This window comes from Callospermophilus lateralis, chromosome 18 (assembly GCF_048772815.1).
Source record: "Callospermophilus lateralis isolate mCalLat2 chromosome 18, mCalLat2.hap1, whole genome shotgun sequence".
NCBI classification, from domain to species: domain Eukaryota; kingdom Metazoa; phylum Chordata; class Mammalia; order Rodentia; family Sciuridae; genus Callospermophilus; species Callospermophilus lateralis.
Genome location: NC_135322.1, coordinates 10,678,974 through 10,786,325, shown reverse-complemented (window position 1 = coordinate 10,786,325; position 107,352 = coordinate 10,678,974). Strand labels below are relative to the sequence as shown.

Genomic DNA, 107,352 nt, shown 5'->3' with positions numbered 1-107,352 from the left:
CTACAAGGCTGAAGATCTCAACCAGAGACATGCTGGGAAATCTTCAATGACCAACTTGCTGGGGGGAGGAGGAGGGTGATTTGTATGTGACACTTGGCAATTTCCATAATGTAAGTATCCCCACTACTAATTTCAAGCTACCAAGGTCAGCCCCAGAAAGCATTTTTGGGAAGAGATACATAGTAGCCCACTCCCACACAGCAGCTTCATCAAACAGCTACAATCGGTAAAGAACCACAGGATCATAGAATATGGGAAAACGAAGCAAAATAATTAGAATGTATGAGTGCATATTACCTTTGTTTTTAATATAATTTTATTTAATTGCATGTTTGCATAATTCAATGTTTAATAATGGCCATGGTTAACAACCATCCCAAAATTCCTGAGACTGTAATGATCAGCTTGCTTGAGCTAGCTCCAGCACACTGTTGGAAACATTTATTTTTCAGAACAAAACAAAACTGTTTTTCAGAAAGGGAAACTGAGGTTCAGGAAGGTGAGTAGACTCTCCCACAGTTGGAGGCAGGACACAGACCTCCTCCCAGGACGCGTGATTCTAGGAACAGAACAAGTGGTGTTGCTCTTGCTGTCATCCCACCCTGGTCTAGAGGACTCCGGCGGTTCCCCCAGGCAAAGCTCTTGCCGTCTCTGGTCTCTTTTTCCACCCAGAGAGCAGCGTGCCCTGCAGCTGTGCACCTGCGCAGGGTCCCTCAGCACCTGCTTCAGCCCGGCCAGGGAGGTCACAGGCAGATCCAACCCCTCATTTTACAGCCCGGGAGAGGGAGCCCTGGAAAGATCGGTGCCTGCTCGGGGTCATGTGGATGGACAGAGGGTCCTCAGACCCCAGCGGAGGTGCAGAGGACACTGGAGGACACCTCTTGGGGTCTGGGGTTTTCAGGGGGTCGGATGGCAGACTAGAGAGGCTGGTCAGCCCTCTGCGGTGGCCAGGTCCCCCCGCCATTCTGTCCCACCCTCCCGTGCCCTAAGACCCCCCACACCCGAGCACCCGGACAAGGCGCCTGGGCGAGGATGTGGGGGTGGGCGCGCCTCTGCCTGGGGCCTGCTTCTCGGAGGGGCCGGGGCGTCTCTGCTCTGTCTCCTTATCTCCATCCTCTTCCCAGGTCTCTGCTCTCTTCCTGTCTCGGGGTTCGGGACTCTTTGTCCTTCCCCGCGTGTCTCTCTCTGTACCTCTCACCCTCTCTTCCTCCCTGCGTTTCCCCCTCTTTCTGTCCTCGGTGTTGGTCTCTGTCCTTTGCCTCTCTGTTCACCTCTTTGTGTCTCTGGGTTTCTCCCTCCCTCGGGCTCTGCCTCCGCCTCTCGCGGCCTCTTTGTGCCTCCCTATCTCTGTTGCTATCTCTCTATCTCTCCATCTCTCGGCATCTTTCGGAGCGTCTCTGGCGCTCCGCCTCAACACTTCTCTCCCCTTCTTTTCCGGTGAGTCTCGGCTTTCCTGTGAGAACTTGCTCCCAGTCAGCGCGCCCAAACCTGCCTCCGCCCCCAGCGCCCCCAGCCAGCCCGGGCCTGCGCCTTTAAGGGCCGGCGGCGGGGGCGGGGTCTCAACGGCCCCGCCCTGCCCGCCCCTCCCCCTGACGTCCCTTCCTCCCCAGCCCCTCGGTCGCCTCCCTACGCCGCCGCCCGGGCCGGCTCCGCGCCCCCTCCCCGGCCCCCGCCCGCCCGCCCGCCTGCCGGCCGCCCCCATGGCGCCCCGGGCCCACACTGCGCGGGGCCACTAGGACCCTCGGTGTCCCCTCCCCCGCCCTGCCCCCTCTCCCACGGCGCGGACTTGGGCGTCCACGGCGCCCAGCTTTTGAGCTCGCGTCCCCAGGCCGGCGGGGGGGGAGGGGAAGAGAGGGGACCCCCGGATCCCCGCCCCCCCCACCCGGCCGCCCCTGCCCCCTGGGACCCGGAGAAGATGTCTTCGCGGACGGCGCTGGCCCCGGGCAACGATCGGAACTCGGACACGGTGAGTGGGGCCCGGCCCCTTGGGGAGCCCTGGCTGGGTCCAGCCACCGATCCCGTCGCCGGGTCCTGCCACTCGCCCCGCGAGCCCCTGCCCTCGTTTCCCGGGCCCGACCCGGCTCGCCAGCCCCTGGCCCCCTCCGACTTCCAGGCCTCTCTGTCCTCTCCCCTCTCGGCCCAGCCTGACCCCTGGGGCGCCCCTCTCTCGGGACCCCTCTCCGGTCCCTCTGGAGACCGCTTCCGCTCGGTCTCTTCCCTCCAGGAAGCCCCCTCCCCTGCCTCCCACGAGCCCCTCCCTTCCCGGCTGTTCAGCCCTTTCCCCTCCCGGCTCCGCGGCCGACCACTCGCCCCTTCCTGGATCTGCAGGGCCCCTGACCCCCTAGGCCCAGCCCTGGCCCTCTCCCAGCAAGGCCGCCCAGCCCTGCCTCTGCCCCGGCCCTCGCCGGTCCGGCACCGCCGCCCAGGCCCCCTCCCCTCGCCCCAGCCCCCCCGGCCCTCCGGGCTCCACCGCCCTGTGGGCAGCTTCTCTCCAGCCGGGTGCCACCTGCCCAGGCCCAGGGCCCTTTCTGGCTTCAAGGTCTCTCTGCTCCCAGGCCTGGTGCTCCTCTGCCAAGCAGCCCTGTCCTTGGATTCCCCACGTCCCCTGCCCCCTCCCCCAGGTGCCACCTGGACCCTCTCTGGTCTCTTCCTCTCTCAGGAAGCCTTGGCCTCCCAACTCCAGGCCCCCAGCCCTGGCTCGGATTTCTAGGCCCTGGACCAGTCTGACTCCAGGCCTCATCCTCCCTGTATCTGCTCCTCAGCTCCAGGCAAGCCCCCTCCCCAAGCCCCCAACCTCCTGACCTCCGCCTCAGCCCGGGCTAGGCCCCTTCCCCTGTGGCCACCATCCCTGCCCCTGGAGTTCCAGACCCTTCCCTTCTCCTGCCCCAGGGCTTCCCCTTTCCTTGCCAGGGGTCTGTCTCCCAAGGAAGCCCCTCCTCAGCTTCTGACTCAAAGCTCAAAGGACTAGCTTCCCGTAGACTGGCTTCCAGAAGGCTCCTGGACACGAAGCCTCTGGTCCTGCCCTCCTGGCTCGAAGCCCTCTTCTCTTGGGGTCACTGCTAGAAGCACTCTCCCCAGATTCCTAGGCCTCTTAGTGGCCCACAGGGCTCAGCCCCTATTGCTCTAGGCGCTCTTACCCAGGGAGCCCCTTCCCCACACTTCCAGGCCCCCAGGCCTCTGTCCAGTTTCAAGGACTGCTCCTAGAAGCTCCCCATCTCCATTTCTGGGAGTTTCCCCGAGGCTTGGGCCCTGGCCCAGGGGTTCCTGGCCTCAGACCTCCACCGCCCCTGTAGCTCCAGCCCCCTCCCCCTCCCCAGGCCCCTCTGTCACTACACCATGGTCCAGACAGTCCCAGTGAGCCCCTTCCTGATTCCTGAAGACCAGCCACCAAACAGCCCAGACTCCTTTTCTACTAGGGTCATTGTACCTGCCCCTCAGGCCTCTACTGCCACCCCAGGTCCCCTCCAGAGGTCCCTCCCTTCTTTATCCTGCAGGGCCCTTCCTCCAGAGATGCCCCACTCCATTGTCGCTGTGGGCAGTTTGGAGTCTTGGCCAAGGCCCACCCGCCTCCCTTCCCATTCACTACAGTGAGGTACCAGGGAGGAACCTGGCCTCTGGTTCTGGGTCCTAGTGTGGCTCTGCATGCTGGTTTGCACTGTGTCCTCAGAAAACTGGTTCTTCCTCTTTGAGCCTCAGTTTCTTGATCTGGAAAATGGGGGTGACCATTGGGTCCCTCAGAGGATTATCAAGGCAATGTGGGTGAAGCGCTCCTCTGATGTTGGCCACTATGCGACTGTGGAGATGAGTCAGAAGGCCAAGCATTCGTACCCAGGGCTGTCATTAGTCGTGCGGGAGCTTGCAGAGCCTGCTCCAGCCTCAGTTTCCCCGACTCTCAGGGGGCTGATGCTGGCACCTCCCTGCCGGGAGATTTTCAGGAGGATGCTCGTTGTCATTTTTACTGCTTAAATTATTCAGATAAACTCGGGTTCCAGTCAGGTTTCTCTTCCTCCCTGGCTGTGTGACCTCCAAACCTCAGTTTCCATGTCTGTACAATGGGGTTGATACCAGGACTTCCTCTCGTGTTGGTGGTTGTGATCTGTGCCTGGTGGGGACTTAGGATGGCTGGTTCGCTCCTGTCCTACTACTCTAGACAGTGAGGCCTGCCTGTCCCCTGTCTGGAAGCCACCTGTCTTCCTCTGGGATCTGAGGTGGCAGCCCCCTCTTCTACCTGGTTGCCATGGTAACAGCCATGGGTTATGCTCTCCCCCCAAGGTCTAAGGCCCACCAGGGGTCAGCCTCCCAGGTTCCCGAGCAACAGGCCTGGTGTCGGTGGGAGGCACAGGGCAGTTTCAGCTCCTGCTCCCAACTCCTGGGGGCTTTGTCACCACTGTCCCAGCTGCTCCTCCCAGGGGTCCCTCAGCAGTGCTGCCTCCATGGGTGCCATCCCACCTTCACTTGTGCCCCCTGACAGGCCCCCTGCGGCCTCCTAGCCCTCATCTCAGTGCCTTGTCACAGGGCTCCCCCTCCCCTGGGAGGAGGCCTGGGCTGGAGCAGCACTGGGGTCAGCGCTCTGGGTTTGGATCCCAGCTGCTCCACTCACCTGCCCTGTGACCTTGGGCAGGTGCTCTCCCCACTGAGTCTCAGGGACTCTGGGGTCCCTGCCTGGAGAATGCATGTCTTATTGGCCCCCGCTGGAGGCCGGGGGAGGGCCCGCCTGCCAGGCATGTGCCTGGAGTGGCAGCCCTAGAGGTGGCTCCTGCCCAAGCTTGGGGACCTTGTCTTCTTGCCCCCTGTGAATGAGCTGTGTGACCTTGCCCAGCTCCTTCCCTCTCCAGGGCTCAGCTCCTCTGGCACAGGGAGGTGCAGGTGCCCCCCACCAGGCTTGGGTGTCAGGCGCTGGGCGAGGCCGGGCCACCCTGTGCTTCGCCGTAGGGGCGGGCGGTGCAGGAGTGTGGGCAGGAGCTAGCTGGGCTCGGATCCGGGCCTGGGCCTCAGTTTTCCTCCTGTAGAATGGGGGACACTGCTGTGCGGGCGTCATGCCACGTTAATGAAATGTTGGTCGTCACTGCAAGGTGGCCTGGCAGGGAGTCCCTGTGAGGACCAGACAGGGCCCCCAGCCCATCGGCTACCTGGCCTGTCCTCCTTGGCGTCCTCTGTCCTCTGATTCCTGCCTCTGGCCCTGAGAGGGCACGGGGACAGCAAGGACTGAGCAGAGCCATTTTGGCTGAGCCTCTGACACGCTGGGCCCAGCCCTGAAAGGGAGCCATGGTCCCTGGGGCTCACAATCCAGGACAGGGCAACTCGGAGCAGGCAGGTGACCTGTGGGGGAGGGAGCCTGGGAGGGACAGGATGGCAGGAACAGAACATTGGGGACAGAGGAGTGAGGGCGTGGGAGACGGCGGGGCAGGGTGGTGAGGGCAGCCCGAGGACGAAACAGTGTTTCCCGTGGCGGGCGGGTCTCAGTGGCTGGGCCAGGCTCTCGGGGTGAAAGGAAGGCTTGGCTCCCAAGTCTGGAGTAGAACTGGGGCGAGGATGATGGAACTCAGCAGTCCCCTCTGGGTGCTCAGGGACACGTTCCAGGACTTCCAGGAGACACCTGGAATGGGGGATAAGCCAAACCCGGCACATATGTACCCATGTTCAAGTTCAATTTTAAATTAGGTACAGTAAGAGTTAACGATAACCTCTGTCGGGCTTGGTCGTGCCCACCTGTAATCCCAGCTGCTTGGCAGGCTGAGGCAGGAGGATGGCAAGTTCAAAGTCAGCCTCAGCAACCTAGTGAGGCCCTGAGCAACTCAGCAAGCCCCTGTCTCAAAATAAATATAAGAAAGGGCTGGGGATGTGGCTCTGTGGTTAAGCTCCCCTGGGTTCAATCCCCAGCACCAAATAAAAAAATAAATAAATAACTTCTAATGAAATAGGACAATTATAATATAGTATAATAAAAGGTGTTTAAAACTTACAAATTGTTCATTACTGGAATTTTCCATTTAACATTTTCGGATTGTGGTTGATCACGGGTAACCGGAACCATGGCAGGCAACACTGGGTGAGGGGGATAGCGCCAGTGTCTGGCCATCAGTCTGATGTCTGGGTGTGGAGCAGAATTGGGGGGCTGCAGCCGGGCAGTTATGGAAGAAGCCGAACGTTAGCATCTGTGGTGGTCGGGTGGAATGTCATGGACTGGGTTGAGGGTCACACCATTTAGAATAAACTGGAGTCCCAGTGAGACCGCCGAGGCTGGCTCCTGAGGCCGGGATGCTGCAGAGCGGGCCTTCCCTCTTGTTCCTGGAGGCCTCTTGTATACAAATGGAGGGTCCCAGGGGATGTGGTTCTCTGCAGCCCGAGTTGGAAAAGGGCCACAAGGGGCCAGGGCCAGGGCCCTCGTGAACCGCCCAGCCACAGGTGCCGCTGGAGGTGGGGTCTGCCGCTCACGCTCGTCTCCCCCGCCCAGCATGGCACCTTGGGCAGTGGCCGATCTTCAGACAAAGGACCGTCCTGGTCCAGCCGCTCCCTGGGTGCCCGCTGCCGGAACTCCATCGCCTCCTGCCCCGAGGAGCAGCCCCACGTGGGCAACTACCGCCTGCTGCGCACCATCGGGAAGGGCAACTTCGCCAAGGTCAAGCTGGCCCGGCACATCCTCACTGGGCGAGAGGTGAGTGGGCACAGGTGGGCCGCACCAGAGCTTCCAGAGAGCTCAGGGTTGGCCTCGCTTCGCCTTTTAACCTCAGGTGGGTCCCTGACTCTCAGATTTTACCCAAACAACCCCAGTGCCCAGAGAAAACCAACTCAGGCCTCCCTGAAACTCAGGAAATGGGACGGCGGGCAGAGCCCTTCTGGTCCTGAGGATGCACGTGGCCTCTGCGAGCTCCTGGGCCACCTCATGGCCTTAGTGGTGGCTTGGGCTCTTCCAAGTCTTCTGGAGATCTTGAGAACACACTGACTTTATTCAAGTTTGGCCTCACTCTCGGGAGTCCTGCCCCCCAGAGTCCTGCCCCGCCAGAGTCCCATCCCCCATGCCCCCAGTGAGGAGTCCTACCTGCAAACATTATTGCAGAAAGAGCTGTGCAAACCTCCAGCCACACAGGAGAGCTGAGGTTCATGCTTAAAGGGAAAAAAGACCGTGGGTGGTTTCATGGTTTCCTCTGGGCTCTTTGCAACTATGGAATTGGTGGCTGAAGTCCTGCTGGGCATGGACTCTCCCTGCCCCTAGGCAGCCTATGGCATAGGCACAAAAGACTCCAGGCCCCGATGGTTTTATGGGCAAATTCTACCTAACATTCAAATGTCACGCCAGTTCTTCCAGAGACTGAACAAAGAGGCTCTGCTGCCCAACGGGTGTGTGGGGTGTGTGCATGGTGAGCCTGCGCGCCCACAGTGCTGGGGATGGAGCCTAGCACTTCACGCTTGCTGGGCACGTGCTCTACCACTGAGCCACGTCCCCAACCCCCCCAACAGATTTGTATGTGCCAGCGTAGCCACAAGAGCCAAACCAGACCAGAACAGAATTATGGGCCAAGCTTACTGGTGAATGTAGGTACAAAAATCTTGTTTATTTTTTTGAGACAGGGTCTCAGTGTGTTAGCCAAGCTGGCCTCAAACCAAAAACCTGAAACAAAATATTAGCAAATAGAACCATCGGCAGAAGAGTGGAACAAAGCGGGGCGATAACAAAGCTGGGTTTATCCCAGGAATGCAGAGTTCTTTTCCATTTGACAATTTATTCACGCACTTCGTCACATTCACAGATTAAAGGAGAGAAACCATATGATCTTCTCAATACTGGCATGAAAAGTGTTTGACAAAATTTTTAAAAATCTATTCGTGAGAATATGAGGAAAGCTAAGGGACCCTCTCCCCCACACAGAACATGTAGTTCACCATATGTGGATTCTGCACGTGGTTCCAGAGGTTTCTGAGAGGACTGGGTTATAAGGGAATGGGGCTCCCAGGGAAAGAGCTCTGAAATTTAGTGTATCTGGGGGTGGCCCGGAACCCTGTGGGAGAACTACGGACCTGGGGCTAGAGGAAGACTGGGGGGGTACTGGGGATTGAACTCGGGGGTTTCTCTACCACTCAGTGACCTGCCAGCCCTTGTTGTTCATTATTTTTTAAGAAAATTTTTTTTAGAATTTAATCTTTATTTGGTTTTATGTGGTGCTGAGGATCGAACCCAGTGCCTCACTGTGCTAGGCAAGCGTCGACCACTGAGTTACAGTCCCAGCCCCTGTTGTTTTAAATTTTGAAACAGACTGTTGCTAAGTTGCTGAGGCTGGCCTTGAACTTGGGATCCTCCTGCTTCAGCCTCCCAAGTTGCTGGGATTACAGGCCTGTGCCCCCCTGCCTGGCTTAGATTAGGATTTTTTTTTTTTAAGCCACTCATTGGAAAAGTGCATGGGGTTCTATCCCAATGTGTGATTTAAAATAGAAACTAAACTGTAAAATAAGTAAAGTTCAATAATTTTCGAATTCTTTTCCCCATTAAGGACTACCTCAAAGACCTTTTTAAAAAAAATCTTTAAAGGTTTTAAGAGTTTTTTTTTTTTCAAAGAGTTTAAAAGACTATTAAGCTGCATAACCTTGACCAAGTGGCATGCCTTGGTTTCCCATTTGTGGGTTTTTGTTTTTGTTGGTGCCTGGGACTGAACCCAGGAGCACTATACCCCTGAGCTACAACCCCATCCCCTATTTTTTAAAAAAATTGAGACAGGCTGTTGCTAAGTTGCTGAGGCTGGCCTCAAACTTGTTGTGCTTCTGCCTCAGCCTCCTGAGCTGCTAGGATTACAGGCATTCGCCTCTGCACCCAGCTCCGATTCCCATTTGTGAATGGGGGTGGTCCTGGCACTCCTCCTGTGGGGTTGCTGTGAGGGTGAAGAGGTCCCATTTGTGCATCTCACAGACCAGGGCCTGGTGTCCGGTGTGTGGGAGTAAGTGTGAGCTAGTTGTCATTTACCATTTCATCTTTGAACAAAGATGTGATGGGCCAGGTGTGGTGGCACACATCTGTGATCCCAGCAAGGAGGCCTGAGGTGGAAGGACTGCAAGTTCAAGTTTGAGGCCAGTCTCAGCAACTTAGCGAGATGCTGTCTCAGAGAATTAAAAGGACTGGGATGTGGCTCAGTGGTAGACCACTCCAGGTATCTCAAAAAAAAAAAAAAAAAAAAAAAGGATGGCGTGGGTAAAAGCTCTGAGATCTTGGTCACCCTTGCACACATAGACCCTGGAGCAGCCTCTTTGGGGTCCCGCCATGGAATGGGGGATACTTACCTGTAGAAGTAAGTGTGGCACTGGAGATGGGGGACCGTATGTGTGTGCCCCTGGCCAGGGTCTTCATCCTCTAGAAATGGCCTGGATAGAGGGCTTCTCTGAGAAGAGGCATCCAAGGTGATCAGAGTTGGGGACCTCCCCGTGTCAAGGGCCCGTGGAATCCTGATCTGTCCCCTTCCTCTCCCTCTAGGTTGCCATCAAGATTATTGACAAGACCCAGCTCAACCCCAGCAGTCTGCAGAAGGTGAGGCCCAGGAAGGGAGCAGGGCCGGAGCCAGTTTCCAGGGACAGCCGGGTGACCTGCCCAGCCCCCAAACCCTCCCCCTCACTCTTCTCTGTCTTCCTTTCTGGCCTCCACAGCTGTTCCGAGAAGTGCGCATCATGAAGGGCCTCAACCACCCCAACATCGGTGAGGAGGGAAGGGGTGGGCGCCGAGGCAGGCCACCAACTGGAGCGCGTGGGAAAGGAGAGAACTGGGGGAAGAGGGACCAGGGGTTACAGCAGTTAGACCTGGTTCCTCACAGTGGCGTCAGTGCTGTGTGACTTCAACCTCTCTGAGCCTGTCGCCTCCTCTAGAGTGAGGGGGATAAAAAGACCTATTTCAAGGTCATTGTGAGGAGTGGATAAGTTCATGCGTCCAGAACGCTTCATTCAGGGCTGAGCTTTGGGATCTGATCTGTTTTCATCGGGAGCATCGCTGTCATTATCATTATTAGGCAGGGAGGGGACAGAGGGGTCTTATTGAGAGCCGCAGGGTCTGGCCTTGCAGCATCTGTTGATCCATCTTTTACTCCATAAATACTGGGTGGCTGCTTGTGCCAGTGCCGGGGAGCAGTAAAGAAAGCGGACTAAGCCCTGGCCTCGCCCAGCTGGTGTGTGTGTGTGTGTGTGTGTGTGTGTGAGAGAGAGAGAGAGAGAGAGAGAGAGGCGCGCGGCGGAGTGGGGCTGACCATTTTGGAAAACCTTCCGCCAGTAGGGAGCCATTGAGGGTTCTGGAGTAGGGGGCTGTTGTGATTGGCACATCCGCGGCGTTCGAGTCCCGGTGGAGGGTGGAGGGGCGTCCCCTTCCCACCTAACCCTGTGCTCTCCTCTCCCCCACACGGCAGTGAAGCTCTTCGAGGTCATCGAGACGGAGAAGACACTGTACCTGGTGATGGAATACGCAAGTGCCGGTGAGGCCCGCCCCGCCCCGCGCCCCCCGGCCCCGCCCCGCGCGCTCCCTGACCCCCTTGGCCTCTGCCCTGCAGGAGAAGTGTTTGACTACCTCGTGTCGCACGGCCGCATGAAGGAGAAGGAAGCTCGAGCCAAGTTCCGACAGGTCAGAGGCCAGGCTAGGACCTGGGGGCCAGCTGTGGTCAGGGTTGCCCAGTGACTTGGGGATGCAGCTCAAGTGAGGGTGCAGAGCCGGGTCCCCAGATGTACCGATGCCAGGTGTGAGGGTGTGTGGATACCGGTCGCAGGTGCTGGGCTGGGTGGGCAGGAGGGAGTGTTGGCCCTGGGCGCAGGCCCAGGTGCACAGGTGTGGGCCGTGGGCCGGCTGGGCGTGCCCAGCTGTGGGCGTGCGCATGCGCAGTGGAGTAGGCCGTGGGTTGCGGGGCCGGGTGTGGGGTTGGTTTGCGGAGAGGGCTGCAGGTGTGCTGAACTCTGGTGTGGGTGTGCAGGATATGCGTGGCTGAGTGTGCCAGTGAGCGTGCAGGCATCAGCTAGGGACTGTCCAGCTGCCCTGGCGGCTGTCCTGGGTGTGAGGGGCCTAAACCTGGTGAGTGGGGACTGTGTCCATCTCCAGGTTCATAACCCTTTCACAGGAACTCCCAGGAGTAAGACGGGAGAGGGTTCCTCCTTGACGTCTTCAATCTGAGTCCCTGTGTGTGACAGTGTCTAGATGTCTGAGTGTGAAAATGTCACGTGTCCTAGTGCAAATGTCTTAGTAGATCCCACAACATCTCCCACTGTGACAGAAGTAGGCATAAGGCTCCAGGGGCTTGGCCTGCACCCAGGGGAGGCTAGAACCAGGGGCTTGGTGGTGATCGGCTTCACAGGCTACTGAGGGAGGCTGACCACTTAGGGCCAAAAGTAACAAACCTTCTCCCTGCAGATTGTATCGGCCGTGCACTACTGTCACCAGAAAAACATTGTACACAGGGACCTGAAGGTAAGCCCCCAGCCCACTGTGACCTCAGGGACCCTAGCCTGGCCACTCTCCCCGCCTAGCATGTCCCCTGGCTCCTCCCTAGTGGAGCTGGACTCTCTGCACAAGCTTTTGAGGTCAAGCAAGGCTGGTGAAGGGGATGGGAGTCATCCAGGGAGAAATAGAGTATCCTTCTGTACGGGGACAGCAGGACACAGTAGTCTGTCCCTCTTAGAGCCTCAGGACTTGGGCCTCAGACTCGAGACCATTTAGGAATCCTTGAGAAGAGGTTTTAGGTCCCCAGAGTCACGCCCTGCAGGGTCTTAGAATCAGGGATCTTGGAACTTGAGAAGGGCCTTGGAGAGAGAAGCCATGGGGCCAGCGGTGGGCAGGACAGGGACGCACCCGGCCGGACCCCAGCTACCTGCTGAGCTGAGCCCGCAGACCCTTATGTGCCTCTGTCCCTGGGTGATCCACACCCCACTCAGAGGGACCTGTAGGGACTGGGCTTCTCAACTGAGACTGGCAGGTCCCGGGCTGGAGTGGGCACCTGAGTGTGTGCCAGGCCACAGGCCAGGGCCTGGGGAACCTCTCTGTCAGCTCAGGGTTGAAGGACCGGTTGTTTTTTTGTTTTTTGTTTTTTTTTTAATCTTCGTCCTGGAGACCCAGGCAAGAGGATCCCTTGAGCCCAGGAGTTTGAGGCCTGCCTGAGAAACACAGAGACCCCCATTTTAAAAAAACTCTTGTGGACAGGTGCTCTTATAAAATCTGATAAAAGTTAATTGTAGGAAAAATGAGATGAAAAAAGGATATACAAAGGGAAAACTTTGTTTTTAAAATTATTGTTAGAGCCAAACACATAAAATGCCACTGTCCCATTGCTATAGAAGGTTTTGGCCCGCTCTGTGTGCCAGGAGGCCTGGGCTGTCTGCCCTGAGGGCTCTGGGGCTGCTGGGTGCTAACCTGGAGGCCGCACGCCCCCTGCTGGATGGTCCTGTGAGTGCACCAGGGGACCAGATGTGAGGGTGAGGTGGATTGTGGGGTTTCAAACACCAGTGGGAAGTGCCACCCCAGAGCCAGACTGAGCTGCTGCTGGGTTCTGGTTTGGGATGAGCTGTGTGAGGTGCCTTTGTGCCCTAAGCCCTGCTGGGGCAGGAGGAGTGGGAGGGTGGTACAGAAGCTAGGAGGCACGGGGAGGCCCATGAGGAGCGCACATGCTGGTGGCCTAAGCTGCTGAGGACCTCACACGGGACAGCCAGGTGTGGGTGATGTGGAAAGGCGGCAGAAGCAGCATCTGGTGCTCCTTCTCATGCTCAGGCCTGGTGACCACCAGCCCCATGGGACTCCAGCTGGCTTGCTGTGGGTATGAGGTGGCCTCCCCGAGCCTCAGTGTCCTTATCTGGGAAATGGCAGTCACAAGGCTATCTTCCTCAAGAAATAGACAAAGCCTGTGGGGCACAGTGGCCCATGCCTGTCATCTCGGTGGCTCACAGGGCTGAGGCAGGAGGATTGCAAGTTCAAGGCCAGCCTCAGCAACTTAGCCAGACCCTGTCTCAAAATAAAACCTTACAATGTGGCTCAGTGGTAGAGCACCCCTGGGTTTTATCCCCACTCCAAAAGAAAACAAGAAAGAAAGAAAAGGATAAAACCTTCTACCAGCGGAAAGCAGTCACGCTCCATGTCAAAAAAAGCATCTCATGTTGACTCCACTCCACCGTCACCCTCCATTTACACACAGGGAAACTGAGGCATGGGATTGGGTCACCTACCCAGAGTCACACAGCAGGTGAGAGTGGAGCTGGGCTCTCTGCACACTTACCCCACCTACTATGTACTGGGCCCGGCACATAGTAGGCACACAATTGATAGATAAAATTAGTCATATTTTATAGATTTTTGTGCCGTCCTTATTCTCATTTCTTTCCTGCTGGATAAGCTGAGTCTCGGGGAGGGGCCGGGGGTTTCCCAGAGACCCCCGCTCTGCAGACCACGTGGGGTGGTGGCACCCGCTCAGCTCTCATCGGTGCCAGTCTTGTTCTGGGCCTTTTATGTGGACTCGCTCATTTTGTCCTCAGACTGCATTGTGAGGTGGGGACTGATCCCCCAACTCCACCGAGGAGGAAACAGGCCCAGAGAGGTGAAGTCATTCCCCAAGGTCACACAGAGTAGGGACCAGTGCGTGAGCAGCTTTCATGGACCACACTCTGGTGGCCTCCCCGCCGCGCCCTTGCCCCAGGCTGAGCCAGCCCTGTCCTTCCTCCTCTGCTCCAGGCCGAGAACCTCTTGCTGGACGCCGAGGCCAACATCAAGATCGCCGACTTTGGCTTCAGCAACGAGTTCACACTGGGCTCGAAGCTGGACACGTTCTGCGGGAGCCCCCCGTACGCCGCCCCGGAGCTGTTCCAGGGCAAGAAGTACGACGGGCCGGAGGTGGACATCTGGAGCCTTGGCGTCATCCTGTACACGCTCGTCAGCGGCTCCCTGCCCTTTGACGGGCACAACCTCAAGGTGCTGGGCCCATCTGGGTGCGGGAATCTCACCCCACCATCAGGCCGCACCCTGTCCCCTGCACTGCACCTCTTCGGGGACCAGAGGGTGGGGCTGCCTGAGGTCATATGACCAGATGGAGCAGGGGACCCCGTCCCCCACCGTCAGGCGGCCAGTCCACGAGGTCGGTGCTGTGTGGGGCTCATGACAGGTTTGAATCCCTGGCTCAGCCCGCTCACTCGCTCAGGAGATACTTGCCATCCACCTCTGACACGAGGGTCACTTTGAGGCTTTGCAAATACGTGACGAGTGGCAGCAGCCTCTGCCCGTGTGTTTGCCGTTCCATAGGGGGATCTAGGAACGCTGTGCAGAGAGACAGAGCCAGCGACGCGAGGCCAGAGCATGTGGCTTCATTTGTATGAAATGTCCAACCTGGACAGGGGCCAGGTGGGCCAGGGGAGGTGACAGCTGGGGGTCAGGGCTTCTGAACGATGGAAAACGTGCTCACAGTGATTGTGGCCATGATTGCGAAACTTAGCACGTTACTGGAAGTCCTCGAGATGATCGCTCCGAACAAGAAATTTTCTGGAACTGATGTCCCAGCCGCAGAGCCAGGCAGGAAGCAGAATGAAGAGTTGAGGAGATGTGGTGGCAGGTGTTGGCCAGTGCTGGGGACAGACACTGGAAGCGGGCAGCCCGTGTGGGCCCCGTCTTCCTCTGCGTGTTTTTTTTTTTTCCTTTGAACTTTCTGTTTTGAGATGTTGCCAGTCTCCAGAAATGTTGCAAGAATAGAACACAGAACACGTGGTCCCCTGGGAGAGCCGCGGAGCTGGCCCTTGGCCACCCGGGCCATATCTGTCTGTACAGGCACATGACGAGGTTGCTCTGGTTCTTGTTGATGGACTGTGGGACAGTTCCTTGCAGACACTGTGTCCCTTTGTTCCCAAAGGCTACAGTGGGTTATCTTCTGAGACCAGGCGCATTCTCCAGACAATGGTCACCTACAGGAAATACATCCGCGGCTCAGTCCTGGCCTCCACCCTGTGGTCCACGCTCAGATTCCCTGCACCGACCCAGGAGCCTCCTCACAGCTATTTTTCCTCCTTGCCGGGGACTCGCTCAGGCTCTCTGGATGTGCCCAGTCCCTGTGTCCCTCCACCTGAGCCGCTGCCAGCCTCTCTGTCCCCCTGGCATGGCATGGAGACGGCTTGGCCACTCGTTTGCAGTTGGATTGCCTGGTGCTGCCTCTGGCTGGACCAAGGCCACACCTTTGGGGAGGCATTCTGCAGCTGGGGACTCTGTCTCGCCCAGGGTGGCCCGTGGGGGGTTGTGATCGGGCAGTCAGGCAGTCCTTGTTGAGGACAGGCAGTCAGAAGTGGCCTTTGGGATGAGCAGGGAGGGCCCTCCTCATGGTGGCATTGCACAGGCCGCTGAGCCCTGTAATCCTCACTCTCCCACTCTGTTGAGTGAGGACCATTAAGATATGCACCTGGAGCTCATGTGGCGGCTCATGTCTGCGTCCCAGCGACTCAGGAGGCTGAGGCAGGCGGATCACACATTTGAGGCCGGCCTCAGCAACTTAGCGAGGCCCTGTGTCAAAATCAAATATAAAAAGGCCTGGGGAGCCGGGCAGGGTGGCACACACCTGTATTCCCAGCATCTCCGGAGGCTGAGGCAGGAGGATCGAGAGTTTAAAGCCAGTCTCAGAAGATTAGTGAGGCCCTGAGCAACTCAGCGAGACCCTGTCTCTAAATAAAACGAAAAGGACTGGGATGTGGCTCAGGGTCAAGCACCCTGATATCAAATCCCTGGTACCAAGAAAAGACTCACCTGGAAGCGCCTGGCCCCTGGACTGAGTAGCAAGCACATTTTTCTGAGTAGCAAGTAGAAAGCTAAGAGGCCTTTTGGAAGGGCCAGGCTAGCCTCTCATCTGCCCCAGGCCCTTGTCATCTCTTGCTGTCAGGGTCTCGCCACTAGCCACCCAGCTCTGTCATTTCATTTTTGAGTGACTTGGGACGGATGAGTCTCTGAACCTGTTTCCCACCTGTAAGATGGGGACAGAAGAGTGACTGCTCGCAGCCAGCCTGGGCCTGGGGAACCCTCACCAGGACTTGGCATCTGGCCGAGGCGTCATGCCTGGTGGCTGCTGCTCTAATCACATGACAGGACTGTGGTTTAGGGCTACGCAGCACGGGCTCGGAGCCCGGCCTCCTGGCTCGGAACCAGGCCCTGCTGCTTTCTGCTGTTCAGCCTCCGACAAGGGCCCACCACTCTGGCCTTGGTGTCCTCATCTGGAAAATGGGTGCTGCCCCACGATTCAGGCAGGAGGATCGCACATTGGAGGCCAGTGATGTCCTGGCGATGGTGTCTTGTGCCTTGAGTGCATGGTGCTGGTAGCCAGTGGTCTCTGAGGTGGCTTTATATTAAGTGCTCCCAACTCTTGGGGCCCACGTGGCCTGCAGCCCCACGGTGCTTCCCAAGCGCTCCCTCTTTCAGCCCTGTTAGAACGGCCTGGAAGGTGGCTCCCCTGCCCAGTCCCCGGGCTTGACCCCATGGCCTCCGGTTAGTCCACGCTCCACTGCCACCTGCTCTGTCTCCCTGGGAGGGGATGCCTGGGCTTCCTGACCTTGGAGCCTTGCTGGGGACCCTCGGAAAGACCTTAAGCAGACAAACAAAAAGCAGGGCTTCCGGAAGGTCCTCAGACTCCCAGCCTGTGGGGGCAGGCGGGGAGGGCATGCTGGGCCCCACTCTATGCCTGGTATTTAAGTAGCATTTGCCCTGGGGCAGCTACTGCTGAGGCTTTCACCGTGATGACCCCTGTTCAAGCAAGAACAAAGGTTCTCCCTGAATGAAGATCTCTGTAGCCTTAAAAAATCATTTTTTAAATTGCTGCGTCTCTGCAGTGTTCCCATTTTACAGATGAGAAACTGAGTCAGGGAGAGGGCTGGGACTCGGGGCTGCTGTCACTTCTGTCCGAGGGTTGGGAGGGAGATGGGTGTGTGAGCAAGAGATGGGCTGGGGACACGGCCACCCCCCCCCCAGTAACCCCGTCCCCACAGGAGCTGCGGGAGCGCGTCCTCAGGGGGAAGTACCGGGTCCCTTTCTACATGTCCACCGACTGTGAGAGCATCCTGCGGAGATTCTTGGTGCTGAACCCCGCCAAACGCTGCACTCTCGAGGTGAGCCCGGCCTTGTGCCTCTGGTCAGCTCCCCACACTCTGCCTGAGTGTCCCGCCTAAGGTGGACAGGGAGCCCAGGCACAGCCCATCCCCATGCAGCCTCGCCCCCTCCCTGCCATGCCAGTAATTAGCTAATGAGCTACTGGATGATTACAGGGTGCGGGGACCCAGCTGCTGCAGGGCAGGCGGGTGGCATCGGGAGGCGGGGGAGGGGCCAGCCCTTAGGATCTCTGGGTGCTGGGTGTCGGCCTTGGGCAGGGTACGCAGCCCCACCTGGGCCAGCTGAGGGGTGAGCTGCGGATTCCTGGCTCCCTCTGACACCTCTCGTCCCTGCAGCAAATCATGAAAGACAAGTGGATCAACATCGGCTACGAGGGCGAGGAGCTGAAGCCATACACGGAGCCTGAGGAGGACTTCGGGGACACCAAGCGAATAGGTGAGGGCCACCTCGTCCCTCTGGCTAGTGCCTGCAGAGGGGTGCCACGTGGCCCAGCGCGCCAGCAAGCGTCCCAGCAAGCGTCCCCTCCGCGCCTCTAGGGGAGGAATCCCGGGGCTGCATCTGCATTTTAAACAGTGGATCTGCACCAGCTGTGTGTAGTAGGTGCTGCTGGTTTTGACCTTGACTTTTTTCCCCCTGGGAGAACCCGTTAGAAACCACCCGGTAGCCCTCCTTCTACAGCTGAGGAGGCTGAGGTGACCATGACAGCCTGCTGCATTCGTTAGGGCTTGCTTGGTTGCGAGTAACAGAAACCCTAAGAGGCTGCCATTTATAGGGCAGAGTTTGCCAATATCAGCAATTTCATGTTCAACCGAATACTGACAGTTCACTCATGCCCATGACTACGAAGGCCAGGGTAGACAGCTTTCAGGCACAGCTGGACCCAGGTGCTCCAAGACAGTTGTTGGGAGTCTTCTTCTGGGAGCTTCCTCTTCGTGGCTCACTATGGGAAGGGGGCTGCCAGGAGCATATGCTGGAAGCCTGATGCCCTCTCAGAAGAGAAGGCAATGGCAGATGGCCCTGGGGACAGAACACTTTGGCTGGCATGACGTGTGTCTATGTGCCTGTGCCCCAGGTATGGAGCAGTCAGGGGTCGGGAGCCTGCCGTGGTAGAAGGGAGATGGCTCCCAGACAGACCAAAGGGGGCCGTGCGGAGCAGGTGGAGGGGGCCGGGAGGCTGACCCCGCTCTCATGCCCTCCGCAGAGGTGATGGTGGGTATGGGCTACACCCGGGAAGAGATCAGAGAGGCCTTGACCAGCCAGAAGTACAACGAAGTGACTGCCACCTACCTCCTGCTGGGCAGGAAGACTGAGGTCAGAGGACACCAGGGGCCTTCGGGAGTGTGCCCTGCCCTGGGTGGAGGGATTTGGGGGGCACAGGGGACGGGCGGCCACGACGTCTTGAATGCCAACTTTTTGCAGGAGGGTGGGGACCGCGGCGCCCCAGGGCTGGCCCTGGCACGGGTACGGGCGCCCAGCGACACCACCAACGGGACAAGCGCCAGCAAAGGCACCAGCCACGGCAAAGGGCAGCGGAGCTCCTCCTCCACCTACCATCGCCAGCGCCGGCACAGCGACTTCTGTGAGTTCGCCCCGCCCCTTCAGGCAGGCTCCGCCCCCAGCTCAGGGCCCTGGAATTGGCCAGGCTCCTGCAGCCCCCAGAGGCTGCGTCTGAAGAGGCAGGGAGGGGTCCATCTGGAAGAGCCCCAGAGCTGAGCGGACAGCCGCGCCTTGCTTCCTCTCCCACTTTCTGGGTTTTCGTTTGTCCCTTATCCCACCTTACCTTTTTTCCTGGTCCATGAGCCCACAGATTTCTGCTTTTTCTTTTGCTGTACAGAGGATTGAACCCAGGTGCTAGGCAAGCGCCCGGCCTCCGAGCTACATCTACGGCCTTTTTTTTTTTTTTTTTTCCCTTTAACTGAAAATTGAACCCAGAGGTGCTCTAGTACTGAGCTACATCCCCAGCTCATTTTAGTTTTTATTTTGAGACAGCGTCTCCCTCAGTTGCTTGGGTCCTTGATAACTTGCTGAGGCTGGCCTTGAATTTGCAATCCTTCTGTGTCGGCCTTCTGAGTAGCTGGGATTACAGGCATGTGCCACTAGGCCCAGCTAGGAGGTTAATTAACATTTCACTTTTAGAGACCAGTCCAAAAGGTCCTTGAATCTCTTCAGCTACTCATCTGGGATGATGCACTGATATCAGAGTCTTTGGGGAATTCATTCACTGGAACTGGGGCAAAGGACTCATTGTACAAAGTGACTGCTTAGAGACTGCCTTCTCACTTCTCCTCCACATTAAAAAGGGGGGAGACCATTCCAAATGGAATGAGGTTGGGAAAATACCAGATTGTGCCCTACATTCTGCAGCCAACAAATATCTCATCTGCTGCAGAAAATAAATAGACCCCCACCACTGTCAAAAATTAGGCATGGAAACCAGGCATGGTGGCACATGCCTGTAATCCCAGCTACTTGGAAGACTGAGGCAGGAGAATCACAAGTTCAAAGACAGCCTCAACAACCTGTTGAGCCCCTATCACAAATAAATAAATAAAGGACTGGGGATGTAGCTCAGTGGTAAAGCAACCCAGGTTTAATGAAGGGAAAAAGATTAGGCAGGAAAACTTCCAGAAGGTCTGTTGCCTACATCTTCATCAAATTTAAATTCTCCACTGATTTTTAAGTAGTTTTATTGAGATAATTTACATCCTGTACAATTCACCCATTTAAAATGTCCAGCCCCCAGGGTTACTATACTTCCAGAGTCGAGTCCATCACCGTTCTTGCTGTGGGGACACTTTCATCACACCGAGAATCCCACCACCCACACCCACACCCACCCACACCCCGCCCTGCAGCCACTAGTCTGCTTAGTCTCTGGATTTGCCTGTTGTGGACGTTTATTTTAAGGGGTTCCATACACCCATACACAGTGGCTCCTGTGGGAATACCTTGACTTATTTGGCTACCCCCCGATGCGGGGCATTTAGGCTGCTTTCAATCTTTTGACATTAAAAAAAAAAAAATAGAAAATAGAAAACGGTGAGGGGCGGGGCCGGGGGGCTCAGTGGTCAGGCCCTTGCCCTGAACCAGGGGGGCAGGGACCCGGCAAAGCCTGTCTGGACCTGAGGTTGTGTTGTGGTTCCTGGGTCCACGCGGACGCGTTGGTGGCTTTGACAATATATCAGCGGGACCTGCTCCTTCCCTCCCCCAGGTGGCCCCTCCCCGGCACCCCTGCACCCCAAGCGCAGCCCAACCAGCACCGGGGAGGCGGAGCTCAAGGAGGAGCGGCTGCCCGGCCGGAAGGCGAGCTGCAGCGCGGCGGGGAGCGGGAGTCGGGGGCTGCCCCCGTCCAGCCCCATGGTCAGCAGCGCCCACAACCCCAACAAGGCGGAGATCCCCGAGCGGAGGAAGGACAGCACGAGCACCCCCGTGAGTGGGCGGGGGCGGGCCACCTGGGGTCCACCCTGCAGATGTCACCTGCCATGGGTTTCTCTGACCCAGGCGTCCTGCAGTTCCCAGAGCACTGTGTAGTATTTGGGAAGAGCCTGTTGTCCCCAGAGAGCTGGTGAAGGGCACCTGCGGGCCCTGCTGAGGCAGAGACCTGATCTCAGACCTTAATGTCCAAGGGGACAGTGGGATCCTTACACCCGTGTCTTCATGGAGCTCACCGTCTCTTGGGGTTGGGGACATATTTGTCTGCAGTGGGCACCCAGGAGGCCCGGAGGCTGCCTGGTGGGCATACTGTGAACTGACCAGGAGATCAGAGGCTGAGTGGGGCGGCCAGCCGGGGGGTGTTCTGAGCAGGCGACCTGGCCAGGACACGGGCTGACTGGGGACCGAGTGTAGCATGTCCCTGTACCTGTATGGCCTGTATGGCTCTCCCTCGGCCCCCTCCCCCCAAACCTCGAGTGGCCTCCCAGGCCCACCTCCCGGAGAGCTGGTGAATGGCACCCGTGGGAACAGCCTGTGGACCTCTCTGCGTTTGGGGGCCTCTGAGCCCTCGCCTGCCTGCCCCCCCGGGTTCCCACCCAGGCCCTGATTAGTCCTCCTGGGAGAGGGCAAGAGGCTCGTGGCAGGCAGCCCTTCACCGCTCCTCGTCCCTGTGTCCCCCACAGAACAACCTCCCTCCCAGCATGATGACCCGCAGGAACACCTACGTTTGCACAGAGCGCCCAGGGGCCGAACGCCCGTCCCTGTTGCCAAATGGCAAAGAAAACAGGTATGGGGGCCCGGGGAGGGAGGGGCCGGCAGGGAGCAGGCCCCTGGATCTGAGATGATGCCGCCTGGACAGTGGGCGGGTCCACCCTGCCCTTGGTAGGACGTGCCCAGGTACCCTGTCCATGTCCTCACCTAGCTAACCAGTCACCAGCCTTAGAAACAGCAGGCTGCCTCACTCTCGCCTACAAGTGGCGGGAACCCAACTGGATTTTTTGAATGATCCGTTTTTAGAACTTGAGAGAAGCCCCAGATCCTCACAGCTTCCACATCATCTGGCTGGCTGGGACCTGGCTGGGTGGCCCAAGGCTGTGAGGTCTCTCTAGCTGGCAAGTGAGGGGACCAATTCCAGGGGGCTGGCGCATGGACAGGAAGTGAATTGGTGCCCATCCAGGAGCAGGGCACCTCCAAGATAGCCACACTCCCACCTGCAAGGGCCACTGGCCACGTGACTAGCCAACACGGAGGCCCAGCTCTGGGACGTGCCTGATAAATGCAGGCGGGTGTTACGGTAGCTGGGGGCGGGGTAATGCCGTGGGCGACAGTCGTGATTCTGGGACTACTCAGTTCTGTTTGAGGCTTGCCTCCGCACTTTGCTACTACAATTACTGTTGGGCAAATCTCTGAGCCTCTTTTTTACTCTGTAAAATGGGGCCAACACCAGCTACATCCAGCCCCCGTTAAGATTTCCGATGGTGAACAGGTGTTTCTATACCTGGCACAGGGCTGATACACTAGGCCCTGGCTGAGCTATTTTGATGGTTTACTAAATAAAAGTAAGAATAGTGATTCATTCATCAGGCAGCAATCATGTGCAAAGTACCTTAGCTGACTTAATGCTTCTAATGATATTGCAAGTAGATCCTAGTATTTCCATTTTATAACTGGAAATGAAGCACAGAAAGGTTAAATAACTTGCCCAAGGCCCACTGTAGCTCATGAGTCAAGGAACAAGGGTTGCAGACTGACTCCAGAATCTTCATCAGCAGCTGAAGTAACACAGTCTTCCTGGTCAGTTAGATTATAGCCCAAGCTGCTGGAACAAAGAGACCTTTCCAAGGGATGGTGGCTTAAGAAAGATGGAATTTTGAAGGCTGGGGATGTAGCTCAGTGGTAGAGCATTTGTCTGGCATATATAAGGCCCTGGGTTCCATCTCTGGCACGTCAGCCAGGGGGGTGGGGTGGGGGGGAGACCAGCAGGGTTTCTCAGGGAGCCCAGGCTGATTCTGCGGGTCTTCATGCCGAGATTCCAACTCTGGTCTGAAGCCGCTCTATCAACTGCCACTGTTTCCCAATCTGCAAGAAGTGAGAAAAAACTAGAGGGTACGCAGCACTCTTGAAAGGCATGGCCCCCCACCTGACACAGTGGAGCACACCTGTAATCCCAGCTGCTGGGGAGGCAGAGGCAGGAGGATTGTGGGTTCAAAGCCAACCTCAGCAACTTAGTGAGGCCCCAAACAACTCAGCAAGACCCTCTCTAAATAAAATATATTTTTAAAAAATGTCTGGGGATGTGGCTCGGTGGTTAAGCACCCCTGGGTTCAATGCCTGGTATCAAGAAAAAGGCAAGACCCAGAAATGGTACAAGGCATTTCTGCTTGTTTTCTATTGGCCAGAGCCTAGTCACATGATTACCACCCATGTTGCAAGGGTTGCTGGGAAGTGTAGTCTCTGGCTGGGAGGCCATGACCAGGGTTCATAGGAAGTAAAACAGGGATAATGGATTCTGGGAGAGAGGTAACTGGCCTCAGCCACAGTCAGGCTTTCCTCTCTGAGATCTAGGCTGGTCCCTGGAAGATAGAAATTGGAATTCTATTTCAGCTGTCAGGATTGGGAGAGTCGGAAAGGACTGGAGAAAAACTGGGACAGAGGGACCCCTACTTCCCTCATAATATCTTGAAAAAGAAAGGAGAGTCCCCTTTGTATTTTCAACCATCAGCAAGTTGTCATGATTGAGCTGGGTGCAGTGGCACATGTGTAGTCCCAGTCACTCCAGATGCAGAGATGGCAGGATCACTTGAGCCCAGGAATTCAAGGCCAACCTGGGCAGCATAGCAAGACCCCCATCTTAAAAAAAGAAGAAGAAGAGGAGGAGGAGGAGGTTGCTGTCATAATGAATCCGGGTTTTTGATATTCACATCTGCTCCTTATCCGAGCAGCCTTTGCCAAGTTCATTTGGTTCCTGAAATGTGGATAGCACACAGCAAGGGAATCATCCACAAGTATATGTAAAATCTATTTGATTGCCGAGTCTGGAGAGAGGAAAGTTGGAGCAGTGGATAGATTGGAGGAGGTAGAGTTTAAAGAAGGAACAGATTGAAAAAGAGGTAACTTCCTTCTAAAAGTCCATAAAATAATGCTGTGGGTCTGTAGTCTGCAGCCTGCACAACCGTACATAGCAGCCCGGTAGTTTCAGGGTTTATGGGCTCAGGGCAGAACAGTGAAGAATCAGGGGGATTAGGGCCCAGATTTGCCTCAGAGCCCCACCCTGACCTGTCATTCTCTCCACAGCTCCGGTACCCCACGGGTACCCCCCGCCTCCCCCTCCAGTCACAGCCTAGCTCCCCCATCTGGGGAGCGGAGCCGCCTAGCACGCGGCTCCACCATCCGCAGCACCTTCCACGGTGGTCAGGTCCGGGACCGGCGGGCAGGGGGCGGGGGCAGCGGGGGCGTGCAGAACGGGCCCCCAGCCTCGCCCACGCTGGCACACGAGGCTGCACCTCTGCCCGCCGGGCGGCCGCGCCCCACCACCAACCTCTTCACCAAGCTGACCTCCAAGCTGACCCGTCGGTGAGCACCGCCGGGCACCAGGTGGGGGTGGAACGGGCTGGCCTGTCTACTACTCTGTTCTGCCTCCTGCGCCCTGACTTCTCTTCCTTCTCCTTTCCCTTTTCTTCCTCCTCCTGCTCCCTTCCCCTGTCCCCTACCCCTGTCACCTCCTCCTCACACTGCAGGGTCACCCTCGATCCCTCTAAACGGCAGAATTCTAACCGCTGCGTTTCGGGCGCCTCTCTGCCCCAGGGATCCAAGATCAGTAAGTCCCGCCCACGCTCTCCCTGTCTGCATCTTGTGTGTGAGCGGGCCGCAGGGAGGGGTCGTGCATGTGAGTGGGGAACAGGGCCTGGATGTGGGTCTGCGTGTTCTTTACTCCTTTAATAAAGCGCAGTGGCCAGAAGCATGGCCTCTGGGGCCAGACTCTCGGGGTCCAGATATCAACTCTACCGAGTGACCTTGAGGAAGTCACTCAACCTCTCTGGACCTCCTGGTTTTCCTCTTCTGTACAGTGGCAGTCACAATGACAGGCCATTCCTTTGAGGGTGGTTGTGAGGACTGAGGAGGTTGCCTTGGAAAGTGCTTTATGAATGCATTATTTAGAAATAATTTGTTCATTACTTTTATTCATTACTGCTGTTATTTGTGGGGCACCTATTTACTGTGTTCCTGGTGCCATTCTGGACCCAGGAGTGAACAAAATGTGAAAATTTCCTGCACTAGAAGAGCCCACATTCTAGTAGGGGACCAGAAAATATCTAAATAAGTCACATATATGTAGAGAAAGAGGGTGGGGGGAGGAATATCGGGTCTTGACAGTACAGGTACTAAGAAGAAAAATAGAGCAGGGCAGTGGCCCAGGGTGTGGGGAAGGGAGGGACAGGCTCACTAAGGAGGTGTCTGCCATTTCAACAAAGCCGACTGTGTGTGAGTGTGTGTGTCTGTCTGTTGCCCCTTCTACATATAGGTGTCTACCCACCCCCTCTTTCTCTGTCTTCCAAATTCTTCGGTGTCTTTTCTACCACTTGCACTAACCCTCTCAGGACGAACCCCCTTCTGGAGATGTAGGGGGTCAGTTCTAGCCAGCAGGGAGGGACTGGGCCAAGGCAGGGCCCGGGAGGGAGTGGGTGGGGGAGGAGGGCTCCCTATGTCCAGGTTAGACACCCTGTCCACCTCCTCCCCAGGGTCGCAGACGAACCTGAGAGAATCGGGGGACCTGAGGTCACAAGGTGAGTGCATGTGACTGCCCCTGACCACCTCACAGCCCCTCCCTCACCCCTGGCCCTCAGATGGGACCTGAGGCCCATTTTCCAAGCCCAGTCTTCTGAAATGCTCCATGACCCGCCTCCTCTGCCAGTTGCCCTGGATTCCTGCCCTTTGTACCACAGCCCTGAGCACCATCTTGTCCTAGCTGCAGCCCAGCTGCCCTCCTGTCACCACCCCGCCTCCTCTCTCCTCTCATCCATGGTGGCAGAGTGGCTGCCCCACCGCTCTGAGCCACGCAGAGGCAGACAGCACCTGTGTGGGCCCACAGGGCAAATATCTTAGATTTTAAGAGCCAGTCTCCCGCATGGGCTCTGCCATTCCACTGAGAAAACCATACTCCCTACAAAAAAAAAAAAAAAAATGGGTGTGGCTGTATCCCAATAAAACTTTATTTACAAAAGCAGGCAGCACAGAATTTGGCAGCCCTGCTTTACTTTCACCCCTACCAATTTAGAGACCCCAGTGCAAACGAGAGCCTTCCCCTGTTTCCAATAAAGTCCAGCCTGACGCTCATTGGCTGGGGCTGAAAAGGTGGGCTACTCTGATTGGTCAGACCTGGCCATATGCTCGTCATTGATCCAATCATAGTGGGCAGAGCAGTGGAAGTTCTGATTGGCCATGCGTTCTCGGTGGTCCGCCCCTTAAAGAAGAATGCTCTGGCACTTTGTGGGTCGTTTGCGTTTTGTAAAGGGACCGCCTGCACGTCGTAGGACATTTCTCATCCCTGACCTGCCCCTTTCCCCAGCATAACAAATACTACTATCCCAGGTAGAAAGTCCCGAGAAATTTCCAAACACCCCTTTGTGCCGAAGGTACTTCTAAGTGAGTCCCTGGTCTAGAGTGAAGAGCGCTGGTCCCCGAGAGAAGGGATTGTCATTACCACGAGAGTATTAGGTAGGAAACAAGCTCGCCTGCTCCAACGAGACCCCAAAATGCAGTAATAAATTTCTCATCCAAGCCGTGTGGCAGGGTCACTCTGTCCCAAATGGTCATTCAGGTGTCTGGGTTCTTCACCCCCATTCCTAAGTCATCTGTACAGGCGAGGCTGGCTGGTGCTGCTGCCAGTCCCCGGGCATGGGGACTCTTATGAAGGACACCAGGTGGAGTGGCAGGCTCACTTCTGCCCATGTCCCAGAATTTAGACCCGGTCCTGCCTGGCTGCAGAGGAGTCGGAGACATGGGATCTCCAGCCAGGCTGAGATGTCCAGCTGAAATTGTCACTGCAGGTGCAAGAATGGTTTTGAGGACACAGCTAGGCGTGTGTCCCAAAGTGGAGAGAGTTATCCCTTCAATTCTCTATCCACCTTCCCTTGGTCTCCCGTCTGTGACCCCTACTCTCTTCCCACCCCAGTTGCCATCTACCTTGGGATCAAACGGAAACCGCCCCCCGGCTGCTCCGATTCCCCTGGAGTGTGAAGCTGACCAGCTCGCGCCCTCCCGAGGCCCTGATGGCAGCTCTGCGCCAGGCCACAGCAGCCGCCCGCTGCCGCTGCCGCCAGCCACAGCCGTTCCTGCTGGCCTGTCTGCACGGGGGTGCGGGCGGGCCCGAGCCCCTGTCCCACTTCGAAGTGGAGGTCTGCCAGCTGCCCCGGCCGGGCCTGCGGGGCGTTCTCTTCCGCCGTGTGGCGGGCACCGCCCTGGCCTTCCGCACCCTCGTCACCCGCATCTCCAACGACCTCGAGCTCTGAGCCACCACAGCCCGGGTCCCTTCCTCTTCCCCTCTCGTTCCCTTCGCTTCTACAGGAGGAAAAGGGGACAGGGAGGAGAGTCTCCTTTTGTCATCACCTCGGTTTCCATGGATTTGGTTGGGGACAGAAGTTATCCCCTCTGCTGTTCTCCGGGGCTGCTTGGCACAGGAGAAGGATGAGGGGACTCAGCCGGGGGAGCTGGCACCCTCCTGGAGGCTCCAGCCAGTCCTGCTCCCCCTCACCCTGCCGTGGGGGCACCTGAGGAGACTTTGGGGGCAGGGCAGGTGGGAAGGGACGCCGGAGAACATTCCTCCAGCAGCTCAAGAACTAGGCCTCGGGCAGGGCAGGGGAGCTGCTGAGCCCAAGACTGGAGAACTCGTGGGGGGCTGGGAGTGGGGTCAGAGAGGCAGAGTCCTTCCCCTCCCCCACCCTCATGCTCGAACCCCAATTCCTGCCCCAGGCTGGCGCGGGGCACTTTGTACAAATCCTTGTAAATACCCCACCCCCTTCCTCTGCAGAGGTCTCTCAAGCTGCCGCTGACACCTCCGGTTTTTAAGTTATTACCCCCCACCCTCCTCCCACCAGCCCCTCACCTGCAGCCTGTTGCCCAATAAACTTAGGAGAGTCCCCCACACTGACCCAGGGCTTTTCCTTCCCTGCCCTCCCCTGCAGGTGAGTGGAGAGGAGGTGTGTGACCTGGGGCCAGTGGCTTCTCTCTGAGCCTGTTTGGTCATCTGCAGAGTGGGAGTGGTGGGTGTGAGGGTGAAGGATTGTAGTGGGAAAGGGCAGGACAGAACTTGGCCCCATCCAGGTCCTCTCTTGGGGACCCCCATTTGTCAACTCCCGCCAACTATATTACACTGGACTCAGCCTCTTCCTACTCCAGTAGTAAATTTATTCAATAAACAGTCATTGACCAGTGCCTACTCCGTGCCCGGCCAGTGCTGGACCGGGAGACATGGGGTGCCCTGTCTGTGGGTACAAACACTAGAGAAACTGTTGTCTTGGGGAGCCTGGAGAGAGAGTGAGGAGGGTTGGAAAAGAAGCTCCAGAGGAGCTCATACTGGAGTTGGGCTTTGAAGGATGAATAGGAGTTGGTCAGGACTTGGTGGTGCCCTGAGCAGAAGCCCAGGTGGAGGTGGGAGTACATGGTCTGACTCCGGAGAGCTGCAGGTAAGTTCGGTGTGGCTGCTGCTGGGAATGTGTGGGGAATGGAGAAATGCTGCATAGGAGGAATAGTCCGTCTCCACTGCTTAAGCATAAAGGTGTTTATTTGCTAATCAATAGTCCAGGGGCTCTAACTTCAGGTACGGTTGGGTCCAGGTGTCAGGTCATCTCAGCTTTCATCAGTGTAAATTTAATTCTAATGGAGTCCAAGAAACTCCTTTCCTGATGGCAAGAGGTGACCCCAGCAGCCCCCAAGCATCTGTCCCTCCTCAATGCCAACTTCAATAAAAGTCCTGAGAGACCTGATTGGCCAAGATAAGTCATGTGGTTATCCCTGAACCAATCACTGGCTTTAGAGTGGCTGTGGCCCCTAGCTAGAGCTGAACTTAGGGTTCCTCAAGGAGAGGCTTCCTGAGCAGAAGAGAGGTGGGAGCTACACTCCTTCAGCCGGGGCCTCTGGGGCCCCAGTGGGCACACTAGGCTTTCTTCTGAGGCACTGGGAAGAGTTTTGCACAGAGAAGTTTAATTGATCCCTGAAGGTCTCCTCTCTGCAGGGATGTCTCCATCCCTACCCTTGTGGAGCTCACGTTCCGTTGGTAGAGATAGGTAGGTGTGTCTTCAGGCTGACCATCCAGAGGGGCAGAGTTGAGTCCAGTGGGTGCCTGCCCCAACCTAGGAGGGCTTCCTGGAGGAGGAGGAACTGGCTACCCACATCAGATGGCATGTAAATCAGGGTGAGTATGGTCACTGTGAACGATGATGAGGGTAGAGATGTCTGGAGGGCCTTGAAAATCATGGAGAGGGGCCTGGGCTTGCTTTCAGGGGCACTGGGTGCCACAGTGAGGTTAGGAGCCAGGGAGAGTAGAGAAGGTTTGTGTTGGAATTTGGGGGAGGGGGAGAGATGACGGTCAGGAAGGAGAGCAGAGTGGGACAGAAGATGGGGAGAGGAAGAGTGGATTTAAGAGGTTTTTGAGGCAAAATGGGCAGGACTTGGTAACTGCAGATGCCTGGACTTCGATGTGGCAGGCTCAGATTGTCAGGCTGGAGCATAGTGGTCTCTTTGGCTTCTGGGGGTGGAGCTGTGACTAGAGATGGGATCTTCAGTTGGGGATAATACTCTGAAGGACATCCTGCATCTGACAGGTTCTTCATGCCTTGGTCTTTGGGTGTCTTCTAACCTTCCTATTTCAGCCATCCTGAGAACTCACAGGGACAGCCCTGGGCCTCAGTTTCCCCTCTGTAAAGCAGAAGGCAGATTGATCTCTAAGGGCCCTTAACCTCTCTTTAATTTTTTTTTTTTTTTAGTTGTCAATGGACCTTTATTTTACTTATGTATGCAGTGCTGAGAATCGAACCCAGTGCCTCACACATGCTAGGCAAGGGTCTGCCACTGAGCCACCACCCCAGCCCCAACCTTAAAGTTTGAAAAAGTGCCTCTGCCAGGTTCCTGAGGGCTCGGCTTCATTCCTTCTGAAACTTCTGTCTCCTTGGGGGTCCACCCCCAGTGTTCTGTGGAGGCCTTGGCCTGTTTGGCTGACTGGCAGTTAGTGGCATCCCAACAGAGCAGGTCCAGACACTAACTGATTTCTGTTAACTCCTCTTCCTCCCCCAGTTACTTTGCCATATTCCGTTTGGCTCTTTCCTGGGACCAAGCTCTATAAAAGACCCATCCCTAAAGACCACATAGGAAGGCTCCCTCCCAAGTCCCAATCAGGAGGAGCAACACATGGAGCTGGGAACTGCAGGGTACACACAGTGAAAATCAAGCAATAATGAGGGGAGAACTGAACGATGAACCTTCAGCAGATCAGATGCATTTCAGTGTGACCTTAAAGGATCACGTAAAAGGAGTGCTAGGAGATACGGGCGCCATGGAAGGTTCTTGAGCAAAGTAAGAGAAGTTTAAAATTAGACTGGTAGCTACAGAGCGATGAAGTCAAACTGGACAGGAAGAGGCCAGTGAGGAGCATACAGAGGTAGATGTACTGGATGTATGTATGGGGGGGCGGTCTCAAGCCGGAGGCCCATGGGCCAAATTCAGTTTCTGTGTGTGTGTGTGTGTCTGCATCTCTCCCTTTCTGAACTCTGAGCATGAGTAATTCACAGCCGAGGCTGGGAAGGGCCCGGTGTTTGGCTAAGTGGCGGTGGGCCACTCTTCTGAGTCTCCGACTCCTTAGAGAGGATTGCAAGTTTTTCTCTAGGTTCTGTACCCTAATTCCGCCTCATTTAGAGATGGGATAAAGCAAGCCTAGCACGTGCCTAGAGAGGGCAAACCATTTCAAGCTCACAGTGGCCAATTACAAAACTGCTCCCTCCGCGTCCCTCAATACTGTGCCACACAAAGCTAAGGCCACCACTGTTTTTATTTCTTGCTTTGCGTGGAGAAGCAGGAGCTCCAGCAGTGCCGCGGTCGCCGCGTCGGCGGAGCTCCCGGTGGTGGGCGGGGCCCTGGACACCCAGAGGTGAGGGAGGTTTCTCATTGGCCAGAGCCCAGAGGGTGGAGCCCATTGGGGTGGAATAGGAACTCCGAGTAGGGCGGAGAGCGCGTCCAGGTAACGGAACCATTATGGGCGGGACTCTGGGAAGAGGGGCGGACCAAGGGATGAAGGGTTGGGCCTCCAGTGCGTCGGGTCCTCCGGGAGCCCGGGCTCCAGCCTTTGGCGGCGGGCGGGCTGGGTGCCTACTTCTGGGCAGGGATCATGTCGTCGATGGACTGGCCCTTTTCCAACTTCTTCTCCATTTCCACCATGAGCTTCACACCGTCCACCACCAGCTGCACTTGCTCTACCTCGGATGAGCCCAGCCGGTCGGCGTTGGATATGTCAAACACAGAGCCCACTGCAGCTGTGTCCACGCCACCTGTGGGAGCAGGGGCCAGAGTCGTGAGGAAGGAACCGAGGTGCAGGGGGGCCGGAGGCTGCCCCTGTTTCACCTGCAACAGGCGCGTGTATTGAATGCCTACCATGTGACCGATCACCTGCACACAGAGCTTCCTTATGTCTGTTTACATGGGGTCCAAGTGTCCGGCTTTAGGTACCTCACCCCTCAACCATCCAACATGAAAATAAGCCAAAGCGTGCAAGATCCCAGCAGATCCCTGCTGCCTGGGGGCGACTCCTGACCACCCATTTACCGTTGAGGAACGGATTCCCGGGTATGCAAAATGCATATTATATGGCCACGACCATACTAACCCGAATTTCAGAGGAGGAACAGGCTCACAGCAGGAAGCCCTAACCGATCCCAGAGCTCGCGGGGATGCTCCACCTCCCCTTCCTCTACCTCAAAGGACCTGCCCCAGACACCGCGGGGTAGGGGATGCGGGGCTGTACCTGTGCCCCGCTTCTGCAGACGCAGGCGGGTGAGAATCTCCTCGAACTTGGCGTGCTTGCTCAGGTGTGGCAGCTTCACATGCACGCCTCCACGCAACCCAGTGCCCAGGTTGGATGGGCAGGTCAGCACGTAACCCAGGTGCTCGTTCCACATGAAGGGGTGGCCAGCCTTCTTAAAGATTTCCTCAATCTGAGGTGGAGGGAGAGGACCGGGGGTCAATGTCCGCAGGCACTCCCAGCTCCACCAGGGTTCACGGCCGAGGCGCGGACAAGGATGGAGGCGGGCACCAAGGGGGCGGGGCTGGAGAACTGGGAGGAGACTCTGCAGGGTTCCGGGCGGGTCCTTGGAGGCTGGCCTTGGACATAGAGGTGGAGCCTAGTTTGAGGGTGTGGCCTTGGAGGGGGCGGGGCGTTCCGGATGCAGTGGGAGTCAGTGCGAGGGGCACACACCCACCTTCTGCAGCCCCACGCAGAAGCGACGGAAAACTTCCTTCATGTTGCCCCCCTTCTCCATCGAGATGACCCGGAGGTGATCCTCCTCATTCACCCACACCAGGAAGCTCTTGTTGTCATTGTGCCTAGAGTGGGGTGCGGCAAGAGGCCAGGGAGTCAGCTTTGTGGGAACCCCATTCCCCCACCGTCGCCCGCCCGAGCACAACCCGGCCCCCTCCCGCTGAAGGAAGCAGGCCTGAAGGATATGAGGTGAGTGACATTGTATTTCTCGCAGAAAATTAAACCCAAAGACTGTGCCCTCACAGGATATCCAAATCCTCAAATCTGGGATCAAGGACTTGTAGGGGCCTAAAAACCTCTGAACGTGGGGCTGGGGTAGTGGCTCAGTGGTAGAGCCCTGGCCTAGAGGCCTGGGCTCCATCCTCAGCACCACATAGAGATAAATAAATAAAGGTATTGTGTCCATCTACAACGAAAACGTTGAACATCATTAAAGACTCCTGGGGCTGGGGTGTAGCCTACTGTGTCCAAGGACCACACACACACACACACACACACAACTCTTGGAATCTTAGAATCTTTAGCACATAGAAGCTTAGACTCAGAAACGACAAATCTTGGCAATCCTACATCTGGGATTTGAGCCCAAGGAATCTGACCAGTGCCTGGGTACACAAGCGCTTGGCACCTGCCATTAGGATTATCTTGGTTACTGTGACCACTAGTTATGCTTTCTATGAATCTTTGAATCCTAAATTAGTTTCACATAAATCAGCTTTTTTAGATATTGAAAGAAAAAGCTGAGAGTTACTGGGATCCCCATTTTATAGAAGGGGACACTATGGAGAAAGTAATTAATTTTTCCAAGTCACTTTTTTCTTTTCTTCTCTCTTCTCTCCTCCTCCTCCTCCTCCTCCTCCTCCTCCTCCTCCTCTTCTTCTTCTTCTTCTTCTTCTTCTTCTTCTTCTTCTTCTTCTTCTTCTTTCTCTCTCTCTCTCTCTCTCTCTCTCTCTCTCTCTCTCTCTCTCTCTCCCCCCCACCCAGAAGGTCTGGCCAGGCTGGCCTTGAATTCCCAGGTTCGAAGGATCCTCAGCCTCCCAGGTAGCTGGGATTACTGGCACCACAGGGTCACATAGCTAGTAAATGACAGAGCTGGGATTGGAGCCCACGGAATCTGGTTCAAGTCCATGAATTTTTAACTGCACTTCTCTAGTCCAAGTTTCCCAAAATATGACACACAAACCCCAGGATAGGCACGAGTGGGGGAAAGGTCACCGTCTTTGATCACGGGGGAGGAGAGGGGGCATCCTGGGGGACTGCAAGAAAAGCTGGGGCAAGAGTGAGCTGAGGGCGGGAGGGGCTCACCAGATGCCTCTGGCGTCGGGCCAGTCGCGGGCCATGCCTGAGGCCAGCAGCAGTGGGGACACAGGCTTGTCGAACAGGAAGTGGTCATCGATGAGCTGCTGCTGCTCCTGCTCGGTCATGCCCTTCAGAGGGTAGTACTTTCCCTTGAACTCGCCTGTCAGGCTGTTGAGGGCTAAGGAGCCACAGGAGGCACTGGTCAACAGCCTGACCCCCTTCAACCCAGGGGTGGAGGCTGGGGACCCCACACTGCCGCCCTTGATGGTTCGACCCCTTGGGTGTCCTGAAGGCACCTAAACACTGTGACTGTGGCACATTCTGTCCCTCTCCTGTCTGCCCAGGGCCCAGGAGCAGATAGTCCCTCCCAGTCCACCTGCAGGGGCTCTGTGCTTCGGAAAGACAGAGGGCCAAGCCTTGGGGTTTGGGGAGCCATTAGTAACCGTTAGTCTAAGATTGCCTGGGTGTTATTTGTATATATTCACATGTATAAAATATATTATGTAAGGAATAGATTTGTATACACATATGAAAAAAATATATATTTATGTAATATCTAGATGCATTTTATACATTCTTATATGTATAAATGTACTATGTATAGTACATTTAACATATAAAACAATAAATAATATGTAACATAATATATATCATATAACCTGTTATATATATGTCTTATGGTATGTTTTATGCTATAGTTTATATTTTATATTTATATATTAACATGTCAAAAAGCATAATAACATTACATATTATATATTATGCTGTTAAATGTGTTTTCTGTGTTGTTGAAGTTTTTCACTATTGCGTCTGTGTGCTGGAAATACTACCTACTCTGTGCATCTCTTCTGTGTGTATGACGTCCCATTAACAGCTCACAATTAGTCATGGTAAGAGAATTTAGATCACAGAAAAACCCTGAAAAACAGGACTTTTCCCGCCCTTGGAGCCAGCAGTTAAATATTTACCAGAACCATGCCACCTGCAGGTCCTGGCGATGCCACTTGCAAACACACTTGTGCTTCCCCTGCCCTGGCCTGTTCTTCACCCTGGACTGGCCCCCTCAAAGTCTCTGCTGCCACCATTGCCTGCACCCCCATGGTCAACAGCTCAAGGAATCTACACAAGTGTGTCCCTGTCCCTCTCTGCACACCACCCTCCAGTGGCTTCTGCCTAGCTCTGAGTCAAAGTCAAAGCCCTCCCAACAGCCCAGAGGGCAGAGTCTGGCCACTGGCACCTCTCCAACCTTGCTCCCCACTTGGCCACCCTGCATCAACCCACCTGTCTCCTTGCTCCAGCAATACACAGTCCCACCCCAGGGCCTTTGCACTTTCTGTCCTCCTGCCTGCAGCTCTTCCCCACAGTGCCTTCCTGCCAGGGACGTCTCAACACCTCCTTTTTCAGGGTGCTCCCCTCACCTCCCAGCCTGCCCTGAGCTCCTTCCTTTCACTTCCCACGGGGACCAGAGCAACCAGAAACTGCACCAGAGAGAATGTGGGGACCCTGGGACCGCTGGGGTGGGACATCTCGGGACCCCTCAGGACCCCTCAGGACCCCCGGGACACAGGTAACGCTGTCAGCCATCACTGACGACGCCCCCCGCTGTTGGAGCAGGGGAGCGGGAGGCTGGCCCGGGCGGCGCTCACCTTCCACCGACAGCTTCTCCACCGCGCGCCGCTCGCCGCGGGAGCAGTGCGGGGGCAGCGTGTAGCCCTTGATGCTGCGGCCGGTGCGCACGCGGCTGCTGAGCACGTAGTTGGGGTCCAGGTCGTCTCCGCCCTGGACGGCAGGAGGCGAGTCAGGGCCCCCGCGAGCCCAGACCCGCAGCTGGGCCTCTCCCCTCCCTCCTGGGTCCTCCCCTCCGCCCTCTGCCCTCCTCCTGGCCGCCTCTGTCCTGGTTGTCTCCAAACTTCCTTCCTGCCCCTCCCGCGGCTCCCTGTGGATCTGCCTTCTCCCAGTCCCTGCGCCCACTGCTGGCACCCCCCCCCCGGCCTGTCCCCCTTTTCCATCTGTTTCTGAGTCCCCCCACCGCCCCTCCTGGCCTCCCCTCTCCCCGTCTCCCCGTCTCCGTGTCTGCCGCGGCCCCCTCTCTGGCCTCTCCCTCTCCCCGCGGCCGGCTGGGAGCCCACCTTGAGGTTCTCGTGGTTGAGGTCCGTCTTGTGCTTGTCGGTGGGTTTGTAGCCCCCGTGTCGGTCCTGGATGATGGGGTCGAAGAGATCCTTGAAAACCGTGTAGGACTCCTCGTCCCCGGCCACGCAGCCCACGGTCATGATGAAAGGGTGGCCTGGGGGGTGGGACTGAGGTCAGAGGTGCTTGTCCCTGTGTGTGTGAGATTGTACCTGGGGGGCTTCATTCAAGACTCCCGGGTTAGGAGGGAGCGCTGGGAGAGACTGGGGTGGCATCTGGAGTGAGTAGAAAATGCTGGAGGCCGGCAAAGGAGAAAGGGAGTCTCAGGGACTAGGGACAAGGTCCTGGTCCCCAAATCATGACATCTTAGCCTAAAGTACTAGTAATAAAAACCTTGAAAGACCCAATTATGGGTTGGGGTGTAGTACAGTGGTAGAGCATTTGCCCAGCAGGTACAAGACCCTAGGTTCCATTTCCATCAAGGAAAAAATTTTCAAAAAGAATTGCCAGGTGCAGTGACACACGCCTGTGATCCCAGCAGTTTAGGAGGCTGAGGCAGGAGGATCGAAAGTTTGAGGCCAGCCTCAGCAATTTAGCAAAGCCCTAGGCAGCTTAGAGAGACCCTGTCTCAAAATAAGAAATAAAAAATTGGGGGATGTAGCTCGGGGGTAGAGCGCCCCTGGGTTCAATCCCCAGTACTCCCCGGCAGTCCCCCCAAAAGGAGCAGTGGCTGGGTCTCTTCAGTGGAAGAGCGCTTGCCCAGCATTCACGGGGCTCCAAACACCAGCAGGAGAAGCAGAGGACTGGAGCCAGGGGCCCCTTCCGGGTCTCAAGGTGAGTTGCTGCAAGAAGGGACTAGGGACTGCATGCAGCTCAGCGCCGAGCCCTGGGCGTGCGTGGGCCCTGGAGCTTTCCCAGCATGGGCACCCATTTTTCAGGGGAGGAAACTGAGGCTCAGGAAGATTCCGTGACCTCCTCAGGGACCTCACTTTATAATTGTGCACAGGTTTCGAGTGCCTTGTGCCCGCACCCACCGCGCGCTTTCCGTGTGTGGCTCATTTGGAGTATCTCACAACTGCCCCAAAATGTGTCCCCATGTACAGAGGCGAGGACTGAGGAGGGGGTGGGGCTGGCTGGTGGCCTCCAGCCCCCCAGTCCCCACGGTGCTCCCTGGGCGGCTTACCTGGGTTGTCCACACCTGTCTGGATGACGTCATCCAGGGTGAAGCCCGACGGCGTCTCCTTGTCCCGCAGCTTCTTGTACAGGTCAGGGGTCAGCACCTTGGCCATGTGGTTGTTGTGCTTGCTGAGGTCTGGGTATTCCTCCTCAGACTTGAAGTTCAGCTTGAACTTGTTGTGGGTGTTGCTGAACGGCATGGTGGCTGGGGGGCAGAGAGAGCAGGTGGAGAGTCGGAAGGACAACGCGTGGAGTTGTAAACTGCACGTTTCTTTCCAGGCCTTTCGCTCCCAAGTTTCTGGGCATCTGTCAATCTTAAACTTACCATCAATTCACCCACTTTTGAAAATTGTGCACTGGTAACTAGCCCAACGAGCAACAGACTAAGAGAGGTGTTTTAAGAAGTGTAAAATCCCGTGCGGCGGCCCTCGCCTGAAATCCCAAAGGCTTGGGAGGCTGAGGCAGGAGGATTGCGAGTTTGAAGCCAGCCTCAACAAAAGTGAGGTGCTAAGCGACTCACTGAGAGCCTGTCTCTAAATAAATACAAAATAGGACTGGGGATGGGGCTCAGTGGTCGAGTTCAATCCCAGGTACAAAAACAAACAAACAAACCCCTCTGTGCTTCTGATACATTCCTTCCTACTTGTCCTCAGTTGAGGTCCTCCTCTCTGGGAACTCCTTGGACCTCCCTGGGGACAGTGATGGCATGGGGATCTTGGTGGCAGGCAGGTGAGGAAGATTGGCTCCCATCTGGCAGAGAACAGCTAGGGAACCAAAGCTGTTCTGGGGCCAGGCAGACTGTGGGGCTTGAAGCAAGAGCGGTCCCCTCTGCGCCTGCATCCTGTCAGGAAGCATCTGGAGTCTTAGGGCCCTGATTCTGACGCATCTGGGCGAGGTGAGCCCGGTCTGCTCACCTTGAAAGGACTCATTTTCTGGGTAACAAGAGGGAACCCCCAGGTCAGAAAAACACCGTGACATAGAGAAGAATGTAGGTTCTGGAACCAGATGGCCTGGGTTCAAATCCCAGCTCTTCTATTTATGACTGTGTGCCCTTGGGCAAGTTGTTTAACCTCCCTGTGCCTCAATTTATTCATCTGTAAAATGGGGATTGATGACAGTGCTCACCTCATGGGAGTATTGAAAGGATTCAGTGAGTTAAATGCAGGTCAAGCACTTGGGACGGCCTGGCACACCGCACACCTGCTTTTGTTTGGCTATTGTTGTTACTATTTACAGGTCTGCGTGGAGCCTGGTGAGGAGGCGGAGGAGAGGGCGTAGCTGGGAATGAGGTTGTAAGCAGAGAAGGGACATGGACTTCATGAAGATCCTCAATCAAAAGATGAGGAGCGGGGCCAGGGGTGCTGGGCATCTGTCCCCACTTCTGCCAGCTGCCATCTCTGCAGGGCTCAGTCAGAGAGAAAAGTTCAACCTTGGGGTCAGCAGAGCAGAGTTCAAATCCCACCTATACCATTTCCCTGCTGTGTGACCTCAGGACAATCAATAGGCCTCTCTGAACCTTGGTCTCCTCTGAGTGGAGCCCTCCTACTGGGGTGTCCAAGCCCTGGCGTGGAGTGGGCCTCTGGGACTGCGATTGTTAGTATTATTGGGCTCGCTAGACCCTGGAAGGAAGAGGGACCCTCCACAGAGATGGTGGGGGGCAGCAACGGGAAGTAGGTGGGGGGTGGAGGCGGGTGAGATGAGGGCAGGGGTGGTGCCGGAGGGCGGGGACCCGCCAAAGTCCTGGGCACTGCTGTCCAGGGTGGTTATTTTTAGGACCTGGCAGACTCCCGCTTCCACCCCAGCTCCCCCCACCCCCACATTCCGGGTCTCAGCTTGCACCCCGTCAGCAGCCCAGGACAGGTGGGCCAGTGTGGCCGGAGGACAGCATGCTGGCCTCGGGCTCAAGGACATCCCGGGCTTCCAGCCCAGACCTCCCTTCTGAGGGTGTCCCCACCCCCATCCCTGCCAGGGACACCCCAGGGGAGCTGAGGCAAGGTAGTGACCCCCAGGGGACATCCCAGATCTCATGGAAACCGAGGTCCACTGTCACACCTCCAGGCTGGGGCCACACCAAGGCAGAGGCATGCAAAGGAGAGTCACAGAAGTCAGGCACAAGGTCACAGGGACACCACGGTAGCCCATGCCACCCAAATGCCCCCGGCACCTGCTTTAGCAGCCCCGACAGGTGACATGCAGACACAGATGCCCCCTGGGGCCGGGCGCCCAGTTCTGGTGACAGACCGTCATGCACACAGGCTTGGGCCACCCGCGGCTTGCAGGGGGTGACGGTGAGCAGCTGTCCAGATCCGGTTTGTCCCCAGAGATCCCTCCCCCTGCCCCACAGCTCCTGCTGCAGGAATATCAAGTCGGTGGGGACAGGCAGGCCCACGGGCGGAGAGGACTTGGAGTCCCCGTCCGCCCCTCACGGCCAGCCCACCCCAGGGGAGCCCGACACAGGCCCTTCCAGAGCCAGGCTGCCTCCGGCTCCCTGGGGACCCTGCTGTGGCCCCCTGACTCCCCGGCAGTACCTGGTTGGGCTGGGCTGAAGGGGCTCTGTGTGTCCTGCAGGCGACTCTGACCCGGGAGGGGCCTGCAGCCCTGGCCCTATATAGAGGGCTGTCCCCAGGGAGGGGGCCTGGAGGCGCGGAGCCTCTCACCCCATTGCCCGGGCGCCGTGCCCACCCTGGACCCAGGCGTGCCTCTCACCCAGCCCATGGCCTTGTAAGGGCTGTCCCCGGGCTGGCCCGGCCCCCCACCGCCAAGCTGGTCCCCCGATCAAGTGCTGAGTCGGGCTGGCAGGGACAGCTGGCCCCCCGCCAGGAACATGGGACAGTGACTGCCCAGGTCCCGGCACGTAGAAGCCAGTCTCCCCTGGCCCCTGAGGCTGCTGCAACCGCCAGGCCCCTCCTGGGTGCCCACTCAGCCCCCAGCAGCCCTGACCCTGGCCAGGGGCAGCCCTGGTCCTCAGCACACGTCGTGGGCCAGCACCTGGGGAGAAGAAGCGGTGGCCTCAAGAGAGCCAGGGACCCTGTGAGCCAGAGGACACGGAGCCCCAGAGAGCGGCGACTCGCCTGCCACCAACCTAGGAGGAGGAAGGCCCCAGCCACACCTGGACACCAGGGCAGACCCTGGACGCCCGCTGCTCCCCTGGGTGGCACGGAGGGGGCGGGACCCCAGCTGTGGGCTGACCTGCAGGTTCACACTCAGGGTGGGGTTGGCAGCGGTGGCCGCCCTTCCCCCGCCATGTCACTGGGAGATTTCCACTGGGGAGGGGACAGTGAGGGACAGGCCAGCTCGGAGAGGAGCTATTTTTAGGGCCAGCTCTGCTGTCTCCTCTGGGAGGCCGGGCAAAGGCCTGGGGTGCTGGGGGGGTCGGGCGGCAGGTGTCGGGGTGGTCGCCACGTGTCTGGGTTAATTATAACCCGGTGTCTCGGGTGTCCCCAGGCCTTGCCTCCTTACAAGGGCAGCCTTGGGCCGCTGGTGGCCGCGCCCGTGCCCGGGAAGGGTGGGCTGGGCAGAGCCCGTCTCCACGCACTGGAGTGGAGCCGTGGAGCTGGAGCAGGACCTTGTGGCAGCCAGTGGTGACCGGGACCTCAAGGGCTGAGGAGGGGCTCTGTCAAGTGGGGACGCATTGAGGAAGCTGCGGTCAGCCAGGAGCCTCCCCAGGAAAGCAATGGAGAAGGGGTTCCTGCCCTCCTCGTCCCTCCTGCTGGGGTCTCCGCCTTCTCGGGCATCTCCCTGGCCTCCCCCAGGCCCCCCCGGGGCAGTTGAGCTCTGGGGGGTGAGTGGAGCCTCTCCTCTCCCCAGACTCCTGACGTGGGGAGCAGGGACAGGAAGGAATGCTTCAGAAAGTCCCTGGGGTCCCACCCCTGATCTCCGCACCTACCTGCCCCTTCCCAGCAAGGTCAGATTAGCAAAGGCCTCCTTGGTGGTTAGAGAAGCAGAGGCCCAGAGAACTAAAAGGAACTAGAAACAGTTATTTACTGGGCATTTATTGGGGGTACAGAAGAATACAGCCACGTTCCCTCCCTCCGGAGGTGATGTTTCAACAAGGATTTTTGAAGGAAAATAAAGGAGGTAAGATGACAGCGGGGACGCAGCAGGGGAGTTCAAGGCAGGCGTCTCTGGGAAGGTGTTATTGGAGCAGAGGCTTGAAAGACAGGAGGGAGCCAGCCATGGGAGGTTCTGGGGGAGTAGCAGGTGCAAAGGCCCTGAGGTGGGAGTGGCTTGCCCATCTGAGGACAGGCAGGAGGCCAGAGTAGGAGCAAATGTAGCCAAGGAAATGTGTGAGAAAGAAGATGAGGTTGGAGAGGGGACAGGAAGAGGCCTGAAGGACCCTGGGGGCCAAAGGGAGAGCTTCAGCACACTCTGTGTTTATGCAAGCCAGGGAGGGCTGTGGGCAGGGGGGCGGGGAAGCCAGTTGCATCACACACCTGGCAGGTGGCACAGCCCAGCCCCATGGGCTCCTGATAATCCCCAGTGGGGCATTTGACTTCTTGATTTTGGCCACACAGTGTCAGCAGAACTTTTAAGCCTGGGGAAGTCCCCATCCTAAGCCAGTCTCCATTGGAGAAGCCCAAACTACCCGAACTCAGTTTCCCAGAATCCCTTGTAGCAATGGTTCAGTCATGTGATCTGGGCTGACCCAATCAAAGGCCAGGCCCTGACCCTGCACTGTATCTGCTGTATGTTGAATCTCACAGGAACAAGTGACCCTGGGGAGCTTATGATCCCTCATATTCATATAGTCCGTCTCAGTCCCCAGGGCCCATCCCTTCTCCATCTCTCCAGTGCCTGCCCTAGCTCAAGACCCCCTCCATAGTCTTCTGTCCTGGACTCCTGTCCCAGTGTTCCCCTCTCCCACCTACTCCCTAATGCCAACCCGCCTGTTGATAGCCTGCCATGGCTCTCTAGTGCCCTGGAGATAAATTAGTGTTTGTCGACTAAGTAAAAAAAATAAAAGAAAGCCTCTCATGACCCCCACCTGCCCCACCCCAGGCCCTCCACACCAGTCTTCACCATCGGCTACGCATCTTCCTCCAGGTGCTGCTGTAGCTGCATCCCCCAATGTGTGTGTTTTGAGGTTCTGTTATTTCAAATGTATTCTTATATTACATTTGGAGTGTTTGGATATTCATATCTATCCATTTTATGGTTTCTCTTCCCAAATCTACCTTTTTTTTTTTTTTTTTTTTTTTTAATCAAGGTAAAACTTACATTCCTTGAAGTGCTGTAAGGGTCAATGAACTTTTATACATATGTACACCTGAGTAGATAGAGGATGTTTTCCATGCCACCTCCAAAAAGATAAAAGATGAGACATCACTTACTGGAATACTATGCAGCTGTATATAAAATATAAATAAAGCTAATCTGTATGTTCTGCTTCAGAAAAAATTGGCAGGATATATTGGAGGTTTTTTGTGGGGTTTTGTTGTTGTTATTGGTTTATTACCAGGGACTGAACCCAGGGGTGTTTAACCCGAGCCCCAGCCCCAGCCCTTTTTATTTTGTTGAGACAGGGTCTCGCCAAATTGCTTAAGGTCTTGCTTAGTTGCTGAAGCTGGCCTCAAACTTGAGATCCTCCTGTCTCAGCTTCCCGAGCTGCTGGGCCAAAATGTATTATCAAGTGGGGAAAATTATGAAAACATACTTATTTTCCCCAAAATGCTATGGAAAACACCATTCCAAAATCCCGAATGCAGTCTTTGTGTGTGTGGTGCTTGGGATGGAATTCGAGTTCACCCAGCATGCAGAGGCGCTAGGTTCATCCCAACACCAAGAAGGAAATTGGTTAAAAAAAAAAAGCAGCTGCTCAGGAGGCTGAGGCAGGAGGATGGCGAGTTCAAAGCCAGCCTCAGCAACTCAGCGAGACCCTGTCTCAAAATTAAAAATGAAAAGTGCTGGGGATGTGGCTCGGTGGTTGAGTGCCTGTGGGTTCAATCCCAAGTACCAGTAAATAAATAAACAAAGAACAGACGTGGATTGGGTTGATCTGTGAGTCCAGCAGGGATGCTCTGCTTGGAAGCCGACTTGGGTGGGTGCAGGCGGAAGGGGGAGGAGCTCTCATCTTGGCCACGCTGCGGCTGCAGCAGGACGTGTTCAGGTCTCTTCAGGTCTAAGCTCAGAACTGGCGTGACTGACACCTGTGCCCCTCTACCCCTGACCAAAGGAAGTCAGGTCACGGAGCAGCATCCAAGGCCAATGTCCCCTCCATGGTGATGATGATTTCTTTTGTGTTTTTTATTAAAGGGACACACACTTCTCCTACATCCACACACAACCCACATCCATCGGTATGTCCAGAAGGATGCTGGAAACTGCTAACTGTGTTCGCTTCTGGGAAGGATGGCAGGGTTAGGAAGAGACAAGATCCACTTTTTGCACTCTGGTATCTACACACATATTTTCCTTTTTCTTTTCTCTCTCTTTCTCTCTTTCTCTTTTGTTCTGTTTTTATATCAGAGATTGAACCCAGGGGTGCTTAACCACTGAGCCACATCCCCAGACCTTTTCTATTTTTTATTTTGAGACAGGGTCTCACTAGGTTGCTTACAGCCTCACTAAATTGCTGAGGCTGGCCTTGAACCTTCAATCCTCCTGCCTCAGCCTCCCAAGCCACTGGGATTGCAGGTGAGAGCCACCATGCCTGGCTTTTCTTTCTTTTTTAAAAATTTATTTTGAGGCAGGGTCTTGCTAAGTTGCTGAGGTTGGCCTTGAATTTATAATCCTCCTGCCTCGGCCTACCAAGTAGCTGGGATTAGGGGATTAGCGGCATGCACCATAATGCCTAACAGTGCATTACTTTTTTTTTTTTTTAGGTGTAGATGGACACAATACCTTTATTTATTTGTTTTTATTTTTATGTGGTGCCAGGGATCGAACCCAGTGCCTCACACAGGCTAGGCAAGTGTTCTACCACTGAGCCACAACCCCAGCCCCAGTGCATTACTTTTTAAATTAAACTGTGGCCAAGAGTTGAAAGTAGAAAAGCCCCCAGTTTGTCCACCCATTATCCTGACCAGGCGAACTGAGGCCCTAAGGGATAGAATGGGGTATTCATTGAATGCCTTCTTGACTGGGGTCTTTGAGAAATCATTGATTCCCTCTGAGCCTCAGTTTACTCATCTTTAGATGGGGCTGGTCAGAGTGGGTGGCTATATGGATTCCACTAGTCCTTGGCTGTGGAACCTTGGAAGAGTCACTCAACCTCTCTGTGCCTCATCTTCCATGTGGAGTGGGGGTAACCAGCATACCTGTGGTAAGGACTAAGGGAGGTGACCTACCGCATGCAGGATTTGGCTCAGGGCCTGTTCTGGGTAGGAATTCAGAACTCCCAGCCCTCACTGGCATGTGCACCGCGGCTTGGCCCAGGGCCAGCTGGAGAATGTTTGCCTTAGTCAACACCTTTCCCTTTTCCTTTATCTCATTTAATCCTCGCTGTGGTGGCTGTTTTACAGATAAGGAGATAGAAGTTCAAGAGATCATTGTTGCCCCAGGTTACATGGAGAGGAAATGGGAAGGCCTGGATTTGAACCCACATCTTCCTGGGCCCCTCTCCCTTCCTCTCCCGACACTGTTGACCACCACCTACTCTGCGCTAAGACTGTTGTTGGATCTCTCCATAACTGTCCCAGCAGCCTCACCGAAGTCTGGTTTCACAGACCAGGAACCTGAAACCCAGAGAGGTCACTTCCTAGCTGGTGATCACACAGTCAACAACGACCAAGCTGGGCCACCTGACTCCAATCCCCTCACTACCTAAGTGTGACCACATCCATGAAGGGGCTCAGCTGCCCCTTCAACCCTGTGGCTAGTAATACCTGGCAGAGTTAGAATGTGAGTTTGAGATTTTTTCCATGATCCAATCAACACTCAATCTGTTTGCCCTCTGTAGGGTGGCCCTGGGGACAGCGTGGTGACCCACTGGCACCTAGCCCTGTCCTGCTCTCCAGGAATTCACAGTCCAGTATGGGAGACAGACGGGTCCCCAGACAGTGATGACCCAGAATACGCAGGCTAGGGGTGTGGGAGCCCCAGAGGCTGCAGGCCTAGGCTGGAGGTGGTCCGAGAAGGCTTCCAGGAGGAAGTCTCTGCGCTGGAGATTGTCGGAGGCGGGTTGTCGGAGACGCAGGTTCCGAATGACGCTGGGGTGGGCCTGGTCCACGGAGCAGCGGCGCCCCCTGCTGGAAGAATCCCACAGTGCAGTGAGCTGGGCCTGCAGGGGATTCCAAGAGCTGGGCTTGGCCAAGTTCAAATCTTGTTCGCACCCCGCTCACGACTCTAGAACTTGATTCGTTCGTTCGCCCAACGAATGTCCATTGAGTACCTGCTTTGCACCAGGCTCTGTTCTGGTGCCAAACATACACTGTGGACAACAGAGTCCTGCCCTCAGGACCTGGCAGGTCCGTAGGGGAGAAAAGGAACCAGTAATATGATAGTAGCTAATTCGTACTAAGTCCTTCCTTTGTGCCAGGCCCTGATTAAAAAAAAAAAAAAAAATACTGTCCACATTAACCAATTCAATCCTTGCAGACTTCAACTGTTCCCACTTTACATATTAGATAAACCGAGGCACGGGAAGTTAATTGCCTAAGGCTGCACAGCCAGTGAATGCTGGAATCACTTTGAACCCAGAGCCCAATTCTTACCCAACATGTCCCCAGCCCCGAGGATGTCATATGTTATGAAACATGTTATATAAAATGGTCTTAGACCCTGAAAAGTTTCATGAACAAAATCAAGCAGAGAAATGAAGCAATGTTTTGGTAGGAAGGTGCCCTTAAAAGGAGCAATCACAGCTGGGAATGGTGGCCCATGCCTGTCATCCCAGCAACTTGGGAGGCTGAGATGGGAGGATTGCAAGTTCCAGACCAGCCTCAGCAATTTAGTGAGGCCCTAAGCAACTTAGCGAGACCCTGTTTCTAAATAAAAATAAAAAGGGCTGTGGCTGTGGCTGAATGTTTAAGCGCCCCTGGGCTCAACCCTACGTACCCCCAAAAAAAATAAAAATAATAAGAGGAGCCACCAGGGAAGGGCTCTCAGAAGAGGCGGCCTTTGTGAAGAGATTGACAAACGACGGTATCGGAGGGAAAGGAGGTAAATCGAGGCAAAGGCCCGCGGCAGGCGCTGAAAGAATGTCGTCGGTCAGAGTTTTCAAGATTCCATCGCGGCCTTTCAGGCCCCAGGTCACGTTCGACGTGGCCGGGAGGCTGCGGGCCGCGAGAGCCTGAGGCTCTGGGATCCCGGGGGCCGCGCGGGGGCGGGGCCGCACTTCCCGCGGGATGTGGGCGGGGCCGCTCACCTGCGGGGGCGTGGTTCGCGGTCGCCCCGCCCCCGAGGAGCCGCCCGGCCGGCCGGGCCGCGGGCGCAGCGGGCGCAGCGGGCGGCGGCGGGGCGAGAGGGGCGCGGCGGGCGGCGCGGCCGAGCGGTCCCGAGCCCTCCGCGGCAGGTGGGCCCCGGGGAGGGGCGCGGCGGCGGGGCGCCGCGGTGATGGGGCGCGGGGGCGCCGCGGTGATGGGGCGCGGGGGTCGCGGCGGGGCCTGGCGCGCACTCTGGGCCGCGCGCCTGTGGGCCCGACGGACCTGCGTCCCCTGGACGCCGCCGCCGGACTTGGGGCTCCCGGGTCCCGAGGCCCCGCCGCGCCGCGTCCTCCCTCGCGCAGGTAAACAGGGCGAGGATGGGGCGGGGCCTGGCGGAGGGAGGGGACCCTGGTGACCTGCGGAGGCCACCGCCGCCAGGGGTAAGGTGAGGGGCTGGGGGCCGCGCTGGGGTCCTGCTGCGCCGGCGCGTGAGGCCCGGGCGACTCGGTGGGCGCGCGAGTGTACAAACGAGCGGGGTGTGAGTGTGGAGGGGAGATGGGCGGCCGTATGACCCCGGGACCGGGAACTTTTCTGTGATGTGACCTCTGGTTGTGTCTGTGATGGAGGGGGGTGTGCGTGTATGCGTGTGTGTGCGTGTGTGTTGGGAGTCGGGCTGGTTACAGGACTTCGTGTGTGCAACCCAGAGATCATGTGGCTGTCGGTGACTTTCTGCTGGCAGCTGTAAGATTAGATACGGGTGTTGTGTGGCGGCCCTTGTCCTTCTGCCTGTAGGATGGAGTGTGTGTGCATAGGGGACTGAGGTTGACTTCTGAGTTGTGTCACAGTGGTGGTGTCCCGGAGCTGTGGGTGACTGTGCCCCGAGGCTGGGCTCTTGCCTGGGTTACCAAGTGTGGAGCTGTGGGGCTGGGAGAGTGAGGTGTGTATGGAGAGGAAGCCAGTGAGAGAGAGAGAGAGAGAGTGTGTGTGTGTGTGTGTGTGTGTGTGTGTTCTCCACAGTTGCTGTGGACTGGCACCAGCTAGCATGGAGTCCTCTCTGTGGGGAGTGATGTGTGGTTGGGATTGTCCTGTGCCTGGGTGACAGGATGGAAGAGGAGAGCCATGTGTGGGCTGTGCCTGTGATTACTACTCTGCTGGTGGAGTCCGTGGGGCTCTATATGAGCGCAGGGGCTGGTGTTTATCTTGGTGACAGTCTGAGTGATGGGTGGCTGTGGCCGAGCTGCAGTGGGGCTATGGCGGGGCTGTGGTGCCTTGGCCTGGGGTGGTGTGCGGGAGGCTGGGTCTGATTGCCGGTGGTGTGTGTCCGGGCGGGGATTGTTACATTAACAAAACTGGGTGAATCCTTTATGTGCTTGTGGTTGTCAGGCCGGGCCCTTGATGGACTTGTGTGACTGTGAATGTGACCATCTATGTGGCTTGTGTGCGCAGGGTGAGAGAGCAGGGTGTGTTACACAAACCTACAGCCCCCACAGAAACTGGAGATGGTACCTGACCTACACTGATGAGGAGAAATCCACTTACAATCTGTGAAAGTGATTTGTGTTCAGGAGAAACTGTTCTTCAAACTCTTGAGTTGTGAATTTTGATTTTTTCCTTCCTGGGCTAGCACCACACCGTGCCATCCTCTCTTGTGATGCTGGGCAGCAGCAGTGGCCAACTGGCCACTGAGGAGTGGTCACAGAGGAGCCGACCAGTGCTCTGCAGTGCTTTGTTGTCGGCTCAGATGTCCAAGAGGCGGCTACACTAAATTCGTTTTCAGCTTGTGATATTTTCAGTTTACGATGGGTTTATGAGGACGCTGTGCCATCTATCAGTGGGGGGACATTCCTATATACAAATGTATAGCTATAGGAGAGTTTGGTGGCCATTGGACTCTGTGGCGTGTGAAGTGCACGGGACACTCTTAGCATATGTGATGATGGTCCAGCCAGCAGGTGCGGGGAGCTCAGGGCTGCTTGTGGTGGACAGAGCCCGGGCAGTGTGCAGGGAGACAGGGAGCTGCCCGACCTGTAGGGCACCCATGGCCCACAGAGTAACTGAGACTGAGTTTGGGGCCATCTGTGTGTCTAGGTATCTGGGTGCCTGTGTGAGTTCTGCTGGCCACAGGGTGGAGGTGGAGGGACTTAGAGGAGTGGGGGACACAAGGAGGGGTCCCCAACAGATTCTTGGAGTGTGTATGGAGGGGCTTCAGGTACATAAGGAGGAGGTGGCCGCTCGGGGACTGTGTGTGTGTGTGAGAAAGTGAGTGTCATGGATGAGTGCAGGGACACAATTTGTAAACTCTTGGGGATTTGGTTGGATTATTGGAGGTGAGGGGCAGGGGAGTCGTCAGAGCAAACCAGAGGCATCTGTGTGGTGTTTCCGGTGGGCAGCAGGCGTGGGTGTGGGAGATGTACCTGCGTGTACCTGATTTCACAGGTTGCATTAGGTCATACTTCTGCAAGGAGAATGTGGATGCATGTGAGTTTTTGAGTTGAGCTGTATTTTGTGGCACTGGACATGGAACCCAGGGGTGCTCTACTACTGGCCACATACCCAGCCCTTTATAATTTTTTTATTTTGAGACAGGGTCTCGCTAAGTTGCTCATGCTGGTCTCAAACTTGCGATGCTCCTACCTCTGCCTCCCATGCCACTGGGATTACAAGTGTGCCGTTACACCCAGTTTGAGCTGTATTTTTAAGAGGAGAAAGTGTGTGTTGTGTTTCTAAGATAAGAATGTGTACTGTATTTCTAATGAGGGTGTGTATGTTAAGAGAGGGTATGTGCGTGTTGTGTTGTTTGAAACAAGGGAGTGTGGGAGTGTGGGTGTGTTGTGTTTCTGAGGGGAGAATGTGTGTGTTGCACTGTGTCTTTAAGTGCCTCAGGAGGCACTTGGTGTGGTGGCTACACCTCTAGTCCTATCCACTAGGGAGGCTGAGGCAGGAGGATTACAAGTGGAGGCCAGCCTGGATAATTTAATGAGACCCTGTCTCAAAATAAAAATGGCTGGGGTTCAGTGGTAAATCGCCCCTGGATTCAACTCCCAGCACCAAAAGAAAACCTCGGGAGGGCGTGTGTGTAGTAGATGCTCCTGTGCCTCCGGTGGCCACACATTCTGATAAAGCCATCATAAATGGAGGCAGGTTTGAGAACTGTTGTCTACCCGGACCCCGGAGGCACCAAAAGCTAAGCACTGGACCTGGTCACTCACATAAAACCACATAAAATCCCCATGTGGGACCTCAACTCATTAGGAGGCTTTAGACCTCTACTGTCACGCGGACAGTGACATCCATGGGCCACACCTGTGCCATGCGCATGTTCCAACAGGTGCTGGGCTGGCTGAGCCTGTCTGTGGTGGAGGGTGGAGCCCCTGTTCCCTCAGGGTCCGCCAAGACCAGGAGCCACCGTGCTGGCCCCCTCCTTCTCTCCCCAACTTAGAGGCTTCTCTGCTTCTGGTGTCCCAGCCCCTCGCCCTGGCCTCCGGCCCCACCCACCCTCAGTGGCCTGACTGGTTCCCAACAAAAACACCCTGAGAATGAGCTCACAGGGAGCTGCCGCCTCCACGTGCCCCGCCCCCCACGCCCAGCAGAGGAGGTGCCTCCGGTCCCAGGGCACACTGTCGGCTGGGAGCTCTGGGCAGGGTGCTAGGGACCTTGGGGAGGGAAGGGCCAGCCCTTGAGCTGAGTGCAGGTGGGGGGGATCAAGAGCGAGCTGAGTGCCCTCTTGGTTAATTACATACAGTAAAATTTTGGAATTGTCCTCAGGGCAAAGCCCTGGCTTCAGCAGACAGACAGAGGTAGACTAGAATGTTCCCAGTGAGGGCTGGCTGGGGCGGATGCAGAGCTGGTTTGGCTGGGATGGAGAGGGCTCGGAGGCAGAGACTGGCAGGGTGGGTGGGCAGAGGAGACCGGGGATGTGGAGAGGTTGGGGTCCAACTGACCATCCTAGTGTGGGAGCTGGGGACTGGCCTGCCTTGGCAGTGACACCCCACCTCCACTGCCACCCCCAGGAGCAGCCATGTCGGTGCAGGTGGTGCCCCCTGGGAGCATGGGGCTGGGCCCAGAGCGCCTGAACCCCGAGGAGCTGGTGCGGCAGACGCGGCAGGTGGTGCAGGGGCTGGAGGCCCTGCGGGCAGAGCATCGCAGCCTGGCTGGGCACCTGGCGGAGACCCTGGCGGCACATGGTCCTGCGCCTGGCTCGGAGCTGCTGGAGGAGAAGCAGCAGGTGGTGGGCCACTCCCTGGAGGCCATCGAGCTGGGGCTAGGTGAAGCCCAGGTATGAGGGGCCGGGTGGGGGCGCTCAGGCCTGGGGCTTAGACCAGGTGTGCAGGGAAGCAGGTGGGAGGTGGGAGGCACTGGGACAGCAGTCTGGAGGGCAGGCTTCAGGCCACAAGTGGAGTGCCCAGGCAGCATCAGGATGCCCTGAGCCAGACGGCACGCTCTGGTGGAGCTGAGGGTCTCGGGAGACTTTGGGTTACAGGGTGAAACATGAAGTGGTCCTGAGATCTGCCTCCTGGGTGAAGTCAGAGGGGTCCCCAAGCCTCGGCATCACCGCAGTCTGCGGAATCTGCAGGGCCCCTGTGGGATGCCGGGCCAGGGCAGCCCCCAGCTCAGCTCCTGACCGCCCCTCGCAGGTGCTGCTGGCCCTCTCAGCGCACGTGGGTGTGCTGGAGGCGGAGAAGCAGCGGCTGCGGGCGCAGGCCCGGAGGCTGGCGCAGGAGAATGTCTGGCTGCGCGAGGAGCTGGAGGAGACACAGCGGCGGCTGCGGGCCAGCGAGGAGGCCGTGGCGCAGCTGGAGGAGGAGAAGCACCACCTTGAGTTCCTGGGGCAGCTGCGGCAGTACGACCCGCCCGAGGAGAGCCAGGTGCCGGGCAGGACGCGGCGGGGACACGGCCCTCCCAGAGCTCCTGAGGCTCCGACCCGCCCCAGCTCCCCAAGGCCCCAGCCTCTGTAGACCCCTGAGACTCCCAGCATTTGCCAGAAGCCCCCCAGCTGCTCACAAAGCCCCCATCCTCCTCGACCCCCAGGAGAGCCCTAAGGCTTCTGATCAGCACTCCTCAAACCCCACGAGGGATTCAGGACCCAGACTGTGAAACAAGCCCCGGTTCTCATGGCTCTCTCATGGCTCTCGCTTTCCTGTCCTCCCTGTAGCGCCCCGAGTCCCCGCCTCGCCGAGACAGCCTGGCCTCCCTGTTCCCCAGTGAGGAGGAGGAGAGGAGAGGTGGGTGTGAGGGCCGCGTGTGACATGGGAGCACAGCCAGGCAGGACCACAGGCCAGGCTGGGAGGGACCCCAAATTCTCTGGTGAGGGAGGGGAAGGGAGGGCAGGGTCAGGAGGAGGATGGGACAGGTGGCTGGCATTAGCGGGTATGACTGGCAGGTGAGGCCTGGAGCTGTGAACTCGGGTCTGTGAGCCAGGCAGCTCCCCACACACCTCACAGGCCAGGTGGGCACTGTTCCTGCCCCAGGCCACGACACATCCCACCAGCTGGTTGGATGCCTGTGTTCCCCAGCTCAGAGGTCAGTGTGGGGACCCAGCCTCAGTACAGCAGTTGCAAGATGTCCGTGGCGCCTGAGGTGACTCAGTGCCTGCCTCCCCCAGGTCCTGAAGCAGCAGGGGCCGCGGCAGCCCAGCAGGGCGGATACGAGATCCCTGCCCGCCTTCGGACCCTGCACAACCTGGTGATCCAGTACGCGGGTCAGGGCCGCTACGAGGTCGCTGTGCCTCTGTGCCGCCAGGCCTTGGAGGACCTGGAGCGGAGCTCAGGCCACTGCCACCCTGATGTGGCCACCATGCTCAACATTCTGGCCCTGGTGTACAGGTGAGGGCCGCACTGGCAGGGCCTGTTGTTGGGTGAAGGACCTGCCGTCCCCTCAACATGGAGCACCAGGGGTAGACGGGGACAGGGACAGGGCAGAAGAGGACAGGAAAACAAAGAGGAAGGCAGAGATCTCGGGAGTGGCCGGGACCTAGAAGTCAGCAAGGGCCCCAACCCCAGGTGGGGAAGAGAGTGGGTGGCCAGAGGCTTGGCAGAGACCTGGCCGTGCGGGGCCAGTGCTGGAGACTCGGGAGGTTTGGGGAGGCCTGAAGGGACACCTGGAGGGTGCCACCCACGCCTGGCTCAGCCAGGTCCCAGTACCTGTCTGGACCAGCCCAGCCGTAGCCCAAGCTTGGCCGTCCCCGCCACCCCTGTGACTGCCTCACAGGGACCAGAACAAGTACAAGGAGGCGACAGACCTTCTCCACGACGCCCTGCAGATCCGGGAGCAGACGCTGGGTCCCGAACACCCTGCAGTGAGTGGGCCCCCACCCGCAGGGAAGGGAAGGAGGCCGCGGAGCCCGCCCCCTCCAACCTGCACCCTCCCTGCAGGTGGCCGCCACCCTCAACAACCTGGCTGTCCTCTATGGGAAACGTGGGCGTTACCGGGAGGCAGAGCCCCTGTGCCAGCGTGCCCTGGAGATCCGTGAGAAGGTCCCCTACCCAATCCCAGACGACCCCTTGTCCTGTGTGGCTGTGACTTGGTGCTCTTCCCTTTGATCCTCTGTCTCTTAGGCCCCCGTGTGGGCCTAGATCGCCCACCGCATGGCCTGCCCCCTACCTTCTAGTTTCATCTGGACTCTGCTGCCCGTGACCTCACATGCCCCCTCCCAACCCTGCCCTCTGACCCCCCTGGTTGGCAGTCTACCCCTGTATGCCAGTGTCTGGAGCACCGCAGCCCCTGCCTCTCCTCCTCTTTCTGTAATCCCCACCTGCCATCTACCGGCATGGCAGTGCCATCATGGGGCCCACCAACCCCATGACTCCAGTGGCTCGTGACCCCCAGGTCCTGGGCGCCGACCACCCAGACGTGGCCAAGCAGCTCAACAACCTGGCCCTGCTCTGCCAGAACCAGGGCAAGTTCGAGGACGTGGAGCGGCACTACGCCCGCGCCCTGAGCATCTACGAGGCCCTGGGTGGCCCCCACGACCCCAATGTGGCCAAGACCAAGAACAACCTGGTGAGGTGCTGCAGGGGGGCAGGGGGCTATGGGGCTGCAGGCAGGTACGACAGGAGCTCCAGCGGGGGAGGCGGGGCCCTGACCAAAAGGTCCCCTCAGCATCAGGAAGTGCGCCAGTTTATGGCCAAAGAATGGTTCCAGCAAAGAGGACACTGGCAGGACCAGATGCCAACGTCACATCTTTATTGCACCCGCCGTGGGCAGCCCCTTCTTAGCTCGTTACAGCAGGGCTATCGTCACCCCGTTTGTACAGGAGCCAGGCACAGAGGTGACACGGCCAAGGCAGGGCAGGGCCCAGGGCTGTTGCAGCAGCACGGGTCCTCTGGGCAGGCCCCAGGAGGCAGTATGGCCAGGCTTGCACTTAAGATGGGCTGGGGGTCCCAAGAAGTCCCCAGATTACAGCCAAGGTCCCCCTGCCCCGCCCTCCCTGCAGGCCTCCGCCTACCTGAAGCAGAACAAGTACGAGCAGGCAGAGGAGCTGTACAGGGAGATCCTCCACAGGGAGGGCCTGCCGCCACCTCTGGGTAAGCCCGTCTGCCCTCCTCCCTCCCAAGGGCTCCTCGGTGCCCCTCTCAACATCCCCTCTGTCCCCCAGGAGCTCCTAACACAGGCACAGCTGGTGAAGCAGAACAACAGGTGAGGAGGCCCTGCTTTGGTTCCTGAGGGGGGGATGGGGACTGGATGGGTCAGGTGGGGGTTAGTCACTGTCCCTGGCTCCTCTTCAGGCTCTTCGAAGGAGCAGCTCATTCTCTAAGCTCCGTGAGTCTCTCCGGCGGGGAAGTGAGAAGCTGGTGTCCCGCCTCCGAGGGGAGGGCTTGGCAGGGGCAGCAGGGTGAGTGCCGGCTCGGGGTGGCCAAGCCCTGACGGTGGTGGTACCTGCAGCACCCTCCCCCAGTCCTGCTCAAGAGCTTTCCATGGCTCCCATCTGCCGTGTGACACAGATCTAACCTAGTCCTGGAGAGGACTTTCCTAGAGGGGCCTGGGCATTCACCTGTCCTTCTCTGACCCATTCTCTGCAGGATGAAGAGAGCCATGTCCCTAAATGTGCTGAATACAGAGAGTGTCAGAGCTCCGGGGGCTCAGGTGAGAGGGACACCTGTCAAGGATGGAGCAGAGCCACTGTGGCAGGCTCAGAGAGGCAGGGGCTGACAGGTGGGGGTGGAGCAGAGCCCAGGACACAAGGGAGGGTGTACCTGGGGCAGAGGCAGGGGGACGGGCGCTGTGACAACTGGAGCAGAGATCTGCCTGCCCATCCCCACCGCTCCCTATGTCTGTCCCCAGCTCCGCAGTCGGCCCTTGAGTGAGCTCCCTTGGACCCTCAGTGCCAGTATCCAGGACATGAGCCCCCGCTAACACGGATGGGACCATGCAGCTGCAGCTTCTCCAGAATGGGGGGGCGGCCACCCATGTCCTCGGCTCCCCTGCCTGGGAGGCGGGGGACAAGTGGGTCTGACATCAGTGCTGCCTTCTCCCCCGTAATTAAAGACTATAGATTTGGAATGTCCACCTGAGGGGTCCTCTGTGCTGCTGGGACAGGGCCAAGCAAGACGAGGGCGTCACCTCACACCGCTCTGACGAGCTTGCCCAGCTCACATCTGCTGGGCAATCTGCTCGATCCTCTGCAGCGTCTCCTCCGACTCCAGCTGCTCCAGGCTGAGAAGGGACAGCCCCAGCTGATCCTCCTGCAGGGGTCAGAGAGGGAAGTTGGCCAGGGCCTGAGGAAGCTGCTGCAGCGCCACTGCAGGGGACCAGGACTCCAGAGGCAGTGGGGACAGGAGGGCTAAGGGACAGAATTTTGAACTGGGAGCTGTCCACAAAATCCAGAAGACAGGGCACTGGGCCTCATCTGCCCTCCCCCAGGGCCTGGCATGTGCCCACAACGAGGCGGCAGGCTGGGGGAGCACACCCGGGAGGGAGCAGGGCCCAGGGCTCACCCGGTGGAAAGGCTGCGCCATCTGCCTCAGGAAGTACTTGGCGACCTGGACGCCCTCATCCACGGTCAGGTTGAGGTTGGCGTCGGTGAGGTGCTCCTGGATCCAGCGCGGCAGCTTCCCCCGCTTGTCCGCCCTGGCGAACCGCTTTGCGTGGGAGGGTGGGGACAGGGTGTCAGGCCCAGGCTGGAGAAGCCTGGCCACCACTGCCCCTCCACCATACCCTGCCCATCTGGATGGCGAATGGGGAAACAGCGCGGCTCAGAAGCCAGGGTGGGGTGCAGAGGCCCCCCTCCAGCCCGTACTTTGTCAGCGAAGACCATGAGGCCGTAGTCTGTCTTGCCCCGGATGGCCCGGCCCACACACTGGGCTGCGTGCCGCATGGCGTCAAAGGTGAGGAAGTCGTTCTCGCGGATCTGGAACTGGTCCCGCAGGTATTCCAGCCGTGCCTGGGGCCAGGGGGTGAGGAGGAGAGGGATGGGGAGCCATCCCTTCCCATCCCAAGTGCCTGTGCCCTCCTCCAGCCATCCCACAAACCACGTTGTCCCCCCTCACGTGGCTCACCTTCAAAATGCGGCTCTGGGTGTAGACATAGGGGACACCAAACATGATGACTGCCCGCCCGAAGTGGTGCACTGTGGGCAGGGGTGAGAGGTCATGAGTGAGAGGTCATGAGTGAGCTGCAGGGTGCTGGGGGCTGAGGCCCTCTCCAGGCCCAGGCTGTGGGTGGCTGGTCCCCCGAGGGAGCAGACGGGTGTCACGGAGGACGTGCTCCAGCGCTAGGCAGGGGAAAGCAGGCCACTCACCGAAGTCGATTCCCTCAGACACTTTGCCCCGGGCCACTGAGAGCAGGATGGCCCCTCGGCCATTCTCGCAGGCCTGGGGGGTGGGGCAAGCTGAGTCACCCTCAGAGCCACTACCTGAGCCCACCCAGCACTGCCTCAGCCTCCCCATCCCACACCCACCTCCTGATACTTCTCCAGGGCAACACTGGTCTCGGCCCCATCTTGGGTCTCAATGAAGAGCAGCTTGTTCCTCTGGATGTTCTCAAGGATGCCCTGAGGGGGGACAGCAGGAGGTCAGGGCTGGGGCTGGCGGTGGTTCAGGGCATGGCCATACCTGGTGAAACCCAGCCCCGCCTCAGACTCCTGTGTAAAGGACCATGACTCTGGGCCTCAACCTGCCTGTCTGGGACACAAGAAGGAAGGGACAGAACTGTCCAACTTCACCGTGGTGAGCCCAGTGGGGTAGGCACATGGCCCATGGTGGCCAGTCAGGACACGGTACCCAGCCACGGGGGTGCAGGGGCTGACTAATCCACCCCGGGCCAGCGGAGGCTTCCCCAAGTGCACACACCACACTGTAGTGGACACAGGAACAGACACAGACGGAGACCAGCCCCATGGTCACCTGTGCAGTTCAGAGGGGACAGCTCTTTTCAACGAATCATATGGAAACAAATGGGTTCCAAATGGGAAATGAACCTGACCTTCACCCCACACAGCAGGCTGCCTCAGACACAGGTGTGGAAGCTAAAGCCAAAGAGCATCCAGGAGGAAATGGGAGCCCGTTTTCATGGCCTTGGGTAGGCAAGGTTTCTTAATAGCACACAAGTGGCTCTAGCCATTTTTCCTACTGTGTGGAAAGAGTCTGGCCGTGGCTCTGAGGGACAAGGCTCCTGCCCCAGCCCCAGCGCTCCCTGAAACCTGGACTAGTGAGTCCACTCATCTCACCTCAAAGAAGTGTTCTGGGCCCTGAGAGCTGGCCAGGGGCGCTCAGAGACGGGCAGGATGTGCCCCTCCCACCACTTCCTGCCATGGCCCAGTGTGGCCATGCTGAGCCCCAGCCACCGTGCCCCAAGCCCATCCTCACACTTCCCAGAGGGTCTGCAGGTTCTCCAGAGGCTTTGCCTGGAGTCCTGGTCCAGCCTTAATTCCAGAAACTTCACCCAGCAAGAGCCACACTTGCTTCCCATGTCCATAGCAAGCACTATGTGCTCGAGGGACAGTCACCAGGAGCCCAAAAAGAGCAGCCAGGGCACCAGGAGCCCAGAGGCTGCCACAGGTTGAGCTCCAAATCTGGTGGGGACGGAGCAGGGCACAGAGGCGTGTGGGGTTTTATTTTATGCACATTCCCGTGTTTTAGGCCACCTGTCACATCAGCACTGAAAACAGAGGAAGGACGCCCAGGCAGCACCAAGAGTGAGGAGAGGGCCTTCCCAGACGGGGTGGCAGGGTGGCTGGGCGTACCTGCTCGTACCAGGAGGCCACAGTGCTCTCCATGTACTGGTAGCTGGTGAAGAAGGCCACGATGCCATCAGGGACCACGGCGGACATCTCCAGCAGGAGGTTTCCATAGTTCCGGATCACGGCTGTAGGGTCAGAGGTTGGGCCCCCTCCTGGCACAGGGCCCCCTCCCCCTCCCCCTCCCGATCCTGAACTTGGGGTTCTCGGCAGCCCGGAGGCTGTCTGAGGGCTGCTCACACACCCAGCCCCTCCTCCAGAACTAGCCCCCTGAAGCAGGCGTGGCCTTGTGACTTGCCACAGCCAATGAGGGCAAAAGTGGCTGCGTCACTTCCGGGTGAGCAGCTTTAGGAGCCCCTGCACAGCCCTAGGATCCCGTGGGAACCCACAGAAACCGGCCCCGCAGGCAACATACCAATATCTTCCCGGGTCTCAAATTTGGAGCTGATGGCCACCTGGTCATTACCCCTGCCGATGATCTGGGCAAGCAAGAGGTCACAATAAAGGAAGCAGCCGCCACTGTCACAATGTATCACCCCGTTACTGCCATTCAAAGCTTTTAATAGATCCAGCGTCACTAGGTGAATCATTAGCTACCTGTTATTGACGCTGCAATGCTACCTGTTACAGATGACCTGAGCTCAGGGAAGGTGAGTCACCTGCCCATGGTCACACAGCAGAAAAAGAACCGACCTAAGCCTGCCCATGCCTCCAGCCGGCAGCTATGTCCAGCCACCGCACTGCTGGGCTAGTTGGCTCCAAAACACTGCTTGCCACCAGCGCCCCCGCTGGCCGTCCTCACAATGCCACCATGCAGCTGGTGGTCACTACGGGGGCCCCAGTCCCTGAAGGGCAATTCCAAAAGCCAAAAAACTATTCGGCAAAAACCGCACTGACCCGAGTCCACTCAGAGGCCAACTCACCCCCTTCATGTGACTCTTCAAAAGCTTTTGCAGGGCGGGGCTGCAGCTCAGAGGCAGAGCGCTTGCCTAGAGTGCCCGAGGCCCTGGGTTCCATCCCAGCACCAAAAAAGGAAAAAACCTTCAAAAGCCTGGAAAATTCCAAATTCCAAAATACATCCGGACTCTGGGCTTCAGAGCCTGTGACCTGAGGCCATTTACCACAGAGATTGACCCAGAGAGAAGGCTCACCTACCCAGGTCACAGCTGGGCAAGACCTGGGCAAAGCCACATAAGCGAGATGCGGGCTACATTCATGTTTTACACTCTCTGAATCCTGTCAGTGGCCCTAGGAGATCAGGGAGGAGGCACTCCCACTTCACAGATCAGAGCCGGGCACAGTGGCACAGGCCTGTAATCCCAGTGGCTTGGGAGGCTGAGGCAGGAGGATCAAAAGTTCAAAGCCAGCCTCCAACTTAGCGAGGCCCTAAGCAAGGAGTGAGATCCTGTGTCTAAATGGAAAATAAAAAGGGCAAGGGGGGTCCAGTGGTTAAGTGCCTGGGTTTAATCCCTGGTACGAAAAAACAAAAAGTGCAGAGGAGAAAACAGGCTTTGCAAGCCAGACACACAGGGGCAGGCGGAGCCCACCTGGGCACCCCAGCAGACAGCTCTCCTGCCTGAGGAGGGGCAGACAGGCTGCGGGAGGAAGGCAGCCCCTAACCCCATCCTCTACACTCACCATGGGGCACAGACAGACCCGGGCCAGTGTCATTGTGAAGGTTGCCATGGTGACAGGATGGAAGTCCAGGATCTTGGGGTAGATGTCCAGTGGGGACAGCGTCTGTAGGAGGGATAGCAAGAGGGATGCCATCAGACCAAGGAAGGACCGGGAGCCCCAGTGGAGGATTGGAGGGGCCAGGGAAGGGTCCTCACCCCGGAGGTGATAATGACAGATTGGAAGCGCTCGAACACAGGTTTGATGGCCAGGGAGGCGTCCATGCAGCTGTGGAGAGCAGACCTGGACAGTGAGGGCCAGGCGGGGAGCGCGGGGCCTGCCCTTTGTCTGTCATGCCGGCTCAGGCCCAGGGTCCCACCTGAAGTGCAGGATGGGGTTGGCGATGGTGGGGGTCCTGTCATCAAAAGGCTCAATGATGATGGTGAAGCCTGGAGGGATAGGCAAAGGCCGGTCAGACCCTCACGGAGGTCACCCGTCCCATTCCCACACAGGAACTTGTTTGCATCCAGTCCCTGTCCCAGGGGCAAATGGGACCGAACACCAGTGGCCCAAGCCCCAAACGCAGGCACCTGAGCCCGAACACCCCAGCCTGCCTGCTCTTTGGGGTGACCTCCGAGCAGTTCCTGGGAGCACTGAGCTACGTCCTCGAGGTGTCCTGGGAGGCCCACTCAGCACCCACGCACAGGCCACTGCCACAGCCCTGCCATCCGGGCCATTGGCAAGCCCACCACTCCGCCTCCCAAATGCCCCTGTGACTGACCACCTCCACAATCCTGGCCAGCCGCCATCTCCTCCCTCCCAGGCCACCATGTTCCCTGCTTACCCCCAGGATCCAGAATCACCGTGGGACCCAGCACGCCGCCCTCCCCTCCTCCCTCACCAGCTCACCCTTCCCACTGCCTCCTGGAAAAGCGCCCCAGGCAGCCAAGTGGCCACTGGAGCCTTATTTAAAAGTCAGCTCCTAGGCCAGGTGGCGCGCTTGGTGGAGCGCTGTCTAACGTGTGCGAGGCCCTGGGTTCTGGCCCCGAACTGCAGAAAGCAGCTCCTCCAGAGGCATGTCCCCCGCCGGCCATAGGGACGCAGCAACACCACCCGTCCTTCATGACCAGGCCTCCTGGACTAGGCCGTCTTTATTTTTGCTACTGGGTTCCCTCCAGAATACCGTTCCCAGCAGGGCAGGGGTGAGGCCTTTTCTGGTTCCTGCTTCCACAGTGCGTGGCCAGACTTTTGTTAAGCAAATAAATGAATGAATGACTTGCATGTTGTTTCACTTATTTAAAAAAGAAATCAAGTCCTCTGTGCCTGGCCCTGTGCTGAGGACACAGCAGTGACCAGAGACAGCCTCAGCCCTGCCCACAAGGGCTCCTGGTCCAGGGGGGAGAGAGAGCTCCCAGAGAGCAATGATTCAGAGTGGAGAGGGCTGGGCCAGGGCAGATCAGGCAGGTGGCATGGTCCAGCCTTGGGCTGAGAGAGGGATGGAGCGGGCACAGCTGCTGGGCCGAGACTGGAGATGGGAGAAGCATGTTCCAGGTCAGTGATGTGAGCCTCGGTAGATGGGGAAACAGCGGGAGGAGGGACTGGGGGAAGCGTCCAGTGCTCATGGCAACAGCCCTGGTGGGAGGGCAGAGACTCTGCTCCTGCTGAGGCCCAGCGCAGGGCAGGGCGGCAGGTCTGACCTAGTTTCCTGTAATCCCCAGGGATCAGGCTGAGCCCTTGGTCAGCTAAGGAGTGGAGGGAACCTGGCTGAAGCCTTCAGAACATCCCCCTCTCCCACAGGCCAGAGGCCCGAGTGTTCTCACACCACTAAAGCGCTCCCCATCTTGGCCTCTCCTTCCCATCTCTCTCCAAACCTACCTTTCTCTGCCTCACAGTCCCGCCCCCTCCTCTCCTGCTCAGGTACCTGCTGTCTACCCCAATGACTGCCTCCAGTCCCTGCCAGAACTTTTTTAAAGCACTAATCTGACCTGGCACCTCCCTTGCTCAGAACTTGCCATGGCTCGCCACTGCCCTCCGTTATAGTGACCAGCTCTTGCCATGCCCTCAGGGCTAATCTCGTTCCACTGCCCACCCCATCCTTCCCCACTCTGTAGCCAGAGGGAGGCTCTGCGAATACAAATCGGAGCTCAAGGCCTGCTCAGCTCCCAGGGACTGTCAAAATAGAGCCCAGCCTCCCAAGCCCAAGCCTTCAAGGCCTGTGTCCAAACCCCTCCAACAGTGGAGGCTTGTCTAGGACCCTGATGCCAGCTGCCAGGGACTCAGCAGATGCAAGAAGAGGGGAGCTTACCCTTGGCGTAGGTGCTGACCAGGGTGGCGAAGTTAGCAAGTAGAGTGAGGGGGGAGAAGTCAGCCAGGTCGGCGATCTCCAAGGTGTGCAGGAGGGACCGCAGGCGCTCGGCACAGAACCTGTGGAGGGCGGGGTCGGGGGCAGAGGGAAGGACAGGCTCAGAGGCCCCTTTTCTGCTGTCAGAGCTCGTGGCCACATGTGTCCCTCCTGGCAACCGGGTGTTTCATGAGGTCAGGAACTAGATCTGTTCCAGAAACTTCTGTGTCCTCACCTCGAACACTGGCACATTATGCTGAGTCTCCACTTCATGATGGCAGACAGAACATGGCCACTCGTCACACATGCTCATGGCCTCACTGGCAGAGTCTCCTCAAAACAAGACCCACAGCTACACCCAGAACCCCGCAGTCACATCATAATCCCACATGATCACAGGTCTCGAGAGCACACGCACACACATCAGTTTCTCATATCTCTCAGGAACCTTGGTGACACTGTCACAGTTCTCCATACTCAGAGTAACACATCCACACACACCCTCACGTAGACTGTGTCAACCACACAGACACACAGGGCCACCTAGCAGTCACACACAGGTAGGCCTGCAGTGCTTGCCCCGGAGGGACAGGTCCAGAGCAGGAGCGCCTGACTGGAGCCTGGTGGCAGTCAGACTTTAAACATGCTGCAAGCCTGCCTTTGACCCCAGGCTGGCTCAGGTGCCCTGAGGCTCTGTCACCCGCACCTGAGGGGATCTCCACTGTGGGGGATATGTCTATCTCTTCCACTGGGTCACAGCCCCATGAGGGTGGTGTAGGCCACCTCACTCACTCACGCACCCCTGAACACTGAGGCACTTGGGGAAAATGTGTGGAGTGGCGGAGCCCCTCTTCCACCCTCACGAGTCCCCTACCTGGGGGAGAGGCACAAAGCCACACCAAGAGCTGCCCCACTCCCTTGGGGACAGAGTAGCCAAGCCTCTGAAGTCCTATAGAGCTGGTTTCAAAGTTACAACTTAGGGCTGGGGATGTGGCTCAAGTGGTAGCCTGCTCGCCTGGCATGCGTGCGGCCCGGGTTCGATCCTCAGCACCACATACAAACAAAGATGTTGTGTCCTCCAAAAACTAAGAAATAAATATTAAAAATTCTCTCTGTCTCTCTCTCACCTCTCTCTTAAAAAAAAAAAAAAAAAAAAAAAAACAAAGTTACAACTTAGCACATGTAGTGCTAAGCCTGGGAAATGGCATCCTCTCCCCGAGGCCCATGTCCTCATCTGCAGCGTGGGGACATCACACAGGGGATGCAGGGGACGTAGCTGAGGTAAGGAACACGGAAAACTTAGCTGACCATAGCTACGAGGCCAGCTGTGGGCTTTGCTGCCCTCTCCTTTAAGCAGCACAGAATCTGTGAAGTAAGGATGACACCCACCTTGACACCCACCCACCTTACAAAGAAGACCCAGGTTCAGAGAAACCGACGATTTGCAAACCCAGATCAGCAAGGGAAAAGTTCCGCGCCCCCTCCTCCTATTCCTGGGTCCATTATCTGCTAGCTCCATGCCCCAGGGGTCTGAACCTCACTAAATGATCCCCAAATGCAACACTGGGAGGCCCCGCGCCGGCTTGGGGGTGAAGGCAGTGTTGCACGGTGACTCCCAGCAAAGGAGACATGCATCTGGGGGCCCAGGGCGGTTTCCCAGAGCTCCAGCCCTGCTGGGCCTCGGGATTCTGGTCTCAGTCTCCATCACAGCCTCTCTCCAGGTTTGTCCCACTGGCTCCAGGCCAGGCTGCAGCTCATGGGAGGGCACCCGCCTACACACTGGAGGCCCTGGGTCCCTCCCAGCACCAAGAGCACCCAAAGGAAAAAAGCATGGATACTGCTCCCTCCTACCCCCTCCACAAACAGCGCCTCTGGGAAACGGTCTTCAGGCAAATTCCCAGGTCCAGCTGCGCTGCCTGCCAGGCCCGCCCAACACAGCCACCCAGGGCCACTCCATCCTTGCCCAGCTGGACAGCCAGCAGTTCCTGACATAGGCAATGTGGTGCCCCACGGAGCAGGTGTGGACAAGGTCTGGCGGCACGTGGCTGGGATCCGCCCCAGCGCCTGCAGGCACCAGCTCCCCACGCGGGCCTCACCTGAGGGGCTTGCGCTGGATGCACACACGCTGTGCCAGGCTGCTCAGGAAGGCGGGCGGGCTCTCCTGGACCACGTGCTGAACGCGCAGCCGCCACTTGACGAACTCCAACAGCCGCCGCAGGAAGCCGAGGAAGTGCTCAGCCGTGCGGATGGAGCCGGGCACCGCCTCTGCGAGAGAGGAGGGGAGAGGAGGGTCAGCGGGCACGAGGTGGGTGGGCAGGCGGGGCGGCGGGGCAGAGCACGGCTCACCCTTCAACACCTCATCGGGCAGCACAGGGTTGGCCAGGTGGGCGTCGGTCTCCCGGGCAGCACTGGCCTCCCGCAGCCCCTCCACCAGGCGGCGGTACTCATCGCGCAGGCGCTGTTCGTCCGTCTCCTTGATCCTGCAGGGACACGGGTAGGGGACTAGAACTGCACCCCATCCGTCGGGGCTGGTGGAAGGTGGCCCGGCAGGCACCAGGTCTCCCAGCTGCTCCCTCCTGGCACCTGAGCACCGTCTTCTGCAGGGTCTCCAGGTTGCCCTGGCACCTGTCCAGGGTCCGGCGGGTGAGGTTGACACTCATGGAGTCGATACAGACGTTGTCTAGAGAAGAAGGGGCAGGGCTGGGCTGCGGCCAGCAGGGTGGAGGTCTGGCAGGCTGCCACCACCTTTGTACCCCGTCTCCCTCCTTACCAATGTTGTGGGCCTCGTCAAAGACCACCACGGCCTTGCGGGCCAGCTCCTTGGACACCAGGTCTGCTATCTTGGGGTCCAGGAGGTAGTGGTAGCTGTAAACCACCACGTTGGCGTGCAGGATCTGGGGGAGGAGGACAGGGTGCTCTAGCCTTCCCGACGCCCTCCGCTGTCACATTCCTGCCTCACAGGCGGAGGCCGAGGACACCAGGAGACAGAGACAGATGTGCAGGCCCCAAAGACACAGGCTGGCACAGGCAAGGCTCAGAGGCACAGGGAGAGACACCGACAGACACAGGTGCTGGCCAACAGACAGACACGCACACAAGCAGACAGACAAGGGACAGGCAGCCCACAACCCTCACACCCACACTCTGCCCACCCCCACAGCCTCACTGAGTAGCGGGCAAGGAAGTAAGGGCACCAGCCCTGGCGCCGCCCCAAGGCCTTCAGGTCATCCAGGTTGTAGATGCCGGCAGGGAGGGGCGCTTGGCGCCCATGGGCGTCGAATTCCTGGGGTGAGGAGAGGGGGGCAGGGGTCAGCAAGGCCGGCTGCCCTGAGCATCCTGGCCCTCCCAGCCCCACTCAGCGGCCCCCAGGCACCTCATAGAAGCGGCAGTGGGGCAAGCTGGCGTCCTGTTGGTATTGCGCCCGCACGTAGGAGGCCGTGAGGCTGTGGCATTTCCCATCAACATCTTTCCCAAAGCGCAGCGGTGTCACCTAGGGGCACAGGGGACATCTCAGTCCTGAAACAGGCTCACCTGGACTTTTGGACAATTTGAACCTCAACCTGCTTTATTATTGGTTAACATACCTAACTTACTGCAGGGTACAGACTGCAAGCACCGTCACACTCCCAACTACCCCCAGTGACTGCCCCTGTCTGAAATGCTTGGGACCAGAAGTGTTTTGGACTGCAGATGCTGTTTGGACTTTTGGAATATTTGCATGTACATAATGAAATATCTGGGGATGGAACTCAAAGTTTAAATGTGCAATTCAGTTGTGGTTCATTAACATACACAGGCTGTTTTATACAGTCCTTTCAGTATGTCTGCACTTTGAGTTTCACCAGTCATACAAAGTCAGGCGGAGAATGTTTCACCTGTGATGTCATATTGGCACTCAAAGTTGTTGTTTTTTTTTTTGTTTTGTTTTGTTTTTTGATACTGTGGATTTGTGGATTGAACTCAGGGGCACTCAACCACTGAGCCACATCCCCAGCCCTATTCTGTATTTTATATAGAGACAAAGTCTCACTGAGTTGCTTAGTGCCTCACTTTTGCGGAGGCTGGCTTTGAACTTATAATCCTCCTGCCTCAGCATCCCCAGATGCCAGGATTATAGGCATGCCCCACTGTGCCTTCATCATGATATATATTCTTTTAGGTCTTTGTACACGCTACAGTTTTCAACTGCACCATCTCACCCAATCTCATCAACTTTTATGAGACAGATACTTAATTATCCCCATTTTATAGAAGGGAAGACTGAGACCCAGTGGCCAAAGTCACCTATATAAAAATATACAGTTAAGGGCTGGGGATATAACTCAGTTGGTAGAGTGCTTGTCTGGCATGCACAAGGCCCTGGGTTCAATCCCCAGCACCATAAAAAAAAAAAAAAAAGAAAAAAAATATGTATACAGCTAGTAAGTTTCAGAGTCAGGAAGTCAGGTCTCTAGACTTCAGGAGCTGGAGGAGTCCACTCACCTGGGCCATGAATAAGGAATCAGAATTTGCAAGAAAGAAATTCTGTTCATGGCCCCTTCCTGAGAAATTCTCATACTTCCTGAGAGCTATCATCTTGGGACCTAGGACTCATGGTTGGAGGGAAGAGGTCCCTCGACCCTGGGACTTAGGGCAAGAGGAGGGAGTGGATAATCACCTCAGGATGAATGCACAGGTTCTTGCGGGAGCTCAGAGCCAGCCCCAAAAATGGCAGCTTCTCATCTTCCTGCTTTTCGTAAAAATTGAGCAACTTGCGAAGCTCCTCAATCACCTGCTCAGATGGGGAAGGGGAGGGGCTCAGCTTCACTGGAAGCTCCAGCCCCTGCCCTTGCAGGCCCCAGCTTCCTCTCCAGCATCCCAACCCCGTAAGGCTAGGGAGTGCAGCCATCAGGACACCAAAGACATGGGGCCCACCCCAGCCTACCTTCTCAATCTCTGGCACTGTCCTCGAGCAGTAGATGAGTTTCGTCACCTCCAGTGGATATGCCTGCCAAGGACGAGTGGGCTCAGTCCTGGTCCAGCACCCTCCCTCCTCCCAGGCTCAGGGGCTCACTTACCCGCTGGTAGGCCATAATCAGCGCCAGCAGGGACACTGTCTTGCCAGTGCCTGAGGGCATCTCCAGGACTCCATGACCCTGTGTGTGGGGGCAGGAAGACAGACACAGGCTCTTAGAACCTGAAATACAAACTCTGGGGACCCTCCCTCAAATGCCACCAACTGAGAATGGCAGGACAACATAGCAATTAAGGTCTGCGCCCCAGGGGCAGTGAGTTTGCACCTCATTTCTGTCACCTCCTTGTTGAGTGGTCTTCGATAAGCATCTTTTTTTTTTTTTTTTTAACATTTATTTTTTAGCAGACACAACATCTTTGTTTGTACGTGGTGCTGAGGATCAAACCCAGGCCACACCCATGCCAGGCATCGTGCTACCACTTGAGCCACATCCCCAGCCCCGATAAGCATCTTTACCTCTCTGGGCCACAGTATTCTCACCTCTAAAACAGGCCTATTAATGTGCCCTTCTCAGCATGACAATGAGGATCAGTGAGAAATTTTGGGGTTAAATATTTGGAACAGCATCTGAAGTACAGTGAACCCTTTTTTCTTCTAGCTTACAAACGTTCCACAGACTTACTCTGTGCTTAGTGCTATTTCCACATATCTTTGCTATTTGGAGCCAAAAAAATATTTGGTTATGGGGAAGCTGTTGTGTGTGCAGCAGGATGTCTAATAGCTCCTTTCCTCCTGGGATGACAACCAGGAATACACCCAGACATTGCCAAATGTCCTCTGGGGGTCAAAATCATTCCACTTGGGAATTGCTGCCTTTTGTGTATTAAGTTGCATAACCCTCACAACACCCGGAGAAATAAGTACTGTGTGCGCACACATGCTCTGCACGGGAGGCTGACATTCTCAGGACCCAGGACCTCACCCATGCTAAAAAAGTGCTCTCTTCATTTTACAGAGGTGGAAACCATGGCAAGAGGTTAAATGATTCGCCCAAGGGTGCATGGCTGAGAGCCTGTGGGTCCAGCATTCAAAACTGTCAGCACCCACTCTGAAGTCTATATATTGGTAAGCACTGGAAAACTCAGCCTTCAATCAATGTTAGCTGCTCCATTATTAACCGTTATTGTTTTAGCTTCTTGATTTTCTTTTTCCCTGGTATTGGTTGTTTGGACCCAGGTCTTATGCATTCTAGACAAGAGTCCTGTCACTGATCAAACCATTATTGTTTTAGATAACAGGAGATTTTAGAGTCCTGGATTCTTGAGGTCCTCGGATTGACTTTTTTTTTCCAGTATCGGGGACTTAACTCGGGGGCGCTCTTCCACCAAGTTACATCCCCTGCTCTTTTACAATTTTTTATTTTGAGACAGGGTCTCGCTAAATTGCCCAGGCTGGCCTCGATCTTTTGATCCTCCTGCCTCAGCCTCGATCTTTTGATCCTCCTGCCTCAGCCTCCCGAGTCGCTGGGATTACAGGCGTGACCCACCACGCCCAGAAGGCCCTGGATTTTTAAAACTCAACGACCTGCAACCTCGGCCTTAGATCCCCGCAAGACAGCTCTACCTGTCAAGTGGGCAGCGCGGGCCGGACTCACCCACCTTGGCGTCCAGCGTGCGTTTGAGCTCCAGCATGTAGGAGAACTGCTCCGGGTAGATGTAGTCGTAGGGGAAGTAGACCAGCAGCCCGTCCACGTTGAGCCTGGCGGCGGGGGCTAAGGGGTCAGTCCCGTCCCCTCAGCCCCTCTCCAGCCTCCACACTCCCCAGCCTTGAGGTCCGATATCCCCAAGTTTCCCAGGAGACCCTCGTCCCCCTCGGCGTCTCCTCGCTACGGTCTTCTTACCGCCCCGCCGGTCCCCGCAGCGACTCCCACCCCACTCCTCCAGTCTCCCCTCGCCCCGCCGGGTCCTGAGGCGCGCCCACCGGACCCCCATCTTCCTTCCATCAATTGTTCCTCCCGTGTATCCCCCCCGCTCTCGATCCCGAACCGCTAGCCCCTACTACGCTCTCACTTCATGGCGGCGGCCGCGGCGTGCCTAGGCGCAGACCCGCCTTCCTTATGAATATTCAGAAAGGGGCGGGACATGGGTGTCCTGGAGGAGCCGCTCCACCTTCGTCACTCCACCATTGGCTGAATCTGCCCATCACTTCACCGGGAGGAGCCAATCGGAATAATGCGCATGCGCACGGAGAGGCAAAGGCGGATTTCTGGGCGAGGCATTACTGTCACAGGCATTACTGTGGATCCTCGAGGACTATCAACAAAACAAGGAAGGAAGAGAGCCGAGAGAATCGATTCAGTTCCTTACTTGGATCTTCAGGTGGGCACAGATCTGTAGTCCCAGCAACACACGAGACTGAAGCGGGACGATCATAACTTCGAGGCCAGCCTGGGCAATTTTATTTATTTATATTTTGAGACTGTCTCAAAATATATCTAGCTAGTTAAATACATAAAATTGGCTAGGGACTTAACTTACTGGTAGGGTTGGTGCCCCTGGGTTCAATCCCCAGTAACGGGGTGGAGTGGGATGGATTAAATCTTCCTGTGTCTGTCCAGATTGAGTAGTGAATGGGTTCTAGGGGAGAATGACAGGGAAATTAGGGACACTTTCGAAGCCAAAAGTTAGCAATGGTTTTGCTGTGCCAGACACACATGCACTTATAAAATACTTGCTGTGTCCTAGACTTAGGATAAGTAATTTATAAATAGTTCCTCCCATGTATCCAGCGCGTACAGTTTGCCACTCTGTGCTGTTTTAATCAGGAAGTAATGGAGAGGCAGTACGGTTTTGTGGCTAAGGTGTGGGCTCTGGATCAGAACATCTGGGTTCAAATCCTGACCACTTTCCATTAACTGTGACCTTGATCAAACTACTCTGGGATTCCACCTCAGCAGATGTAAAGAAGGAACAATTAAACAATAAGATACTTAAATGAACTCATTCGAAGCAGTTAAAGCTCCAATTAATACGAACTAAGTATTTGATAAATGCTAGTTTCTATGTGCTCAATAAGTAGTTATGGGGCATCTGTTGTGTTCCTGGAACATATGTCCATGACTGCTCTGGTTCCTGTCCTCAAAGAACAATACTAAGTATACAAAAAAATATATGAAGCCAGGCATGGTGGCACCTGCCTGTAATCCCAGTAGCTTGGGAACCTGAAGCAGGAGGATCGAAAGTTCAAAGCCAGCCTCAGCAACTTAGTGAGGTGCCAAGCAACTTAGTGAGGCCCTGTCTCTAAATAAAATACAAAAAGGACTGGGGATGTGGCTCAGTGATTAAGTGCCCCTGGGTTCAATCCTTAGTACCAAAAATAAATAAATAAATATGATTATAAGCATGGCAAATACTGTGAAGGAAATTTTCAGAAAACCATAAAGTCTTTACTGGGGTGCCTGTTATGGTCTGTGGGGTATATTGACCAGAGTCATCAGGGAAGGCTTCCTAGAAGTACTGAGGGTGGGGCCAGGGTGACAGCTCACTGGTGGAGCCTGTGTTTAGCACTCATGAGACCCTGGGTTCAATCCTTAGCACCAATAATAAAAAATTTTAAATAAAATGGAGTACTGGAGTCAGGCAAGGTGGCACACGCCTGAATTCCCAGCAGCTCAGGAGGCTGAGACTGGAGGATCTCAAGTTCAAAGCCAGCCTCAGCAAAAGGGAGGCACTAAGCAACTCAGTGAGACCCTGTCTCTAAATAAAATACAAACTAGGGCTGGGGATGAGGCTCAGTGGTTGGGTACCCTTGAGTTCAATCCCCGGTACCCACCCCCACTCCCAAAAAATAGAGTACCAGGGCTGGGGATGTGGCTCAAGCGGTAGTGCGCTCGCCTGGCATGCGGGCGGCCCGGGTTCGATCCTCAGCACCACATACCAACAAAGATGTTGTGTCCGCCAAGAACTAAAAAATAAATATTAAAAAAAATTAAAAAAAAAAAATAGAGTACTGGACTGACATGTCCCAGGCTCTGTGCTAAATATCCCATTACCTCCCTGACATCATCTTCTACTGTTCTCTCTCCACACTGCTCCTCCAGGCTCGCTTGGGCCCCTGGTTCTGCCATCCAGGAAGCAGGCACTTGCATTAGTGAGCTATTTCTGCATAAATTATCCCCAAATATCATAGTTACAAACAACAGCACTTATCCCATTTCTTTTATTTCCTCTATGTGTGTGTGTGTGTGCGCACTTGGGATGGAACCCAGGCCTCACAGGTGCTAAGCAAGTGCTCTACCACTGAACTATTTCTCTAGCCTTTTTAAAAAAAAGTTTATTTTGTGGTAGTGGGGATGGATCCCAAGAGTGCTCTACACTAGGCTACATCCCAGGCCTTTTTCTAAATTTTGAGACAGGGTCTCACTAAGTTGCTGAGGCTGGCCTTGAACTTGTGATCCTCCTGCCTGGCCTCCTGAGTGCCTGGGATAAATAAATAAATATGATTATATAGTGGCATGTGCCACTGTGCCTGGCTTATTATTTGTTCTATAGATCAGGAGTTGGACACAGCTGCAGTCCTCTCAAGTCCCCATTGGGCAACATGTTGCTGAGCTCCCCAGGGGGTTCCTGCCAGATTCAGGTCCTCACTGGCCCCTGCCATGTGGATGTCTTCAAAGGCAACTTGACTCCTCAAAGCCAGAAACCTAGACTCAGGTTCTTGGATCCAGAGCTTTAAGAATGATCACTGGGCCTCAAAATTTAAGCCCGGACAAGGCTATGTTAGGGATATTGTATCTGCTAGAGCCAGAAGGCAGGCAGCACAGAGCCCATGCTGACTCCAGGGAAGAGCAAAACAGGAGGGCTGTTGAGGCCTGTACAGGAGGCAGGAACTTAGTCCCTTGATGTCATCACACGTAGAGATGGGACTTCGTTTGCACCTATGCTCTTCTTCATCATGGGCCACAGTCATTACCATCTTTTTTTTTTTTTTTTTTGATACTGGGGATTGAACCCAGGGTCGCTTAACTACTGAGCCACACCCCAGCCCTATTTTGTATTTTATTTTGAGGCAGGGTCTCTCTGGGTTGCCTAGGGCCTCGCTATCTTGCTGAGGCTGCCTTTGAACTCACAGTCCTCTCTAAGTCTCTGGGATTACAGGAGAACACCACCGCGCCTGGCCCATTACCATCTTAATTCTCCATCTACAAGTGTGCGTTTTGCTGTGCTGATAAGGTAAAGGTAACGGTTTTATGCATCCTTGGCTTCTCTGCATCTGGAGTTGCCTTTACCATTTTGGAAAGTCTCTGATATTATTTTCCGAATAGCGCAGACCCTGCTTTGGCTGGAGCTGGGATTTATGGCTGCTAACCGCATAGTCTCAGAACTGACATTTCAGCACTCCATGTTCTCCTTCCCGCAGCCTTGGAGACTAGCTTATCGTTTAACTCCTAATTTTCTAGTATAGCTGTTAACCTGGTAAGACTGAGAGCTAGTATGGCTGTCTTATTTCCCCTGAGATGTTTTTCCCTTCGTCCTTCAGGGGTCCTGTCTTTCCAGAAGGTCCCTGGCTGGGTCAAGAAGAGGCAGAGAGGGCTGGGGATGTGGCTCAAGCGGTGACGCGCTAGCCTGGCATGCGTGAGGCCCGGGTTCGATCCTCAGCGCCGCGTACAAACAAAGATGTTGTGTCCGCCAAGAACTGAAAAATAAATATTAAAAAATTCTCTCTCTCTCTCTCTTTTTAAAAAAAAAAAAAAAAAAAAAAGAAGAGGCAGAGAGATATGGAAGCAAAATGGAGGTTACTATTAACTTTTAGAACCAGATTTCAGAAGTGCTTCTGCTGTGTTCTTAGACTATGTCACTACATACAGCTCAAGGGGAGAGAATTTCCAAAAGGGGTGAATACCAGGAGGCAAGGAGGATGGGGAAGGATCTTAGGATGACTGACAACTGCCTGCTCATGGTTTTGCAAATGCAGTTTTCTTTGCTGGGGCGCAGCTCTGTGTAGAGGGCTTGCCTAGCATGCTTGAGCCCTGGGATCATGGGATGGGGAGACAATCCTGGGGTAGATATCCCTGGTCCCTAAATATCATCACAAATCTAAGAGGAAGGTTCCTTTTGAAGGTGAAGGAGGGGGCTAGAGCCAAGGAATGCAAAGAATGCAGCTCTAGAATCCTAGAAAGGAAGGACCTGATTTCTCCCAAGAGCCTCTGTGGGAAGATGGCTCCCCAAGGTCTTGGTTTCAGCCTAGTGCAAGCGAGCTGGGACTTCTGACCTTCAAAATAGTCAGAAAGCTGGGCAAGCTGGTGCATGCCTGTAATGGCAGTGGCTTGGGAGGCTCCAAGCAGGAGGATCTCGGCTAGTCAAAACTAGCCTCGGTTACTTAGTGAGACCCTGTCTCTAAATAAAACATGAAAATGGCTAAGGATGTAGCGTAGTGGTTAAGCGCTCCTTGGCTCAATCCCTGGTACCAAAATTGGAGGAGAGGTCAGAAAATAAATTTATGTCGTTTTAAGCCACAGAGTTTGTGGCCATTTGTTATGGCAGCCACCGGGAAACACACCTCCTGACTTGGCTGCAGGGCTCCACCCCCCTCCCCGTGGCTCATTGGATCTGAAGTAGATTTGCTCATCGTTTGGTTTATTTATTTATTCATTTTTACTGTGTGTCTCTTGCACTAGAAAGTCAGCTCTCCTGCATGGGGACTTTTTTTTTTTGGTACCAGGGATTGAACCCAGGGGCGCTTAACCACTGAGCCACATCCCCAGACTTCCTTGTATTTTATCTAGAGTCAGGGTCTCACTGAGTTGCTTAGGGTCTCACTAATTTGCTGAGGCTGGCTTTGAACTCGTGCTTCTCCTGCCTCAGCCTCCTGAGCTGCTGGAATTACAGGCATGCACCACTGTGCCCAGCCGGCAGGGACATTTTATAGCATTCAAAGACAATTTCAAACAGACACACAGTTAAGAGAAGGGTAAAACATGAGCTGGAGTTGTGCCTTGGAGGTAGAGCACTCGCCTAGCATGTGTGAGGCATTGGCTTCAATCCTTAGAACCACATAAAAATAAAATAAAGATATTTGTCCCCCTATAACTAAAAAATAAATATTTCTTAAAAAAAAAAAGAAAGAAAGAAGGGTAAAACACGTACTTTAATTCAGCAATGTTTAACCCTGGGCTTATCTTGCTTCCTCTACACACCCTTACTGTCACCCAGTCCATTATTTTGAAACAAATCTCATACATCATTTCGTCCAGAAGTATTTCAGAATGTCTCTCTAAAATTAAAGACTCTGTTAGAACATAGGCATAACTCATTAGTGCAACTCAGAGAGTATTAATAATTGTTTAGTATCATCAAAGGTCCAGAGTGTACGAATTTGATAGCAGGGACCCAGCTTTAGACAGTGGCAAATAGTAGGTGCTCAAAAAAATGGTAATGACTGAAAACTCATGATGATCCCTACGATACTTACCAGATCCATTTATTTATTTAAATATTTATTTATTTATTTATTAGTTATCGGCAGACACAACATCTTTCTTTGTATGTGGTGCTGAGGATCGAACCCCGGGCCGCACGTATGCCAGACGAGCGCGCTACTACTTGAGCCACATCCCCAGCCCAGATCCATTTCTTTATGATGGGAAAACAGGCCCAACAAACAGAGAATCTTTCCTACGTTTCTCCAGCGAGAAATCTAGATTTTCTTCCTTCCAAGCTAGGCTTATGTCACTCAGAGATATGAAGGGGTGCCTGGGGAAAGCTTAGGGTTTGCTCAGAGTGGCCACAGTGTCAGGCTGAGGGCTGGCAGAAGACCTGCAGCTAGGGAGACTGGTGGGAATCAGAGGTAGGGGACCCTGGAGACCTAACCCACCCCAGGAGACACACCACGTGACCCCTCCTTCCTGCACACCCTCTGGCCAAGTGCCAGGCAGCCCTTGCCAGGGCCTGTGCCATGATGTTTGGGCTCAAGATTCTGAATCTGTGAGCCTAATGAGTCTCCCTTCTTAATAAAGTTAACCTACCTTGGGCAGTTTGTTACAGTGTGAAAAGCTGCTAATACATACCACTAAATAAAAGACACAAAGAGGAATGTGAAGCGTGGAAAAGAGGAAGGGAAAGGTTGGGGACTCCCCTAGAAAGTGACTATTTTAAGACTGCTTTGCCAAGGGGAGGCACAGCTCAGTGATAGACTGCATGAGGCCCTGAGTTCCATCCCCAATGTCACCAAATAAACAAAAGCCCACACTGGTTTGCCCACCGTGAGCATTTATTGAGTCGGAACAGGATCATAAGAGAAGGGAGTCGATTTCTGTGCAAACTACCTTTATTTATAAAGAAAACTCCCCCATTTTGTTATAAACAAAACCAGCACTTCGTGAAGGCACTTAACTGGGGAAGGCGGGGTGAGGATCCTGGTGGAAACCAGCGGGTCTCCCCCAGACCCCAGAGCTTCTGGGAGACAAGGGATAGGAGTGGCTCCCAGGGGAAGTCAGTTGGGGGGGTCTCGAATCCCAGGCTCAGCTGGGATGGTGGGTTGGCTGCTGAGGGTGAGGAGTGATTGGCAGTCAGGGCGGGAAGCACTTTGGACGGGATCTGCTTTGGCAAATGTGGAGGATCTCCTGCCCCCAAGATTCTCAGCCTCGCCCCTGGGGCCTCCACGGTGAAGGCAGATTGCTAAACTTAAGGCTGAAGTTCTTCCTCACTGGCTTCTGGAAGAGCCGAGAAATGGTGGTGAGGGCCCCACTCCTGCAGAGTTAGGGGCACAGGTAAACAGCAGTATGTGGAGGGGGACATCTGAAGCAAGGGCAGGCTGGCTTGCTCTTGTCGCCTGGGAAAACATCCTTCTGTCCGGCTAGACTTTATTCCTCTGAGGCTTCACCCTGGGGAAGAGCTGAGGGGAGCAGACCTTCAGACAGACATTGGGGCTCCAGCCCTCATCCTTCCCTATGCCCACCAAGGAGGTGGGCTGCCTCCATCTCCCATCCCTTCCTCCCGGGCTCCCCCCAGCACTCAGAATCCCAAGTCTCTTATCCCCTCCAAAGCACCATACAAGGCCTTGGTTTCAGCAGCAGATGGAAGGGAACCTTCTGGGTCTCTTAAACTGCCATAAAACTGATGCCTCCTTCTCCCTACCACCCAGCTTCTCCTGAATTAAAAGAATATTCTTGATGGGTGCTGTGGCGCACACCTATAATCCCAGCAGCTCGAGAGGTTGAGGCAGGAGGATCTCAAGTTCAAAGCCAGCCTCAGAAAAAGTGAGGTACTAAGCAACTCAGTGAGACCTTGACTCTAAGTAAAATACAAAATAGGGCTGGGGTTGTGGCTCAGTGGTTGAGTGTCCCTGAGTTCAATCTCTGATACCCACCCCCAAGGAAAAAAAAATTCTTTGCAGAAATATAACAGAACCCTCACTCAACCCTGGGGGGATCTTCTAAAATTTTATAGAAATTAGAATTCTACTCTGATTTTATTAATGGATTCTTCCTCACCTAGCCTAATGCTGCAGAATAAAACCACCTTCTGCCATGGCTATAATATGCGATTTCCCCCAAGATATTGGGGATTGAACCCTGAAGCATTCGACCACTGAGCCCCAGGCCTATTTATTTATTTATTGAGTCAGGGTCCAACTAAGTTGCCAAGGATTCTCAAACTTGAAATCCTCCTGTCTCAGCCTCCCAAGTAACTGGGATTACAGTCAAGTGCCACAGTGCCCAGATGTAATTCTTGAACTTTCCCCCATCACTAAGGTGGGATTCTTTTTTTTTTTTTAATATTTTTTTAGTTGTACTTGGACACAACACCTTTATTTTATTTATTTAATTTTATATGGTGCTGATTATTGAACCTAGTGTCTCACACATGCTAGGCAAGTGCTCTACCACTGAGCCACAGACCCAACCCAAGATGGGATTCTTTTTTAAAAATCTTTTCTTGGGGGCTGGGGATGTGGCTCAAGCGGTAGCGCACTCGCCTGGCATGCGTGCGGCCGGGGTTCAATCCTCAACACCACATACAAACAAAGATGTTGTGTCCGCCGAAAACTAAAAAATAAATATTAAAAATCCTTTCTCTCTCCCTCTCTCTTAAAAAAAAAATCTTTTCTTGGGGGCTGGGGATGTGGTTCAAGTGGTAGCGCGCTCGCCTAGCATGCATGAGGAACTGGGTTCGATTCTCAGCACCACATAAAAATAAAATAAAGATATTGTAACCACCTAAAAATTAAAAACCAAATATTTTTTAAAAATCTTTTCATTCTTTTTTATTAAGCCTTATTGTTATACATAATAGTTGGGTTCATCCTGATAAGGTGGGATTCCTTTTTAACCTCCCCATCAAAATAATCAGGGATGATAATAAAAACTTTTTTTTTTTTTTTTTGGCAGTGCTGGGAATGGAACCCAGGATCTTGATCATGCATACAGGCCACACTCCCAACCCAGTAAAAATGCCTGATCAAGCTGGGATCAACTCTGGGTGTGTTGGCACATAACTGGGACCTTATCAGTTTAGAAGGCTGAGGTAGGAGGAGTGCATGTTCAAAGCCAGCCTCAGCAATTTAGCAATGCCCCTAAGCAACTCAGAGAGACTCTGTCTCCAAATGATAAACAAACAAACAAAGGAAAGTCTGGGGATGTGGCTCAGTGGTTAAGTTCCCTGGGTTCAATCCCCAGTACAAAAAAAAAAAAAAAAGTTAAAGATTTAGAGGGGAACCCAATGGCTGTACTGGTGAGGACCCCACAAAGGCACCAGACCTGGGAGGCTCTTCCTCACCCACTCCCCTGACTGTGGGCGACTTTCCCTTACCCCACTATTACTACGGGGGCTTTTCTCCTCCATCTACCAACGATGGACCCTTCCAGCCTGCCTCACCCATTCCACTGGGCTGTCCTCCTCCCTCCCTTTCTCCCGTGAGCTCTGCCCCAAACTGCCGCTGGAGGCCCTTGGGACATCTCTCTGAGCTCACCCCGAAGTAGTTCCGCGGCACGTAGCCCTCCTGGCCGTGCAGCGTAGCCCACCACCAGTCGGTCTCCTCCGGCCCGTCCCTCCGCAGGATGGTGACAGAGTCGCCCTCACGGAAGGATAGCTCATCCCCGAACTCGGCGCTGTAGTCCCAGAGGGCGTACACCGCCCCGCTGTGCATCAGCCCCATGCTCTGCTCCACATCTGAAAGGCCAGACCGCCATGGTGAGAGCTCGGCGGAGGACTGGGGACAGGGGCTGACCCCTGGCGCTTGTCCTAGCCAAGTGGAGTTGTGCGTGCTCAGGTCAGGGGACAGGAGCCAGAGGGGAAGTCTGATGCTGGAATTGGCAGCCTCTAACATTGCAGGACACCGGGACGCAGGTCACCGCCCTGTTCCCCTGGCGCACATTACCAATCACCCCAGCCCAAGGTCCCTAAGGCCAAATTGCAATCCAAGTTGCCCTTCCAGGTGTGCAGCAGAGACCCTCCGCTTGATCCCCGTGGTCCCCCTACTCGCCCTCCCAGGGAAACTAGGTGACATCTAGTCTAGAGATGGCACAGCCTCTAGACTCCCCACAAATGCAACAGTCCCTAGGCCCTTCCCAGCTGCATGGCTTCTCACCTGCCAGGTGTGTACTGCGGCCTCAGACAGGTGGGAGAGCCCACCTGCTCGGCCCTGTGCCAGGTTGATGGTATAGCTGGAAACTCCAACTTCCCACCCCGCAGGTAGAAAGCAGGGAGCAGCACCATCTCCACTCCGTCTCCCCGCAGGTCTCCCTAAAAATGGCAGGCCCTCCACTGCCACGCCCCTCCCCGCAGGTGGCCCACTCCACATCCTTCTCTCCAGAGATCCCGCTGGCGCAGCACCCACGTCCTCCTCTCCCCATGGGGCGCAGCCTGCGTTGCAGCCAGGTGGGAGGTTCAGCACCACCCCAAGAGCCCCAGCCGGGCGCACCTGCCAGGTAGGTGGCGCAGTCAGCATAGCCCTCCCGGTAGGGGTCGCATTTCTCGATGGCAGTGGCGCCGTCGCTGAGAGTGGTGGCGAAGATTGCAGCGCCATGCTGCACAAGCACGGTGCAGATGGCCGTGTCGTTACACGACGCCGCGCAGTGCAGAGGTGTCCTAGGTGCCGGAAGCATGCGTGAGGGGGTCGCGCCAGCCCGCGGGGCCGCCCATGCCCCCGCCAGTCCCCTGCGGCTTAGGCCTCACCAGCCGTGGCTGTCTGGGGAGTTGACATTGGCGCCTGCCGCGATGAGGAAGTCCACAATCGGGTAGTTGGCGCCGCAGATGGCATTGTGCAGCGCGGTGATGCCCTCCTCATTGGGCTGGCTCGGGTCGTTCATCTGAGTGGGCCAGGAAGGGGCTTAGTCCAGTGGATGTCACCCCACACCCGTCACCTCCAGCTCAGCGTCCCTCACCTCCTTCACCGCCTGCTGCACCACCTCCAGCTCCCCGGTCAGCGCCGCGTCCAGCAGCAGCACCAGCGGGTTGAGCCGCGCCCGCCGGGCCTTGCGCGGGGAGCCCGCCTTCCGCAGCACAGAGCGCATCTCCTGCGGGACAGGGCGGGGACCTCAGAGATTAGGAGGGATTGTTAGTACTGCAAACCCATTAGGGGGAGGCCGGGGACTACAGGCTTAAGGACCAGGCAGCAGCCGCCCAGATCGCCCAAGTACCCAGGGGGAAGGAGAAGGGCTGGGATTCGCACCGGGGAGAGGTGCGTCCTGGCCCCCGGTGCTGCCGTCCTCCTGAACTCTACAACAGCAAATAACTTTGGATCTTGACCCTGAGACCTGCGAGTAACTGAGAGGCTATGGAGTGGGTGGCCAAGTAATTCTAGACCTTCAAGGTAATGAATGTGGAAGCCAGTTATTCACTATACACACAGACACACGTGCACACACATGCATGTGCATACACATATACACGACTACACAAAATAAGTTATGCATTAAAAATATAGATACAGATAAAATGCCATGAAGCACGCATGACAAGTGTTACCAGGTCTTAATTCCAGAGGTTTGGGATATGAGTATTCATCATGTTATTCATGTGCTTTCTTATTTTTCATTTCCTCCTACAAGATTTATTTCTACGGAGTGTGTGTGTGTGTGTGTGTGTGTGCGCGCGCGCGCGCGCGTGCGGGCGCGCTCACGCAGTGTTAGTTATTCTGGTCTTGGCTGTCTCCAGCATTTCAATGATTGCAAGATTCTGAAATTTAGAGATACTAAGAGGCAGTGAATCCAAAATCTTCAACTGCTCAGTTATTTTTCTTTCTTTCTTTTTTTTCTTCTTCCCAGTACTGGGGATTGAACCCAGGGCCAGGTGCATGCTAGGCAAGAACCTACCACTGAGCTAAATCCCCAGCTCCTTTTAATTTTTTTTTTTTTTTTAATTTGAGACAGATTCTTGCTAAATTGCTCAAGGTAGCCTCAGACCTGTGATCCTCTTGTGTCAGTCTCCTGAGTGGCTAGGATCATCAGTATGCCCTGTTATTTCAAGTTTCCAATATGTTGTGATTGCAGAAATGCTAAATTGTACTATTTCCTTCACTATTTTGAACTGTGGAGGGGCCAGGGTTTTGCAATCCTGATATCTATGAGAACTTTCATATTTTACTATTAGAATTTCATTGCAAAAGACTGAAGGAGATACTCAAAATGTTTACCACAGTTCGGAGTGCTGAGACTTGTTCTTGGTACTGATTACTATTTTTTCCACGTTTTCTATGGTGTTTATGTATTCTTTTACTATAGAAAGTATTAATTTAAAATATTACTCTTACTAAAAAAATTTGGGGGCTGGGAATGTGGCTCAGCGGTAGAGCACTCCCCTAGCACAGGCAGGACCTGGGTTCGATCCTCAGCACTATATAAAAATAAAGGCATTGTGCTGTGTCCATCTACACCTAAAAAAAAAAAAAAAATTGGGGGGGGGTACCAGGGATTAAATTCAGGGGCACTTGACCCCTGAGCCACATCCCCAGCCCTATTTTGTATTTTATTTACAGACAGGGTCTCATTGAGTTGCTTAGGGCCTCATTAAGTTGCTGAGTTCAATTCTTGAATTTTGTGTCTTTTCAAGCTTCTCTGTGGCCAGGACATTGTGATTCTCTGAGGGGAATTCTCCTATTTTGAGATATCATCCTTCCCCTCTTGATCTCAGGGCCCTGAGCCTATACATTCCTAGGCTCTACCCTGGAGAGGCTGGGAACAGGCATTCTGGGGTGTCTGCTTCACCCCCACTTCTCTGGGAACTGTCCCATACACATCTACCCACACTGTGTTCAGGACAGTTCCACCTGGCTATAACTCTGCCCCCATCCCCGATGCACAGTCAAAACTAAGATCGGCAAGAGACCATCCCCTGGGCAAATGACAACATCAATGGCAGCTAACAGTTATGTGCCAGGCACCATTCTACCCACTCAATACACTCAACCTTCACAGCAACCTCATGAGGTGGCTTGTGGGAGACCAACCTGGAACGTGACTGAGTTAACTCCCCTGCTGGGCGATGTGGCCTCAGGCACCCATGCTGCTAGACTGCCCTGTTCTTCTAGGGTCTTCATGTCCAGGCGTGCCTTCCTACAGCCCCATGGGTAGAGCTATGCTCACCTGTTCCTTTGTAATATAACCCCTTGCCCTGTTTAGGATAGAATGTTCCATGGAAGTGCCTTGTGTGTGTCCCCTCCTCTTACTGTGCCCTTGGGTGTGGCCTACCCAGGTGTCAGTCAACCTGCTGACAGTGGACATCATGAAGATAGACTCAGCCCCTGAAACCTGACTCCTTGCCTCATTTGAACAGCTTCTCAGTAAAAGGGGTCAGCACCTGCTCTCGCTCTCTCTCTTTCTGCGGACCCAAAAGGTCAGAGGAACTGTCACAGCGACCCCAAAGAAAAAGGTATTTGTGTCTCTTGTGTGGTTATTTTGCGCGGCCCAGTCAGCCCAGTTTACCTGGAGTGACCCCTGAGCCTTTTAGTCACCAGAATAGAAACCCAGCATTTCTCACCATTCACAAATGAGGACACTGAGGCCCAGAGAGGTTAAATGTCTCACCCAAGACTGCACAGCTGGTAAGTGGCACACAGCCAGGATTCAAACACAGGTGAGCCCAGCTCTATGGCCAATGCTCTTAACCACTGGCCCCATGGACCAGTGACTCAGTCTCCATCACATGGGAGGCTGGATTCCCAGACTCCTGGACTAGCCCTTAGAAGAGGGCTGCTTCTCTCACATAAGGCACGTACTTGGGAGTGTTTTGTCACAGCAGCTGGCCCCAGACACTAGCAGACACACCCCAGTTTCCTCCTGTGTTACTTACCACGCTCTGTGGCTGCTCTGGTGGGTTGCTCTGGGGCGGGGCTGGGGGCGGTAGGGGAGCTGGTGGGGCAGGAGCAGGGGGCCCGGCCCTGGCCTCAGATCCCTCGGTGATGGGCGTCAGCTCTGGCTCAGGCCCCCCAGGCCCTGGCCCGCCATGCCGGTGGAAGAGGCGGCTGATGATCTGCTGGTACTGCTTCTTGTGAGTAGGGGGCAGGGCCACGGCAGGGCTCTGCTCCATGGAGCCCCTGCGTTTGAGGGGCCGAGGAATCTCGGCCAGCACCCGGGCCACCTCCTCCAGCTCGGGCACCGACTGTGCCTCAGGGGGCAGCGCTGGCTGCAGCCTCGTGGGGCTGAGGGGCCGAGTTACAGCGCCTTCGTCTGCATCACCGGTCTCCAGCACCGGTGTCAGCAGCCCCTCTAGCTCAGGCTCAGTCTCCGCCTCGGCAGGGGGTTTGAGGAGGCCTAGCAGGAACAAGAACCCAATCACAGGACAAGTCCTCTGAAGGCCCCCAAAACTCTCCACAACTTCCAGGGTCTGAAATCACTACCTTATTTTCTGTGTGACCTCAGGGCAGTTTCATGCCCTCTCTGGGCTACATATTCCCTGAACTGTGAACAATACGTAATTATACCTCCCATTTATTGAGCACTTAGGATGTGCCTGGCACTTTACATGCTGGTCTTGTTGAACTCTCCCCACTAGGCTATTATCTCCATACTATGTGAAGGAAATCTGAACCTCAGAGAGAGTAACTAAGTTACCCAAAGTCACACTGCTGGCTGACTCCAGAATCTGTATTCCTAGCAACCGTGAGGACTGGACTTTCCAAGATCTCCAAGCTTTCCTCTCCTACCATCTTGGGCAGAAAACTCCTGCCAGAAGTAGAATTCCAGCATTCAATGATCTCTTCTCTCTGTCTTGTTGCCCTTTGGCAGTGGGAGTTGGGTGTGGTGGTGCACACCTTAATCTCAGGGTCTTAGGAGGCTGAGACAGGAGGACTGCAAGTTCAAAGCCAGCCTCAGCAACCTAGCAAGGCCACTGAGCAACTTAGTGAGACCCTGTCTCAAAATAAAAAACAAAAAGGACTGGAGATGTGGCTCAGTGGTTAAGTACCCCTGGGTTCAATCACTGGTACCAAATCAAGCAAGCAAGCAAGCAAGCAGGTGGGAGCAGTAATAATCACTTTTGTTTTCTTTTTTGGTACTGGGAATTGAACCCAAATGCCCTTTACCACTGAACTACATCCCCTGTCATGTATACATATATATATATTTTTAAATTTTTTAGACAGGATCTTGGTAAGTTGGTGAGGACTCACTAAGTTGCTGAGGCTGGCCTTGAACTTGTGATCCTCCTGCCTCAGCCTCCTGAGTTGCTGGGATTATAGGCGTGCACCACCGCACCCATTGTAACAATCACTATTATGACATAATCCCTGTCACCCTCCTATAAGGTAGATATTAATCTCTCTTCACAGATGGGTAAACAGATACTCAGACAAGTTAGGTAACTCATCCTGAGTCACATAGTAAGTCAGTGGTGGACAGATGCCGAAACCCTCTCTACTTAACTCCACAGACCTCCTACCAAAAAACATTAATGATTATCATAACAAATGATAGCTATTGAGGGATTACTATGCATTGGCACCATATCCCATAAGATGGGCTCTTATCATTGTTCAGTTTTTACACTCAAGGAAATTGAGGCCCAGAAAAGGTTAAGTGACGTCCCTGAGGTCACAGTGTAGAAGCAAGCAGTCTGCCCCAGGGTCCATCCTTAACCACTGTACCATCCCTGGCTCCTGTGCCAATGCCCAAGTTCATCTGGCCTAGCTCTCTGAAGGGCAGTGTCTGGAAGAAGACGGCTCTCCCAGCTAACCTGTCCCTTCATTGTCCTCCCTTCACCCAGCCCTCTAGGGGCCTGTTATTGACTCACCTTCATTCACCGGTGGCCATGTCTGTTGGGGGACCTGGGGGACTGGAGCCTGGGGTTGGGGCTGGGGCTGAGGCTGGGGCTGAGGCTGGGGCTGGGGTTGGGGGGGCAACTGGGGCTGTGGTTGGGGCTGGGGCTGCAGTTGGGTCTGGGGGGGTGGCTGGGACTGGGGAGGCAGCTTAGGTGGGGGTGCTCTGGAGAAGACGGAGGACCCAGGGAGCATGGCTCTGCTGGCCCCTTGCTCCCAGAAAGCGTTCTGCAACTTGAATATCATGCTGAGGGGGATGGGACGCTGGCGAGGGGCACTGCGGGGCTGGGGGCTGGAGGGGGGCATGGGGATGCGGCTGACAGGCTGCCAGCTGCGGGGCAAAGTGCCTGACGGGGCGGCAGAGCCCAGTGAGCGACGGTAGCTGCCCACGTCTGAACGCCTGTCGTTGGCGAGAGGGGAGACCTTGTAGTTGCGCGGCAGGGTGGCGCTGGTGAGGTTGTCCTGGGGAGCAGAGGGGGAAAGTGAGCCGGGAGCAGAGGCTCAGAAGGGAAAGAGGAGGAGATAGGGGCACAGGGGGGAGAAGGGAGAGGAGGGGGCAGGAAGCCAGGGGGTGAGAGAGCGGGTCCAGGAGGGGTGCAAATCAGGATAAAGAAGGAAGCGCCTGGGGAAGGGCGTGGGGCTCCGCCAGGAGGCCCCCAGCTGCCTCACCTGGCGTCCCTGACCCCTCACCTTGCCGGTGGCCCCCAGCCCATCCAGGCTGCTCTCTCTCCAGGGCAACAGCTGCAGGCCTGGTGAGGCGGGTCGTGCAAAGACGTCCAGACCTGAAGGGCAGGAGTCATTAGGGCCGGGGTCGGGGGTCCTCGCCTTGGGGCCCCCACTGCCCGGGCTTCCTGGCTCACGTTCGTAGCTGGCTGTCTGCGTGGATTTCTTCTCGTAAGCCACGTCCAGATCAGACTCGTTCCAGGCTTTCGGGGGTCGCCGGCGCAGTGTCAGGTCATCTGGGGCGGGTGGTTGCGCATGAGGATGTGACGGGGGACTGGACCCCAGTCCCCGTCGCCCCCCATTTGGGGCCCCTGCCTCACCTTGCGCGCGCAGAGGCGGGGCGAAGGCGCTGCCGCCCGCGCCCAGCAGGGGGCTCCCGAAGGCCGAGGGCGCGTCGTAGGCTGCCGCAGGTGGGCGCGGCGAGGGCCCGCGCTCGGGGAAGAAGGCCTGGGGCCCCTCCGCCAGAGGGCTGCCACGCGGGGAGCCCGCACGTCCCAGATAGTCGAAGGGCGTAGGGGGAACTTGCTGGCGGAGCGGGCCTGACCCCGGCCGCGGGGAGGGAGCACGGCCCAGGGGGCTGGCGGCGCCTTCGAAAGCGCGCGGCCGTGGCGAGGGCGCGCGGTCCAGGCTGCCGTAAGCATCAGGCTGCAGATAGAGCGGGGTGCGCGGAGACGATGGTCGGCCCTTTGGGGATAGAGGGCTGTAGGGGAGCAGAGCCGGAGCACTCTCGGAGCGTCCAAACTGGGTGTCTGCGCTGTCCGTGGCTGTCTTCCGGGGGGACCCTCGGCTGCCGAAAGGCTCGGGGACCGGGCTGGAGCTGTACCGGGACAGCTGTGGGGAGGGCAGGACGTTGGGGGATGAAAGGATACATTAGCGGAGGGGTGGCGTGGGGGCGGTGGAATCAAAAGAGGTCACCAAAGGTCAACCCAGAGGAGAGCACCAGGGTGGAAATTTTGGCACAGCGAGCTCAGATGAGCTGTGCTGGGGAAGGAGCCCAGACTTAGGGCTGAGGCTAGCCTATCACTGCGCGACCTGGGAAAAGGTCCCTTTGCTTCCCGGGATCCTGTAGGTCATCCACCTCCCCTGGTCCTCTCTTTCAAGTGTCCTTGAATACCTACGACCTACACAACCATTGGGGGCAGCCTTGACTGAAATCCAAGCCTCCGACCTGGGTATGGAGAGAAGAGAAGCTGGCTTCCGGGGTCAAGGCAGGAACCCGGCTCACCCTAGAGGGGACTCCGCCCTGTGGGCCAGGAGGAGCTGGCGAGTCCGACCACAGCGACTCAAGCTGCTTAGTCAGTTCGTCCACCTTGGCCGCCGCCGTATCCAGCTCCATCTGCTTCAGGTCCATGTGCTTCATGGCCAGCGCTGGGCAGGCGGGAATGAGGGTCAGGACCAGGCCTCCTGGCAGGGCCCTGCCCCCGCAAGCCCCGCCCCCGATCCCAGCTCACACTGGAAGTTCAGGTCCAGAAGGTCCCGCGCGCTCTGGAATGCCTCGCTGTCCATGGTGCCGGCCGCAGCGGGGCGCCTGCGTGGTGGGGGAGCCGTCTGAGACCTCGCCCTTGGGGACGCGGGGCGCCTCTACTCTTCGTTCCTTCCGCCAGATGTGCTTTACCCTTCCAGTTCCCAGGTGGGAAATGTCCACTCTTTCAAAGCCCAGTCCATTCACTCACTACCTAGAAGTCCAAATCGGTTCTAGAAGGCTTCAGACACTTTTCTCTCTTTAGCGGTTCCTTGTTCATCTCTTTATCTCTGCTCTAATAAAATGCATCAAGGGGCTGGGATTGTGGCTCAGCAGTAGAGCGCTCGCCTAGCGCGTGTGAGGCACTGGGTTCCATCCTCAGCACCACATAAAAATAAATAAATAAAACAAAGGTATTGTGTCTGACTACAACTAAAAAAGTAAATATTTTAAAAAGGGGTGGGGGCTGTGGCTCAGTTCTGGAATGCTTGCCCAGAACGCATGAGGCACTGGGTTCGATTCTCAGCACCACATAAAAATAAATAAGTGAAATGCTGTCCATCTACAACTAAAAAAAATAAATATAAAAAAATGCATCAACTCCTTCAACAAGTATCTGTTAATCATCTACTATGTGCTAATGAACATGGAATAAAATTGCAACTATCAGTTACTGTGCTAAATGTCAGCTAGGCACCAGAAGATGCTGTGCTAGATGTTAGAGGTATTTTTTAAAATAATAATTGCACCGTCTAACACATCTCAGAGTCCATACCCATTAGTTTGAGTTTAATGAAATAAAAACAAGATTGAGGGGCTGGGGATATAGCTCAGTTGGTAGAGTGCTTGCCTCACATGCACAAGGCCCTGGGTTCAATCCCCAGCACCAAAACTGACTGCAGGGCCACTGCACTAAATGCATTGCACTCCAAACCTCATTCCATGGTCAAAAGCACCCTAAGCATCCTAGCAGGCAAGAGAGTAAGGCTTAGAAATCTTTGTTCAAGGTCACCCTGCAAGAAGTCTGTAGAATGGGTTTCATATCAGGTTCTAACATGTTAATTCTGTGTCTTCTCCAGGAGACTGGAGGAGTCCCAGAGGGCAGTGATTGCTGTTTCTTCTCCTCAAGAGTCCCCATCCAGGGGAGGCCTGGCTCACAGTGACCCATTGTTAGGAGGAGAAACAGGGAGGTGGCTAGCATCGGATGGGCAGTTGTGGCCACTGGCCCAGTGGGAGGCCACCAGGAACTGGTCAGGCCAGCTCCATCTCCATCCCCATGGTAGCCGCCACGCCTGACAGCCCTGTCACCTCCTTGCTACATTGACCTCTTAGCTTTGGCCATAAGACATGGGTAGCAGGGCGGGCTGTGTCATGCCGATAGCAGCCTCTGTCTGGGAAACCACGGAAACAGAACCTGTTAGAGTTGGCGGCTCATTTGGGTGTAGTGAGAGCGTGTGACCTTGGGCCATGAGTCCTCTCCACTCCTGGGGCCTCAGTTTCCCCACAGTAGAAGGAGAAGGCTATCCTAAGAAGCCCATTCCATCTCCAAGAGGCCTCCATTCTGAAGATGTAGGGAACTTGAGACTGTCTGTAATTAAGGTTCTACAGAAACGGAGTCCCTCCACTTGAGAATTGTTGGGAAGTTCTAAATCCAAGATTCTATCTTTGGAACATTCTAGAATTCTCTAATTTGGCTAGCCCAGAATTGTCTTCCTATTCCACTTTCTAGAGATCACACTGTCTTAGAAGTCTACAGCAGATAAAAGCACAAGCAAGGAGTCAGACTCCCTTCTTTCAAATATGGCAGGATCTCGTTCAGACCCTGGCTAGTGTGGCTCCTTTTCCTAACCTGTAAGATGGGGATAAATAACTGTTCACCTCTTAGGACTATTGTGAGGATCCATCTGGTCTGAAGGAGCAGTAGGAATTCAGGGCTCTGGGAATTGAAGCCTCAGAAAGTAGAGGCTATAGGAATCAAAACTCGGGACTTTTAGAATCTCAGGGATACCCAGGAATCACTGCGTCTGTCAAAATATAAAAACGATCAATTTTGTGCGGCCTTCAGTGCCAGCATTCGATAGTCGGCGGTTCTTTTGGGGGACTGCGTGATTTCTGAAAGTCCAAGGTTCTCAGATTCCATGCTGACATCCTAAGGAAATGCCAGCAATGGGTGTGGGGTTGTCCTGGAGGCTGGTGCCGGGACCGCCAGAGGGCGCACTGTCACCGCCGGATCCCGGTCGGGAGGGCGGACAGCGCCTGAGCTCAGAGCCCCGGAATGCGCGGCGGGCCCGGGCAGGTGCTCACCTCCCGGGGCTAGGAGGGGGCCGGGCGGGGCGCGAGGGCGGGGCGCGGGCCGCGTCTCTGTTCCCAGGCTCCTGACCCTGCCCTCCGCCCTCAGGTCCTCTTCCCCGGGCAGCCCTCCAACTTCGGCTCCCCCTCCAGCGGGCTCCCATCCACCCCCAGGTATCCTCCCCTGGGTTCTCCTCTCCACGCCCCCTCTGCACCCCAGCCAGGTTCTTTGGGGTTAAAGATCCTGTGGGCTTCCTGGAGGAATCGTCCTCAGTAGGGACGAAATCAGGGTGTCGAATAGGCTGGGAACACCTAGATGAGATTCCTCCAGCTTTGTCCTGGGCTGGGGCTTATTTTCCCCTCTCTGGAACCGGCTAGGGGCTTTCCCTCTCTGAGCCTCTGCCTCCACTAGATATTTAGCTTCTCTGAACCTGTTGCCTCCTGGGTATAATGGGGGAATTAATACCTTCACCTCAAAAGGGTGTGAGGATCGGGTGACCTGACTGATCTACAGTGTTGAAATAAATTTCACACATCCAGAATTCTAAATCAACAGCCTTTCTTGGTGGTTCATTAAGATAACACAGGGTCAGGCCAAGTGAGGGCTCAAGATCCTAAGTCATTTTTCTCCCAAAAGGGCCCTTTCAACTCCGAGATTTTAAAAGTCCTAAGTTTTAATGCCTCTGGTCTCAGCTTCCTTGCCTAAGGATCACAGAGCTCTAAACTCCTCTTGTACATTCCTGAGTTCTGCCCCGTGATCATGCCCAGTAACTTTGGGACTGGTGCAGGGAGAGCCCTGAAAGATTCCAGACAGAAGCTGGCAAGAGCCAGTGTCTACTCTCCAGCCTCAGTTTCCCCGCTGGTAGGGAGGAGTCCTTCCCTGGGTCATCAAGCATCCTTCATGGTGTAACGCCCAGGTCTGACTTTTGGGAGGTTGCCTGAGACTTCTCTAGACAATAGGGTCCGTCCTGTCTACCTGCCAGACCTGAGCCTGGCATGACATGAGCGGTTTTGGCAGCCAAATTATTATTTTTAATTTTATTTCAGGCTGCCACCAAATGCCCTTCAAGCCCAGACATTGGCAAACACCCCCCTCCCTGTTTAATCCCCCCCACATGACGCATAGGGGTGGAGAAAAGGGGGAGAGAAAGAGGGAGGTGTCTGCCTGCCCCTGCCCTCCCCCGCCTCAAGGACAGACACCTCCAGAATTAGCCTCTATCCCTCCCTTATCTCTCACAATACCTCAGGTCATACTGTGGGAGTAGAGGTGACATTTCTCACTCCAGGGTCAGGGCAAAGAGCTCTGGGAGGGAGTTTAGCTAGACAATCTGGTGGAATCCTGCCCCCCACCCCAGAGAGCTGCCATAACCGGAAGGAAGAGGTCAAATCCTGACCCCCTAACGCTGCTGTCACCTCTAAGCCTCAGTTTACCAATTCCTCTTTGTGCAATGCTTCCGTGGTAGACCATTCTGGAATTCTGCCCTAGGCTCTAGAATGACCTCTGCAAACCCCAGAAGTTTCCCACCCCCATGGGGCAATAGGAGGCTCCCCCACCCCCGCCAGGGGGCTCCCTGGGGCTGACGTCCCTCCTCTGGTTAGGCAGGTCTGACGCCTCAGTTAATGACATGTTGGGGTTCGCTCAGCGGCACAAGGGAGGTTGGAGAACTTCCCCAGTTTTCTCACCCCCTGCCCCCACCCTAGAGCTGGAAGTACAGGGAGGGCAGGGGCATACCCTCAAGAGGGACCCAGGGTACCTGTCCTGGTCTATTTCGGAGACCAGTTTCCACTATCTCCGAGACACCCTTAATTCTGCTCAGAGACCTAGAGGCTCAGTCCAGAAGGCAGCCGGAGGACGACGGTATAGTGACCACTCTTTCCAGAGGGTCCCTCCCACCCCCGTCCAAGCCTCCCATTTCTGCCTAAGATTCAGGGATCTGAGGCTCTAATATTTCCCAAAGACTCGGACTTCCAAAAGTCCACAACTCCAGAGACTCAGGAATCCCTCCTCCAATGTCTCACTGGACCCCTTTGAACCTGAGTCCTCCATTCCAAGAACTCAGACATCCAAACCCCTTCTCCTTTCACCCAGTAATTCAGGCATCCTAGTATCCTAGTTCTCTTTTCCAGGCACCCAGGCATCTGCGCACCCCAAACTGGCCCTGGGACCCGGCGTCCAAGTCCCCTCCCACTTCCCTCCCCCAGGGACATGGTGTCTGGTTCTTTAGGGGTCGCTGGACCCCTGAAGGGTGAAACTCACGGGTCCGGGGCAGATCCTGGCACCAGGGGGTCTTCCTCCGGCTCCAGCTCCAGCTGCTGGGAGCCGAGGACGGGGCGGGGCAGGCGCAGGGAACAGGTTAGACGACGTGACTCTGGCTGGAGGGAGGCGGGTCCCCACGGGGGGGGGGGGCGGGCAGAGATCGCGTCAAGCACCCTGGGACTTGTAGTCCCAGAGGGGCAGGACGCAGACATTCCCATTATGTATTCGCTCTAAATCCATTTCACAGAGAGGAAGAGCAAGGCACAGAAGCCAAAGGTGATCCGGCCAGCAAGACACAGAAGGGTCGAGACTCCCACCTCAGGTAGAAGCAGTAGAAGAACTCCTGGGCCCTTCCTCACCCCTCCAGGTTCATTTTCCCCTTTCCTGAGTGAAGATTTGAACGCCACTAAAGGGGTGGAAAATTGGAGCATGGGGAAATTCACAGGCTCCAGTCCACAGATTTAAGGCTAAATCTGTAACCCCTTGGGTCTCTGAATTTCAATCTCCGGGTGGGTGAAAAGCGGCGAAATGAACATCACAGGATTTCCCAGCAAGAGCCCAATAGGGCTAAACTACAATCCCCAGTAGCAGGCGCGACCGACGTCTGGCGCCTCGAGGCTTCGGATCCTCTGGGAATTGTAGTCTCGGAGCCCATAAGGGGCGGCTCCCCAAAGTTTCTCTCGCCCACACGCGGGTCACTGTTTGGAGATCCCAGGCGGAAAGAACACTTCCCATTCCCCTTGACTCTCTGGAAAGCCGCAGAGGAAGGGGGAACCCCATGTCTGGAGTTGGATCCAAAATCTCCGCAGAGGGGGCGGGAAGCGGCGCTGACACACTGGCCAGGAATGCAGTCGGGTCACCCTGTCTAGCCACTGTCCCGCAGCTCCACCCGCCGCCCCACGCGGTGCAGTTCTGGTAGGAAGGGGCGTGGGCATGCCCCCCAAATCCGCACCCACGTGCGGCTGTTTATAGGCGCCTCGGGGCAGGGAGGGGTCGACAATGAGAACTTCTGTCCCCTCACCCTTACTCAAAGCCATAGGGGATATTTCTCAAGTACTAGACTTGATCCCCTAGAGCATTAACGAATCTGCTTTGATCCACGAACCCTGCCCCTTCACCCGCACAGTTCCAGTTCCACGCGAGTCCCGCTTCATAGGCTCCGCCCCCAGACCCGCAGGCTCCTCCTCTTGTGTTTCCCGCTACCCCAGAATCAGAAGCCCCGCCCCCTAGCTGTTACTTAAAGCCCTGCTGGGAAAATTACCCCTTTCCTCCATTTTTCGAATTCTCTCTTAATTCCTAAATTTCCAAGGCATCCAAGCTTCTCCAGAGGAGATTCTAACGCTACAAGCACAGTTCTGCCACCCAGGATCCTTACCTGCTTCTTTTAGGAATCTCAGTCCAATCGATCTTCCTGTCTCTTTAAGAGTTAGAGCCTATCTCTGCAACTGCCCCTTTAAGGCCGTGTCGGGATAACTCATGTCTGAGATAGTGTGGGGGAGGCTGGCCGAGACTTGGCGCGGCTCAGACTCCCGCGGCCCAGTGAATCACCTTCTTTCTGGAGATTTTGGTAATATAGCCATTCCTTGCTGGTCTGCTCTGTACACGTGGAAACGTCCCTCATTTCTGCCCAACTGAGCAAACGGGCGCCGAGCGACACCCCCCGCGCTCCCACGCCACTTGGGCACTTCGGGAAGGGGCCCCGCCCACTTTGAGCCACGTGCTCGGCAGCGGGATCCGCTCAAAGCCGGCTGCTGGGTCTGCGCTCCGCCGGGGGCTCGGGATGGCGGTGACCCCGTCCGCCGGTGAGCGGGCGTGTGGACCGGGGCTGGGAGCAGGGAGAAAGGGGTTCCCGGGAAAGTTCTGGCGAAAAAAGGGGCATCCCGGAGACGGGGAGAGCGTACCTTCCAACGAGGGCGCCAGGATGTGGACGGCGAATACTGGGGGGAATACCCGTGGAAAGAAGGGCGCCCCCAGGGGTGGTGTGGGGACGCCCCTGGAGAAGAGGTGGGCCCGGGATTGACAGGGAGGGGAACGGGACACTCGGGAGGTTGGGACTAATGGATTGGTGGGCGCCCTTCAGGATTGGATGTCAACAGATCCCCGTTTCCTCTCTTCCCGCAGGTGCTGCTCGGTTCTCTTGTCCCCCCGATTACACAGCGATACCCCCAGCCTCAGAACCCCGTTTCTCCCTGGAGGAGCTGTCTGGCCCAGATATCCAGTTGTGGCTTATCCAGGCCCCTGCAAACTTTGCTCCAGAATGGTGAGTGGTCCCACCCACCTCCCGGGAAGACTCCCCACTCCAGAGGCTGCACTTGGAGGGTGTTTGGAGGGGCATTTCTGAGGAATCCAGTGACTTACAAACAGATCTGACCAAGGTTCTCCCCTCCCTTTCTCCCCTCAGCCTCAACGGGCGGCTGGTGCCTCTCTCTGGCTCCCAGACAGTGAAGGGCAAGTTGGCAGGACAGCGGCTGCGCTATCAGGTCCTCAGCAGCAGCGGTCCCCGGGCAGGAGAAGCAACCCTGCTGGCTCCTTCAGCCCATGCAGGCGGTGGACTTACTTGTGCCCCAACCCCCCAGGGCAGCCTAAGGATCTTTGAAAGTCCCCAAAAATCCCTATCAGGGACCCCTCTGCAGCCCATCCCAATGAACCCCCCACCACAGATCCCCCCTGGCCTGAGGCCTCGATTCTGCGCCTTTGGGGGGCAGCCTCCAGTCACAGGGTCAACTCTGGCACTGAAGCCACCTGTGTTGGGGAAGAGGAAGAAGAAGCAGCAGATGCCAGAGGCCGAGGCCTCCCAGGAGGCAGTGAATGGGTATGAGGCCCTGGAGGTGGACCCAACTCTGAGGTCCCTCAAAGTAGATGTTGGGAAGAAGAAGAAGAAGAAAAAGCTGCCAACAGAGGTGGCGGGGCCTACAATGACAGAGCCCACAGCCGAGCTGCTGGGGCCTCTGGGAGTCCTAGTCCCACCCACCACGAAGAAGAGGAAGAAGCCCAAGGGGGCCGAAGCAGTTGACCCACAGGTCGGGGTGCCAGAACCAGAAGGACAGATGGCCGAGCCAGAGCTGATCGTGAAAACAGAGCCTCCTGAAGAGGCAGCCCCTTCCCCGGGCAGGAAGAGGAAGAGGAAAAAAGAGGCAGGAGTGGAGCTGGTAGAGGGGACAGTGACCGAGCCGCAGCCACAGGTGAAGGTGGAGCTGCAGGAGGAAGCCGTCCCACTGCCCCCCAAAAAGAAGAAGAAAGAAAAGAGGCAGAGCGCAGGGGCGGAGTCGGGGGCTGAGGCTGGGGAGCCAGAGAGGCCGTCTCTGGCCCTCTGTCCCCAGAAAGCAGAGCCGGAGCTGCCAGGTGACGACAAGCCTCAGGCCGAGGCAGCTCTGGTGTCCTCCAAGAAGAGGAAGAAGAAAGAAAAGTGGCAAAGTGTGATGCTGGAGCCGGTGACAGAGGTGGCAGAGTCTGAGCTGCCGGGTGACCTTGAGCCTCAAGTAGCTCCAGCATCTGCCAAAAAGAAGAAGAGAGAAAAGGGGCACAAAATGACAGAGCCAGAGACCACGATGACTGAGTTACCATGGGGGACAGGGGAGCCTGAGGTCAGCGCAGCACCAGGACTGACCAGGAAGAAACCGCGGGGTCAGGAAGGTGGCCAGATGCCAGAGGGGGTGCCCCGGGAGGAGATTCCAGGGCCACTGCTGAATCTGGAGCCCAGGGAGGCGGCTCCCGCAGGACCAGAAAAGAAGAAGAAGCACAAGAGGAAGCCTCAGCAGGAGCCTGTAGCCCTCCCCCAGGGAAACTGAGGAACCAAAACCACCCAGGGCATCAGAAGGTGAGCCAAGCCATGAACCCAGACGAATCCGAACCCAGACCCCAGGCGAATCCCGAACCTGCCCCAGCAACCCAGCGGGAGCCTGGCCCCAGAGAATGCTTTATTGTCACACTGGAGGAGGCAGCTGTTCATCGGGGCACTTTGAGGAAGGGCTCATGTAGGACGTCAAACAGCCTGCGGGCCTGGGGTGGGGAGCGAAAGGAACCACTCATTAAAGGGGCCACGTGTTTGCTGCATGTGGAGTGAGGCGTTGGCTTTTTCTCCCAGCCTGCAGGGTCGGGGAGATGGGAGGGAAGCAGCCCATCTGGATTGTACCCTAGACTGGCTGTGCGAGGCTCAGCTAGTCCCCACCCCCTTGGACAGGTCTCGCCATCTGCAACACAGGCAGGTGGGGACCCAGTGGTAGAGCGCCTGCCTACCATGTGTGGGGCCCTGGGTTCCATCCTCAGGACCACATGAAAATAAATAAATAAATAAAGGTACTCTGTCCAACTACAACTTAAAAAATAAAAATAAATACAGGCAGATGGTTGCTGGGCCTCTGGAGACTTTTGAACGCTGAGATCTGAGGTCTGGTTGGTGTAGGGTCCCTCCCCTCAAGTCCCTTCCCAGCACGCTTACCTTCTGGGGACCCAGGCCCGGACACAAGGCCAGGTCTTCCCGTGATGCAGACATGAGCTGTTCCAGGGACTGGGAGGGTGGAGGCAAAGGGTCAGGGCAGGTGAACACTGGACCCCACCCTGGCCCAGCTGGTGAAGGGCCTTGGGTGCTCCTGAGGGGACGCGAGGAATGCAGGGGACTGGGATGCAGCGGGGTGTGGGCTTCTTAGGAAAGGTAAGGAGGGGAAGCGCCTGGCAGAGCAGGGCAGCTGGTCCTTACTCCAAAAGTGGCCAAGAGGGTCTGACTGTCCGTCTTGTTGACTGACTTCACGGTGGTCAGACATTCAGTGACCTGGAAGGAAGCAACAGAAAGCCCAGTAAGACAGCTCGGAGGGCAGGGCTGGGCCACTGCTGGGTCCCCAGACTGTCTACTGTGCAAGAGGCTCTCAATAAATGTCTTATTTTTTTCTGGGGGAGGACTGATTAAAAGGTCATATCAGAGTGATCCCAACTAGCCAAGGGTGTGGGACACGTGAGATCAATCCTGCTTATCTGAAGGAGTTGGTTCCACCCAGGGAAGACTGCAGGCACCGGGGTGAGGGGGGCCCAGGGTACAAAACCAGTCCACCACCACCTGTCCCTGCATGAGCCAGGGTAAGGGAGCTGACCGCTCTGGCCTCCATTTTTGGGCAAATTAGATTCCCAGGAATACCCAGAAGACTCGGGTATCTGTGGACATGGACTGGGGTGCGCTTAGATGCTGCCCCGCCCCAGCACCGTGAGGGCCGCGTCCCTGGGTGTACTGGCTGCTGCCCTGGTTCAGACCCCAGCCCTGCCAGTCCCTAGCTGTGGGACCTGGGGAAGTCACTTCCTCCCTGCCTCAGGAGATGGGTTTGGAACTGCTGTGCATGCTTGGAGGAGGAGGCTGGGATGCAGGAGCTGTGGCCAGCAGAATCCAAGTGACCCAGGTCACTTCTTCCTAGGGGGACCTCCAGGGAAGGCACCAGTGGCAGGGTCCCTCACTGGAGCCCAGAGTTGACAGTCCACCGAGCAAGTACTCCCTGAGTGTCTACTGAGCGCTGGGGGTGCTGGGGCCAGGACAGGCTTGGAGTCACCTCCAGCCCTGCCCTCCTGGGCTGAAGTCCAGTGGGGACACAGGTGGGCAGGCCTGGGACAGGAGCACAGGGAGAACCTCTGCTGGCTGGGGTTGGGGAGGGCTTCCTGGAGGAGGGAACATCTGAGCTGGGATGCCCGATGGGATGAGGCAGGTTACTGGGTGGAGGGAACAATACGGAAGCTCAGAGGGATGAGGAAGGCCCGGGAGGACACAGGCCCTGCGCAGCACTGCAAGGCTGGGCTTTCCTCAGGGCCCTGGGAGCCATGGCAGGGTTGGGAGCTGGGGAGAACAGGGTCAGTGTTACGCTTAGAAGACCACGCTGGGTGCTGTTGGGTGGGAAGGCAGAGGGGGACAGGGTAGGGAGGGAGAGTCCATGAGCCCAGATGGACACATCTTGGGACCAGAACTAAGTTTGGCCACCCAGGAGCTGCAGGGAGACCCAGGAAGGCATGGGAGGTGCCTGGGAGGGAGGGAGGGAGGGAGGCCTCACCCGAGACACGAAGTTCTGTTCCAGCTTCTCCATCAGAAGGTCCGCAGGCTTCTGCTCGTAGGCTTTGTAGGTCTCCAGGTAGCGCCCAGCCTCCTCGGGGCTGAGGTGACAGGACACACATCAGCCAAGTGAGGGCCATCATGTTCTAGATGGGCTCCACTTCACAGTCGTGATTGCTAATGCTGTAAATTCCAAACGCTAACATACACAAAAATGGAAGTTCTCAGCTCCCCCATGGCCCTGGCCAGAATCCCTGCTGGATCTGGGGATCTCTGGTTCTCCTCTGGCTCAGGGCTAGAGCCTGGAAGCCCAACAAGCTGGGGCTCAGGCCGGGCTCAGGCCGGGCTCAGGCCTCACTTCCAACCTGGGTGACCTTAGGCCAGTGATTTTATCTCTGTGGACCTCTGTTTCCTCATCTGTAAAGTTGGGTGAGAGACTGTAATGATAAAAGAAGTCACTGCCATGTCCACCATCAGGGCCTGGCTCTTAGAAGCCTGTTTAAGAAATGTTGGCTGGGGTTGGGGCTCAGTGGTAGAGCCTTTGCCTAGCATGTGAGAGACGCTGGGTTCAATCCTCAGCACCACATAAAAATAAATAAAATAAAGGTATTGTGTCCAACTACAACTAAAAAATATATTTGCAAAAAAAGTAAAGAAATGTTTGCTCTTACTGGGTGCAGTGGTGCACGCCTTTACTCCCAGTGGCTCAGGAGGCTGAGCCAGGAGGATAGCAAGTTCAATCCCAGCCTCAGCAACTTAGCAAGACCCTGTCTCAAAATAAAAAAATAAATAAGTCTGGGGATGTGGCTCAGTGGTGAAGTGAAATAATGAAGTGCCCCTGGGTTCAGTCTCCAGTGCAAAAAGAAAAAGAAATATTAGTCTTTTGGAAGGAAGGTGGCATTCTGCTCTGTGCCTTTTGCTGGGCATGAGAGGGAGGGAATCAGGAAACTGAGTTTATTTTCTCAAGTGCAGCATGAAGACAGCCTAATAAACATTCAGCTTCCTGACACAGAGGAAAATGAGCTTTTGAAGAGCTTTGTTTGCTTTTGTGGCGCTGGAGACAGAATCCAGACTCCCTCAGGCTGGGCGAGGGCTCTGCATGGGGGGCTGCAGCCCAGCCTGAAACACTGCTTTGGAAATTGATAAAAAGGGTCCCGTGGGCAGGGCAGAGTAACTCAGGGCTCTGAGCACCAGGAAAGGCTGGCCTTTTTTTTTTGCCCCGCCCTTTGAAACTTAGCCTCAAGAGCCACCACAGTTCCTTGGGATGTGCTCTGCGTAGCTGGGCCCTGATGCCGGCCTCTGTACCGAGCATGTGCGGGCTGTTTTGTCCTTGCCATAATCCCTAAACCATAGGATTTTATGTAAACAACTATTTACACAGCATTTACATTGTATCAGGTATTTTAAGTAATCCAGAGAAAACGGGAAGGATGGGAAGGCAGGTGGAGCAGCGCCTGGCCACAGGAGCCGCTGGTTCTCTCCAGCACAGCAAAAACAGAACCAGAAAGAAGGGAGCTGAAAACACCAGCAAGACATAGAAGGAGCCACAGGTGTCACTGAAGGAAGGAAGGCTACAGAGGCCACAGGAGCCCAGCCACAGGCACTAGGCCAACAGACTGTAACAAGATCCGCGAATGCCAGGGGTGGGTGGGGAAAGGGAGGGATGGACAGGTGGACACAGGCGTTCTAGGGCAGTGAGGCCATCTAATGATGCACCCAGGAAGGACACGGAGGCTCGGAGGCTCAGCTCCTATCTCCCCCCATCCTGCTGTGTCCTGAAAGGAAGATCACAGAAAGCCTTGACCTCTGTGACCTGACAGCAGAAGCCTGGAACACTCCCAGGTGCAGATAAGGGTGTTGATGTTGTTGCCTCAAAAACACTGAAAGAAACTGGCCCCGACCTGAGCCAGAGCCTCAGGCCCTCATCAGGGCAGCCCTGAGCCCTGGCTGCAGACACACTCCCCCACCCAGAGCCTCTGGCTGTCAACGTCCATCTCTAGGGCCTGCTGCAGGCCACTCTGCAAGTCCTCTAAGAAATGCTTTGGACAATTCACTCTGTGCTTTCACTGGAATCCAAAAGGCTCCAATTTGGGGACATTCTCTTATGGGAAATTCTGTAGGTTTAACAGGATGAAAAAACTTTGTCTAATCCCACAGAATGCACAAGAAGAGAACAAACCCTGAGGTAGACTAGGGACTTCACAGTGGCTCCTGGGCTATCACAAATTCATCACATAGTGGCACATGCCTGTAATCCCAGTGGCTAGGGAGGCTGAGGCAGGAGGATGAAAGTTCAAGGGCAGCCTCAGCAACTTAGTGAAGCCCTAAGCAACTCAGTGAGACTCTGTCTAAATAAAACAGGACTGGGGCTCAGTGGTTAAGTGCTGCTGGGATTAATCCCCAGTACCAAAAAAAAAAAAAAGAAAAAAAAGAATCATAACATTTTTATTGTAGTTTTTCTTTTTGAGTTTAAAGCTACAGGGTTGGAAGGAGTGACTCCGTATGCATGCATGAGACCCTGGTTCCATCCTCAACGCCACACATAGAAAAAGAGCTATAAACCTCATTAGGGTTTAATTCTGCTTATGGTGTGAGGAAGGGATCCATTTTCCCATTGGAAAGCCAATGTCAATGGTCTTTAGGTGCCCAGGCCAGATTTCACGTCTAACTCAGAAACGCCTAACACTGTCCCGAGCATGGGACCCACATCAGGCTGCGACCGCACCTCCCCAAGAAAGAAGTGAGGACCTCAGTGCACAGGTGAGGATACCGAGGCCCGGAGGGGGGCAGTGCCTGGACCAGGCTCACACAGGGTGTCCAGGGACAAGGAGGGAAGGCTGAGTGGCAGGGAGGTAGGGGAGAGGAGCAGGGCCTGGGAGGGGAGCGGGGCCCAGTCTCACCTCCAGGCCAGGATCAGAGTGCAGTCGGCCAAGATGCACATCTTGGCCAGTTCCTTGAGGGCCTGCTGGGGATCTTTCTGGCGAAGAAGAAAGTCAGAATTAGGGAGCTGGCAGAAAGCGGGACTTCCCGTCTGGACACACAGAGCTCAAGGTGGGGAGAGCCTTTCACTCACCCTCTGAACCCCCACAGGGTGCTGGCCCCCTAGGACCCAGCAGCGACTCACACACAGGGCTCTGCCCTCCTGGGCTCCTAGTCTAATGAGGGGAACAGACCTGTCCCCAGAGAATGAGGACCTGGAGTGGTCACGGGTGGCTTCCTGGAGGAGGAGGAGGCCAGGAAAAGGAAGCACAGACAGCAGGACGGGAATTCCAGGCACAGAAAGGAGGGGAGAGGGTGGGAGAACTCAGACCCGCTCTATTCGGGGTGGACTGAGGAGGTGGCGAAGGGGAGCTTGCAGGTGAGTCTGGAGAGCTGGGGACCACGGGTGGTGCAAGGCCTCAGGGCTACGGAAAGGCCCTGGGGACCCGGGAGACATGGGGGAGAGTGGAGGGAGGGAGCGTTGACCTGGGGTGTATTCTTTAGGAAGACCTCTCTGGCCACTGTAAGGACAGGAAGGGTCAAGACTGAGGCCATAAAACCAGGAAGGAGGCAGGGACAGGGACCCAGGCAGGAGACGAGGGGTTAGATTGGGGTAAGGGCTGCAGGGACAGAAGACGAAGTAGACTTGAGATATTTAGGAGGCAGAGGTCTGGGACTGGCTGATGGGGTGTGAAGGAGCCAGATCATCTTATGGTCCCACCTCTCTGCCAACACAGGGTGTTAGTAACCTGCGTCAATCTCAGATATGAAAAATGGTTCCTCACTGAGCGCTCCTTGGGGATTGAACCCAGGGGCGCTTAAACAATGAACCACATCCACAGCCCTTTTTATTTTTCATTTTAAGAGTCTCACTATGTTGGTTAGGGCTTCACTAAGATGCTGAGGCTGCCTTTGAACTTGCAATCCTCCTGCCTCAGCCTTCGGAGCTGCTGGGATTACAGGCGCACACCATCACTCCCGGCCTTACTGAGGTTTTAACGTGCCTTTCTTCTTGGAAAAGATTCAACAGTCCACTTCATAATGGCGAGGCTCGAAACCACCCATTTCACAGTAGGGGAGGGTGAGGCTGACTGAGGTGTGTGACCCTGCTTACCACGTCCACCTGGACCAGCAGGATGCGCAAGGCGAAGGTCTTCCCCAGGCTCTGCAGTCGCTCATGGATGTAGTCTGGGTGGAGGTTGTGGTAGCGGAGGCTGGCAGGGCGGGGAGATGGTGGGTTGAGAACCCAGAAGCCCCTTCTGCACTCCTTGCCCCGTGGCCTGGACACCAGCCACCATGAGCGCAGCATGGGCCAACTGCCTGGCTAGGGGCAAGGCCCACGACATTAAGTGGCTTGCAAAGAAGGCGAGCGTCAAGGACGGCGGCCTGGCCATGGCTTCCTGGCAGATGGACCCCTGGCTTCTTCACTGAGCAGGGAGGAGACCTGGGCTTCAGGAGGACAGGATCAGGCACCCCAGAGTACATGCACAGGGCCACGGGATGCTACCCAGATGGCCGCAGAGCACGGACAGGAGTGGGCTTCTCCACCTAGGACTAGAGCCATCGCCCCCAGCGCCTGTCACCCTCCAGCCTGCAGAGAGGACAGGATCGGGGAGTTTCAACTCCTCTGTCCGTCCATCCGCAGAGGGGCCCAGGCTGGAAGGGGAACTTGTTTAACTGAGATAGAGCTTAGAGAAATCCATCTCTTGTCAACTCGCCAGGTATGTCTGGGGCATGAGTGACCCTGACCTTCCTCCCTCAGACCCAGGAATTCAGGCCTTAGCCCTCCTCCCTCATGCCCAGGGCCCCAGGCCCAGCCTCAGACAGGGGTCCAGGCCCTGCTCTCTCTGCTCTGGGCCCCCCCAGGCCAGGACTCCTTCCTCCGACACAGGGCCACACGAGGCCCAGGGCCAGCAGGACTGAGCAGAGGTCTCCTGTGGAATGGCCCAGAATGCTAGGTCACAACACTCCAGGCCTCCCGGGCAGCCCTCCTGAAGGGCAGTCCGTGCCCCAAGCCCCGGAGCTCACCTGAGGAAGAGGGCACAGGTGCTCTGGCCCAGCACGTAGTCGGGGACGACTTCACCAAATTCCCAGGGCACATTGCGCACGAACTTCAGCACGGGGTTGCCCCTCTGGGAGGGAGGAAGAGCAGGAGCCATCCACAGGATGACCCTGGACCAGGGCCAGCGGCCAGGCAGGGTCCCTCCGCCACCCCTTCCCCCTCCTCCACCCTCCACCTGCCTCCACCTCACACCTCACACCTGGGTCTTTACCCCCTAACCCCCCACACAACTCTCCCCCTCCCCAGCCTGGGCAGGTTGGCCTGCCTGCACCCATTCATTTATTTTCTTTTACAGTACTGGGCATGGAACCAGGGCCCCCCCTCATGCTAGGCAAGCCCTCTACCACTGAGCTACACCCCCAGCCCCTTTTAAATTCTTTTTTACTTTGAGACAGGTCCTTGCTAAGTTTCTGAGGCTGGCCTCAAAGCTGAGATCCTCCTGCCTCAGCCTCCTGAGCAGGAGGCTTATAAGCTTGCACCTCAGCTAGTGGCCTTTACTAAAGGGCTCACAGTCTGTCTCCAGCCTCAATCCATGTGTCCCATGGCCTGCAGGACACAGGCCCTTGGACATCCACCTCAGCCTCGTCCACACCTGCCCCTCCTCCTGCCCTCATCTGAGACAGCCATACTGTGCAGAGATGGAGGCTTGTCCTGGATGCTCCTCTGTCCCCTACTCAGGTGGGACCTGTACCTTCTAAACATGCCTCATGAATGTCCCCCCTCCTCTCCTGCATAGCCCCTGCCCAGGTCCCCACCTTGCCCCTCCTGGACTCCTGCGAGTGTTGTCCCCTCCTGACTACCCTTCAAATGGCAGCCAGAGAGACCCTTTTTTCCCTGTGGTGCTGGGGATTAAACCCAGAGCTTCTCACAGGCCAGGCAAGGCTCCACCACTGAGCTGCACTCCCAGCGCAGCACAGATCTGCCTCTCCCTTTTTCCCACTCCAAACCCCACCATGGCTCCCCAGTACCCTTAGGAGGAAGCCCAAGCTCCTCCCCATGGCCTGACACCCTCCACACAGACTGGCAACTGCTTAGTGCCAGGCCCTTCTCTCCCAACGCCCCTCACACTTTACCCTGAACACGGGCGATAGCCCAAGACTGAAATTCTTTGATTAAGATAAATCCTAATCCTAATTAATCCATTTAAAACATACTCTATGGAGTGGGCACCTGGCACGGGTCTCAGTGTTGAGAATGCTGCAAAGAGATCAAGAGCCTATGAGGGCCACATGGTCTTATGCTGTGACCTGATAAAAAATATGTGCTTGGACCAGGTGGGGTGGCACACTTCTGTATCCCAGCTACTCAGGAGGCTGAGGCAGGGGGATCACAAGTTGAAGACCAGCCCTAGCAAGCAACTTGCCAAATCCCTGTCTCAAAATCAAAAGGGCTGGAGGTGGAGCTCAGTGGTACAGTGCCCCTGGGCTCAATTCTTAGTACAACAAAGAAAGAGAAAGGAAGGAAAAAAGAGATCTGTGTTTGGTCTCTGTCCCTGAGTCCAGTCCCGCAGCTCCTGAAGCCCTCCAGACAGGGCACTGAGAGAGACTTTTGTTCTGACATTTGGTCTCTGACCCGGATTCCTGACTGTACCGAGCTCCTAAGACCTTTGGAATTTCCGGAGCGATAACATCTGACACGGAGCTCTAAATCCTTCCTAATTCCTGGGAATTGGGAGCATCTTGTTTTCAGTGAGGTGCTTGGGTGGCCCCTCCTGGCCCCAGCATGGGGGATGGTGGCCAGGCAGCCAATCAGGGACTAGAGGGCTGAGGTTTTCAGCCCCACCCCGACTCAGGGGAGGAGAGGGGCTGAGGGCAGAGTTGATCAGCAGTGGCCAGTGACGTCACCCATCATGCCTGGGCAGTGAGGCCCCCATAGGCCTTCAAAGGACCGGGTCCAGGGAGCTTCCTGATGGCTGCACACATGTGGGCTCCCAGAGGGTGGCGTTCAGAGCACAGGGAGCCCATCCTGCCTTCTCAGCCCCGCGCACCTCTTCATCCAGGTATCCACCTAGGTCCTAGGTCCTCTCCCATAGTCCTCATTAAGAAACCCCTAAACTGGGGCTGGGCTGTGGCTCAGTGGCAGAGCGCTCGCCTGGCATGTGTGAGGCACTGGGTTCAATCCTTAGCACCATATATAACTGAACAAATAAAATCAAGGCATTCTGTCCATCTAACATTACAAAAAAATCTAAAAAAAAAAAATAGAAATATGGTACTAATAAAATGTTTAAAAAAATAAATAAGATAAACCAGTAAACAAAATTTATTTCTCTGAGATCTGTGATCTGCTTGGGTAAATTAATTGAACCTAAGGAGGGGGTCCAGGGAACTTCTGATTTATTCCTCAGGCAGGTTAGGGTGGGGCCGGGCCCTGGGGGGGGGGGGCACCTGTGGGATCTGATGCTGTCTCCAAGGAGGTAGTGGCAGAACTGAGTTAACCCATAGGACACCCAGTTGGTGTCCCCGTGAGAACTGCCTGTTGTCTGGGAAACCTCCAGATATCTGGTATCAGAAATGTCATGTTGCACATGACATGGTGGCACATGCCTGTAATCCTAGTGGCTGGGGAGGCTAAGACAGGAGGATCTCAAGTTTAAAGCAACTCAGCGAGACCCTGTCTCTAAATAAAATACAAAATAGGGCTGGGGATGTGGCTCAGTGGTGTAGTGCCCCTGAGTTCAAATCCCAGTACAAAAAAAAAAGAGCCAGGCATTGGCGGAGGGTATCTGGATGGCTTCCCTTGCTGGCTAAAGGACACCACCATGATACTTGTGTCTGAGTTTTTATGTGGAGTATGTTTTCATTTCTCACGAGTACATACCGAGAAGCAGAATCACTGGGTCATGTGACAGCTCTACAGTTGACTTTTTGTGTGTGTGTGTGTGGTATGGAGATTGGACCACAGGTGCTTTACCACTGAGCTACATCCCAGCCCTTTTTACTTATTTATTTACATTTGTTCCTGGTGATTGAACCCAGGGGCAATAACTCCTGTGCCACATCCGTAGCTTTTTTTTTTTTTTGAGACAGGGTCTCCCTAGGGTGCCCAGGCTGGCCTCCAACTTGCAATCCTCCTGCCTTAACCTCCTGAATTTCTGGGATCACAGGCCTGCACCATGGCACCCAGCTTGTCCATCATTTCGGTGATAGCCTTCTTGGTAGGCGGGGAGTAGTATCTCATTGTGAGTCAGATGTCATTTTTCTGGTGGCAAAAGTGGTGAGCCTTCCCTTGTGCTTGGGTCCTGTTATCACCTGTACCCAGGCCACTCTCCCTGCCAAGGACACTGGCTCTAACAGTGGCAAAGACTTTCCCTGTTCCCTTCCCACCACTCCATCCCCAGAGCAGAAAGTAGCATTCCTAATTTTCTGTGCATCTCTGTGCATGGATTCCATCTCTGTGCCCTATTCCCGTTTAAAGGCACCAGATGGGTGGAGTCACTCGCCCAAGGTCACACAGCTATTACATGGCAGAAAAGGGATTCAAATTCAGGCCTGTGCTCCTTTAATACTTTTTTTTTTTGGCGGGGGGGGGGGGGGGGGCAGTGTTACCAGGGATTGAACCCAGGGGCACTCAACCACTGAACCACATCCCCAGCCCTTTTTTGTATTTTATTGAAAAGCAGGGTCTCATTGAGTTGCTTAGCACCTCACTGTTGCTGAGGCTGGCTTTGAACTCCTGATCCTCCTGCCTCAGCCTCCCAAACTGCTAGGATTACAGGCTGTGCACCACCATGCAAGGCTCAGTGAGCAAACCTGGGGACAGAAACAGAGCTGTACATACACAGTCACAACCCCAGCAAGCAGAGTTGGGCCACCCTCAACACACAGAGCTGGTGAATGAATGAATGAACAGGCTGCTGAAACAAAGTGGCTAGAACTCTGCCACCACCGGGGCCATCCTATCACAGGCTTTCCCCCCAGAAATCTCTGTCTCCCTCCTCACCTGCCGGGGGCTCACAATGATGCTGTTGGACTTTGTTCCTGGTTTCAGGGCCTGGTTGGGGGTCTCTCCGGCCAGGGGTCCTGACCCGGTGGGGCCCGAGGCTCCAGCCCCTCCTGGGGGCCGTGAGATGGCATACTCAGCATAGGTCTGAGGGGCTTCCTGGGCAGAGGTCTCCACAGCAGGAAGGTTCCGTGTGGATCTGAACAAGGGCTTGGCCTGTGGGGAGGAAAGGGGGTCACAGGGGGCCAGGGAGGGAACACTGAACCCCTATGGGTCACTCCCTGTCCTACGGGTTGGCCCATCAGCCACAAATTCCTTCTTGCAAAAATACGGTTTGGACCACATAAAACATGAAGGGGCCACCTGCTAGCTGCCAGTTATTGGCCTCTGTCTTGGCCCCCTCTTAGAACTGCTCTGTCATCTTACAGATTGGGAAACTGAGACTTGCCCAGGACAAAGAGCTGTTTCCCCAAGGCCACCTAGGCCCCCACACCTAATCCAGAGTGTGGCCCCACAGATCCCTTCCAGCACCACTCCCATTCCCAGGCATCCCCCGTCTCCTCGTCCTACCCCTGCAGGAGGGACCTCATCTTCGTCCAGCGGGATTACAAATTTTTTCCTTGTGGGTGGCCCTGCAGGCTGCGGCACCCCCTCCTCGTCCTTCCCTGGTTCCATCAGGAGCCTGAAAGGGAAGATGTGGCAGCAGGAGCAACTGAGATATTGGCATCTTTATTAGCACCCTCCCAGCAGGGACCCCCATTCACAGCCGCCCACCCTCACCCCCCAAAATTCCAGTGTCCCAAAACATCAAGTCCCAAATATCCACAGCCCTAGGTTGCAGAATGCCCCGCCCCAAGGGCGCCACCACCCACCCGCCTTCTGCTCGCCCCGCCCCCTTCGGTCCCCGGACTCCTTCGCCCCGCCCCGCTGTCTCCCCGGGCCGTTGGGCCGGCACCCAAGGCTCGCACCTGGACGCTCTACGCCGCCTTTAGGTGGGTCGCAGACACTGCAAAGGTTGGCCTCTGCGGCTGCCAATCACCACCTGCGGCCTCCACCTCCAGCCCCTCTCGCCCCTACCTGGGGTCTCAGCACCACGAGGACCCACTCACCTGCTCGCCCCAGAGCCCAAAGGGAAAGACGGCGGGGAAACGAGGCGACCCACCGCCAGCGCGACCAGCGCGGCCCCAGTTTGCCGCACTTCCGGCCTCTCTGGCCCACGGTCCGTCTCACTGCTCCCCACGGGAGAGCATAGAGAGGGGCAGCCCTGCGCATCTCTCTATGGTCCTGGAGGACCTTGGAGGATTGGCGAGGAAAGTGGCGTGGGTCTGCGGTTTCCAGGGCCTGGGGTGCCCTGTTGATCGCCTCCTGTATTCCCGGGCTCCGGGCAGGGCTCAGTGGAGAAGGATGTCGGGAAATCAAACTAGGTGCCCCCTCTCAGTACAGAGAAACATGGAGTTGAATCCCAAATCGGCCATTGCTTGCCCTCGGTCTCCCCATCATTCATTTTATTCCACCATTCCCCAAACGCCTGCTCTGTTCCCGGCGCTGTGCGGGGCGGTGCCAGTGACAACGGTGACCAAGGACGGCCCTGCGCTGCCCCTCCCGAGGGCCTTACATCCAGTGAGAGTCCCAAACAGTGACCACCAGAGTGGGAGGGACGGGCGACCCCACAGGGCCATGGGATGGGGCTAGAAGCAGCGCCTAACCCAGCCCGGGAGTCAGGAAGGGCTTCCTGGAGGAGGGGACAGCTAGGCGGAGACTTGGTGGATGAGTTAGAATTAGTCATTTCCTGAAAGGATAGTATCACACTGTTCTAACTTGTAACTCTGTGATTGCTAAGGAAATAGAACATGTTTTTGTGAGTTTATTGGTCTTAGATATTTTGTGTTCTGTGAGTTGCTTGCTCATATCCTTTGCCCATTTTTTAAATGGCTTGTGTGCCTTTTTTATTACTATTAATTTATAGGAGTACGTTCTGGATTCTGATTCTGATTCTTAGTCAGTTCCAAGTATTGCGAACGTTTCCTCCTCGTTTTTACTCTGGGTTTTAGCTTTATTTATTTAGAAGTTCTTAGGGCTTATTCACGCCTATTTGTCTATCTGTTCCATCCTGGCTTTTGCTCTTCCTGGTTTTAGAGACCTGTCATACCCCAAGGTCATCTGTGTATATTGTGTCATTTCTTCTAAACATTCCCCAGTTTTGATTTTATGTTTCCATCGTTACTCCATAGCAGATTTATTTTGGAAAATGCACTGAGGTAAGGATTTAGGTAGATGTAGCCAATTGTACCAAAGGCCAGCCCTTTCCCCACTACTCTGACATCATGCCTCTGTCACCTATCAAATTTCCAACATGTACACCTAT

At 55.9% G+C, this 107,352-nt stretch overlaps 7 protein-coding genes across 13 annotated transcripts; 3 read left to right on the top strand and 4 right to left on the bottom strand.

Moving 5' to 3' along the window:
• The first annotated feature begins 1,661 nt into the window (after positions 1-1,661).
• Positions 1,662-27,960, top strand: Mark4 (microtubule affinity regulating kinase 4). 4 transcript variants are annotated; one of them, XM_076838870.2, is made up of 18 exons: positions 1,662-1,966; positions 6,455-6,655; positions 9,458-9,511; positions 9,628-9,676; positions 10,374-10,439; positions 10,515-10,585; positions 11,363-11,419; positions 13,667-13,903; positions 16,942-17,061; positions 17,398-17,497; positions 18,264-18,373; positions 18,482-18,641; positions 20,274-20,491; positions 21,178-21,281; positions 23,789-24,067; positions 24,232-24,311; positions 25,234-25,278; positions 26,667-26,817. In XM_076838870.2, the coding sequence occupies exons 1-18, from the start codon at positions 1,916-1,918 to the stop codon at positions 26,729-26,731; spliced, it is 2,067 nt and encodes a 688-aa protein (XP_076694985.1). In that variant the 5' UTR covers positions 1,662-1,915; the 3' UTR covers positions 26,732-26,817. The 4 variants fall into 4 exon arrangements, with proteins under 4 accessions (XP_076694985.1, XP_076694984.1, XP_076694987.1 ...); XM_076838872.2 differs by lacking the exon at positions 24,232-24,311 and adding an exon at positions 2,684-2,768 and having other exon boundaries at positions 1,851-1,966; positions 26,667-27,960; XM_076838871.2 differs by lacking the exon at positions 24,232-24,311 and adding an exon at positions 2,660-2,768 and having other exon boundaries at positions 1,851-1,966; positions 26,667-27,960.
• Positions 27,961-30,515: 2,555 nt separating this feature from the next.
• Ckm (creatine kinase, M-type) lies at positions 30,516-39,724 on the bottom strand. Of its 2 annotated transcripts, none has more exons than XM_076838874.2 (8): positions 39,700-39,724; positions 36,625-36,822; positions 35,444-35,598; positions 34,961-35,093; positions 33,321-33,492; positions 31,957-32,080; positions 31,503-31,692; positions 30,516-31,029 (listed from the first exon to the last, which is right to left on the bottom strand). In XM_076838874.2, exons 2-8 carry the CDS (start codon positions 36,815-36,817, stop codon positions 30,851-30,853), a joined length of 1,146 nt encoding a protein of 381 aa, XP_076694989.1. In that variant the 5' UTR covers positions 36,818-36,822; positions 39,700-39,724; the 3' UTR covers positions 30,516-30,850. The 2 variants fall into 2 exon arrangements, with proteins under 2 accessions (XP_076694989.1, XP_076694988.1); XM_076838873.2 differs by lacking the exon at positions 39,700-39,724 and adding an exon at positions 39,146-39,253.
• Positions 39,725-49,937: 10,213 nt separating this feature from the next.
• On the top strand, positions 49,938-54,271 carry Klc3 (kinesin light chain 3). 2 transcript variants are annotated; one of them, XM_076839653.2, is made up of 12 exons: positions 49,938-50,195; positions 50,554-50,784; positions 51,072-51,141; positions 51,522-51,741; positions 52,127-52,214; positions 52,291-52,392; positions 52,745-52,918; positions 53,352-53,442; positions 53,514-53,554; positions 53,644-53,750; positions 53,938-54,001; positions 54,200-54,271. In XM_076839653.2, the coding sequence occupies exons 1-12, from the start codon at positions 49,938-49,940 to the stop codon at positions 54,269-54,271; spliced, it is 1,518 nt and encodes a 505-aa protein (XP_076695768.2). The 2 variants fall into 2 exon arrangements, with proteins under 2 accessions (XP_076695768.2, XP_076695767.2); XM_076839652.2 differs by having other exon boundaries at positions 53,938-54,006; positions 54,196-54,271.
• Positions 53,085-68,103, bottom strand: Ercc2 (ERCC excision repair 2, TFIIH core complex helicase subunit). The gene is made up of 23 exons (XM_076839651.2): positions 68,071-68,103; positions 67,660-67,759; positions 66,105-66,182; positions 65,972-66,034; positions 65,705-65,818; positions 64,421-64,537; positions 64,214-64,330; positions 63,818-63,941; positions 63,631-63,727; positions 63,394-63,527; positions 63,144-63,312; positions 61,012-61,130; positions 59,086-59,155; positions 58,925-58,994; positions 58,731-58,832; positions 57,508-57,571; positions 57,099-57,220; positions 55,815-55,907; positions 55,656-55,728; positions 55,414-55,484; positions 55,155-55,298; positions 54,853-54,996; positions 53,085-54,600 (listed from the first exon to the last, which is right to left on the bottom strand). The coding sequence occupies exons 1-23, from the start codon at positions 68,073-68,075 to the stop codon at positions 54,508-54,510; spliced, it is 2,283 nt and encodes a 760-aa protein (XP_076695766.2). The 5' UTR covers positions 68,076-68,103; the 3' UTR covers positions 53,085-54,507.
• Positions 68,104-74,326: 6,223 nt separating this feature from the next.
• Ppp1r13l (protein phosphatase 1 regulatory subunit 13 like) lies at positions 74,327-91,388 on the bottom strand. Of its 2 annotated transcripts, none has more exons than XM_076837866.2 (13): positions 91,358-91,388; positions 85,426-85,502; positions 85,200-85,342; positions 84,295-84,805; positions 84,112-84,210; positions 83,942-84,033; positions 83,227-83,713; positions 81,289-81,749; positions 78,384-78,515; positions 78,175-78,308; positions 77,921-78,087; positions 76,970-77,169; positions 74,327-74,893 (listed from the first exon to the last, which is right to left on the bottom strand). In XM_076837866.2, the coding sequence occupies exons 2-13, from the start codon at positions 85,478-85,480 to the stop codon at positions 74,855-74,857; spliced, it is 2,520 nt and encodes an 839-aa protein (XP_076693981.2). In that variant the 5' UTR covers positions 85,481-85,502; positions 91,358-91,388; the 3' UTR covers positions 74,327-74,854. The 2 variants fall into 2 exon arrangements, with proteins under 2 accessions (XP_076693981.2, XP_076693980.2); XM_076837865.2 differs by lacking the exon at positions 91,358-91,388 and adding an exon at positions 89,983-90,064.
• Positions 91,389-91,705: 317 nt separating this feature from the next.
• Positions 91,706-94,731, top strand: Polr1g (RNA polymerase I subunit G). The gene is made up of 3 exons (XM_076837868.1): positions 91,706-91,784; positions 92,104-92,242; positions 92,384-94,731. Exons 1-3 carry the CDS (start codon positions 91,763-91,765, stop codon positions 93,768-93,770), a joined length of 1,548 nt encoding a protein of 515 aa, XP_076693983.1. The 5' UTR covers positions 91,706-91,762; the 3' UTR covers positions 93,771-94,731.
• On the bottom strand, positions 93,803-106,185 carry Ercc1 (ERCC excision repair 1, endonuclease non-catalytic subunit). Its single transcript, XM_076837869.2, has 10 exons — positions 106,097-106,185; positions 105,558-105,669; positions 104,988-105,203; positions 101,012-101,115; positions 100,098-100,197; positions 98,905-98,981; positions 96,006-96,105; positions 94,679-94,750; positions 94,421-94,489; positions 93,803-93,981 (listed from the first exon to the last, which is right to left on the bottom strand). The coding sequence occupies exons 2-10, from the start codon at positions 105,660-105,662 to the stop codon at positions 93,928-93,930; spliced, it is 897 nt and encodes a 298-aa protein (XP_076693984.2). The 5' UTR covers positions 105,663-105,669; positions 106,097-106,185; the 3' UTR covers positions 93,803-93,927.
• Positions 106,186-107,352: the final 1,167 nt, after the last annotated feature.

Coding starts and splice junctions, on each gene's coding strand:
- Ppp1r13l (XM_076837866.2), bottom strand. CDS start 85,480: ATGGACAGCGAGGCATTCCAGAGCGCGCGGGACCTTCTGGACCTGAAC. Junction 84,211..84,294: donor CCCGCCTCTGCGCGCGCAAG/GTGAGGCAGGGG, acceptor CACCCGCCCCAG/ATGACCTGACACTGCGCCGG. Junction 77,170..77,920: donor CTGCGCCACCTACCTGGCAG/GTGCGCCCGGCT, acceptor CTGGCCTTTCAG/ATGTGGAGCAGAGCATGGGG.
- Ckm (XM_076838874.2), bottom strand. CDS start 36,817: ATGCCGTTCAGCAACACCCACAACAAGTTCAAGCTGAACTTCAAGTCT. Junction 32,081..33,320: donor CCCGACGCCAGAGGCATCTG/GTGAGCCCCTCC, acceptor ACCCCACTCTAG/GCACAATGACAACAAGAGCT. Junction 31,030..31,502: donor TCTGCAGAAGCGGGGCACAG/GTACAGCCCCGC, acceptor CTGCTCCCACAG/GTGGCGTGGACACAGCTGCA.
- Ercc1 (XM_076837869.2), bottom strand. CDS start 105,662: ATGGAACCAGGGAAGGACGAGGAGGGGGTGCCGCAGCCTGCAGGGCCA. Junction 100,198..101,011: donor ACCTGTGCCCTCTTCCTCAG/GTGAGCTCCGGG, acceptor CCGCCCTGCCAG/CCTCCGCTACCACAACCTCC. Junction 94,751..96,005: donor AACAGAACTTCGTGTCTCGG/GTGAGGCCTCCC, acceptor GCTTCCTTCCAG/GTCACTGAATGTCTGACCAC.
- Ercc2 (XM_076839651.2), bottom strand. Junction 64,331..64,420: donor CCCACTGCCGCTTCTATGAG/GTGCCTGGGGGC, acceptor TCCTCACCCCAG/GAATTCGACGCCCATGGGCG. Junction 54,601..54,852: donor TGGCGCAGCCTTTCCACCGG/GTGAGCCCTGGG, acceptor TGACCCCTGCAG/GAGGATCAGCTGGGGCTGTC.
- Mark4 (XM_076838869.2), top strand. CDS start 1,916: ATGTCTTCGCGGACGGCGCTGGCCCCGGGCAACGATCGGAACTCGGAC. Junction 6,656..9,457: donor ACATCCTCACTGGGCGAGAG/GTGAGTGGGCAC, acceptor CTCTCCCTCTAG/GTTGCCATCAAGATTATTGA. Junction 18,374..18,481: donor TGCTGGGCAGGAAGACTGAG/GTCAGAGGACAC, acceptor AACTTTTTGCAG/GAGGGTGGGGACCGCGGCGC.
- Klc3 (XM_076839652.2), top strand. CDS start 49,938: ATGTCGGTGCAGGTGGTGCCCCCTGGGAGCATGGGGCTGGGCCCAGAG. Junction 51,142..51,521: donor TGAGGAGGAGGAGAGGAGAG/GTGGGTGTGAGG, acceptor TGCCTCCCCCAG/GTCCTGAAGCAGCAGGGGCC. Junction 53,555..53,643: donor CTGGTGAAGCAGAACAACAG/GTGAGGAGGCCC, acceptor GCTCCTCTTCAG/GCTCTTCGAAGGAGCAGCTC.
- Polr1g (XM_076837868.1), top strand. CDS start 91,763: ATGGCGGTGACCCCGTCCGCCG. Junction 91,785..92,103: donor GGCGGTGACCCCGTCCGCCG/GTGAGCGGGCGT, acceptor CTCTTCCCGCAG/GTGCTGCTCGGTTCTCTTGT. Junction 92,243..92,383: donor GCAAACTTTGCTCCAGAATG/GTGAGTGGTCCC, acceptor TTCTCCCCTCAG/CCTCAACGGGCGGCTGGTGC.